Here is a 144,179-nt window from a genome sequence, read left to right as displayed (position 1 = left end):
AATACAACTCTGTCCTGAAAGATCTCAGAGAGCAGACCAAATGGGTAGCGCTGTTTCATTGCAAAGACCGAGATTCATTCGAGGAATGTTTACGTGAAAATGATGTCATTTATACCAAGAATGAACGTGACAAAGTCAGAAAAGTGTTAGCAGCAACGAAGCACTGTAAACTCGTATTAAAAACCGATCAACCAGCTGCTTATGCAATTGCTTAGCAAAATGTAGCAAAAATGTAGCAAAATGTAGCAAAAATGTAGCAAAATGTAGCAAAATATAGCAAATTGAACATTAGCGGTTAATATTACATAAAATGTGGTTCGAAATCATCATTCTTTCACAACAGTTCATTATTACGGGATGTATTGGATACGTCATATTATATTATGTTAGACTTAAATATCACCTTAGGTATTACATTATGGAATGCAACGAACTCATCGAACAAATGCTCAAAGAATCTGATGTAGATCAAAATGTTGATAAATCTTTAGATAAACATAGAGAAAGACTCGCGGCTTTGGTAGCCGGTGGAAAATGTTCCCAATATTTGGGAGAAAATTATACCATCGAAAAAATTGATAACATGACCGACGAAGAGATTAAAAAACTGTACGCGCATTACGAGTCTAGACTGGGAGCTACCATGACTAAAACTATAGGGTCGTCTATATTACAACTATACACAGTCGTAGCTAGTACGTTTCTCCCCATCCCGGCAGAACATCGCATGTATTTATGCGAATCTCTAGAGAAAGACCCATTCATCGAACACGCTATAAGCTCAGTGAGCTGTGAGTTTTATCATAGATACGGAATGTTCTTAGCTCCACTCACCACAGCTTTAATAACGGCTAGGTATTGTCAATTTAAACATACGTGCCCACTTAATAATAATGGAGACACAACAGGTGACACCACAACAGATTGCGCAACCACAACAGATTGCGGAAACGCAACAACAGATTGCGGAAACAGAACCACAAGTGAATGAGGAAGCACCAGTGAATGAGAAAATACTAAAACCCAGAGTTACTAAGAACCCCAAAAAAATAGCTGCAGGAAGGAAGGGAGGGCTGGCGCGCAAAGCAAAATTAATAAATAATTCAAATCCGATTAAAACATGGGCACTAGTAGGAGTTGCTGGTATAGCGGCTGTATGGTTCTTTTATAAGACCGGAGAAGAGAAAACGTCACCCCCTATGCAACAACAAGTTCAATTAGAGGTTAGTCCTCATATAATGCTATAAGAAGCATGACTACTCCAGTTACAGACGGTAAAATGTTGGTAAACGCGACGTATCATTCAGCGGTGGTCACCGGCTTGGTCATTGGCTATGCCCGTATGGCTAAAATGATTACGAAAGCCACACCTCCCAAGCTAGATTTTAATGGATTTGATATAGGTATGATGTTTCTGGATATTGGATTAGCAATGGCAACGAAGGATATGCTCATCAAACAAGGACTTATCCAGGAAGACATAATGAAGTAATTAAACATTTGAATATTTTATATTATTGAACATTTGAATATTTTATATGGCATCAATTACGATGATGGTCGGTGGAGCTGTTGTTAATGCTCTAGCTTTTTCGGGGAGTAATTATTTATTTTCCAGTATGAGGGAATCAAACACTAAAGAAGTTGAAGAGGAGCGTAAACGACATAATAAAGCATTAGAACAATACTAAGCAGCCCAGTTACAATATACGCAGCAGAGAATGAAGAGATTAGACTTTATTCATGAAAAACTGATTAAGGAAGGACATTCAATTCAAACGTTTAAGGATATCGAATCCGCCATACACGAATACTACCTCGTTTATGGGAAAAAACTCGACCCAATACCTAGACCAACAATGAGTCAGTTTTATACACCGTCAGAGGCTCAGAAAGACCAAGAGGTCGCATTTGTTATTATGGGGTTATCCGCAGTATTGATTTTCAGCTATACTATAGTTTAGATGTGATTTGCATTTAGACAAATGATATGATAGATGTATATACCATGAATAACTGCAAGTTTACACTCATGGGGAAGACGACTCTATGTAACCGCCGCTGTGTTGATGTTTACAGCGGTATACACAATTATTACATCAAGCGTGGACACATAAACTATAAGTGTTCTGAATGCGGGATAGGGGTCAAAGGTCATTATTGTTTATGTAAGAAACAAGGTGCTGATAGGGTCAGGAATCAGATTATTTATGCTAGGAAGAGAGATTACATCAATGAGAGGAATAGGTTGGGGAGGATACGTATTTAGATATATGAAAACAACCAATTAGACAAATGAACCATTTTGCATATACCATTCAACCACAATGGTTTTTGTCAGAGAGTTAAAAGCTATGGCAAAGCAACGTGGTCTACGTGGATATTCTCGAATGAGAAAAGCTGAATTGATTACCTTACTCGGTTTGGAACCACCCCAGACTGTTAGAGAACTCAGAGTTCGAGCGAGAAACAGTGGGCTGAGAGGTTATTCTCGAATGAGAAGAGCTGAATTGATCACTTTACTAGATAATAATGATGATGTTGATGATGATAATGATAATGTTAATCAACAACAAGAATTAATATTTGTACCCACATCCGCCGGCGTTGGTAAATATCTAAGAGGTTGGAAGATGGATATTAATTCCAACATGGATGTTAACGATATTAAGCCCATCATATCGAGTAAAATTAAGGAGGAATTAGATGATTTACAAAGTATAAAATACCAGCTGACGATTAAAATGACATTGAGTAAAAGTAACGCAGACGATAGTACCGAATATACCGAACCATATTTCCGTAGCAATCAAGAAGTTATAACCGAATCCGATACTATAAACGCATCATTAGATACATCAATTCAGAGGATACAGGAAACTTTAGAACGCTGGACTAATAGAGGTTGGGTTGGGGTGTGGATAGAATCGATAGTTTATATTTAGATATAGCAAATTATATGCCCTTCAAAGGTGGATCTTATATAGATTTACCCCCGTATTATAAGAAGAAAAAAGCCATAATTAACGTAAAAAATAAATCCGATGACTGTTTAAGAATGATGATAAGATCTGCATTGTTCCCCGTAGACAAAAATCCGGATAGACCTTCTAGCTATCCCCAAAACGATGGACTCAACTTCGATGGTATAGACGAACCTACACCAATATCACAAATTGATAAGGTGGAAAAGCAAAATAATTTAGCTATAAATGTTTTCGGACATTCTAAAGGAATTGTTGTACACAGGATAAGCTCCGCTCCGGAACATATTCCCAGAATCAATTCATTTCTGATCGAAAAAGATGGAAAATATCATTATACATGGATAAAGAGTTTAAACAGGGTGCTATACGATCAAACAAAACATAAGGAAAAGAAATATTTCTGCGAAAGATGCCTGCATGGGTACAGCAGACAAGATCTATTAAAATCGCATAAAGAAGACTGCAGAGGTGTTGGACAGACCGCTATCAGGATCGATTTGCCTAAAGAGGGAATAAATATATTAAAATTTGAACATTATTGTAATCAAATGCCAGTACCGTACGTAATTTATGCCGACTTCGAAGCGCTTATCAAGCCCATAGAAAATACCGAACGCAATACTGAGAGTAGTTTTACCTACAAAACTCAAGAACATATTCCTTGTGGGTTTGGATATATAGTTGTAAGGTATGATGGGAAAACAAACACTCCCGTGATTTACAGAGGTCCCGATGCAGCGGGAAAGTTCCTAGAATATTTACAAAATGAAGAGAGAATAATCAGGGAAGAATTATCGTGTAAGAAACCCATGCGTTTGACGATAGATGATTGGAGGGCCCACAAGAAGTCAACGAGTTGTCACGTTTGTAATAAACCTCTGGATGGGGATTCCGTAAGAGATCATTGTCACGTCACGGGTAATTATCGGGGAGCCGCTCATAACGAGTGTAACTTGAAACTAAAAATGAATGCTCAAACAATACCCATCCCCATTGTGTTTCATAACCTTAGGGGATACGATTCACATCTCATTATGCAAGCTATCTCAAAGACCGACGGCGGCTTAACGTGCATTCCTAACAATATGGAAAAATACATTTCGTTCTCGTTGACTAAACCTATACATTATAGGGACAAGGATGGGAAATCTAGAATAAAGCAAAGTAATGGGCTTAGATTCATAGACTCCGTACAGTTTCTGTTATCTTCCCTGGACAATTTAGCTAAAGCGAACAATCCCGATGACTTCGCGATAACAAATAAATATACCGATAAGATAACTCGTCATTTGCTGCTGAGAAAAGGTGTATATCCTTACGAATATATGGATGATTGGTCTAGATTCGAAGAAACTGAATTACCACCCCTCGATTCATTCTATAGTAACTTAACGGAATCTAGAATAACAGATACCGATTATGAACACGCTCTGACGGTCTGGGATAAATTAGGTTGTAAGAATTTAGGCGATTATCACGATCTGTACTTAAAAACCGATGTACTGTTACTCGCCGATATATTCGAGATATTTAGAAAGACGTGTCTAAAACAATACGGCTTGGACCCGGCATGGTACTATTCCAGTCCCGGACTATCGTGGGATGCATTGTTGAAGAAGACCGGCGTAGAACTAAAACTACTCACAGATTACGATATGCACTTGTTTATTGAGAAAGGATTAAGAGGTGGTATATCAATGGCAGTGAAAAGGTATTCCAAGGCTAATAATAAATTAGTGGAAGGATACGATCCGAGTAAACCCGACACGCATATATTATATCTCGACGCTAACAATTTGTACGGATGGGCTATGAGTCAACCTTTACCCACAGGTGGTTTTGAATGGGTCAATGTGAATGATATCGAAGTGAATGATATCCATAATATCAATGTGAATGATGAGAATAAAGGGTACATACTAGAAGTTGACCTAGAATATCCGAGTTCGTTACATAAAGACCATAACAGTTATCCGCTAGCTCCCAAAAGATTAATGGTTAATAAAGATTGGATGTCGGAATATCAACGTTCATTGATGGGTAATAGTAGGTTAGCTAACGTAGAAAAACTCGTACCAAATTTGATGGATAAGACAAAATATATAGTTCACTACAGAAATCTCCAGTTGTATCTATCGTTAGGTATGAAACTTAAGAAAATACACAGAGTTCTAAAGTTTGATCAAAGCCCTTGGATGGAGCCCTATATAAGGCTGAACACAGATTTAAGAAAGATAGCCACCAGCGATTTCGAAAAGAATCTGTATAAGCTCATGAATAACTCGGTATTCGGTAAAACTATGGAGAATCTAAGGAAGCGTGTTGATGTTAAATTAGTCAGATCTAATGAGGAAGAAAGACTCAGGAAACTTATAGCCAGTCCGGCTTTTAACAGAAGCAAGATATTCGATAACGACTTAGCCGCGTTGCATATGCAGAAGAGTAATATAAAATTTAACAGACCGGTGTACGTCGGTATGAGTATTCTCGACTTGTCAAAACACTTAATGTATGACTTTTATTACAACGAACTTAAGAAGCAATACGGCGATAGATGCGAGGTGCTATATACCGACACAGATTCTTTGTTGATGGAAATACAAACCGAGGATGTGTATAAAGATATGGCAGAAAAAATAGATATGTATGACACGAGCGATTACCCTAAAGATAATCCACTGCACAGCGTTGTAAGAATTTCTTACAACCTAATTTATCCCAGAGATTATAAAAAAGTCCGATAATGCAGAGATAAGAAAAGCCAAGGGTGTTAAGAAGTATGTTGTAAAAAAGCATATCAAACACGAACAGTATAAAGAATCATTATTCAACGGTAGAACGTTCAAACACGAGATGAACTCTTTAAGAAGTTACGATCATAGGATATATGGATTAAGAATGAACAAGACATCATTATCCCCCTTAGATACAAAGAGATGGATTGATAATGATGGTGTAACTACCTATGCTTATGGTTATGGTGGTAATACTGTACCGTCGGGAACTATGAACAACTCTTCTCGTACAAATGCCCTACCCGGTCCATCTTGAAGATAATAAAGAATAGGCTCTCCTTCTTTCGTAACCAATCGACTAATGTTATACGTCTTAAGGGACCATATAGGATCGGTTGCGCGATGTAGGCCTCCTTCGAGTTCACCGGGCTGGTATAAATATCTTACCCTTACTCTATCCGGAAGTTTTCGTTCTTTGCCTCTCCTCGGTGCTGAAGATTCGGAAGTCACGGATTTCATTTTAATCGCATCGGATGGTTTCTTCCCTATTAATCTCGTCACTTCATTATTCAGCGCTGATACAACGGCTGATAATCGTGTCACCCATTCGGTTGATCTTAATCGCTCGGATTTCATTTCAATCCCATACTGATAGCCAAACAAACGTTCCGCTAATGTCCTGTTAAATCTTTCAACAAAGGCTTGACTGCGGTGGGCTTCTCTTTCACCACGGACGATTTTGACGTTGTGCTTTGTTAACAGTTTAGTTATCGATCCCATAAACTCGCGCCCGGGATCTACTTGAAATAGCTTAGGCCATTTTAGCGGCCCGCGTTTATATATGCGGCTCAGTGCATTAGCTACTTCTGTTGATTCTTTCGATGTTAATGGCTCAGCCTCTTTGTATCGACTAGCCACATCCACTACTGTTAAAGCGTATTTATACTTTTTGCGTTTTACCTTATCGTGGGGAAGAAACAAGAGGTCAGCCTGATGAACTTCATTCGTCATAGAAATATCAAACTTCTTCCTCGGTATATAACGCGGTGCCGGTAAATATATTTGCCACAACGCTTGTTTCTTTAACCAATCCTTGGCCACATCTTTAGATACCTTTGCCGCGGTGGCTAATTTTTTTATTGCTCCTACACCTTTCCAAAATCCTCGTGGGCTATAGTAAATTTTATTCATTATTAATTAATATTGATGTTTCGTTTAATACATCTCATGACTATCGTTGAATCGTATAGTCATTTACACATAAAAAATCCCCCCTGTAGTAGCAGTATAGGTATATGAATCCTGCTCCAGTGGAAGTGAGCCAGAACCCCCATTACCTATACTACTGTTGTATCTCACAAGATTTATTAAAGATAAGATAAAATAACATAAAGCTTTCCTTCATTACCTGCAAGGATTTTTTAGTTACGCCAGAGTCATGCTTTTAACATAAGGTGACAGATAAGACAAATAATTTTAAGAATAATAAAAAAATATATAAAAGAATTTTTAAAACCGATGATGTAGAACGCAAACCAGTCTCCTCAATGACGAGTTAAGAGGAAAATGTTAACAGGAATACAAGACATTTAAGATCTTTTGGATTTAAATATTGGATCACGTATACACGTCCTAAAGGTAAAAGGTGGATAACAATGATAATACAATTAAGAAAGACCATGTACAATTTTACGAGCTAAGCTAGAATTTATTTTGGGCGTGTAGCTAATTTATGGATTTGAACTGCCATCCTGAGATTTCGCCTGCCAAATTCATGAATTTGTTGAGTTTGGTTTTGTTCTATGCCAAAAGGGGCTCATACCAGCATTTAATACAGGAGATTAAAAAGGACATAATACATTAAAAGTTTTGAGTTTTCTTAAAAAGTAAAGGCATGCTTGCCCCTTTAGCAAACATCTGGTGCAATTACTCATTTTTAGTGATCCATTCACATATTTTTTACAAAGATTTCACATGACCCTTTCACATGAAATGGGATTTGTTTCGTCTGATAATAGAAGCTTGTTAATCTCTGACATTCACACTTTGTGGTACAAATGATGAAGAGAAGATAGTGTTCACCACTCTTTATTGGCTGAGTTCTTCGTAACATTAAATATGTTCTGAAGAGTAAATTAAATATACTCTTTAGTGATAATAAAGCAAATAAATCAATTTAAGTTCTTGAAAAGTATTCAAACATTCATAATGTTCACCCAAAATCATCCCCAATAAAGGTTACATTTCATTTTGAAACAAGGATTTCTCCTTAAATTCAACTAGCTACATATTCACATTTACTGTAAATAAACTTTTCTTTGACTGATATTTACGCAACAAAGAATAGTTATACCATTTAGGGGATATAACAATACTTGAAAACATTATAAATACTTCCAGCATATATTTTGAGCACTAAAAGATGATTGAAAATCGAACAACACGCGCTTTGAAAAATGCAAAACGAATTATCAATAAAGTTGACCTATTTCCAAAACTTGCATTTATGACATGATAATATATTAAACAAAAAACAGTATTTCATACCTGAAGATTAGTGCTCAGCCGCTAACTCTCTGCAACACACAGAAATTCTCACACATTTGACCATCGCGGGTCACTCACGCTCATCGCTGGAGCTCGCAAAACACAACAGGGAGTCCTCATTATTTTGGGGCACAGTACATATACCAAAACGGCTTGATCAAACCGGCAAACTTAAATATGTCTTTCTTGACATAAATGAAATTAATTATTAGTTATTTTAGATTCAAATGTCATTTCAACCACTTTGTATATATTTGGTATCGACACCAATGACTAGAACAATCAAACCTTTCACACTTGTATATATAGTGTAGGTACATGTATAGAGGTAGAACAATCCAACCAAGTAATCAACACTCTGTATCAAATCAAGCGAATGTTCATGATGTAGTCGGAATCGGACAATAGACTCCACTATTGACAGAGATTCTTTATAATTGGAAAGGGTTTTATATTTCAATCACTATACATGGCACATGTACGGTCATATTGGTAAAATGTCTATCGCAATACTGCACTGAGGGGGTACGGGTGGCCCAGTCGTCTAAGGCGCCGCGATTCGCTGTGCAGAGTTGCGTCCCCTTCATCCCACATTAAACTGACACGCCGTGATTTTACTGGAAAACTGTTAAAAGCGGCGTTAATCCAAACTCACTCATTCACTCACTACTGCACAGAAACTTCTAAACTTTAGTGAGTGAGTTGGATTTAACGCCTCTTTTAACAGTATTCCAGCTATATCGCGGTGTGTCAGCTTAATGTGGGAGGAAAGCCCGAAGTGATGCAGGTCTCAGACGTTTACCACTTCGGTGAAACCCACGAGCACGGGTATGGTGCTGACAAACCTAGAAACATAATCGGGGCAAACCGGGATTGGAACCCACAATCATAGATTTTCGGCGTGCCCAAGGGACGCAACTCTGCACAGCGAATTGCGGCGCCTTAGACGACGACCAACCGTGCCCCCTCTAAACTTTAGACTCTTCATTATTTGTCATATTCAGTTTTATATATTTTATGCTTCTGTGCGTGGGTAGGTATACTGAACCAAATTAAAAACTTCACAATCCTTACATTTTAACATTTTGACCAGTTATCATTGTGGGCCCTTATTGTGTATTTAAACAGAAATGGCCACGTATTGTCTTCAGATAACACCCGTTTTTGTGCAGGTGAATCGATCAAAATCATGTGCACAGCACTATAGTGGCAAAAGTGTTTTTTTCATGTGCAACTGGTCACGTGGCCATAATACCGCACGTATTTTCAGCCATACTTGTCAGCAGTCATTAACAAAAAAAGAAAAACACAAGAAAACAAAAGTCGTTGCGGCCATTTTTCATGCCACGCCTTTCATGTTGCAGACGGGAACGTCCGTAGCTGAAGTCGCAAGGACGATGGGTTGTAGTCGACGGACTGTTTATGATTTACAGACCCGTCTACAGCAAACGGGTACCACCGCTGATCGCCCTCGGCCAGGTCAACCACATGTGACGTCACATGCAGAGGATCGGTGTTGTTGATGGATCTAGGGACCAGACCCTTTGAATATTTATGATTTTAAACACAATTATGCATAATTTGACAGATTAAAATAATATGAATATCAAAGTTCATCACCACTTGTCAAGTTCACTAAATGTCACCAGATAAACACGGATTCTAACCAAGTTGGATCTTGTTTTACGCAGAATGCATGAACTGGTTGAGCGACTTTTATCATCAGGTGAGGTGAGGTGAAATGGGGTTTAACGTCGCGTCCAAGATAACTTCACACCTGATTTATTTGTCTGAATGGAAGGTCTGAAAACAAGGGGCGAACTGCTGCACAGTAATTCTATAGAATCAAAGTACTGCTATAATCGTGATGCAATCGTGTTACTCAATACAATCCACAAAGAACAATACATAGGGCGCCTTTTTACTAGTTATTCCTTACTTTATTATTGAACTTATATAGCGACGTGCATGTACGTGTGTGTGTTTGTGTGGCCGCTTGTACTAGTCCGGACTGATGCCGATTTATAGTGATAGCTCAATGAGATACCATGCCGCAGTTTAACATGAATATCCCACTCAGACACACTCCGAGCCGACCAGTCCTTGTTTTAGCCCCTTAATGCAGAGCGCCAGACAGGGCAACAATAAGTACCATCTCTTAACGTCTTTTGGTATGACGCGGTCGGGGATCGAACCCCGGACCTTCCGCTCTCCGGGCGGACGCTCTACCACTAGACCACGGAGGCGGTCCTATCATCAGAAATACCCACCGAGGATGAAAGGGCTAAAAACCGGTATATACCCTGTATGCATGGTATTAAGTATGCACTACCAATTTCCTCTAATAATAAAATGTCACCTTTGGCAAGCACCAATACTCAGCAAGAGTGAGTGAGTGAGTTAATATTTAATGTCACATCGGCACTATTTCAGCCATATCGTGACTTGAACAAGGTAAACATTTATATTATATATAAAAACCTGTCGCCAAAGGACAGTACAACAATTAGCAATATATCACAGATTATAATTTTAAAAACTAATTTTAGAGCAATAAAACGATCAAATTAAATCAGACGACACAGTATAAAAACGGGCTGTAGATCGCCAGCAACCATAGCTAGGCCACCATACTAGGGACCATGGGGACTTACGGTACTTCTGCTACCTACATGGTACCCAGCAGGATTTACACCATCCCTCGGGCTACTGGCGATGATCAGAAAGATTAGCCAAACAGTTAAAATCAACAAAAATGCTACGATTAAAATCACAGCAAAATGAAAAGATACTTTGAAAATGAAAATGATACCGGACTTACGTACCTTCCCAGGGGGACAATTGTTTTACGATACTTCAACCCCCTGTAAAGATACAGCCACTAACAATCCAAGTCATGAATTCAATTTACCAAATTAAAATCACTTTCTATATACTGTACATATTATAATCAAAATTTATCTATTAATTCTATTTCTTTTAAAAAACCGATGAGTAAATGAGCACTGATACTAAAAAGATCCTTGATGGACGAAACTTTGAAATACTTATCCCTTGTAATGGAAAAATCAATACAGTCAAGCAGGACATGCTTGACTGTGATTCTCTCATCACAAGGGATACAAAATGGAGGATCCTCACCTTTTAATAGATATTCGTGTGTATATCTTGAATGGCCAATACGACATCGTCGTAAAATGACCTCTTCAAATCTGGACTGACACCCCAAGTAGGTGTAACCGAGAGTTGGCTTAATTTGATGTAATTTATTGATACCTACTTGGGTGTCCCACTTCATTTGCATAAGATCTCTGATGTTACATCTGATCACAGGTTTATAATCACTGTATGGAAGTAGAAGTGGTGTCACAGATTTGTTGAGGGCTGCTTTAGCAGCAGCATCAGCCATTGTGTTGCCTTTTATGCCCACGTGACTGGGCAACCAGCAAAAGACGATGTCGTATTGGCCAGTTGAAAGATCATTAAAAAGTTCTAACATGTTTAAAATGATTGGATGACTAGAAGAGACATTTTTTAGTGCCTGAAGACAAGATAACGAATCAGAAAAGATTATAAATCGTTTATATACAGATTGTTTTTTAATGTATCCCAAGGCTGTAAGGATTGCATTGGCCTCAGCAGTGAATATAGAGCTATTATCTGGTATTATGGACGATAAATGTTTTGATCCAATGACGGTGGCAGATGCTACTTGGCCACCATCCTTGGATCCATCAGTAAAGATTGAACGGTGAGTGTCGTATTTATTTCTTAACTGTAAATATGCTTGTTGATATATGAGTGGATTGGTCTCAGATTTTATAAAACGTGTGAGGGAAATGTCTACTTCTGGCCTCACCAACTGCCAGGGAGGAGAAGACAAAAGGCGGTAAGGAGAGATGAGATCTAAATCTATATGGGCAGCAATAACATTTGATTTAATCCGAATTCCAAGTGGGGGAACCAGCTTTGGTTTCCTCAGAAACAGTTCTTCATATTGAGGATGAAAAACGGAGGCATATGCAGGATTAGAAGGGTTAGAGTGTAATTTTGTGATATATTGAAGGGATAATTTAATACGGCGTAGTTTCAAAGAGGGTTCATCAGCCTCGACATAGAGACTGTCAACAGGAGAAGTTCTAAAAGCACCAAGGCACAGTCTAAGTCCCTGATGGTGGATTGAATCTAACTTTTTTAAATTACTCTTTGCAAGCTCCAGCATACACAATGGAGCCATAGTCTAATTTAGAGCGGATTAATGATCGATATAAGTGAAGGAGGGTTGTCTGATCCCCTCCCCACTTAGAATTCGATACGACTTTCAACAAATCAAGGGCCTTCAGGCATTTAGTCTTTAAATATTTAATATGTGGCAAAAACGTCAAATGGTGGTCGAAAATCAATCCCAGAAATTTGGCCTCTTTTACAACCTTAATTGGAGTACCATCTAAAGAGAGCTCTGGGTCTTTATGAGTTTTATATTTCCGACAGAAATGTATACAATTTGTCTTTGTCTGTGAGAACTTAAATCCATTCTCAAGACACCATTTATGAATTTTATTAAGACATAACTGTAACTGTCTTTCAATTGTACGCATATTTTTACCACGACATGAAATATTAAAATCATCCACAAACAATGACCCATCGATTGAGTCATTTAATACTTTAGATAAACTATTTATTTTGATGCTAAACAAGATAACAGACAAAATACTGCCTTGTGGAACCCCCTGATCCTGATTATAATGATCAGACAGGGTTGATCCAACACGAACTTGAAATTGTCTGACAGTTAAAAATTGTGATACAAATTGAGGCAAGCGGCCTCTTAAACCAAAGTCATGTAAATCTTTTAAAATACCATGCTTCCAAGTGGTATCATAAGCTTTTTCAAGATCGAAAAAGATAGATACAGCATGTTGTTTGTTTATAAAAGCATTTTTAATGAATGATTCTAAACGAACCAAATGATCAATTGTACTTCGGTTTTTATGAAAACCGCATTGGATATCACTGATTAAATTGTTGGTTTCTAAAAACCAAACTAAGCGATTATTCACCATGCGCTCCATGGTTTTACAAACACAGCTAGTTAATGAAATAGGTCGGTAATTGGATGGATCTGTATGATCCCTGCCAGGCTTTGGTATGGGTACAACGATGGCATTTCTCTACGAAGGAGGAAAATGTCCCGTTGTCCAAATATCATCAAAAATATTCAGGAGTGTTGTAAGACAAGATTCAGGCAAGTGTTTTAGAAGCTGATAATGGATATCATCAGCACCAGTTGCAGTATCATGAGCTTGTGCTAAAGCAGTGTGTAGCTCATGTAGTGAAAATACTTCGTTATAATCTTCGCCATTGTCAGAAATAAAATTGATTTTTTTCTTTTCTTGCTGTTGTTGAAACTTCTGAAACTTTGGATTATAATTTGACGAAGAAGAATGTTTGGCTAAAGTTTCGCCCAGTTTGTTTGCAATATCTGACTTGTCTGTCAATAAATTATTGTCATCTTTGAGATGATGAATACTTGATTTGGAACCTTTGCCTTTAATTTTTTGGATCATGTTCCACACCTTTGACATAGGCGTGCGAGAATTTATTTTGGAAACATAATCCTTCCAGGTCTGTCGTTTATTGAGTTTAAAAGTTCGGCGAGCCTTGGCATAATTAATTTTTACATTATTCAAATTATGGACAGTAGGATGGCGTCGAAAGTATTTCTCAGCCTTCTTCCTACGCTTCCTAGCTTGTTTGCATTCATAAGTAAACCATGGTTTACGAATATGTGGGTTCACAGAGGACTTATGAATAGTGTCATCGGCTATACCTTTCAGTTGATCGGAAAACAACTGAATCGGGTCAGGAACATCCATAAAAAGTTCGTGTTGCAATTTGTCAGTACATATGTTCTGAAATAACGGCCAATTTGCCTTAGAAAAATTCCATCTTGTTATAGGTGGATCATCAGTGGGGTTTATAGCTGTAAGCACTGTCGGAAAATGATCACTTCCACAAAGGTCATCATGGACTGACCATTTGAATTCATTATATAAGTTAGAATCTAAGATTGACAGATCTAATGCAGTGTACGTACCTGTTGCAGGATGTAAATATGTGTTCGAGCCGTCGTTGAAGATGCATAGATTATTGTTAGCAATACAATTTTCAAGGATTTTCCCTTTATTATTTGTATTGGAACTTCCCCATAGAGGGTTATGCCCATTAAGATCACCCATGATGATACAGGGCTTAGGTAGTTGGTCAAATAAATCCTGAAGGTCAGACTGCTGCAAATTTGAGGATGGAGAAATATATAGGGAACAAAGTGTGAAAGTTATTTGTAGAGTAAGACGGACAGCAACAGCCTGAAGTTTACAATGGAGATGAACAGGACTATGGATGATGCCCTGCCTCACCAAAATGGAAGCACCGCCAGTGGCTTTATCACCTGGAGGTGAAAAAGAATGATAGGAATTGTACTGACGCAATTCAAATTTATCAGTATGCTTAAGATAGGTCTCTTGTAAACTAAAAGCTGATGGTTTGTAGTCTTGTGCTAATAACTGGACTTCATTAAAATTATTCCTAAGTCCTCTGCAATTCCACTGAATTACGTTAGGAGATTGAGTCATGGTGGCTCAATCGGTGAACGCTCACGTACACGTGAGGAGGAAGGACTCCTACTACTGCTCTGTGACGATGGGGTGACATCCATGTCCAGAGCATCAAAGGAGTTATGGATAACTATCTCTGAAGAAGAGGAGTTCCTGTTTGTCTGTTTTTTATTTAGTTTCTTTCTTTCTTTTCTCGTCAAGGTAACAACACCTGATTCAATCACTACAGGCTCTACTGTGGCCTCTGGCTTTTCAGTTGTAGGCACAACATTATCAGAGTTAGCAATCAAGAGTTCAGATTGACTCACAGTTTGAGTCGAGGATGTGTTTGAAGTGATCACAGAAGTAATGCTGATAGTAGAATCTGATGTGACCCATGTCATTTCTGTTTGAATAGAAATGGATACTGTTGGAGGAGTTGGAGGGGTAGAGATAGCAGCAGCAGAGTAGGTTCTGGTAAGTGGAGTTGACGGGGCCTGACTTTCAATAACCTTCTTTGCCTCGAAAAATTAGATATTTTGTTCATGTTTTAGCCTGATGATTTTTGATTGTTTTTGCCACACTGGACATAATTTCGAGGAAGCCAGATGTTTGCCATTACAGTTTGCACATTTAATGTCAGCTGTACATCCAGTGCTGTCATGGCCGTCACCACAGCGCTGGCAGACGACAGAGTGATTACAGGATTTAGACCCATGTCCAAACTTTTGGCACTTGAAACATCGGAGTGGATTGGGGACATACACCTCCACTCCGATGTTTAGATAACCAGCTTTAACAGATTTAGGAAGGGTCGACAGTGCAAAAGTAAGCATATACGTATTTGACGGGATGATGTCACCGTCTCTGGATTTCATTGTGAAACACTTCACTGCACTTACTCCTTGACTAGTCAATTCCTCTGTAATTTCTTGCTCCGACATGTCGGACAGGCAACGAGCTCTGTCACGAACAATGCCTCGGCAAGAATTTAAGGTTTTGTGTACGGACACAGCAACCTCAATATTTGCAAATGTAGATAAAGATAGCAAATTGAGAGATTGCTGTCTCCGTGAACATTCAACGAGAAGAGAGCCACTACGAAGACGTGTCACATTTTTTACCTCTCCGCAAATTCCTGAAACTGCTTTTGAAATGGCGAAAGGATTAAGTTTAAGTGGTTGTTTATCAGCTGCCTCGATCACAATAAATCGGGCCCAGGAATCCAATTCACGAGATAATTTTTCAGTTTGATCAGATTCATCTAGATCCACATGTCTACGTTTTGATCGGTTTGAACCAGGGTATTGGTGAGACATGATGAAATAAAGTAATTCAGCACCCCTGCTCCCCACCCACCACGGAGTGTTACAAAGAACGGTGTTATGGTGCACCGGATATCCAAGATGCAAACACCAGGGATACAGAGATGTTATACTCCAGCAAATATGACGCAAATAGCAATATTTGTATACCAAATTAAATGCCAGGCTGGTTCGGCCCATGACAAGAAATTGGATACATACTGAATTTGGAGGTCAACATTACCAGATTGGCCCATGAGCCACCGCCTTCTGGCATAAGACTCTAGGCAAATTGGAACATAAATAGATTGAAAATTCAAGCATGATATACACGTCCAAGTCTATAGCGAAATAATACATTTTTAAAAATCACGTGAGTGCATACACAATTTTATGCACAGGGCTTGGCGTGACCAGCCGATTGATAGAATCGGGCCCATTCTACCACCCGTCTAGGTGAAGTTAGGGTCAAAGTGGCGTGTTGGGCAAAGGAACACCGGTTCCTGGCTCCAGTGCCCTCAACCACCAGACTCCCTTCCTCCACCGACACAGGGACGCAACCCACGGCAAACAAGTTGCCCATTTTAGTCGCCTCATACGACCAGCAATGGGAGGCTGTGGAAATATTCTACCCCGGTTCCACACGGGGGAAGAGCTATTAGCGTTACCCAGCACTCACCACGAGGAGGTTGCTCTTCACGAGTGCCTACTCAGCAAGATGAATTGGGCAATTGTAAAAAATCATAACCCCTATTGTGAAACTGTTCACATGGTCACGCCTATGTCAATCTGTCCAATATCCTCCAATAAATTTTACATTACATTACATAACATTAGTATTTCATTATAGAGTATTATATTTCAGAGTGTCATATAAAGAGAGTTTTATGTTATAAAATATTATATTATTGAGTATAATAGATCACATTTACATTTACACACACACTCACACACAAATGCACACACACACACATTATTTATATACTTACATGCATCCAAGTTATCATACACACCATACACACATACAGCCATGTAATCATACGAACACACTGCATAGGTAGGAAGTCAGTTTGTATCAAACCTTTATAACCAGTGAGATTTTGATAACTTCACACCTGATTTATTTGTCTGAATGGAAGGTCTGAAAACAAGGGACGAACCGCTGCACAGTAATTCTATAGAATCAAAGTACCACTGTGCTGCATATATATGCATACAGTACATATATGTTACGATGACGAGTCATTCCTTAATAAGCATGATGTATAGTATAAGTACATACACTTAAACTTAGACACATGTTTAAGATAATAATGACAGAGAGATAAATAAACGCTGGTCGGTTTAGAATAAATCCTTGGGTTAATTTAAAGTTGTCATTTTTTAAACATCTTTTCATGAGATGAAAGAAATGATGGTGCAGAGAAAGACTACCAATTAACGCTATAATCGTGATGCAATCGTGTTACTCAATACAATCCACAAAGAACAATACATAGGGCGCATTTTTATTATTTATTCCTTATTTTATATCAATAATTCGTTTACAGGAAACAAAGAATGAATTTAAATCACAACTATGATTATATCATGAAATGTATAGTGGTGTCGCAAATCGATTTTTAGATATCAGTAACTGAATTTTATCATATCAAATAATGTACTTTATGATCCAAAATAATTATCAGTGACAATGTAACTGGATAGATCGGAGGGACCTTTCTCCTTGCTCATTGTTAGATGAGGAACACTTTGTGTTGATATGCCCTCTCTACAAAGATCTGAAAATGAAACTAATATCACCACCCACCTTCGCTATACACCAATATCACTTAAAATACCACAAAATTCAGAAGCGTCTTATGCAAAGTGATCTCCTATTTCATTTACAAAATGTTAATGCAAAGTTAATCTGCATCTCCTCTCTAGACCTTAATAATAGCAATATTTGTATTACATGGTGTATATCAATGTTCACAACTCTCCGTTATACCAAGTCCTGTCCATGACTTGTACCCTTAGCCCTGTGGGTGTTTGTGTACATCTTCTTATTGCCACATCAGGCTCATTGTGAGGATTATATTGTGTACCTTAGTATAGATTTGTTGACAGGTCTGATGTGCACACGGGTATGTCTTTGCGTTTTAAAAAAAAGATTAAAACTCATTGTGGCGTGTATGATAGTCTCCCCAAATACATAGCTATATTCTTGTGTAGAAAACCTGCGCACTATACTCTGTAAAAAACTGGTTGATTTTCGTATATATTATGCTAAATTATCAATAACACATTAGTTAACTAAATTTGCTTCATGAAGAAAAATGCATGCGCGTGCACATATGTATTAATAGTCTTAGTCGAGGCCTAACTTGGGGTTGTGGTGAAAAAGTTCCAAATTAGGTTACATGAACATAAATGTTCAGAGACTTAGAATTCGTTATTAAATGAGAATATCAAGAATGTTTTATCACATTCATGTTGTAAAAATAGCAGAGTTTCTTCTAAGGACTAAGGACTTTATTGGGCAATTAATAGAGATAGGGACCTAAAACTGGCAATTTACACACGATTTCACTTGTCCGCCATTTTTGATGTAAGGTGAAGACAATGCCGCCGCGTGGCACTGCGAACGTCCCCTGCCGGGTTGGATAAACATTCTGCGATAGCGCGGCAGAGCTGACCAAAGGCTATCAGTAGATTTTCTTATCCAGCTTCTTTAGGACCTTATTTAGGTCTATGATTCTCTTAAGGTAGCCAAATGCCGAGGATAAATGTATCAGCGTTTGTCTTTGTCTGACTGTTGAGTAAATAACGCTTACTTGTCGGGTGAATTGAATGTTAATCTTAATTGCCTTTGATGCACAGATATATTTTGTTAAGAACGGTGACATGATAACTACAGTTTTATGTAAGCTGTAGTTACCTTGGGATGATATGAAATCAAAATGTTCCATTATCATACTTATTTTGCTGATTAAACCATGAACAAACAGTAACAGTTTGCATATGTGTTGGTTTTTAACATATCCACAAAATCAATTGAGGCTGAATAATAGTGTGTTCCTGACTATTGAAAATATTGTATATATGCCATCGATCTTGCGAACAGCTTCTGACAGACCTCAGGACTTTTATCTTTTCACTGTTTGAAAGGCCAGAGTCAGATCAATATTTGCATACTACTCAGGTTGTGAGCTAGATTAACACTTAGTAACTGAAATTCGCTGGTGATAGAAACAAACAACTGCATTTAAACTGAAAGGAGCCCCAGTGAGGTTCATACTTTTGAAAAATATAGACTTCCTTCATCGACGATTATATCATTTCTATAAGGGCTGGGCAGAAGTAAAGTAGTATGGTACAAGACAAACTGGTTTTGAGCATGTATCTTCAGAACTCGTGATCGTCATTATCCTGTCTACGTCAAGGATAAACCGTTCCAAAAAATATAGCTGTATGTAAAGCGTTTGCGCATCCGCCATTACCGTTTGCGAAAACACCCATTTATTTTGTAGGCTAAAAGTTCGGATACTAGCATTGATAAAACTAAGATATGTGGTGATTATTAAATGATTATGAAATTGTCATTCGAAATACTAGTTTTTTATGCTATTTTGTATGATAAATGTTTTTTTTATTATATATATGTATACATATATATTGTTTTATTAATCTTTACCTAATGCCATTAAATCAACTTAAAAAAGTATCGACTGGCATAGAAGCAAATCCTCTGTGCTCAAACTGTCGATCCTGATAACGTTTTTTATTGCACATATGGCGTAACATCAATTACGTGCTGTAAACAATCAACGAAATCGGAATTGCACAGAACGGAAACGCTGAGTCAGGGATTGGAAACTCCGGCCCGTAACATAACATGCTAGAGCTGACCAATGAAAGCCGAGAACGAGCAATACCGGTATATGCTGGTTTACGCTGAAAAGGGAGGAGCTTGATAAAATCGTTCATTCGAAGTAATTTCCAATGGCAAATAACGACCTTATTTCGACAGAACACCGAATTTGAGTAAGCGTGCCCACAACGTCGTTTTTTTTCTCAATTATAGTATACGGAAAATAACGACGTTTTCGTGTTTGCACAGCCAAGCTATTTCATAGGCTGCACATGTTACACATGAACTCCAGCATATAAAACCATTCCATCACTTGTAGCAGCACCACACTGGGTACAACTCTTGACAATGGAGAAGGTAAGTTGTTTTCTCTATGTTATAAAGTTATAGATAAGGCTAACTAAATCACATTCTGCAGGGGAACCTACACGATGTACGAGTATTTAAGGAAACCCTGAGCCGAGAGCTGGAAAGGGGATGAGTATAGGCTACTACAGCTGAGAAAGGGATAATGGTGGAATGGAGGTGAATGTTTTATTAAAAATATATTCTGGGATCTGTACGAGACACAATGTTTACCGTTACCCACATGCTTAAAATTTATACTTTGGCTTCAATGTTGAATTTCCTTTCCCCACTCGTTAAGAGTTTCTTATGAACATTGCAGATGTTATGTTTACTTAGGTGTCTGTCTGCATAAATTAGTTCTGTCTAAACTGAAATTTAATTAATCCGTATCCTCACTCAATTAAAGGTCCCGATCGCGAATTAACTAAACTGACGGGCAAAAGAAAGTATACACCCACTGTGTGACTTAAATGAAACAAACAAGAAATGGATATATTCGATGGGGATATGTTTGATACGGGTAACACAGTTATGTTTCTGGCCTGACGTTTTCAGTTTTTTGACAACTTTTTGAGCCGGGTAACATATTGATAACATGTGTAATGTTTGGGCAAATCCAATTTAAAGTGTTACCTTCTTTTGCCGGGAAGCTTACCTTCATTGATCACTAACTGAAATCTGTTTGATGCGGACTTCTTTTATTCTGAATTACTGATTGAAATTATTGGACAATGTATTATTGCTTTCAAATTCGGAATTAATGTTTATACATCTCTGTCTGGCATCCAGAAGGCAGTTCTTCAACTTAGATTGAAGCCGACAAAGGCCTTGACTCAAATGTAACATTATATCATGGTTAATGACTAATAGAGGAAAATAACTATTTGCCAAATCACACATACTCCAGTTTGTTGTATTCGAACCTGTTTGAGGGGATATACACCTACTTGTTGGAATAAAAACCTGCTTGTTGGAATATATACCTGCTTGTTGGAATATATACCTACTTGTTGGAATATATATCAACTTGTTGGAATATATAACTACTTGTTGGAATATATACCAATTTGTTGGCATATATACTTACTTGTTGGAATATATACCTACTTGTTGGAATATATACCATTTTGTTGGGATATATACCTACTTGTTGGAATACATACCTTCTTGTTGGAATATATACCTACTTGTTTGAATATATACCTACGTGTTGGAATATATACCTACTTGTTGGAATATATATCTACTTGTTGGAATATTTAACTACTTGTTGGAATATATACCAATTTGTTGGGATGTATACCTACTTGTTGGAATACATACCTCATTGTTGGAATATATACCTACGTGTTGGAATATATACTTACTCGTTGGAAAATATACCACTTGTTGGAATATATACCTACTCGTTGGAATATATACCAATTTATTGCAATGTATACCTACTTGTTGGAATATATGCCTACGTCTTGGAATGTATACCTACGTGTCGGAATCTATACATATTTGATGGAATATATACCTACTTGTTGGAATATATACCTACTTCTTAGCATACATACCTACTTGTTGGCATACATACATACTTGTTGGAATATATACCTACGTGTTGGAATGTATCCATACGTGATGGAATATATACCTACTTGTTGGAATATATTCCTACTTTTGAGCATACATACCTACTTGTGGCATACGTTCATACTTGTTGGAATATATACTTACTTGTTGGCATATATACCTACATGTTGGAATATATATCTACTTGTTTGTATATGTACCTACTTATTGAAATATGTAACTACTTGTTGGCATATATGCCTACTTGTTCAAATATATACCTACTTGTTGGCATACATACCTACTCGTTGGAATATATACCTACTCGTTGGAATATATATCTACTTGATGGATTATATACCTGCTTGATTTCATACATAACTAATTGATCGAATATGTACCTTCTTGCTGGAATATATACCTGCTTGTTGGCATATATACCTACTCGTTGGCGTATATACCTTCGTGATGGCATAAATACCTACTTGTTTGAATATATACCTACTTGTTGGCATATATACCCACTTGTTTGAATATATACCTATTTGTTGGCATACATACCTACGTGTTGGAATATATACCTACTTGTTGGCATACATACCTACTTGTTTGAATATATACCTACATGTTGGCATACATACCTACTTGATGGCATACATACCTACTTGTTGGCATGCATACCTACTTGTTGGAATATATACCTTCTTGTTGGCATACATACCTTCTTGTTGGAATATATACCTTCTTGTTTGAATATATACCTACATGTTGGCATACATACCTACTTGTTGGCATACGTACCTACTTGTTGGAAAATATACCTACTTGTTGGAATATATACCACTTGTTGGAATATATACCTACTCGTTGGAATATATACCAATTTATTGCAATGTATACCTACTTGTTGGAATATATGCCTACGTCTTGGAATGTATAACTACGTGTTGGAATCTATACATATTTGATGGAATATATACCTACTTGTTGGAATATATACCTACTTCTTAGCATACATACCTACTTGTTGGCATACATACATACTTGTTGGAATATATACCTACGTGTTGGAATGTATCCATACGTGATGGAATATATACCTACTTGTTGGAATATATTCCTACTTTTGAGCATACATACCTACTTGTGGCATACGTTCATACTTGTTGGAATATATACTTACTTGTTGGCATATATACCTACATGTTGGAATATATATCTACTTGTTTGTATATGTACCTACTTATTGAAATATGTAACTACTTGTTGGCATATATGCCTACTTGTTCAAATATATACCTACTTGTTGGCATACATACCTACTCGTTGGAATATATACCTACTCGTTGGAATATATATCTACTTGATGGATTATATACCTGCTTGATTTCATACATAACTAATTGATCGAATATGTACCTTCTTGCTGGAATATATACCTGCTTGTTGGCATATATACCTACTCGTTGGCGTATATACCTTCGTGATGGCATAAATACCTACTTGTTTGAATATATACCTACTTGTTGGCATATATACCCACTTGTTTGAATATATACCTATTTGTTGGCATACATACCTACGTGTTGGAATATATACCTACTTGTTGGCATACATACCTACTTGTTTGAATATATACCTACATGTTGGCATACATACCTACTTGTTGGCATGCATAACTACTTGTTGGAATATATACCTTCTTGTTGGCATACATACCTTCTTGTTGGAATATATACCTACTTGTTTGAATATATACCTACATGTTGGCATACATACCTACTTGTTGGCATACGTACCTACTTGTTGGAAAATATACCTACTTGTTGGAATATATACCTTCTTTTTGGCATACATACCTTCTTGTTGGAATATATACCTACTTGTTTGAATATATACCTACATGTTGGCATACATACCTACTTGTTGGCATACATACCTACTTGTTGGCATATATGCCTACTTGTTGGAATATATACCTACTCGTCGGAATACATACGTACATGTTGGAATATATACCTACTTGTTGGAATATATACCCACTTGTTGGCATACATACCTACTTGTTGGCATACGTACCTACTTGTTGGAAAGTATACCTACTTGTTGGAATATATACCTTCTTTTTGGCATATATATCTATTTGGTGGCATATATACCTACTTGTTGGCATATTTATCTACTTGGCATATATACCTACTTGTTGGAATATATACCTACTTGTTGGCTTATATACCTACTTGTTGGCATGCATACCTACACTACTGCCTAGAAGTTCATTCCCCTTACACGCATGGGCAACGCGTTACGCAACCAGTGTGCATCGGGTTGGTCACGCGTGTGATACCCGTGTGCAACGCGTTGCACACGGGTGTGCACCCCGTCCGCCACTCGTGTGCAACGCGTGACACACTCATTAGAGGGGGAACAAACTTTTGACCAAAGGAGGACCCGTCTTAAGCTGAACCTGGAGGTGGTAACAAGGAGAGAAAATTTTGTTATCCTGACGAAAAATGATAATGCACATGTATTTCCTAATGTCTCCTTTCTTTATGTGATTTTGTGGGAATAACATGAATACTGTTGTGATCAAATAGATGTGTTTTGTTTTATACGACCATTGCTTCTAAATCCGATGGTGTTAAGAGAATACATGGTCCTGGAACATGTTATTGCAATTGAAATGCTTTTATTGTGATTTGACATTAACCGTCTGTAGTACGACTTTCAGTGATAATATGTATGAGGTTTGGCGGCGCATTGTTTTTATTGGACCCTAATTACTTTATGATGACTTGGACTCTTTATCACAGCTCCATAGCCGTGAGGCTGGAAAAGAGCAGCATGTAATTAATGAGGGTGGGTTATATCATTGAGGATACACTTGAGGGAGAGAATACTAATTACCGTACTACAGGAAGAGACCTGTAGACGTAAGCGCGGGTTTGTGTTTTAGCTGGCCGTTCGATAATGGCCGCCAGGAGAAGTGAGCTTTGACTGCGTCATCTAAAATAAATAATAAGATACAGCAGTGTTATGTTCACGGTCTGTTGAATAAACTCCCATTGCAACGGTAATGTATCTTCTACTTGATCCTTGATACATCATTTTGGCATTCACAATATATAGTATTTCAACGTACAAAAGAGCACTGATCTAAAGCAATTCCGCGGGAGTAGTTGTTACCTGTGCATTACTGTATTTTCTCAGTGAGTACCCGGATGACATAGCAGAAATCTAAACTTGTTCGCGACCTGTGCTCGCCATTCGTAAGCGCATTTTTATTGAAAGTAGAAGGACATATGGTCACACTGATCAACAAAAATGAAATACAGTTTTTGAAATGTAGGTATATTTGTGGGGAGCATCGGTAATGGTGATGCAGTTTTGATAAGTCACTTGCTTGGTAATTGTGCGATCTTCGTGTACACTATTTTGACTTGCAACACAAAGTAAATATTTCATCTGCACATTGCTTATTTTACCGTGTGTATATGTTTACATTCAAAATGTAAACAGATTTCACTAAGGAAATGTATTAAACGCCTAAATATTCAGTTTATTTTACAAATTAACTGAAAAATATGTCCATCTTTATTAATATGATAACGAATTCCAAATATTTGTTTATGTTTAATATCATCACCAAGTACAGTTCTGTATTGTTTGGCTTCTTTTCTTAGCATAATTAATATTTTGTGATGTGTTTAAGCTCTTTTGGTCGTCTTTATCATTTTTAGTCAGTCGGTTAAATAAATGAATGGATTATTCAGTCAATTTGTAAAATGACTGAAATATTTAGATATTTAATAAATTGCCTGAGTGAATCATATTTTACACATTGACTGTAACATATACACGCTTACAAAAGAAAATACTTGTGAAAACAACGTCTATCGCGCATCGAAAAACTTCCCAACCAAACGGAAAGGAACAAGAATGATTCTGTTCAAAGCTGCAGTGAATGAATGAAAACAAAATGCAAATATCATTATTGCAATCTACCAAAGTTATAATGTATCCGGGAATATCAACATAAAGGAACAATATCCATTGCGTCTGCAGCTGTACAAAAATACTTATTCGATGTCAAATGTCTATGTGAGAATCAAATACTTTAATAATAATTATTTGGAAACAATATTTGGAATATATATGAAATATATTAAAATATTTAAATATATCGTTTTTAAACATTATTTAAATGTATCGAATATTATAACCCGTGTCTGTTTCTTAACTGATCACTTAGTTTGTTTCAATTGTTTCACATAGGTGCCAAGTTAGCTGAGAAAGCCCACGTGACAACTATTTTTATAATGTCCACGGTTCTTAAAAACATACATTGAGTTAGATAACAATGAACAACCAGTCAGTGTAATATCGGTTACCCTTTGAACAAAGTATGTTGTTTTTACATCTGTACTTCACGCCATGATATGAGTGTATTCCCTAGGTTTAGTAACCCTACCTTCACATGTAAACACTTACTTTTGACATATCCACTGTGCAAGATAACAGTAATTAATCAATCAACGTATTTCCTGTTGATCCTTTGATGTCTGGGAATGATCAGTTGATTTACAAAAAAAGTAAATCAACTGATCATACATCTCTTGCTGGGCTGCCACGTGCATAATTCACATTCCACCTCACTTCAAACCTGGATTTAGATTAAATAATTACCCCAGGTACAAGAAAGACCAAATTTGAACCTTTATCCGGTAATCTGAGTGGTGCTACAACTGAGTATACATAATATAAATTCATTAACTGAGCAGAATGTGAATTACGACAAATACAGAAGTGTAGGGTTATACCAGAAAATGTGGATGACAACAAGGGAGTAGTAATTGTATCATCCACGCAATCCGAAATCCGCAAATGCTTTCACTCAGGGATACTTTTTTTTATTATCAAACTGTAACAATCAGGGGTATTTCCAAATAACGACATCCGATGAGCTTTCGCCGTTATTTGTCTGTTTGTTTAGGCTGAAGAAATTAATTACCATGCGCCCTTTGTTGAAATCTTCATAGATCACGGGTAACCAATCAGTTTTCAAAAATGCGTAAGTTTATTTAGCTGTCCTTGCAGACTGGTAGCCCAGTCTCTTGTCACGCTCGGTTGCGTTAACGAGCAAATTGACTCACGGCAGCTAGTAAGCCCAAGCGGAAATCCAAAGGTCGTATTACCTGAAGAATCAACCTTCATTTGCGAAATATCTACTGCTCTTAAAATCAATATTTCTCCCAATACTAAAATTCAGAACTTTCTAACCAAGGATTACCAGTTGAAACTGGTCGATGGCTGAACATTCCCAGGGAAGACAGCCAGTGTCCACTCTGTGATTCTATCGCTGTGGGAGATGAATTGCATTATTCATTCCGATGTGAAGCTTTACACCAACGGCGATATGAACTCTTAAATAAGCAATATCTTAAGTTTCCAAACATTTAAGAAAATTATGACCACTAACAGTGTAAGAAATCTAAAAGGCCTATCTAAATTCCTTAACAATGTGTACAATACAATTGGTAAATTGTATTAGTATCCACGTACCATATTTTTATTATTTTTGTTAAATTGTACATAATAAAAATTGTAGATAATTGTATGTCATGTTATTCTAAGAATAAATGAGTTTGAGTTTGAGTTCGACACCCGAGAAGAAGCCAGAGATTAGTGCTCCTTTTTGAATAGTTTACAATCATGTGTTTTAGGGTTAGCTGTGTTGGCTTAAACGTATTTTTATTTCAAAAGAAATCTGGATCGGTAAACAAGCAAAACTTGCTTATGTAATACCTCCCCAGGTAACAACTTAACAACAGCTGGATATATATATATAAGAGAGTGATGAACATAAACATACAAAATGCACAAATGAAATACACGAAGCCAGTACACTGAAGCAAGTGGTGTCTGTGAAATAAGGTAATGCAGTTTTCCTTTACTACATGCATAAAATTAAGCTACTCAAACCTTTTGCTTTTGACAATGATGTCATGAACTGATTTAAGAAGAGTCATGTTTGTAGAACTGCTTAACTACTGCCATGTAATATCATGTTTAGACCATACCCATGTGTGTAGAAATACACAGTGTTTCTGATATTATCGTATTTTTTAACAGTTATATAAAAAGTGAATTGCATCTTCAAGGTGATATCCACAAGTGCAGTCTGGTATGTCTGATACATGTCGTCTAAACTTATCAGCGTTTAAGTCACTGCAGCCGAGCCTAAGGCGACGGTGGACAATTTGGCATGATCTATGAAAATATTTGAAGTCAAAATTATTAATAATTGCATCAGAACGATTAATTAAGGATTTGATTTCTTTTAATGAGCGAGCATTAGTTACTTCATCGGATAGAGGGTTCCGCAGGATGATCATATCCAGAAGAAATGATAATAAGCATAGGTCTGTGTTCTACATTTGATTGTTTGTATGTTGAATCTTTTTCTAAGGTTATATTTGCTGTTATCAGAGAATTGAATATACACTTTTCAAATATTTTGGCTAAGCAACTTGTGAGTGCTACAGGTCTATGATTTGGGCATTCATGTTCATCGCTGACACTGACACCATCAGCCCGGCAGTGGACTTGACACAGTTATTTTCGCACTGATTATATAACTCCTACAGACAGGTGGGGTGGTTGTTCAAAGCGAAACGGACGACCCCGTCTGTTATCTAATAAATGCTGTGCGGCGCCTTTGATCTTGCCTCCAACCATACGCCTTATAGTAGTAAACGACGATCAGGATGGCCTGGAAATAAACACAATTCTGTCTGCCCAGTGTATCCACAATTAACTAGAATGCTTCATATCTACAAATATGTATATAGAAAATTGCATCAGTGTGGTTTATCATGTACAATGCTTTCTTACGCTTGGTGAGGCAGACTGAAATTGAACATTAGGATAACGTCAGCAGGGATAAAAGAGGTCATACCAAAGAACTTTATTTACTAGTGGAAAAATCAGACATTCCGATCAACCACTACAAGCCCCGGCCGGATCTCAAGGTTGACCAGATCAACACCCCAAAGGAATATCTCTACGCCAAACAAGGAGTCCCTTTCGTCATGGTGCACAAGAAGGGGGGACAGGACATCGAGTAAAACATCACAAACTACACAGACTTGTACCACTTCTTCCAGAGTAGTGGCGTACCGACCTCAAACCACTTCGTCGCCAATACCGCCGCCCACCTTGCCAAGAGTCTCTACCAGAATCCCGACCCCCAGGATGAGAAGCTGACCAAGAGACTACTACAAGGACTAAACTTAATTTTTTTAAATTTTTTTTTTTTTTTTTGGGGGGGGGGTTGCACTTCTTTATTTAATCATTACGCTTTTTTACCCTAATAGTATAAGTGCTTCCCCGTGTGCGAGATAGGCTAAAGCCGGAAAGCGCACGTTAAATCTCCTATCATGGTCATACATAAATATATGTAAGTTACGTACATGGGGAGGCTAGATTATTTACAGCTTACAGCAATATAGTGCAATTATTATGTTCAATAAAAGAAAACGTTGATAGATCTATAACACACTTTTTGTACTTTTAAACAAACTGTGGACTTTTAAGACATTTTCGCTTATTGTACTAACATCTAGCTAACCAATCATGTCTATCTATGAAATCTACAAGCATAGTTGCTGTCAAACCTAAAAAACATATACATGGAGGTAAGTTTTGACTTGCCAAGCACCTTAAGGTGAGTTTACTTTTAAACTGTCAAAAGCTATTGTCCCTTCAATACTAGTATAAGTCTGGAAGCTGTCTCTCGGACTGTTATGAGTCATGATGTATTTTATGATATAACTGGGGAATGTTGAAATTAGTTACTGTCATTTAATCCAACGTTCTAACTGTCAACTGTCTCAACAGGATCATAGGTTTGGTTATATATCTCCTCCCTGTCTCTATGTCTTAAGTTGGTAATCGGTAACTGCGGTCCAAATGTATCAACTTATTCATCTGTTGTTGCAAACGACTGATTTAAACATATCTTATTGATCATGAACTACTCAGTCAGTGAAGCACCTGTATCAGAAATGTAAAACCAGCCATGTTTCATGTAGTCCCAATATCACTGAAAAATGCCGATGTAACGTGACATATAAATTTACTCACAGACAATATATTTTTCGTGAGAGTGAAGCACAATTTTATTAAAGTTTTATTAACAATTTCATAAACTATAATAATATTAATATTAAAATTCATCATCACTTGCCAAGTTTATGAAAATGTCCCCATTTGGGAGATGTCACATATAAACAAGGATTCGAACTAAATTTGATCGTCTTTGACACTGAGGTTTATCCCCACTTTGCCAGCAAACTGCAGAAGATTAACAGTGAGTGAGTGAGCATCGTTTCTATGTTTATACAAGAAAAGATGTCATGCCAAAAACGCTCACAGTAGTTAGTGAGTAAACTCACGACCTGTCATGACCTGGTTGAGTGACTTCCTCCAATCAACATGAAAGGATTACCCACAGAGAAAGAAAGGATTAAAGTCACCCATAAATTTTCTCCTAACGTAGTACTCCAACTTCTAAATGCCTCTCAAAGAAGGATTAAAATCCTAAAGATATCCTATCTACGTGGTATAGGTACTCACAACCTCTAATAATAAACTGTTACGTTTGGTATCCCCAGCAATACTCACCATGGTCATTGGGCAAATGTAAAAATCACAAACCCCAACGAGATTCTGTCAACATGGTCACACCCGGTGATTGTGAAGATCTAAAATTCTATCAACTGTCAGACAGCATGGCTGTTCATATTCATTTACAACATCCTCTTATAATTAGTATAAAAGTGTCCCACACAAAACCTTCTTTTATTTATTCTTTCAAAATACAACACAGAAAGTGGGGTGTGGGGAAATGGGACATATTCCTACGTGAAATAATGAGACATTAGTAGTGGTGACGGCTATATCATAATTGTACTGTTTAAAGCAGAAATTTGGCAAACGAAAAACGTTATATTTGCAATCAAATGGAATGACTCGTGTGGGCAAATGAATATGTTCGCAATCCACTAACAATCATTTTATTAATGGCGAACATTTACCAACCCGCGACAATCGTGTCAACACGGGGGTTCCCCTAGCAATAAACTCGCATCTAAATTCACTACTGTTCTACTGTCGGCTAGCCACAATGGCTAGACTGGACCCTAGTGGAATGGTTCATGCCATAAAAGTCTAGCAACCAAACACTAATTAAGATGGGCCGACCTTGTATTTACGATCTGGTGAGCACAGCTTAATGGCCGCTTATTAACTCAAATTTCACATCTCACTGTTTTGTTTTATCTCACTATTCATTTGATAAATTTGTCAACTTCAACTGGAACCAGGTCCCGTGTTACACGCGTGGCACACGCGTGTGCAACGGGTTGCACACGTGACGCACACCCGTTGCACACCCGTGTCCAACGGGTGCTCACCCCGTGTGCAACCCGTTGAGCACCCGTGTCACATGCGTGTTACACGCGTTCTCAACGCGTGTTAGGGGAATGAACTTTTAGGCAGTAGTGTACTTGTTGGAATATATATCTACTTGTTGGCATATATACCCACTTGTTGGCATGCATACCTACTTGTTGGAACCCTCATACCCCCTGTCAGAATCCCATGTTTGTCTCTCCGTTTGGATACATAAGGTCCGCAGTTCATAATATACTACTCAACATTTGTAAGGGAAATATATTACCTCAAAGTAGATACAATTTATGGATAACAACTTATTTAATACTGTAAAGGTGACGTTTCGGTATAGATCCGTATACCGTGGTCAAGCAAGACTGAATGAGGAACATTGTACAGAATATATATAGTAGGTGGAGGATTAACAGTAGAGGATTAACAGTAACAACAATTGCAATTGGTTAAATAGACATGATATAATTTGACAACATTTCAATTACATAAAAAAACTTTCTATTGCCCCTCAGTTAATGTATTGTATATCTTTTTGGTTCATATTTTCACCACTTATTGCCTGCCTCGATGTGTTTTTTTAGGAAATGTAATTGCTTTTATTTTGAAGCAGACTTTCAATTGTTTCAAATGTTGATTCTTCAAGGTTCCGATAATACTGCTGCTTCTCCTGCTGATTTGTCACTCGTGCTTCAGCCAGGGTAAGTTTGTTACTGTCGCTCAAACGTATCACATATCTCTTGCCCTATTGACACTTTACGTTTTATTCTATGGAATAACCATAGATTGAATTAAATCAGTAGCTCTTCAAAGTAAGTTGAGTACGAAATATTAGAGTCCAGGTATATCAGAAGTGATTGCATTATTATGATAAATGAATGGTAGTATAGACCTACTGTTATATCCCCATATCGAAAAGAAATCGGATTCAAACCTCTTGAACAAATTCAGGTGTCATCATTCGTGGGAAGAAATATGTGAAATTTAAGCTACACTGATCACGTGGTTTCTGAGGTGAAGAACATTATGATGGCAATCTCATTAAAATCAGATCTAAGTTCTCGCTGCTGCTAAACAAAGATCTGAGGACATCCAATAACGGGTCACGTCAGAACGACCTTTCATCCGACCAAGATCGATTTACCAGATCATGAAAGTGACAGTCGGAATGTATTTTCTAATCATGCAACCTTGGAAACGTTATCACGGGGTATTCCGAACGACAGTTACGGCCCGTACGACTGATTCCATCACAAGTATCGTCTATCTCTCGCTTCCGTGGAATAAACATTAGAACGGACGAGGCGTAGCACAGTACGTAGGAAACACTGTCATACACTCTCAACCATATACACTCTTCAAAAAAAGAAACGCACAGGTAGTGTGTAGTTCATTGAACCTGACTACACAAAACATTGGGTATATACATTGGATATATGTTATTGGAAAATGTTGGTGACCTAATATTCGACAAACGGTGCGTCAAAACGCAGCAATTGTCGATTTGCAATGTCTTTAACGGCATTGCTTTCACACTTGTTAAAAAAATGTCATGGAGGAAAATAGTAAAGCAAAGTGCACGTGCAAGTTATAGCATTTGTAACTCGTGGTAGTGCCTATAAAAAGGCAAGTATATGCCAATAATTTGTCATTCAATTGTCAACAAGTTCGAAAATGCCGAGACTCAGCGCTGCCGATTGGAACATCGCCACAGAACGTATCCAAACGTATCCAGACGTATCGCCACTTTAACGTCCATCACAGCACAATTTGCCGCCTTTGGGACCGATACACACAGTTCAATTCCACTGCAGACCGTCCGTGAATCGACCGACCGAGAGTTACTACCCCTGCTTAGGATCACGAAATTCGACTGTTCCACATACGTCATCACAAAGCCACAGCTTCGAAGACTGTAGGACGCATGGTTTGAGGAGGATATCGGACCAGACTGTCAGGAACCATCTTCGCGAGGCTTGAATCCGACCCAGAAGACCACTTATCGTCCCTGTTTTGCAACAGATCCATCGACAGTGCCTTACCTTAAAGCCTTGGAATTTGAGAAAAGGAGACGAGTGTGGTTTAGCGATGAATTACGATTTCTTCTTCATCGGCGAGATGGAAGACAACGTGTTAATCGTTGTCAAAATCAGCGTTTTGCCTACATTGTGTACGTGAATTCGACAATTTTTGTGGCTTTAGTGTCATGGCTTTGGGGGCCATATCCTACGAGATCTGATGTGATTGTGGTTCAGGGAAATTTGACAGCGAATCGCTGCATGAATCAAATTCTTCAACCCTAAATTCTTCCAATCATTGACCGCCAGAGGAATCTGTTTCATCAGGACAAAGCTCGAAGCACACAACTCGTGTTACGGTAGACTACCTTCATAATACCAACATCAACGTTTTGCCCTGGCAGTCGAGATCTCCAGATCTCAACCTAATCGAACACGTCTGGCATGAATTCGATCGACGTGTACGTCAACGTCAGAACACGCAGCAGACACTCCTGCAACTTGTCAACGCGTTACGAGCAGAATGGCGCAGAAATCCGCAGGGCAGAATTCTTTGACTTATCCACTGAGTGCCGAGGAGATGCAGAGATTGCTGCCCGGGGCAGTGACACGAGATATTGAGTTCAGCACAACCTTGTAGCTTTATGTGACATGACAGTGAACAGTTTTCATGTGATTATCGAGCTCCAAAATTTCATATTTGTATCTATGATATGATAGGTACAATATATTTACTACACATCTACCTGTGCGTTTCTTTTTTTGAAGAGTGTATAAGACATTCTGAAACGTTCGCTTGTTCAGTTTTCGAAATTTTAATCGAGAATTTTGTCAATATATTTTCCAACTAACTTCTTATTTTGATGACTATCTCAGCCACCACGTTTCAGACCAATGATCATATAATGTTTTGAGGAATGGTTTTACTAAGAGAAAGATCAACGATGGCTGCCTACATAGAATATATAGATAAATCCATTGAATACACTTGAAACCCTTTATAGCAGCAAACACCCACTGCGTCCACTGAATCCTTGAAGCCATAAGCACCTGAAGTTCACAAGATCGGTTCGACAATTGTACAGTTTGTGTATCATAGTTGTTCCTCCAGACACATGTCCTATCGACCAGACAGTATCTGGAATCGCCTGTGAAAAGGCCATGTCGACAACGCCCAATACGCTAGTGGCGATACTGATTTACCTACTGCATCCTTAGCTAGCCAGTGTGTAGAGACAGTGGAATGCGTTGTATACACTTTTCAACAACCCATGCTTGTCGTAAAAGGCGACCAACGGGGTCGGGTGGTAAGGTTCGCTAACTTAGTTGACGCATGCCATCTTACCCAAATGTACATACCAGTGCTTATGGTATCAATCACTGGTACAAACAAACAAACAAGCACACACACAAACATATGTCTTGGCACGTCACTCCTTTAAAAGCAGTAAACAGAACTGACTGATACTGACTTGAGCTGTGTTCTGTGTGATCCAGATCCGTGTGAAAACTTCACAGAACTTGTAAACATCAAGGTTCGACAGCCCAACGACCTCGGATGGCTTGATACCGATGACTCACAACTGCAACCGGGGTGGTATGCGGCCCCAGTGAAATGGAAGCTGCTCAGCCGGGACACTGGAAAAGCCTATACTTGTAACACCATCAACCCGATTTACAGAAAGTGTAAGTCACGTGTTTGCATGTTGTGGCGGTGTGTGACAACTTAGTGGTGTGGTTACAAGATGTGGTGGTGTGTGGTAGCATAGAGTGACATGTTGTGGCGGTGTGTGACAACATAGTGGTGTGGTTACATGATGTGGTGGTGTGTGGTAGCATAGAATGACATGGTGTGACGGTGTGTGACAACATAGTGGTGTGGTTTCATGGTGCAGTGGTGTGTGGTAGCATAGAATGACATGGTGTGACGGTGTGTGACAACATAGTGGTGTGGTTTCATGGTACAGTGGTGTGTGGTAGCATAGAGTGACATGTTGTGGCGGTGTGTGACAACATAGTGGTGTGGTTACATGATGTGGTGGTGTGTCGTAGCATAGAGTGACATGGTGTGATGGTGTGTGACAACATAGTGGTGTGGTTACATGATGTGGTGGTGTGTGGTAGCATAGAGTGACATGGTGTGATGGTGTGTGACAACATAGTGGTGTGGTTTCATGGTGCGGTGGTGTGTGATAGCATAGTGTGACATAGTGTGATGTTGTGTGACAACATAGCGGTTTGGTTATATGATGTGAGGGTGTGTGGTAGCACAGAGTGACATGGTGTGATGGTGTGTGACAACATAGCGGTGTGGTTACATGATGTGGTGGTGTTTGATTAAATAGGATGACGTGGTTATATGGTGGGGTGGTTTGTGGTGATTCGTGGTTATGTGTAGTGATGTTTTGGGATGTATTGTGATGTGTGGTGAGGTGATGATTTGTGATGTGTGGTGATGTATGGTGAAGTGTGGTTGTGTGTGGTGGTGTGTGATAATGTGTGTCGATATGTGTTGATGTGTTTTGGAGTGTTATAATATTTGGTGATATGTTGTAATGTGTGTTGACGTGTGGTGATGTGACGTGATATGCAGTTATGTGTTGTGATGTGCTGTGTAGTGAAGTGTAGTGATGTGTGGTGATGCGTTGTGGTGTGTGTTAGTTTGTGTTGATGTGTGTTGATGTGTTGCAATGTGTTGATGTGTGTTGATGTGTGTTGATGTGCTGCGATGTGTGTGATATGTTTTGATGTGTGTTGATGTGTGTTGATGTCTAGTGTCGTGTGGTAATGTGTGTTAGTTTGTATTAGTGTGTACTAATGTGTGTTCATGTGTGTTGATGTGTAGTCATGTGTTTTGTCGTGTGGTAATGTGTTTTGATGCATTGTGATGTGTGTTGTTGTGTGTTAGTTTCTGTTAGTGTGCTGATGTGTTTTGATGTGTGTGATGTGTGTTAGTTTCTGTTAGTGTGTTGATGTGTTTTGATGTGTGTTGATGTGTGTTGATGTGTAGTGATGTGTAGTGTCGTGTGGTAATGTGTGTTGATGCATTGTGATGTTTGTTGTTGTGTGTTAGTTTCTGTTAGTGTGCTGATGTGTACTGATGTGTGTTGATGTGTTTTGATGTGTGTTGACGTTTGGCGAAGTGTGTGGTGATGTGTGATGATGTGTGGCGAAGTGTGTTGTGATGTGTGGTGATGTGTGTTGATATGTGTTGATGTGTTTTACTGTGTTGTGTTTTGTGTTATCTGCCTTCACTGTAGTAACATCATCAGGACACCATTACACGGCTTTCTTTATTTCATCAGTATATTTAGTATGGAATAGTAAGTCATAACTGAGTGTTTTATTTCAATTCATAATTTGGCAGTTTTACTGACATCACAGTTTAATTTCAGTTAGTTCTAAAACTCTAATTCTGTTTGTTTCCAGCTAAAAGTGGAGATACGTCTGTTGTGTGTGTTAGGTCGTATCGTGACAAATGTTTCAAGTCATATGCCATCGAGACGAGGATGTGTGGCGGTAGAGAAATATATAATCTCACCACGAGCGTTAGTCCATCAGGATTTTGCTTTGGTAAGTCTTAGAGTACTACTTTACTATCTCACCACTCTAAACTGTCTAGTGACTACACCCTGCGCCCCCCCCCCCCCCCCCCCACTATAAACTGTTATAATGACCACACTTCTATTCTCACTCCAACATCACTCTGCAATCACACCATGGTTCTCACCCCCTGTGCACTGTCATGGCAATGACGTCCTGATTCTCGACCCCTCTGCACTGCCATGTCAATGACGCCCTGATTCTCATCCTCCCTGCAATGTCATGGCAATGACACCCTGATTCTCACCCCCTCTTCACTGTCATGGCAATGACTCCGTTATTCTCATCCCCTCTGCACTGTCATGGCAATGACGCCCTGATTCTCACCCCCTCTTCACTGTCATGGCAATGAGGTCCTGATTCTCACCCCCTCTGCACTGTCATGGCAATGACACCCTGATTCACATCCCCTCTGCACTGTCATAGCAATGACGCCCTGATTCTCACCCCTCTGAACTATCATGGCAATGATGCCCTGATTCTCACCCCCTCTGCACTGTCATGGCAATGACGCCCTGATTCTCATCCTCCCTGCAATGTCATGGCAATGACACCCTGATTCTCACCCCCTCTTCACTGTCATGGCAATGACTCCGTTATTCTCATCCCCTCTGCACTGTCATGGCAATGACGCCCTGATTCTCACCCCCTCTTCACTGTCATGGCAATGAGGTCCTGATTCTCACCCCCTCTGCACTGTCATGGCAATGACACCCTGATTCACATCCCCTCTGCACTGTCATAGCAATGACGCCCTGATTCTCACCCCTCTGAACTATCATGGCAATGATGCCCTGATTCTCACCCCCTCTGCACTGTCATGGCAATGACACCCTGATTCACATCCCCTCTGCACTGTCATGGCAATGACGCCCTGATTCTCACCCCTCTGCACTGTCATGGCAATGATGCCCTGATTCTCACCTCCTCTGCACTGTCATGGCAATGACACCCTGATTCACATCCCCTCTGCACTGTCATGGCAATGACGCCCTGATTCTCACCCCTCTGCACTGTCATGGCAATGATCCCTGATTCTCACCCCCTCTGCACTGTCATGTCAATGACACCCTGATTCTCGGCCCTTGGGAACTGTCACACTGACCACAGCTTGATTTTCACCACCTTGAAACTGTCCTGGTAATCACAGCCTGATGCTAACCCCTCTAAACTGTCATAACGACAGCACCCTGATTCTCACCCCCTCCAAGCTGACATAGTGACCACACCCTGATTCGTATTACCTCTTAACTGTCATCGTGACCACACCCTGGTTCTCATCCAATCTACACTGTCATAGCTAACCACATCCGGAATTTCACATGACCAAACTGACATACTGACCACACCCTGATTTCCAGGTCTCGTAACTGTCACAGCAACCACAACCTGAATTTCACCTCCTCAAAACTCTTTTGATTTTCAAAGATTCGAAACTGTCGTGGTAACTACACTACTGATTCAATCCCCCACAAAAGCGTCATGGTGTCCAAAAAATGATTTTTCACCCCTTTGAAACTGACATAATGACCACAACATAATCGTCACCCTTTGAAAATGTCAAGTCAACCACTACCTGATTTCCACACCTTTGAAACTGTCATGGCAAAAACACCATGATTTTAGGACCTTCCAAATTGTCATGAAAACCACATCCTTATCGTCATCCAAGCGGAAGTGTCATTGCCACCACACACTGATGTTCAACCCTTCAACTGTCATGTGGTCCAGGCACTGATTTTGAAACCTTCATAGCGACCACACCCTGACTTTCACCCCCTCAAAACTGTATTTGCGACCATACCAAGATTTGCACGCATTCAAAACTGTCATACCGACCATGTCCTGATTTGCACCTACTCGAAACTGCATAGAGACAATACCCTGGTTCTGTCCCCTTCAAAACTTCTTGGCAACAACAGCCTGCTTCGGACCCGTTCAAAGCTGTCATGGTAACCACATTCTGATTTTCGCACCTTTGAATTTATCAGTACCACCACATCCTGACTTCCACCCCTGCGAAACTATTATAGTGACCACACACTGATTTTCAAAACTTCGAAATTGTAATGGCAATCACACCCTGAATTTCATCCCCTCAAAACTGTAAAAGAGACCTACCAGAATTGTTTGCGTCCATATCTTGATTTACACCCATTTGAATCATATCATGTCGTTTACACAATGATAACCATCTTTAAAACCTATCATGGCGACCACACCTGCTTATCATCCTTTACAAACTGTCATGTCGTTAACACACTGACTACCTGACTTTAACAACTGTCATGGCGTTCACACACTAGTTACCATTTTCAAAAACCGTCATGGCGACCACATCCTGATTATCTCCCTTTAAAAAACGGGACGGCGACCACACCTGCTTATCATCCTTTACAAACTGTCATGTCGTTTACACACTGATTACCATTTAAAAACTGACATGGCGACCACATCCTGATTATCTCCCTTTAAAAAACGGGACGGCGACCACACCTGCTTATCATCCTTTACAAACTGTCATGTCGTTTACACACTGATTACCATTTAAAAACTGACATGGCGACCACATCCTGATTATCTCCCTTTAAAAACTGGCATGGCGACCACACCTGCTTATCGCCCTTTACAAAATGTCATGGCGTTCACACACTGGTTACAATCTTTAAAAACTGTCTTGTTGACCACATCCTGATTATCACCCTTTCCAAACTGTCATGTCGTTTACACACTGATTACCATTTAAACACTGACATGGCGACCACATCCTGATTATCTCCCTTCAAAAACAAGCAAGCCGACCACCCCTTGATGATAACATTAAAAAAACCTGTCATAGCATTCAGATATTGATTAGCAACCTTCAACAAACTGATGTATTTGCATAGATGCTGTCTTTGGCTCTTTTATTCTTATTTCAAAACACTTTCTGGAAACTAATCAAGCTTCATATTTCATTTGGCAGATATCACAGACTGTGAGAGGTATAAACCTTGTGGAAATGGGGGCACGTGCACGGAGATATGGAATGGCTACAGCTGCGCCTGTCCACCTCAGTTTTCGGGTGCGAACTGTACAGGTAGGTTTCAGAATGGCCATGATGGAATGAGTTCGCATCAATGCATCTTTTAAGAGTTTTTCAGCAATATGACGGGGTTTCAGATTGTTTTTGTTTGTTTGTTTGCTGTATTCCAGCTTGATTATCACCCTTTAACAACTGGCAAAGCGTTCACACACTGAGATTCATCCTTTTGGAACTATCATTGCGATCATATCCTGATTTTCAGGCCGTTGGTGCCTCATTTTCCATCATTCGGAACTGTTATGTAACCATGCTCTGATTTTCACCCCTTCGAAACTGTTATAGCGACCACAACCTGATTATGACACTTTAAGAACTGTCATGGCGGTCACATACTAACTACTACCCTTTACAAACAGCCATTGCATGTAAACACTGATTTACAACCTTCAAAAACCTTCACTGTGTTCACACACTGATTGTCACACTTCTAAAGCTGTCATGGCGTGCAGACACTGATTTCCACTCTTCTAAAACTGTCATGAAGACCATGCCCTGATTATCACAATTGAAAACAACTTTCAAAATTGCCGCCCCTATGAACAGTATTTCAGTAACACTAGTCATAGGAAGTGCACTCTTCACGATTGAGAACTTCTTTTGGTAGCGGAAGTAGTGGTAGTTGTATCAGCAGCATATGCGGAAGATGCTGAATACATTTAGTGTCAATAATAATTACAAACTCCAATATGCCCATATCAAGGGAAACCTCCGGTCAGAATATAGACGAAAGAAAATCTAGAGTGAATGCTCACCATAAAATTAAAGCCACAAATATTGATTCTGTATCTATCCTTTCGTATTCTTTTGGGGTTGTTTATTGGACAAAACAAGAAATTCGCGGTATTGACACCCTCACACGAAGACTCATGTCAGACAATGGAGTCAGCCATCCTCGCTCTTCCCTTAATCGCTTTTATTTACAAATCTATCTATCTATATTTCTTATCTATATATGTGTAACACTGTAACAAACAACAAAGGCCCTTCATCTACAGACTAGGAACAATCTTTACATATTGCACGTTTCTTTTCCAGTCTCCAATGACCAGAAGCTAGACATCCTGATTGTAGAAGATGTTTCACGCTCCATCGGCAAACCCAACTTTGACGAAATGAAACGATTCCAAGAGAGTATGGTAAACTCTACCACCATAGGCCGTGACGCTGTAAACGTTGCATTGATAGCGTTTTCTTCAAACGCTAGAGTGGTATTCAGATTCAATGAATATAGCAACAGCAAGTCGGGCGCTCTGGCAGCTCTCAAACAGCAGACATACGAAGAGGGTCCTTCTACGAACATCGGCGATGCCATCAAGCTGGCTACAAGTACAATTTTCAATGGCGACCGCAATGACGCTGACAACAAGGTCATCATGTTTACCGATGGGTACACCACAAGGGAGGACCGGAAGGCCATTGCTGCCAGTATTGGTTATCTGAAAGCCAAAGCTGAGGTATTTGTTGTTGCTATCTCGGAAGTAGATGCCAATTCCACAATCCACCTAATTGCTTCGAGACCTTCCAACATCTTCAAGATTGGTTCCCCTGTAGCAGTCAATGCTATCCTACAGATGATAATGACTGGTCCCGTCCTGTTACAGAACAGCTTCGCCCAGCCGCCCGGAAATGACATTTCTAGGGGATAAAATAGCTGCACTAAATGTTATTTCGTAACCAATAAATGGTCTGCATATGTTGCGAGTTTGTTGTTTCAAGGGTGATAAGGGTGTGTGTGTGTGTGTGTGTGTGTGTGTGTGTGTGTGTGTGTGAAAGAGAGAGAGACTGTTCGTGTGTTTTGGGGTTGGGGTAGGTGGGGGTTGGTGAGGAGGTAGCACGGGGGATAAGGGGCGAGGATTTGAGGGATGAGGGATTCCTCGTGTCACAACAGCCCTGAATTTATGAACAAATTCTACTGAAGCAGAAACCACACATTTCATTACTGAGTGTCTAGTGAAGCACCGCCAACAGTGGCTTTGCTGAGTGTTTGATGAAGCAAAACCAACAGCAGGGGTACTACTGACTGTTTAGTGAAGCAAAACCAACAGTGGCATTGCTGACTGTTTAGTGAAGCACAGCCAATAGCAGGGGCACTACTGTCAGTCTTTAAGCAGCCTGTCAGACGCTGTTGTAGCAATGAAAACAGAGTTGACATGGCTTTCAACGTGTTTATTCATTCAATTATACGTTTCACACATTCATTCACACATTCTGTCTAGAAGATGAACTGCATCGGCTGAAGAAATATCTAGTTAATGACGCATGCTCACTCACTCTCACTCACTCACTCACTCACTCACTCACTCACTCACTCACTCTTCCTCTCGGTCCCTCACTCACTCATTCATATTCTGTCCAGTAAATGGGGCATGCTCATTCTCTCACTCACTCACTGTCTAGACGGTAAAACTGCATCGTCTAGGGACATATCTAGTAAATGAAGCATGCTCATTCATTCACTCACTCAATCACTCACTCACATGATGTCTAAAAATGAAGCATGCTTACTCACTCACTCACGCACATTCTGTTTAGACAGTGAAACTGCATCGTCCAGGGAAATATCTAGTAAATAAGGCATGCTGACTCACTCACTCACAGGAGGGATGGCAAGGTTTTAGCAGTAGGCCTAATATCGTCACTAGCGGTTGCTCTGCACAAGCAGTCGAGCGCAAAACTACGCCATGCTCCGAACCAGACACGTCACAGTGACGTCATAGCTCGCCCCCATCGCGGTCGTAGTGTCGCCAGTCAAGATACTTCATGACTGGCAGTGAGATGTGTCACCCGTGTAAAGACGGGTGGGTACATTTTCAGTTTGTACTTTTAGAATCTTTAAGGACATACGATGAAACCAGAATAGTACATATAGTCAAAATGATGTACAATAGAATGAATGTTGCAGGAATTAGGTGCTTGCTTCATATAATCTTTAGACTCAGGCGTTTGTTTAGCCTGTCACCGAGGATTAAAATGAATGTAAACATTTAAACCCCGCGTTTCATCTGATAAGCTTGTTCTATTTTATCAGTATATTGCAAACAAAGCTTGTGAGTTGCATCGCTTGAACTGATAATAAATATTATAACATTATAATTAACAAACGTATTTCTGCAGTGCACCAACATTGTTTTTGAAGAATGGCAAGGAAGTTCAGAAGAAGGATATATGTGTGGAAATATGCACCATTCTCAGTAATTTCGGACTAATTTAAAACAGACGTTAAATCCGAAAATACTTCGCCTCATAGCACAGGTCCGTCGCCATGTAATTCTTTATCGCCCTACATTGCTTGCCAGGTGTGTGTACCTTCTTTACACAACCAAACACCGTGTCAAACAAATTGTGCTGTGTCGGCTACAGTTTCTGTCTCAGGTAGTAAGCTTACCTGTGACCACTGTACTCGCGTCATTTGTATGCTGGAAGTATGACATTGCTTCTAAGAAATACCGAAAATACCACAGTAAGCTGACCTGTGACCACTGTACTCGCGTCATTTGTATGCTGAAAGTATGACATTGCTTCTAAGAAATACCGAAAATGCCACAGTAAGCTGACCTGTGACCACTGTACTCGCGTCATTTGTATGCTGAAAGTATGACATTGCTTCTAAGAAATACCGAAAATACCATAGTAAGCTTATCTGTGACCACTGTACTCCCGTCATTTGTATGCTGGAAGTATGACATTGCTTCTTAGAAATACCGAAAATACCATAAAAACTGTATTACCTGAAACACCAAACGATATAAGACGCACGATTTTCAGTAATACGTTAAGATAGTGTGTGTGTGTGTGTGTGTGTGTGGGCGCGCGCGCGTGCGTGCATGTGTGTGTGTGTGTGTGTGTGTGCGCGCGCATGCGTGCGTAAAACATCAGTTTTCTCAAGAATTACACCCGTGGGCACCATATCCCGGTCAAAATATCAAACGGTATCCATGGATTCTCACAGACAGCAAATACATGAATGTAACTTAAACACACAAGAATAACAGAGAAACCTGGAAAACAACGTTTAGTATTTGACTTGCCTACAATGCAGGTTTGCTATTCAGAGTATTTTATATCTGATTTTTCATCAGTGAACAGCCATTGAAACAAACATAATAAGTCCTTATATTGATGACATATAGCACACCCCTTACCAATGGCATATGTCTACTAGTCGTTATGATACTTGAACTATGGGGAAGTGTGGCAAGGACACTAGTGCCAGTTGTTATCACTGGTGTATTTATATTTATGTATGTTGTATGTTTCTGTTCCAAAACAAAATAACGGTCTATTCAGTTATTGAAACATTTTAACAAAGAGAATTGATATTGTAAAACCAACGACTTCTTTATGCTCATCAAGGTCTTGTTTTTCAATTATTCCTCTTAACACTCTCTGAGTCGTATACTTCTTGAACTAACATATTGAATGTAAATAAGCAGAGACCAGATATATAAACTATTAACTTAAAACAAAAGCATAATTAGAACCATATAGTATATATTACACAACAAGGAACACGGCACACAGCACAGAACACAGTACAGAACACGGAACACAGAACACAGCACAGAACACGGAACACAGAACACAGAACAGCACAACGCTCAGAACACACCACACAACATAGAATACAGGACACAGTACAGAACAAGGCAACACAGAACACAGAACAGCACACAGCTCAGAACACATCACACATCTCAGAACACAGCAAACAACACAGAACACATCACAAAACATAGAACATATAACACAGCACAGAACAGAGAACACAGTACAGAACACGGAACACAGAACAGCACACAGCTCAAAACACATCTCACAACATAGAACACAGCAAACAACACAGAACACCTCACACAACATAGAACACATAACACAGTACAGAACACAGCAAATAGAGCAGAACACATCACACAACGTAGAACACATAACAAACACAACAGAACGCAGAACACATCACACAACATAGAACACATAACACAGCACAGAACAGAGAACACAGTACAGAACACGGAACAGAGAACAGCACACAGCTCAGAACACATCTCACAACATAGAACAGAGCTAACAACACGGAACACATCACACAACATAAAACACAGCAAACAACACAGAACACATCACACAACATAGAACACAGGACACACTACAGAACACGGAACACATTACAGCACACAGCAACCAACGAAGAACACATCACACAACATAGAACACATAAGACAGTACAAAACACTGAACACAGAACAGCACACAGCTCAGAAAATGTCACACAACACAGGACACAGAACGGCACACAGTACAGAGAACATCAGACAGCACAGTACACAGAACACAGCACACAGCACAGCACACAGCACAGATGGCAAACCCCTAGATTTCTGCGCCAGGTACAAGTGGTCACATACATACACACACTGATGACAGAACACAAGATACAACAGAATACACACAACACCAATGAGAGACTTCCCAAACACCAAGAAGAAAACGCAAATTCTACCATGAATTTGGAATTTACTCGATTCTGATTGGTCAATCAGAGGCTATTAAATCACAATAAACCCCCTCTGATTAAAACAGCTGGTTTGACGGCCGCATCACCGCGGAAGCTAAAATTGATAGAATAGTACTATTTTCAGTCATTGTCGGTAGGCACATTTAAATAATTATATCTACAAATACAGGTTACAAAATGCACAGATGCGGTTACTACAATATTCAAAGGATTTGTGGCAATACATTTCGGGCAGAAAAATACGACAGAAATCAACAAAGGGAATGTATTTACGTTTTGGAGACAACAAGGAGCTTGGAATTTTGGCGCTTTTCTATATACGACTGTGACGTCATATCTTTTGCGTCACAATGAGCGATATGACGTCATAATGGTGACATGCGATGTAGAGCAAAAGCCTTGCAAAGCTTGCTTTGTTTTCTTTAGGGATGCCCACCTCATGTTTGCTTACCAAGTTGCCGTGATTATATACTTTCCATGCTTGTCATATGTTCGAGCTAAGTATTACGGTGTAAACAAACTGCTTGCGTATATACAACACCATATTTTGTTTGGTGATTCCGCAATTCAGATCGATAACCCACTCAAAACACTGAACTCAACCCATGCCGCTTCACTAAGTATATTTGCTAACACCAAAGAGTTTGCGTTTTATTTAGTCATGGTAGAATGGAGATAAACATACTGTGTTTTCAATGTAGAGCTAGGTTACCTGTAGATTAAACCCCGCTAAATTTAACATTTGAAACCTCACGCTGCGCGATCGGTTCCAAATTCAATTTAGCGGGGTTAAATCTACAGGTAACCTAGCTCTACATTGAAAACACAATATGTTTATCTCCTAATTCACAGCAGACAAAAAACACAATCTTCCTGACATTTCAATCAACAGCCCTCCCTACATCCTTCGCCTTTGGCGCCTTCAAATATAAAGTCCACCCTATGAAAAAACAAAACAAAAACAGACAATGCACACACTGCCTCCATTGGAACAACCCTCCCACACATGCCCAAACTATCCTTTCTGCAGGAAATGTGGATCTAAAAATAGACTGTCGATGTATCAGTTGTAACAACATTCCTGGAAGTTCTTGGTGGATTCGACTACAGAGAAGTATCATCCGCTGTCGGGAATGCGTGTAGAGGTGACAGGGGCACTCCGCGAATGTCACATGAGCCCGGCTGTACCTGGATGACCCAAACCCTCCTTGCTGCATTTTGTTAGTTCTTATTTGTAAAATATACCAATTAGAAGAATGATTGTGACACATAGCACAGTTAGGATGTGTGAGTTGAAAAACAGAGAATTATGTTGGACTACGTTGACTTTTATTTCTCTTACATTCCGATGTCCAATATGTAAATTACATGAAGATAACAATTTAGGAATCGCCAGATCCTATATATAAATACAATTTTTATGAAGGCCCAGATAGCTACATATCGTATAAAATGCTCTCCGAAAAGGATGCCGAATGGCGCGTAAAAGTACATGTATGCCAGATATCTCTTAGACAGAGGATCAACACGGCGCAAAGATATTTTGTAGGTAGATACCTACTGAAGCAATTTTAGTACCTATACTGTCAGAAAGCGCACATATGTATCCCAGAATGTAAACCAAATTTTAAATTCAGAATCAGGATATGAGAACATGGCATGAGTACACATATTTAGGTAATACATAAGTAGAAAAAGAAAAAAACAGAAATTCAAAGCAAAACTAATGATACGTTTTCACAACAATGACTTCCTATAACAAATGCTATTGCTATTAAGACACAATAGGTATTAGGTTGACATAATCGTAGTGGTATACATGATATATGTTTAAAGTGTTTTCAGAATGGAATGGTATAAAAACTGTTTTCTTGGCACATGATAATGTTTGCAACAAATGTGGCACATTTTTGTGAGTGTGCATGTTTTATATAACCATGAATCATACCATATGAATTATTGTTGATGGCACATATGTCTCATGCTAGAGTAGTAAGGAGTAAGTGAGTGAGTGTTGTCGTTGTTGATGTCATATATGTCTCGAACTGCAGTAGTTGGGGGGTAGCTCAATAGCAGATGTTCTGATTTATTTACACTAAACCTTATCTGAAGGTTGAACAAGTCAAAGGAAAAGTGCCAACATCCTATACCGAGTTTCGTTCAGGTCACTCCGAGTGAGTGAATGAGTTTGGTTTACGCCGCTTTTAACAGTATTACAGTTATATCGCGGCGTGTCAGCTTAATGTGGGAGGAAAGCCCGAAGTGATGCAGGTCTCAGACGTTTACCTCTTCGGTGAAACCCACGAGCACGGGTATGGTGCTGACAAACCTAGAAACATAATCGGATCGAACCGGGATTCGAACCCACAGTCATAGGTTTCTGGCGTGCCCGAGGGACGCAACTCTGCACAGCGAATCGCGGCGCCTTAGACGACTGGGCCACCCGTGCCCCCCACATGTCACTCTGACATCGGCTAAACACAATGTGAAGTCATCTGGCCGAAATCCATACCTTCTTGAAACATCTTATGCCCATTACTGTTTCCACAAACAACTAATATACAACTCACTAAATCTTAATATACCAAAGTTAAAACGGGTCAAGCTGACATGCACGTCGATTATACATGTATGTCTCGTCTAACAGAAGTGTTAGTGTGGCGCTGCAATCCCATGCTCCTTACAGCGCAGATATAGTTTCTTATTCTCTATACCTCCAACATGGGACGACTAAATTTGACAGCAGCAGAGTATTGATGAGTAGAGTAAGAGATGACCTTTTTATAATATCATTCTGTATATAGAGGATTAATAACACAACCAGCCTCAACATACACACTTTGTCTCAGAGAAGCTCTAAAGGCTCAAAGGCAAAGCCCCAGTCTCTGATGATGAATATAATCTAGTTTTTTAAACTCATGTTTACAACCTCCGCCATATACGATCGAGATGTAATCCTGTTTTGAGCGCTCTGCAGTTGGAGGAGGGTTTTCTGATCCCCTCCCCGCTTTGAACCGGAAACGACTTTCAATGGAGCGAGTGGCTTCAGGCATTTATTTTTTAAGTAATTAATGTGTGGAAGAAAGTTTTAATTTTTGTCTCACCCTTTTCTTTCTTTTTTTTAATAGCTTTGACGTCATGGGGAAAGAAACTTACCTGATGTCAATATGTCATCAAAAATAACGAAAAGGGTTCCTAATATGGGTCTGGTAAATGTTTCAGGAGTTGATAATTAGTTGATTATATCAGTGTCTTTATAGCATGTTTCTTGTAAACATATTGCACCTGGTTTAAAATCTTGAATTTAGAGTTTCAAGTCATTATATTTATTCCTAAGCCCTCTACAGTTCCATTGTATTAGATTTGATGCTTGAGCCATGGTGGCTCAAATGGTAATCTCTCATGTGAACATGAGCACCAAAGCTGTTGTGGAGAAATAATATCCGAGGACGAGGGGGTATTGGGCGTTTGATGGACATTTAATTTTTATTTCACTTTTTTCTTTCTATTTTTAATAGCTTTTGTTCTGCATTTGCTGGTGCGACATGGATTGTCCCAGTATCAGCCTGAGAGGGAGAATATGTTGATTCAGATTGATTGTCAGCTTTTTCTGACTGATTGACAGCCGAAGCTACGACAGGTTGATCAGACTTGACCCATGTCAACTCAGTCTCACACAGAACAGATGGAGAGGTTTTAGCAGATTTGGCTTCAGCAGAAGAAGAATTTAAAAATAAGCTGCCTGCCTTGTTTAGTTTAAGACTTTTGATTTCTGTTTGATAAACAGGGTAGAATTTTGAAGTTGCCATGTGTTTCCCATCACAGTTTGAACATTTCAAATCTTCAGGACAATCTGCACTTATATTGTCATCACCATAACGATGACAAACCATGGGGTGTGTGCAGGTTTTCGAACCATGTCCACTTTTTTACATTTGAAGCCTCGGAGTGTATTGGGGACTTACACCTCCACTCCGATGTTGACATAACCAGTATTAATTGAATTGGGAACAGGTAAACGGGCAAAAGTGAATTAATATGTGTCCGTTGGAACAGTAGTTGATTTATCATCCTTTCTGGTAAAACGTTTGACAGGCTAAACTTGATTTTTGTCCCGGCAATAGTTCAGAGTCCTCACACATTCCACCAGAAGAGCTCCACTGCGCAAACGTGTCACATTTTAACCTCCCCACAATGGCCATGACTAGATCTGGATATACTGAAAGGGTTCAATTTGATTGGTTCATGATCTGTAGCTTCGATCACAAGGAATCAACATGAGTATTAGCCTTATCAGACGAACTTGTTTCCAAATGTCTTCGTCTAGAAACATAATGATTGTTAGCCATGGTGAGAGAGGGAGGGATTTTTTTAGGGGTGGGGGATTGGATGGGGAAGGTATATGTGAGACTTCATGCGTCATAGAGACCTGGGTGTCTGCTACGGGTGGATCAAAAGTATATGTTGTACATTGGACATAGAGACCCTGGTTTTGGGGATGGGTAATAAGTAAGTTCCACAGCGTGAGACTAATAGAAGTAATTTACACACATTATTAATGTTGAGGGGTTGGATTGAGATTAGTTAAAGTAAACGAGCAATCTTATATTTTTTAAGTTACTTCAATAGTAATAATACTCTCAACGCGAGACTCTTGTGGCAACATACTTTGTATGAAACACGATACTCTGTTGAAGTTTCCCGCCTTATTTGCTGCTGTGGTACCACATGTATGTACAGGAATTTTCTGTCAGAGCATTCCCGAGTTGGCTTTATGTCAAACACGTGAGTCAGACTAGGTTCGATGTTTCGATCCAGCACCAACGCAGTCTTCTCATAACTGCGAAGAGCTGCATATCATCCCTACACGATGGAACTAACAAGGGTTGTATTCATCATTCTTGTGTCGTTGTGTGGTGTCAGAGACGTACATGCTGATACCAACTTGGCAGCCTTCTCTAGAAAACTAAACCTGCTGGACAGAACGATCCAGGCGTGGACAGGCACAGTTGCTGATTTGGGGACTGAAATGAGTAACAACTTTGACTTGCTGAAAGAAGAACTGACTAACACGTTCATCCCTGCCTTGATAAAGCCTCTAGTGAAGCAAGCGATGACTGGCATCCTGAAAGAAGAATACATTGGCAATATTATAAGCGGACGTGTTCTTGATGTAGTTAACAGCCTGAAAACTAAAGTACATAACACAAAGACACAACTTCGCTCAGTTAAACGACAGTTCAGACAAGTTAAACGCGAAAGGGACTCTTACAAAGTGAGTCTTGGCAAACTACGAGGGGAGCTGACCAAAGACATCCATCGGGACTTTCAGGGAATACAGCAAAGGGTAAGTACAGACACTCACACACTTTACACATTCACCTATATCAGACCATAAAGTCTGGTATTTCTTTTCAGATCTAGTCTATTTAATAAGCAAGGTGCTCTATGAATATTCATGAGCCTGTGTGTATTTGTTATCTATCACATGTTGTTGTCAATGTTAATCTGCTGCTTATCACACAATGGAATGCATATATATATATATATATATATATATATATATATATATATATATATATATATATATATATGGAACATATCGCTATTTGTTATAAACCAGAAGTTGTTATCCATAAATTTGTATGTTTTCCATCTCGAATGATAAATAATTCCATATAAGGTAGTGCGTATTACGATGGAGCTATGACTCACACCGACAGGAATGTTTGTAGTAGCAATGCACATGGTGTTGATGTAATGAAGCAAAGAAGTTGTAGACTGTTTGGAAAACATGTTTGGAAAGCAGCAGCTAGCCTGGCTAAATTTCAAGTACTCTCAGGGTTGGGTGTCAGCTCACAAGCCCCCAGACATTCAACAGGCTATTTAGCCGAGGAATTACATGCATTACGATCATGCAGTTCTACTATTCATTTGAAACCATGGAAAAATAGAGTTAGCCGTCTATATGGCATTAACACAGTAAATATACTCTCCTAAAAAAGAAACGTAAAGGTGAACTATAAATGTTGAATTTAGTTCATGTAAATTGAAACAATGAAATAATTGTTTTCCACCGCAAATCACTCAGGTAGTAAGTCCCCAATTGTAAACAATCACCAAAACACAACTCCTGATGAAACATTAACCCTAAACAGGTCATTGTTCCAAATGCATGGAAATGTCAAGTGGAAAAGGATCACAAAGCGTGATGCACGTGGAAATTGGGGAAGTTCTGCTCCAAGATGAGGGATGACACCATGTCAACATAGGGTTTACAGGGCACATCAATATAGGGTTTACTGGGCATGTCGACATAGGTTTTACTGGGCATATCAAACTGGGGTTTACTGGGCATATCAACATAGGGTTTACTTGGCAAGTCAATATGTGTTTTTTTGTTCATATCAATATTGGATTTACTGGGCATGTCGACATAGTGTTTACTAGGCATGTAAACATAGGGTTTACTGGGCATGTCAACATAGTGTTTACTTGGCATATCAACACTGGGTTTACTGGGCATATCAAATTAGGGTTTACTTGGCATGTCAACAGAGGGTGTACAGGGCATGTCAACATAGGGATTACTGGGCATGTCACCAAAAGGTTTACTGGGCATGTCGACATAGGGTTTATTAACTACAGAAAAATTTACTAGGCTTACAAATATATAAAATACTGCAAAATAATTAGAATGACAATACACAATATGGTGGTAGTACAAAATCCAATGGCAGTACAAACATATCAAATTGATAGCAATGGTAATAGCAATAAAGTCAGAGATAATAATATTAACCAAGCAGCAACAATGGTCAAGCTTCCAAAATTGGCCCAGGCTGAATATCCAGGGTGAAAATAGTATCTTCACACAGCCTCTGGAATTGATGTAATGTGAGATGAGAGAGGCATGTTATTTCCCGCTTATAGACTCTAAATACCTTCTAGAAAAATCCATACCATTTCGTGTTAGTCTATAGCTGTTCTAGAAGATTCCAGATTGTACTTGAACCCAAGAGAATCAACGTACAGTAACTTCCACACCACTGCTTACATTATCTAGTAATACATTACTGACAACGGTTTATCACTAAAACACAATGTCATGAATTTCCACTGAATCCTTATATAAACAATATAATCCAACTACAACATTGCCATGTTACAAAACCAATTAGAGACCTTGCATCACCGTTAGCAATGGCTATTTTAACACTATATGAATTGAAAGCATGGATCTATTAGGTGAATATCCTGTATATACACAAACTGTCAGATAAAAACCACTGTATATACTCAAACTATCAGTTTATACTCCTGTATATACTCAAACTGTCAGGTAAGTACTCCTGTATATTCACAAACTGTCAGGTAAATACTCCTGTATATTCACAAACTGTCAGGTAAATATTTCTGTATATACTCAAACTGTCACGTAAATAGTCCTGTATATACACAAACTGTCAGGTAAATAATCCTGTATATTCACAAACTGTCAGCAAAATACTCCTGTATATACTCAACCTGTCAGGAAAATAGTCCTGTATAAACTCAACCTGTCAGGTAAATACTCCTGTATATACTCAATATGTCAGGTAAATACTCCTGTATATATTAAACCGGTCAGGTAAATATTTCTGTGTATACTCAAACTGTCACGTAAATAGTCCTGTATATACACAAACTGTCAGGTAAATAATCCTGTATATTCACAAACTGTCAGCAAAATACTCCTGTATATACTCAACCTGTCAGGAAAATAGTCCTGTATAAACTCAACCTGTCAGGTAAATACTCCTGTATATACTCAAACTGTCAGGTAATTACTCCTGTATATACACAAACTGTCAGCTAAATACTCCTGTATATACTCAACCTGTCAGGTAAATACTCCTGTATATATTTAACCGGTCAGCTAAATACTCCTGTATATACTCAACCTGTCAGGTAAATACTCCTGTATATATTTAACCGGTCAGGTAAATACTCCTGTATATACTCAATATGTCAGGTAAATACTCATGTATATACTAGTACCCAACCTAAATACTCAGGTTGCTTTGGGTTTTTTTTAATCTTTCGAAATTACGAATTTTGCAAACGTTGTGACTAACTTTCGCTTGCCATGGTGACCACGCCCAATGACATAATGGACCGTTGTCCCAGTTTTGCGGGGGCGGTCAGGTAGCCTAGTGGTTAAAGCGTTCGCTCGTCACGCCGAAGAACCGGGTTCTATTCCCGATATGGGTACAATGTGTGAAGCCCATTTGTGGTGTCCCCCGCCGTGATATTGCTGGAATATTGCAAAAAGCGGCGTAAAACCTCACTCACTCCTAGGTTTGCTGATTTCGTTCTAATATTTTCTTGGTATTTGTGTTTTTAGCATGATTAGTGTATGAGTGTGTCGATCAAATGATCCACCAGACTAAATTTAAATTTCATCATTACAGATACAGGAACTTGAGGAACGTGATGCGCTGCGTGAGAAACACATCCAAGACTTGACGGAACAGAAACAGAAAGGTTGGATTTCTATAACCTGTTGGGAACATTTAAAACTGTTTTTATCATGAGCATGTGATGATACCAGGTGTTTGCCAAGAGGGTCAAATAAGGGCATTGTGTCGGACATCATTTTGGTCACAGACGCGTCAAATTTTGATATGCCCTCCACCCTGAGGCCTTGGGTGTTATAACCTTGATTAAACAACGTCTGAGTAAGGGTCAGTTGATGGTCTTTGAAATATTTGCAGAAGGAGCGTGCTTGATTGTATCTAAAAGCTTTTTAAATATAAACACCAAAGGCTGGAGTTGATGGAATATAGACATGATACACCAGTCACATGTTTCTAATGGCAGCGAGAAGTGTCATTGATATTTCTAACACTGTACAGTAGACATGATACACCAGCCCTGTGTTTCTAATGGCAGTGAGAAGCGTCATTAATGCTTCTAACACTGTAGAGTAGACATGATACACCAGCCCTGTGTTTCTAATGGCAGCGAGAAGCGTCATAAACACTTCTAACACTGAACAGTAGCGCTACCCGTAGGTCAGGACATGTTCATCCTTTTCGCGTACAACTGGTGTCATCACTGATTTTCAGTGGTCATTCACATAATTTTTACCGCTGTTTGCCCTCTATCCAAAATGGAATCTGTTTCGGCGGATAATCTAGATTGGTTATTCTCTTGCATTGGCAATTTAGCTATCTGCAGGCAGAAGGGGAGTTTCATCGCTTGGCCTTACCTCGATCAGCTCGATCGTTCGTTCGTGTAAATGTGGAAAAACACAACGTAAAAGCGTGATCTATAGTATACAATGACAGGTGGTTCCTTGAAATGGCAGTTTTCCCCTGGAGGCTTATCATATAGACACAATAATTTTGTTTTCGTGCTAAATACGCAAGGCCTAGTTGCATGGAATGTTGGCTGCCATTTTCATTTGGCGTTGATTTGGTTTGCCATTAATATAGACGGTGACATTTATCGCCAAATACATTCAGCTTTAAAAGCGCCCGAAGAGTACGAATAATTAATTTAACACTGGAATACAGACATAGGCGTAGATGTCAGTTGTTGGGTCCCCAAACCGGAACGAACATTCTTTACGTTTGTAGGGAAGTTGTTGAATGAAAAATGTTCAATGCATGCGCAGTTCTTTATTACGGGCGAAGCCGAACGCTGTCTGCAGATCAGTATTTTCTTACACAGACAACACAGGGGGTTCAGTGGCGGTGGAACCCCCCTTGTCGAAACATTAAAGTAGAAAAATATTTTAAAGCATAAATGAAAATATTATCAATTGATTTTTAATCCGACCTTAGAGTGATAAAGGTGCTTGACATATCTGTGAAAGATATCTTTGTATGACACGCGAAGTTAGTGAGTGAGTATGCTTTTGGCATTATTCCAGCAATATCACGGCGAGGCACGCAAAGTAACAAGAATCTGTGACAAGTCATAGACGGAAATTGATCAGCAAATATACTTCCGCCGCACATGTTGTGTGTGAGCTGCTTTTAACGCCGCTTTAAACAGTATTCCAGTTATATCACGATGTGTAAGCTTAATGTGGGAACTAAACATGAAGTGATGCAGGTGTCAGACGTTTACCACTTCGGTGAAACCCACGAGCACGGGTATGGTGCTGACAAACCTAGAAACATGATCGGGACGAACAGGGATTCGAACCCACAATCGCGGCGCCCTATAGACGACTGGGCCACCCGTGTACTGCCACGCCCAGTTCCCCGCCCCCCTGTACGTGACCGCAACACTGTAAACCGACAGACCACTTTACATCAGGCTCTTCATTTTCAACATCGATGTCTCCGAATCATCGCCTCCATCGTCTTACACATCATCGGTATCCGCTAGTTCTTCAACCCACAATCCCCTAACCGCATTCAAATAGTCATCCAATTATTTAAATAATTGTGAATTCAGACTCGGAAGAAAATGTTTGCAGGACCCCAGTGTCAATAGGTTTCTAACGCCCTATAGAAATATAGATTCTGATCATGGATACAGGAGTTAGAGCTGTTACATTGTCAAGGGTTTTCTAACGTCCTGTATATATAAATACGTATTCTGATAATTGGTATATAGCAGGTATAGCGACCGTTCCGTCACGCATATTAACACCTGTGTAGCTGGCTTACCCACTAAGAGATAAAACAGAATATGATTGACTCTTTCAGGAGAGTCCAGTTCAGTAACATATAGTCCCGTAAATATAGTTATCCTATTTATACAAAGGGACAGACAGACAGACAGACAGGCACGGTTGACCCCAGTCGTTTTAGGCGGCACAATTCGCCGTGCAGAGTTGCGTCCCTTAGGCGTGCAAGAAATCTATAATCGTAGGTTCGAATCCCAGCACTATACAATATTTCATTTTTTTCTCCCACATCAAGCTGACACACCGTGGTATAACCGAAATGCTGTTAAAAGCGGTGCGAACTAAAAGTGACTGAGGATATCCTTTTTGACGATTCTTTATCGATAAATTACTAGTATATCAGGGGACACGGGTGGCCCAGTCGTCTAAGGCGCCGCGATTCGCTGTGCAGAGTTGCGTCCCTTGGGCACGCCAGAAACCTATGATTGTGGGTTCGAATCCCGGTTCGCTCCGATTATGTTTCTAGGTTTGTCAGCACCATACCCGTGCTCGTGGGTTTCAACGAAGTGGTAAACGTCTGAGACCCGCATCACTTCGGGCTTTCCTCCCACATTAAGCTGACACGCCGCGATATAACTGGAATACTGTTAAAAGCGGCGTTAAATCCAACTCACTCACTCACTCACTAGTATATCAGATAACCAACGACTCTTTAACCCACAGATTTAGTTCCTACTTAACGGAATTAAGTATGCACATGTGTTATTGCTGGGACTGAGTTAAATACCTGGGCGCATTTATCTACAGTCAAATTTCATGTTCAGTAAAATTATTTGAAAATAACCAATACGAAATGTAACAGCGACAAGGCAACACTTCATCACTATGTCAGCGGCCGACATGTTTTACAAATACAACATTCAAAATGGTGGCTACCGTCGCGATAGCTTCGATGCTATGTTTGCTTGTGATAAGGTTGAGGAACTGGTCAGTAGTTCTTGGTAATTTTCCAATCAAAACACAAACATGAGTTCATGGTCTGATGGTTCTTAACAAACCAAAATGATGTCTCAGGGCAAGGGCCAGGCAAGTCGGGCTCGACCAGTTTAAAAATATGTTCCCTTGGTAAAGTGAGAAGAGCAGGCTTGCAGTCAATAGATCGAGTCGTTACAGTCAATAGATCGAGTCGTTACAGTCAATAGATCGAGTCGTTACAGTCAATAGATCGAGTCGTTACAGTGATTGATGTCATGAGCATCGATCCATGCTGAAGACATACTTAATTCGTAGGGCATCAACGCCCGAATCGAACAATTTTGTGACTGTTGTCGCATGGTTGGTTTGGTTGGTTTGTTGTTTAACGCCGCACTCAACAATATTCCAGCTATATGACGGCAGTCTGTAAATAATCGATAATAATAAACCAGACGATCCAGTGATTATTATCATGAACATCGATCCACGCAATTGGGATCGATGGCATGCATCAACCAAGTAAACGAGGCTGACCACCCGACCTAGCTTCTTACGACAAATTTGAAAAAATTTGAAAGTCACACATTTGTTGAAAGGCAACAACTTCTCTGAGGCCAGTAGTTATAATGTTTCCCTGCAATATATAGTTTTCTGAACAGCATATATGGGGTTTGTGGGTAGCCTGGTGGTTAAAGCATTCGCCCCTCAAGCAGAAAACCCGGGATCAATTCCCCCTCATGGGTACAGTGTGTGAAGCTCTGATCTGGTGTTCCCCGCCCAGATATTGCTCGAATATTGCTATGAACCTGTTGAAACTCACCCAACCCAACTGAACTGCATATTTTGGTCTTCAGCCTCGATCGACCCGAGTCAGGACCGGAGCCACAGAGAAAGGGCTGCACAGATGACGACAGTGACGACCCATGGTAGGTGGGAGAACCCAGCAGGTGGTAGATACTGTCACTGTCCAACTTTGTACGAGATGAGGTCACATCAACATGTAACAAATATAAGCCTGAAAGTTCACGCCACAAATCTTCATATAAATAGTCTCTACAATAACAAGCTGATACATGTAATCTCTTATTATCCTAATTATTTGAAACAAGTCAACAATTGTATTGGCAGTACCACAGTAAGTCTCAATCCAACAAGCGTGTACAGGCGCGGCTCAGATGAACAGCAATCTCAATGTTTGTGTTGTATATTTATGATAGTTGTTTAAGTGATTTGTTAGTCGCTAGACTACCTTATAGTTCTACCTCTACTAAGATAAATGGTTTTAAAATTGTATCCATCAGTCAAAATTTCAAATACATAAAATTTGTCGAATGGCCATATCTAGTATGTATAATGCTTATGTGGTTTGTATAGTTTTCTGAACAGCATGTTCTGTGTTTCAGCCTCTAGTGATCCGAGTCGGACCGAGGTTACACCAGTGACGACCGCAAAAATGCCTGCTACACAGGGTAGGTGGGAGAACCCAGCAGGCAGAAAACTCACACTTTAATCCCTCAAACAATTAACACGCTTGGGTATAAAACGCCGGGATCAATTCCCCCTCATGGGTACAGTGTGTGAAGCTCTGATCTGGTGTTCCCGCCCAGATATTGCTCGAATATTGCTATGAACCTGTTGAAAACAACTCACCCAACCCAAATGAACTGCATATTTTGTGCTTCAACCTCGATCGATCCAAGTCTGGACTGGAGCCACAGAGAAAGGGCTGCACAGATGACGACAGTGTCTAATGCTCAGATGAACAGCAATCTCAATGTTTGTGTTGTATATTTATGATAGTTGTTTGAGTGATTTGTTAGTCGCTAGACTGCCTTATAGTTATACCTCTACTAAGATAAATGGTTTTAAAATTGTATTCATCAGTCAAAATTTCAAATACATAAAATTTGTCGAATGGCCATATCTAGTATGTATAATGCTTTTGTGGTTTGCATTGTTTTCTGAACAGCATGTTCTGTGTTTCAGCCTCGAGCAGCCCGAGCCAGACCGCGAGGACTCCAGTGACGACCACAAAAAAGCCTGCTGCACAGGGTAGGTGGGAGAATCCAGCAGGCAGAAAGTTCACACCCTAACCCCTCCAACAGTTAACAAGCTGGTGCATAGACCCGTGTGGGTTCTGACTTGCTTCTTGCATGTCATCGTAGTTGTCAGTTGCGTAGATCGGTGCTCATGTTGTCAACCACTGGACTGTCTGTATCAGACTCCGCCATCTTATTGCTGGACTACTGCTGAGTGCGGCGTAAAACAAAAACAAACAGGCTGACATAAACCAAAGTAATAACTTATTATCCTCACATTTCCAAACAGCAACTGTGCTGACAGTATCATCTTATAAAGCTCAGTTCATCAAACGTTGACACTCTCCAGCCATACACAGAATAATGTTACAACTACTGGATGTAACAGAAAGATTTTAAACATTGAAAATATAATCCTTGATTATATAAACCAGCTGTCGTCCTTCACCTTGATCGTTGTATTGGCATCCATGTTGGAAGTGTTTAATGACGTGTCCACACGTTGAGGTGTGAATAATGTAGATGTATGACGAAGATGTCGGGAAGTGTACAGAGTGTACTTTACGTTACAGCGACTCCATCACCAGCAGACTGCAGAGACCTCCGTGACGCCAGCTGGAGGGGGAAGCTGGAGGAGGTGAAGCGGCTCCTGTCGCGGGGCGCCAACGTCAACTGTAGGGGATGGAGGAACTGGACACCGGTGATGTGGGCAGCAGGGTATGGACAGAGTGACGTGGTGGAGCTCCTGGTGAGTAAAGGAGACGATGTGTCACTGGTGGACGTGGTCGGTGTAAACATCCTTCACTTTGCCTGTTGGGGAGGAGGCTTGGAGACAGTGAAGTTTGTGCTGTCACTGAACGTGGTGGACATCGATGCCAGGGACAAGGAGGGGAAGACAGCGCCGGACTATGCTAGATCCAATAGACATCCGCGAGTGGTGGATCTGCTCAGGTCCCGTGGCGCTCAGTGACGTTAATGTCGTGATTTTGTAGACGGTGGAGGAGACCTGACAGTGACGTGGTGTGCCGTCCACGTCGTCGTGTGTTAATATGTCTTTATTTACGTGGAACTGTATGTTGTTTTTGGAGATGAATAAAACTTGTAAAATAAATTTTCAGACTTTTGTCATTTGTTGTGTTTGGAACTTCCCATGATCAGATGGAAAATTGTTAACTGAGTGTAAATAGAGATGCTGTGTGATTGGTATGTAAGCACCGCACCTCGTGATATATTCATGCATGTCGTTATAAATTTTTAAGAATGTTTTTTCTGATCATCGAGATCTACGTTTTGCTAACATTTTTCACCATTCCAAGTAAAAAATATCGGCATCAATTCTGCCTTACAGCAATCTTTCAACTTAAAATACAGCAGCAATACTTTGAAAGATACAAAGGTAAATAACAAACAAACCGTAAGAAAAGTACCGGGACTGGACGTTTTAACGTTCCCATTTCTTCAACCTTCACTTTGAAGTAGAAAAAAAATCAAAATACATATATCATGCTCACAAATACACTTCACAGTTTTGAGTTGAGGGAAATTCCCTGTTCTCTAATATCATCCACTGGGATTTTAGGCAAAGCACAAAAACTGAAAATTAGGTACATCGTCAATGTCGCCTTATTACTAAATCACAGCGTTATATACAATATAGTTTTAAATCTAAATTTCGGATATTTACTCAGAGAAATGATTTTTAAAAATACCATACAAGTGATCACTGGTATCTGTCTTTTATTAAATCACCAATGACCAATCGAAAACGTCGCCGATAATCCTAGAGTCGTTCAGAAAAATACGCAAACACGAGTGCTGAAGTAAACTTTCCGCCCTAGTGGATAGTGTTTTCAAAATCGCTGTATATGTATGCCCGTAATGAGACTCCAATAGCATCACGAATATTTCAATTCAGCTGCGATACATACATCCTTGAATTCCTCATACATTGTGGAATCAAATGTGACAAATAGTTTTTGTCACCGACACAAAGTGTCTAGATAAAATCAAGCAAAATAAATTAAGTGTGAAAACGAACGCTGTGCTCGTAAAACTGCACTTGTTTGAAATGTAAACAAAGCAAAATACAGATTTTACACAGTGTAGCATTTTCTCCCATTTTGAGCTATCGTTTCCCCTATTCGTTGCATACATTGGTTCAACATTTTCAGAATACACATAGGTAGAGATTCGTAGGAAGATTTAGGGAATTAAAAAAACACAAAGCAATGATTTTGTGAATTGAACAAGAATTTTCTTAGTATCCGTCATCGTACATCGGCAATGAAATTTATCAGAATAATTGACTATTTCTCTCGGTTTGAATCAAAACATTTAACAACAAATAACAGTTCACAGATTGTCAGATTTTTTCTGATAACTAACATGTCCAATTTATGTACATACGATCCCTGAATCAACGAAAGTCTCCTCAGAAAGTCCAGGGTAATGCTGTCAGTGAACACGCCATTTTGTAAAGTAGTGTTGTCATATTTGATCATTTCTTTGAGGATAAGGTCCTTGAATGAAAGTATACAGGATCATATGATATCCTACTGTTTACAGTTTCAATTATGATGAAGATTTTGCATATATTTTACACATTTTTTCACACAATTTATTTCACTATGGATAGTCTCAATGTTCAAAAAACACGTCCCATTTTAATTCTGGAAACCCAAAAGTCCAGAAACTCTACGCTCTTTGCCCAGTCTCGGTTAAAGGTATTTACAAAATTAAAAATGCCTTTTTCATGGGAACATACCAAGGAAGAAAAAATGAAAAAAAAATTGTTTAAAAACTCAATATTTAGACTATGTCGCCCATGGGCCTGCCCATGGGCGAAGTCTGGCCCATGGGTAGGCCCATGGGCGAGAATATGTTCCTTTACTTAACAAGTATTTTTCTGAACGACTCTAGGATTATCGGCGACGTTTTCGATTGGTCATTGGTGATTTAATAAAAGACAGATACCAGTGATCACTTGTATGGTATTTTTTTAAAATCATTTCTCTGAGTAAATATCCGAAATTTAGATTTAAAATAATATTGTACATAACGCTGTGATTTAGTAATAAGGCGACATTAACGATGTACCTAATTTTCAGTTTTTGTGCTTTGCCTAAAATCCCAGTGGATGATATTAGAGAACAGGGAATTTCCCTCAACTCAAAACTGTGAAGTGTATTTGTGAGCATGATATATGTATTTTGATTTTTTTTCTACTTCAAAGTGAAGGTTGAAGAAATGGGAACGTTAAAACGTCCAGTCCCGGTACTTTTCTTACGGTTTGTTTGTTATTTACCTTTGTATCTTTCAAAGTATTGCTGCCGTATTTTAAGTTGAAAGATTGCTGTAAGGCAGAATTGATGCCGATATTTTTTACTTGGAATGGTGAAAAATGTTAGCAAAACGTAGATCTCGATGATCAGAAAAAACATTCTTAAAAATTTATAACGACATGCATGAATATATCACGAGGTGCGGTGCTTACATACCAATCACACAGCATCTCTATTTACCCTCAGTTAACAATTTTCCATCTGATCATGGGAAGTTCCAAACACAACAAATGACACAAGTCTGAAAATTTATTTTACAAGTTTTATTCATCTCCAAAAACAACATACAGTTTCACGTAAATAAAGACATATTAACACACGACGACGTGAACGGCACACCACGTCACTGTCAGGTCTCCTCCACCGTCTACAAAAACACGACACTAACGTCACTGAGCGCCACGGGACCTGAGCAGATCCACCACTCGCGGATGTCTATTGGATCTAGCATAGTCCGCCGCTGTCTTCCCCTCCTTGTCCCTGGCATCGATGTCCACCACGTTCAGTGACAGCACAAACTTCACTGTCTCCAAGTCTCCTCCCCAACAGGCAAAGTGAAGGATGTTTACACCGACCACGTCCACCAGTGACACATCGGCTCCTTTACTCACCAGGAGCTCCACCACGTCACTCTGTCCATACCCTGCTGCCCACATCACCGGTGTCCAGTTCCTCCATCCCCTACAGTTGACGTTGGCGCCCCGCGACAGGAGCCGCTTCACCTCCTCCAGCTTCCCCCTCCAGCTGGCGTCACGGAGGTCTCCGCAGTCTGCTGGTGATGGAGTCGCTGTAACGTAAAGTACACTCTGTACACTTCCCGACATCTTCGTCATACATCTACATTATTCACACCTCAACGTGTGGACACGTGACGCGATACGTCATTAAACACTTCCAACATGGATGCCAATACAACGATCAAGGTGAAGGACGACAGCTGGTTTATATAATCAAGGATTATATTTTCAATGTTTAAAATCTTTCTGTTACATCCAGTAGTTGTAACATTATTCTGTGTATGGCTGGAGAGTGTCAACGTTTGATGAACTGAGCTTTATAAGATGATACTGTCAGCACAGTTGCTGTTTGGAAATGTGAGGATAATAAGTTATTACTTTGGTTTATGTCAGCCTGTTTGTTTTTGTTTTACGCCGCACTCAGCAGTAGTCCAGCAATAAGATGGCGGAGTCTGATACAGACAGTCCAGTGGTTGACAACATGAGCACCGATCTACGCAACTGACAACTACGATGACATGCAAGAAGCAAGTCAGAACCCACACGGGTCTATGCACCAGCTTGTTAACTGTTGGAGGGGTTAGGGTGTGAGCTTTCTGCCTGCTGGATTCTCCCACCTACCCTGTGCAGCAGGCTTTTTTGTGGTCGTCACTGGAGTCCTCGCGGTCTGGCTCGGGCTGCTCGAGGCTGAAACACAGAACATGCTGTTCAGAAAACAATGCAAACCACAAAAGCATTATACATACTAGATATGGCCATTCGACAAATTTTATGTATTTGAAATTTTGACTGATGAATACAATTTTAAAACCATTTATCTTAGTAGAGGTATAACTATAAGGCAGTCTAGCGACTAACAAATCACTCAAACAACTATCATAAATATACAACACAAACATTGAGATTGCTGTTCATCTGAGCATTAGACACTGTCGTCATCTGTGCAGCCCTTTCTCTGTGGCTCCAGTCCAGACTTGGATCGATCGAGGTTGAAGCACAAAATATGCAGTTCATTTGGGTTGGGTGAGTTGTTTTCAACAGGTTCATAGCAATATTCGAGCAATATCTGGGCGGGAACACCAGATCAGAGCTTCACACACTGTACCCATGAGGGGGAATTGATCCCGGCGTTTTATACCCAAGCGTGTTAATTGTTTGAGGGATTAAAGTGTGAGTTTTCTGCCTGCTGGGTTCTCCCACCTACCCTGTGTAGCAGGCATTTTTGCGGTCGTCACTGGTGTAACCTCGGTCCGACTCGGATCACTAGAGGCTGAAACACAGAACATGCTGTTCAGAAAACTATACAAACCACATAAGCATTATACATACTAGATATGGCCATTCGACAAATTTTATGTATTTGAAATTTTGACTGATGGATACAATTTTAAAACCATTTATCTTAGTAGAGGTAGAACTATAAGGTAGTCTAGCGACTAACAAATCACTCAAACAACTATCATAAATATACAACACAAACATTGAGATTGCTGTTCATCTGAGCCGCGCCTGTACACGCTTGTTGGATTGAGACTTATTGTGGTACTGCCAATACAATTGTTGACTTGTTTCAAATAATTAGGATAATAAGAGATTACATGTATCAGCTTGTTATTGTAGAGACTATTTATATGAAGATTTGTGGCGTGAACTTTCAGGCTTATATTTGTTACATGTTGATGTGACCTCATCTCGTACAAAGTTGGACAGTGACAGTATCTACCACCTGCTGGGTTCTCACCACCTACCACGGGTCGTCACTGTCGTCATCTGTGCAGCCTTTTCTCTGTGGCTCCGGTCCCGACTCGGGTCGATCGAGGCTGAAGACCAAAATATGCAGTTCAGTTGGGTTGGGTGAGTTGTTTTCAACAGGTTCATAGCAATATTCGAGCAATATCTGGGCGGGGAACACCAGATCAGAGCTTCACACACTGTATCCATGAGGGGGAATTGATCCCGGGTTTTCCGCTTGAAGGGCGAATGCTTTAACCACTAGGCTACCCACCAACCCCATATATGCTGTTCAGAAAACTATATATTGCAGGGAAACATTATAACTACTGGCCTCAGAGAAGTTGTTGCCTTTCAACAAATGTGTGACTTTCAATTTTTTTCACTGATGAACTTGATTCATAATACATCTGCTGTAGAAGGGGTATTATTAATATACCGTAGCACGGAGACTGACAATTTTTTGTAATCGCTTATATTTATTTGATTTAGATTGCTGGAAAAACACATCCTGAATTAGCCTAAGCTGAACACTGCCTCTGTTCTCACTGTTGAGATATATCTCTTCTCTTGGTTGAAATGTTGCAGGAACTGAATACAATGTTATTTTGTTTGGAACATAACCATACAACATACAACATAAACGAACATTACTGCAACAGCGATAGAAATTGGCACTCGTCACACAGTGCTTGCCAAACATCCCAATAGCTCAGATATCATAACGACGAGCTCAGTAAACATATACCATTTTAAGGGTTTTATATGTTACCATTTAAGGACTAAGGACTAAACAATTTAGTTTATATTGTTGTACACAGAGGAAAGACCAGATCTCAAATAAACTGAAACACAGAATATGTGCATTTATTATATTAGAACATTACAACATGGTATTACATCAGCTACCTGCCCATAATTACCAATTATGGAATGATTTTAGTCTTACTTCGTTAGTTGTGGGTGGAATTGTTATGACAATGAAATTGTCCCCACAAGTTGGTGCGTTATTGCGTTGTTGCATGATATCTGCATTTGAGTATCAGTACTCTGAATAGCAAAGATACAGGTCACATACTGAACATTGTTTTCTAATTTTCATTGACTGCTATGTTATTACTGAATATTTGAATTATACTCAGGTAATTGTTGTCAGTGAGAATCAATGCACATCCTTATATATATTTTGACAAGGATATGACGCCCACCAGTATAATTCTGGAGGAAAATATATTTCTCGTCAATTTCAACGTCTGTGGACAATGGACATTTTACACAATTTTAACATCGTCAAATCGACAACTGTCTTGATGGTTTTTCTATGTCAATATTGCCTTTGCCAATTGATGACAACAGGCTATCGTAAATTATTTGTTGTTCCAAATGACTTTGCTTGATGTTTTAGTCCCAACCCTCTCCCAAACAAGCACTCTTTACTAGACTCTTTACTAGTTCAGAGGATAAAACTTACAAGCATATATTTTGCAATATACTGATTAAACTAGAGCAAGTTTTTCAGTTGAAACGAGGAATGAATGTTTACATCGAGACGTTTGTTTATTCCCGGTGACAGGCAAAACAAACGTCTGGGTGTAAACATTGTGTGAAGCAAGCACCTGATTCCTTCAAAATGTATTCTGTTGTACATCAATCTTACTATAGTTACAATGTCTGTTTCATTTAATTTTCTAACAAAATTCTGAAGTACAAACTAAAAACTTACCACCGTTTACGTCCTAACACGAGTGCCACATCTCACTGCCAGTCAGGAAACGCCTTGACTGGCGAAGGGGCGAGCTATGACGTCAGTGTGACGTGTCTGGTTAGGAGCATGGCATAGTTTGGCGCTCGACTGCTTGTGCCGATCACTCTAAGATAATACAGTATGGAGTGATACTAGATCTACAAGTCTTACTACACTCTTACCATATTCCGTTTCAGATTGCATGTTGAGGTAAAAAATTAAGCCTACTTCATTGGTTAAAGAAATCTACCTCATCATTGTGATTAAAATATGTCTTTATTTTTTTTTCTAGGATGCGTCGCTAAAAGATCAAAGGCACCGACTATACTTTATCCTGTGACAAAGCATTGTTTCCGCGTGAAGATCCGGAGTAGAATAAGGTCTTGAGCAACCCATGCTTGGCGTAAAACGCGACTATGCTTGTCGTAAGAAGCTAGGTCGGGTGGTCAGCCAGGTTTACTTGGTTGATGCATGTCATCGATCCCAATTGCGTGGATCGATGTTCATGATATTAATCACTGGATTGTCTGGTTTATTATTATCGATCATTTACAGACAGCCGTCATTTAGCTGGAATATTGCTGCGTGCGGCGTTAAACAACAAACCAACCAAACCAACCATGCGACAACAGTCACAAAATTGTTCGATTTGGGCGTTGATGCCCTACGAATTAAGTATGTCTTCAGCATGGATCGATGCTCATGACATCAATCACTGTAACGACTAGATCTATTGACTGTAACGACTCGATCTATTGACTGTAACGACTCGATCTATTGACTGTAACGACTCGATCTACTGACTGTAACGACTCGATCTATTGACTGTAACGACTCGATCTATTGACTGTAACGACTCGATCTATTGACTGCAAGCCTGCTCTTCTCACTTTACCAAGGGAACATATTTTTAAACTGGTCGAGCCCGACTTGCCTGGCCCTTGCCCTGAGACATCATTTTGGTTTGTTAAGAACCATCAGACCATGAACTCATGTTTGTGTTTTGATCGGAAAATTACCAAGAACTACTGACCAGTTCCTCAACCTTGTCACATGCAAACATAGCATCGAAGCTATCGCGACGGTAGCCACCATTTTGAATGTTGTATTTGTAAAACATGTCGGCCGCTGACATAGTGATGAAGTGTTGCCTTGTCGCTGTTACATTTCGTATTGGTTATTTTCAAAACATTTACTGAACATGAAATGTGACTGTAGATGAATGCGCCCAAGTATTTAACTCAGCAATAACACATGTGCATACTTAAGTCCGTTAAGTTGGAACTAAATCTGTGGGTTAAAGAGTCGTTGGTTATCTGATATACTAGTAATTTATCGATAAAGGATCGTCAAAAAGGATATCCTCAATGACCATTAGTTCGCACCGCTTTTAACAGTATTTCGGTTATACCACGGTGTGTCAGCTTGTGGCAGTACACGGGTGCCCCAGTCGTCTATAAGGCGCCGCGATTGTGGGTTCGAGTCCCTGTTCGTCCCGATCATGTTTCTAGGTTTGTCAGCACCATACCCGTGCTCGTGGATTTCACCGAAGTGGTAAACGTCTGAGACCTGCATCACTTCATGTTTAGCTCCCACATTAAGCTGACACATCGTTATGTAACTGGAATACTGTTTAAAGCGGCGTTAAAACCAACTCACACACCACATGTGCGGCGGAAGGATATTTGCTGATCAATTTCCGTCTATGACTTGTCACAGATTCTTGTTACTTCGCGTGCCTCGCCGTGATATTGCTGGAATAATGCCAAAAGCATACTCACTCACTCACTAACTTCGCGTGTCATACAAAGATACCTTTCACAGATCTGTCAGGCACCTTTATCACTCTAAGGTCGGATTAATAATCAATTGATAATATTTTCATTTATGCATTAAAATATTTGTCTACTTTAATGTTTCGACAAGGGGGGTTCCACCCCCACTGAACCCCCTGTGTTGTCTGTGTAAGAAAATACTGATCTGCAGACAGCGTTCGGCTTTGCCCGTAATAAAGAACTGCGCATGCATTGAACATTTTTCATTCAACAACTTCCCTACAAACGTAAAGAATGTTCGTTCCGGTTTGAGGACCCAACAACTGACATCTACGCCTATGTCTGTATTCCAGTGTTAAATTAATTATTCGTACTCTTCGGGCGCTTTTAAAGCTGAATGTATTTGGCGATAAATGTCACCGTCTATATTAATGGCAAACCAAATCAACGCCAAATGAAAATGGCAGCCAACATTCCATGCAACTAGGCCTTGCGTATTTAGCATGAAAACAAAACTATTGTGTCTATATCATAAGCCTCCAGGGGACAACTGCCGTTTCAAGGAACCACCTGTCATTGTATACTATAGATGACGCTTTTACGTTGTGTTTTTCCACATTTACACGAACGAACGATCGAGCTGATCGAGGTAAGGCCAAGCGATGAAACTCCCCTTCTGCCTGCAAATAGCTAAATTGCCAATGCAAGAGAATAACCAATCTAGATTATCCGCCGAAACAGATTCCATTTTGGATAGAGGGCAAATAGCGGTAAAAATTATGTGAATGACCACTGAAAATCAGTGATGACACCAGTTGTACGCGAAAAGGATGAACATGTCCTGACCTACGGGTAGCGCTACTGTTCAGTGTTAGAAGTGTTTATGACGCTTCTCGCTGCCATTAGAAACACAGGGCTGGTGTATCATGTCTACTCTACAGTGTTAGAAGCATTAATGACGCTTCTCACTGCCATTAGAAACACAGGGCTGGTGTATCATGTCTACTGTACAGTGTTAGAAATATCAATGACACTTCTCGCTGCCATTAGAAACATGTGACTGGTGTATCATGTCTATATTCCATCAACTCCAGCCTTTGGTGTTTATATTTAAAAAGCTTTTAGGTACAATCAAGCACGCTCCTTCTGCCAATATTTCAAAGACCATCAACTGACCCTTGCTCAGACGTTGTTTAATCAAGGTTATAACACCCAAGGCCTCAGTGAAGGGTGGAGGGCATATCAAAATTTGACGCGTCTGTGACCAAAATGATGTCCGACACAATGCCCTTATTTGACCCTTTTGGCAAACACCTGGTATCATCACATGCTCATGATAAAGACAGTTTTAAATGTTCCCAACAGGTTATAGAAATCCAACCTTTCTGTTTCTGTTCCGTCAAGTCTTGGATGTGTTTCTCACGCAGCGCATCACGTTCCTCAAGTTCCTGTATCTGTAATGATGAAATTTAAATTTAGTCTGGTGGATCATTTGATCGACACACTCATACACTAATCATGCTAAAAACACAAATACCAAGAAAATATTAGAACGAAATCAGCAAACCTAGGAGTGAGTGAGGTTTTACGCCGCTTTTTGCAATATTCCAGCGATATCACGGCGGGGGACACCACAAATGGGCTTCACACATTGTACCCATATCGGGAATAGAACCCGGTTCTTCGGCGTGACGAGCGAACGCTTTAACCACTAGGCTACCTGACCGCCCCCGCAAAACTGTGATAACGGTCCATTATGTCATTGGGCGTGGTCACCATGGCAAGCGAAAGTTAGTCACAACGTTTGCAAAATTCGTAATTTCGAAAAATTAAAAAAAACAACACGCAACCTGAGTATTTAGGTTGGGTACTAGTATATACATGAGTATTTACCTGACATATTGAGTATATACAGGAGTATTTACCTGGCAGTTTGAGTATGTACAGGAGTATTTACCTGACATGTTGAGTTTATACAGGACTATTTTCCTGACAGGTTGAGTATATACAAGAGTATTTTGCTGACAGTTTGTGAATTTACAGGAATATTTACCTGACAGTTTGTGAATATACAGGAGTATTTACCTGACAGTTTGTGAATATACAGGAGTATTTACCTGACATTTTGTGTATATACAGGAGTACTTACCTGACAGTTTGAGTATATACAGGAGTATAAACTGATAGTTTGAGTATATACAGTGGTGTTTATCTGACGGTTTGTGTATATACAGGATATTCACCTAATAGATCCATGCTTTCAATTCATATAGTGTTAAAATAGCCATTGCTAACGGTGATGCAAGGTCTCTAATTGGTTTTGTAACATGGCAATGTTGTAATTGGATTACATTGTTTATATAAGGATTCAGTGGAAATTCATGACATTGTGTTTTAGTGATAAACCGTTGTCAGTAATGTATTACTAGATAATGTAAGCAGTGGTGTGGAAGTTACTGTACGTTGATTCTCTTTGGTTCAAGTACAATCTGGAATCTTCTAGAACAGCTATAGACTACCACGAAATGGTATGGATTTTTCTAGAAAGTATTTAGAGTCTATAAGCGGGAAATAACATGCCTCTCTCATCTCACATTACATCAAGTCCAGAGGCTGTGTGAAGATACTATTTTCACCCTGGATATTCAGCCTGGGCCAATTTTGGAAGCTTGACCATTGTTGCTGCTAGGTGAATATTATTATCTCTGACTTTATTGCTATTACCATTGCTATCAATTTGATATGTTTGTACTGCCATTGGATTTTGTACTACCACCATATTGTGTATTGTCATTCTAATTATTTTGCAGTATTTTATATATTTGTAAGCCTAGTAAATTTTAAATTGATCGATATTGCTGGTGCAGACAGGGAACAAATTGTATGTAAGCCAATAAACCCAATGTCAGCATGCCCTGTAAACCGTGTGTTGACATGCCAAGTAAACCCTAAGTTGATATGCCCAGTAAACCCTGTGTTGATATGCCAAGTAAACCCTGTGTTGACATGCCCAGCAAATACTATGTCTACATGCCCTGTAAACCCAATGTTGACATGCCCCATAAACCTTCTGTTGATTTGTCATGCTAAGTAAACCCTACGTTGATATGCCCAGTAAACCCTATGTCGACATGCCAAATAAACCCTATGTTGACATGCCAAGTAAACCCTATGTTGATATGAACAATAAACCCTATGTCGACATGCCCAGTAAACCCTTTGGTGACATGCCCAGTAATCCCTATGTTGACATGCCCTGTACACCCTGTGTTGACATGCCAAGTAAACCCTAAGTTGATATGCCCAGTAAACCCAGTGTTGATATGCCAAGTAAACCCTATGTTGACATGCCCAGAAAACCCTATGTTTACATGCCCAGTAAACCCTATGTCGACATGCCCAGTAAACCCCAGTTTGATATGCCCAGTAAACCCTATGTCGACATGCCCAGTAAACCCTATATTGATGTGCCCTGTAAACCCTATGTCGACATGCCCAGTAAACCCTATATTGATGTGCCCTGTAAACCCTATGTCGACATGCCCAGTAAACCCCAGTTTGATATGCCCAGTAAACCCTATGTCGACATGCCCAGTAAACCCTATATTGATGTGCCCTGTAAACCCTATGTCGACATGCCCAGTAAACCCTATATTGATGTGCCCTGTAAACCCTATGTCGACATGCCCAGTAAACCCCAGTTTGATATGCCCAGTAAAACCTATGTCGACATGCCCAGTAAACCCTATATTGATGTGCCCTGTAAACCCTATGTCGACATGCCCAGTAAACCCTATATTGATGTGCCCTGTAAACCCTATGTCGACATACCCAGTAAACCCTATATTGATGTGCCCTGTAAACCCTATGTCGACATGCCAAGTAAACCCTATATTGATGTGCCCTGTAAACCCTATGTCGACATGCCCAGTAAACCCTATATTGATGTGCCCTGTAAACCCTATGTCGACATGCCCAGTAAACCCCAGTTTGATATGCCCAGTAAAACCTATGTCGACATGCCCAGTAAACCCTATATTGATGTGCCCTGTAAACCCTATGTCGACATGCCCAGTAAACCCTATATTGATGTGCCCTGTAAACCCTATGTCGACATGCCAAGTAAACCCTATATTGATGTGCCCTGTAAACCCTATGTCGACATGCCCAGTAAACCCTATATTGATGTGCCCTGTAAACCCTATGTTGACATGGTGTCATTCCTCATCTTGGAACAGAACTTCCCCAAAAGCCATTGGAACAATGACCTGTTTCGGGTTAATGTTTCATCAGGAGTTGTGTTTTGGTGATTGTTTACGATTGGGGACTTACAACCTGAGTGATTTGCGGTGGAAAACAATTATTTCATTGTTTCAATTTACATGAACTAAATTCAACATTTATAGTTCACCTTTACGTTTCTTTTTTAGGAGAGTATATTTACTGTGTTAATGCCGTATAGACGGCTAACTCTATTTTTCCATGGTTTCAAATGAATAGTAGAACTGCATGATCGTAATGCATGTAATTCCTCGGCTAAATAGCCTGTTGAATGTCTGGGGGCTTGTGAGCTGACACCCAACCCTGAGAGTACTTGGAATTTAGCCAGGCTAGCTGCTGCTTTCCAAACATGTTTTCCAAACAGTCTACCACTTCTTTGCTTCATTACATCAACACCATATGCATTGCTACTACAAACATTCCTGTCGGTGTGAGTCATGGCTCCATCGTAATTCGCACTACCTTATATGGAATTATTTATCATTCGAGACGGAAAACGTACAAATTTATGGATAACAACTTCTGGTTTATAACAAATAGCGATATGTTCCATATATATATATATATATATATATATATATATATATATATATATATATATATATATATATATATATATATATGCATTCCATTGTGTGATAAGCAGCAGATTAACATTGACAACAACATGTGATAGATAACAAATACACACAGGCTCATGAATATTCATAGAGCACCTTGCTTATTAAATAGACTGGTTCTGATAAGAAATACCAGGCTTTATGGTCTGATATAGGTGAATGTGTAAAGTGTGTGAGTGTCTGTACTTACCCTTTGCTGTATTCCCTGAAAGTCCCGATGGATGTCTTTGGTCAGCTCCCCTCGTAGTTTGCCAAGACTCACTTTGTAAGAGTCCCTTTCGCGTTTAACTTGTCTGAACTGTCGTTTAACTGAGCGAAGTTGTGTCTTTGTGTTATGTACTTTAGTTTTCAGGCTGTTAACTACATCAAGAACACGTCCGCTTATAATATTGCCAATGTATTCTTCTTTCAGGATGACAGTCATCGCTTGGTTCACTAGAGGCTTTATCAAGGCAGGGATGAACGTGTTAGTCAGTTCTTCTTTCAGCAAGTCAAAGTTATTACTCATTTCAGTCCCCAAATCAGCAACTGTGCCTGTCCACGCCTGGATCGTTCTGTCCAGCAGGTTTAGTTTTCTAGAGAAGGCTGCCAAGTTGATATCAGCATGTACGTCTCTGACACCACACAACGACACAAGAATGATGAATACAACCCTTGTTAGTTCCATCGTGTAGGGATGATATGCAGCTCTTCGCAGTTATGAGAAGACTGTGTTGGTGCTGGATCGAAACATCGAACCTAGTCTGACTCACGTGTTTGACAAAAAGCCAACTCGGGATGCTCTGACAGAAAATTCCTGTGCGTACATGTGGTACCACAGCAGCAAATAAGGCGGGCAACTTCAACAGAGTATCGTGTTTCATACAAAGTATGTTGCCACAAGAGTCTCGCGTTGAGAGTATTATTACTATTGAAGTAACTTGAAAAATATAAGATTTCTTGTTTACATTAACTAATCTCCATCCAACCCCTCAACATTAATAATGTGTGTAAATTACTTCTATTAGTCTCACGCTGCGGAACTTACTTATTACCCATCCCCAAAACCAGGGTCTTTATGTCCAATGAACAACATATACCTTTGATCCACCCGTAGCAGACACCCAGGCCTCTATGACGCATAAAGTCTCACATATACCTTCCCCATCCAATCCCCCACCCCTCAAAAAAAAACCTCCCTCTCTCACCATGGCTAACAATCATTATGTTTCTAGACGAAGACATTTGGAAACAAGTTCGTCTGAGAAGGCTAATACTCATGTTGATTCCTTGTGATCGAAGCTACAGATCATGAACCAATCAAATTGAACACTTTCAGTATATCCAGATCTGTTCATGGCCATTGTGGGGAGGTTAAAATGTGACACGTTTGCGCAGTGGAGCTCTTCTGGTGGAATGTGTGAGGACTCTGAACTATTGCCAGGACAAAAATCAAGTTTAGCCTGTCAAACGTTTTACCAGAAAGGATGATAAATCAACTACTGTTCCAACGGACACATATTAATTCACTTTTGCCCGTTGACCTGTTCCCAATTCAATTAATGCTGGTTATGTCAACATCGGAGTGGAGGTGTAAGTCCCCAATACACTCCGATGCTTCAAATGTAAAAAGTGGATATGGTTCGAAAACCCGCACACACCCCATGGTTTGTCATCGTTATGGTGATGACAATATAAGTGCAGATTGTCCTGAAGATTTGAAATGTTCAAACTGTGATGGGAAACACATGGCAACTTCAAAATTCTACCCTGTTTATCAAACAGAAATCAAAAGTCTTAAACTAAACAAGGCAGGCAGCTTATTTTTACTCTAAATTCTTCTTCTGCTGAAGCCAAATCTGCTAAACCTCTCCATCTGTTCTGTGTGAGACTGAGTTGACATGGGTCAAGTCTGATCAACCTGTCGTAGCTTCGGCTGTCAATCAGTCAGAAAAAGCTGACAATCAATCTGAATCAACATATTCTCCCTCTCAGGCTGATACTGGGACAATTCATGTCGCACCAGCAAATGCAGAACAAAAGCTATTAAAAAAAGAAAGAAAAAAGTGAAATAAAAATTAAATGTCCATCAAACGCCCAATACCCCCTCGTCCTCGGATATTATTTCTCCACAACAGCTTTGGTGCTCATGTTCACATGAGAGATTACCATTTGAGCCACCATGGCTCAAGCATCAAATCTAATAAAACTGTAGAGGGCTTAGGAATAAATATAATGACTTACAACTCTAAATTCAAGATTTTAAACCAGGTGCAATATGTTTACAAGAAACATGCTATAAAGACACTGATATAATCAACTAATTATCAACTCCTGAAACATTTACCAGACCCATATTAGGAACCCTTTTCGTTATTTTTGATGACATATTGACATCAGGTAAGTTTCTTTCCCCATGACGTCAAAGCTATTAAAAAAAAGAAAGAAAAGGGTGAGACAAAAATTAAAACTTTCTTCCACACATTAATTACTTAAAAAATAAATGCCTGAAGCCACTCGCTCCATTGAAAGTCGTTTCCGGTTCAAAGCGGGGAGGGGATCAGAAAACCCTCCTCCAACTGCAGAGCGCTCAAAACAGGATTACATCTCGATCGTATATGGCGGAGGTTGTAAACGTTTAAAAAACTAGATTATATTCATCATCAGAGACTGGGGCTTTGCCTTTGAGCCTTTAGAGCTTCTCTGAGACAAAGTGTGTATGTTGAGGCTGGTTGTGTTATTAATCCTCTATATACAGAATGATATTATAAAAAGGTCATCTCTTATTCTACTCATCAATACTCTGCTGCTGTCAAATTTAGTCGTCCCATGTTGGAGGTATAGAGAATAAGAAACTATATCTGCGCTGTAAGGAGCATGGGATTGTAGCGCCACACTAACACATCTGTTAGACTAGTCATACATGTATAATCGACGTGCATGTCAGCTTGACCCGTTTTAACTTTGGTATATTAAGATTTAGTGAGTTGTATATTAGTTGTTTGTGGAAACAGTAATGGGCATAAGATGTTTCAAGAAGGTATGGATTTCGGCCAGATGACTTCACATTGTGTTTGGCCGATGTCAGAGTGACATGTGGGGGGCACGGGTGGCCCAGTCGTCTAAGGCGCCGAGATTCGCTGTGCAGAGTTGCGTCCCTCGGGCACGCCAGAAACCTATGATTGTGGGTTCGAATCCCGGTTCGATCCGATTATGTTTCTAGGTTTGTCAGCACCATACCCGTGCTCGTGGGTTTCACCGAAGAGGTAAACGTCTGAGACCTGCATCACTTCGGGCTTTCCTCCCACATTAAGCTGACACGTCGCGATATAACTGTAATACTGTTAAAAGCGGCGTAAACCAAACTCATTCACTCACTCGGAGTGACCTGAACGAAACTCGGTATAGGATGTTGGCACTTTTCCTTTGACTTGCTCAACCTTCAGATAAGGTTTAGTGTAAATAAATCAGAACATCTGCTATTGAGCTACCCCCCAACTACTGCAGTTCGAGACATATATGACATCAACAACAACAACACTCACTCACTTACTCCGTAGTACTCTAGCATGAGACATATGTGCCATCAACAATAATTCATATGGTATGATTCATGGTTATATAAAACATGCACAATCACAAACATGTGCCACATATGTTGCAAACATTATCATGTGCCAAGAAAACAGTTTTTATACCATTCCATTCTGAAAACACTTTAAACATATATCATGTATACCACTACGATTATATCTACCTAATACCTATTGTGTCTTAATAGCAATAGCATTTGTTATAGGAAGTCATTGTTGTGAAAACGTATCATTAGTTTTGCTTTGAATTTCTGTTTTTTTCTTTTTCTACTTATGTATTACGTAAATACGTGTACTCATGCCATTATCTCATATCCTGATTCTGAATTTAAAAGTTGGTTTACATTCTGGGATACATATGTGCGCTTTCTGACAGTATAGGTACTAAAATTGCTTTTAGGTATCTACCTACAAAATATCTTTGCGCCGTGTTGATCCTCTGTCTAAGAGATATCTGGCATACATGTACTTTTGCGCGCCATTCGGCATCCTTTTCGGAGAGCATTTTATACGATATGTAGCTATCAGGGCCTTCATAAAAATTGTATTTATATATTGGATATGGCGATTCCTAAATTGTTATCTTCATGTAATTTACATATTGGACATCGGAATGTAAGAGAAATAAAAGTCAACGTAGTCCAACATAATTCTCTGTTTTTCAACTCACACATCCTAACTGTGCTATGTGTCACAATCATTCTTCTAATTGGTATATTTTACAAATAAGAACTAACAAAATGCAGCAAGGAGGGTTTGGGTCATCCAGGTACAGCCGGGCTCATGTGACATTTGCGGAGGGCCCCTGTCACCTCTACACGCATTCCCGACAGCGGATGAGACTTCTCTGTAGTCGAACCCACCAAGAACTTCCAGGAATGTTGTTACAACTGATACATCGACAGTCTATTTTTAGATCCACATTTCCTGCAGAAAGGATAGTTTGGGCATGTGTGGGAGGGTTGTTCCAATGGAGGCAGTGTGTGCATTGGCTGTTTTTGTTTTGTTTTTCTCATAGGGTGGACTTTATATTTGAAGGCGCAGGCGAAGGATGTAGGGAGGGCTGTTGATTGAAATGTTAGGAAGATTGTGTTTTTTGTCTGCTGTGAATTAAGAGATAAACATATTGTGTTTTCAATGTAGAGCTAGGTTACCTGTATATTTAACCCCGCTAAATTGAATTTGGAACCGATCGCGCAGCGTGAGGTTTCAAATGTTAAATTTAGCGGGGTTTAATCTACAGGTAACCTAGCTCTACATTGAAAACACAGTATGTTTATCTCCATTCTACCATGACTAAATAAAACGCAAACTCTGAGTGAAGCGGCATGGGTTGAGTTCAGTGTTTTGAGTGGGTTATCGATCTGAATTGCGGAATCACCAAACAAAATATGGTGTTGTATATACGCAAGCAGTTTGTTTACACCGTAATACTTAGCTCGAACATATGACAGGCATGGAAAGTATATAATCACGGCAACTTGGTAAGCTAACATGAGGTGGGCATCCCTAAAGAAAACAAAGCAAGCTTTGCAAGGCTTTCGCTCTACATCGCATGTCACCATTATGACGTCATATCGCTCATTGTGACGCAAAAGATATGACGTCACAGTCGTATATAGAAAAGCGCCAAAATTCCAAGCTCCTTGTTGTCTCCAAAACGTAAATACATTCCCTTTGTTGATTTCTGTCGTATTTGTCTGCACGAAATGTATTGCCACACATCCTTTGAATATTGTAGTAACCGCATCTGTGCATTTTGTAACCTGTAATTGTAGATATAATTATTTAAATGTGCCTACCGACAATGACTGAAAATAGTACTATTCTATCAATTTTAGCTTCCGCGGTGATGCGGCCGTCAAACCAGCTGTTTCAATCAGAGGGGGTTTATTGTGATTTAATAGCCTCTGATTGACCAATCAGAATCGAGTAAATTCCAAATTCATGGTAGAATTTGCGTTTTCTTCTTGGTGTTTGGGAAGTCTCTCATTTGTGTTGTGTGTATTCTGTTGTATCTTGTGTTCTGTCATCAGTGTGTGTATGTATGTGACCACTTGTACCTGGCGCAGAAATCTAGGGGTTTGCCATCTGTGCTGTGTGCTGTGCTGTGTGCTGTGTTCTGTGTACTGTGCTGTCTGATGTTCTCTGTACTGTGTGCCGTTCTGTGTCCTGTGTTGTGTGACATTTTCTGAGCTGTGTGCTGTTCTGTGTTCAGTGTTTTGTACTGTCTTATGTGTTCTATGTTGTGTAATGTGTTCTTCGTTGGTTGCTGTGTTCTGAGCTGTGTGCTGTAATGTGTTTCGTGTTCTGTAGTGTGTCCTGTGTTCTATGTTGTGTGATGTGTTCTGTGTTGTTTGCTGTGTTTTATGTTGTGTGATGTGTTCTGTGTTGTTAGCTCTGTTCTATGTTGTGAGATGTGTTCTGAGCTGTGTGCTGTTCTGTGTTCCGTGTTCTGTACTGTGTTCTCTGTTCTGTGCTGTGTTATATGTTCTATGTTGTGTGATGTGTTCCGTGTTGTTAGCTCTGTTCTATGTTGTGAGATGTGTTCTGAGCTGTGTGCTGTTCTCTGTTCCGTGTTCTGTACTGTGTTCTCTGTTCTGTGCTGTGTTATGTGTACTATGTTGTGTGATGTGTTCTGTTGTATTTGCAGTGTTCTGTACTATGTTATGTGTTCTATGTTGTGTGAGGTGTTCTGTGTTGTTTGCTGTGTTCTATGTTGTGAGATGTGTTCTGAGCTGTGTGCTGTTCTGTGTTCCGTGTTCTGTACTGTGTTCTCTGTTCTGTGCTGTGTTATATGTTCTATGTTTTGTGATGTGTTAAGAGGAATAATTGAAAAACAAGACCTTGAGCATAAAGAAGTCGTTGGTTTTACAATATCAATTCTCTTTGTTAAAATGTTTCAATAACTGAATAGACCGTTATTTTGTTTTGGAACAGAAACATACAACATTCATAAATATAAATACACCAGTGATAACAACTGGCACTAGTGTCCTTGCCACACTTCCCCATAGTTCAAGTATCATAACGACTAGTAGACATTTGCCATTGGTAAGGGGTGTGCTATATGTCATCAATATAAGGACTTATTATGTTTGTTTCAATGGCTGTTCACTGATGAAAAATCAGATATAAAATTCATTAAATGTGTACAGCATCAGCTACCTACTCATTATTTCAAATTATGGACTTTAATTGTTGGTGGAATTGTTATGCCAATGAAATAAATGGCCCCCGCAAGCGTCATTTCGTTGTTTCATGAATCTAATATCTGCATATGAGTATCAATACTCTGAATAGCAAACCTACATTGTACAGGTAAGTCAAATACTAAAAATTGTTTTCCAGATGTCTATGTTATTCTTGTGTGTTTACGTTACATTCAGGTATTTGCTGTCTGTGAGAATCCATGGATACCGTTTGATATTTTGACCAGGATATGGTGCCCACCGGTGTAATCCTTGAGAAAACTGATGTTTTACTCCCAACATGCACGCATGCGCGCGCGCGTGCACGCACACACACACACACACACACACACACACACACACACACACACACACACACACACACACACACACACACACACACACACACACACACACACACACACACACACACACACACACACACACGCACGCACGCACGCACGCACGCACGCACATACACACACACTCACACACACACTCTTAACTTATTACTAAAACTCGTGCATCGTATATCGTTTGGTGTTTCAGGTAATACAGTTGTTATGGTATTTTCGGTATTTCTAATAAGCAATGTCATACTTCAAGCATACAAATGACTGGATTACAGTGGTCACAGATAAGCTTACTATGGTATTTTCGGTATTTCTTAGAAGCAATGTCATACTTTCAGCATACAAATAACGGGAGTACAGTGGTCACAGATAAGCTTACTATGGTAGTTTCGGTATTTCTTAGAAGCAATGTCATACTTTCAGCATACAAATGACTGGAGTACAGTGAACACAGATAAGCTTACTATGGTATTTTCGGTATTTCGTAGAAGCAATGTCACACTTTCAGCATGCAAATGACGGGAGTACAGAGGTCACAGATAAGCTTACTATGGTATTTTCGGTATTTCTTAGCAGCAATGTCATACTTTCAGCATACCAATGACGGGTGTACAGTGGTCACAGATAAGCTTACTATGGTATTTTCGGTATTTCTTAGAAATGTCATACTTTCAGCATACCAATGACGGGAGTACAGTGGTCACAGATAAGCTTACTATGGTATTTTCGGTATTTCTTAGCAGCAATGTCATACTTTCAGCATACCAATGACGGGAGTACAGTGGTCACAGATAAGCTTACTATGGTATTTTCGGTATTTCTTAGAAATGTCATACTTTCAGCATACCAATGACGGGAGTACAGTGGTCACAGATAAGCTTACTATGGTATTTTCGGTATTTCTTAGCAGCAATGTCATACTTTCAGCATACCAATGACGGGAGTACAGTGGTCACAGATAAGCTTACTATGGTATTTTCGGTATTTCTTAGAAATGTCATACTTTCAATATACCAATGACGGGAATACAGTGGTCACAGGTCAGCTTACTATGGTATTTTTGGTATTTCTTAGAAGCAATGTCATACTTTCAGCATACAAATGACGGGAGTACAGTGGTCACAGATAAGCTTACTATGGTATTTTCGGTATTTCTTAGCAGCAATGTCATACTTTCAGCATACCAATGACGGGAGTGCATTGGTCACAGATAAGCTTACTATGGTATTTTCGATATTTCTTAGAAATGTCATACTTTCAGCATACCAATGACGGGAGTACAGTGGTCACAGATAACCTTACTATGGTATTTTCGGTATTTCTTAGAAGCAATGTCATACATCAAACATACCGATGGCGTGAGTACAGTGGTCACAGATAAGCTTCCCGTGGTATTTTCGGTATTTCTTAGAAGCAATGTCATACTTTCAGCATACAAATGACTGGAGTACAGTGGTAACAGGTCAGCTAACTGTGGTATTTTTGGTATTTCTTAGAAGCAATGTCATACTTTCAGCATACAAATGACGGGAGAACAGTGGTCACAGATAAGCTAACTGTTGTATTTTCGGTATTTCTTAGAAGCAATGTCATACTTTCAGCATACAAATGACGGGAGCACAGTGGTCACAGATAAGCTTACTATGGTATTTTCGGTATTCCTCAGAAGCAATGTCATACTTTCAGCATACAAATGACGCGAGTACAGTGGTCACAGATAAGCTTACTATGGTATTTTCGGTATTTCTTAGCAGCAATGTCATACTTTCAGCATATCAATGACGGGAGTACATTGGTCACAGGTCAGCTTACTATGGTATTTTAGGTATTCCTGAGAAGTAATGTCATACTTTCAGCATACAAATGACGGGAGTACAGTGGTCACAGATAAGCTTACTATGGTATTTTCGGTATTCCTCAGAAGCAATGTCATACTTTCAGCATACCAATGACGGGAGTACAGTGGTCACAGATAAGCTTACTATGGTATTTTCGGTATTTCTTAGCAGCAATGTCATACTTTCAGCATATCAATGACGGGAGTACAGTGGTCACAGGTCAGCTTACTATGGTATTTTCGGTATTCCTGAGAAGTAATGTCATACTATCAGCATACAAATGACATGAGTACAGTGGTAACAGGTCAGCTAACTGAGGTATTTTTGGTATTTCTTAGAAGCAATGTCATACTTTCAGCATACAAATGACGGGATTACAGGGGTCACAGATAAGCTTACTATGGTATTTTCGGTATTTCTTAGAAATGTCATACTTTCAGCATACAAATGACGGGAGTACAGTGGTCACAGATAAGCTTACTATGGTATTTTTGGTATTTCTTAGCAGCAATGTCATACTTTCAGCATACCAATGGCGGGAGTACAGTGGTCACAGATAAGCTAACTGTTGTATTTTCGGTATTTCTTAGAAGCAATGTCATACTTTCAGCATACAAATGACGGGAGTACAGTGGTCACAGATAAGCTTACTATGGTATTTTCGGTATTCCTCAGAAGCAATGTCATACTTTCAGCATACAAATGACGGGAGTACAGTGGTAACAGGTCAGCTAACTGTGGTATTTTTGGTATTTCTTAGAAGCAATGTCATACTTTCAGCATACCAATGGCAGGAGTACATATAGTCTCTAATCTCAGTTGTAAATGATTATTATCAGTTCAAGCAATGCAACTTACAAGCTTTGTTTGCAAAATACTGATAAAATAGAGCAAGCTTATCAGATGAAACGTGGGGTATAAATGTTTACATTCATTTTAATCCACGGTGACAGGCTAAACAAACGCCTGAGTCTAAAGATTGTATAAAGCAAGCACCTAATTCCTGCAACATTCATTCTATTGTACATCATTTTGACTATATGTACTATTCTGGTTTCATCTTATTTCCTTAAAGATTCTAAAAGTACAAACTGAAAATGTACCCACCCTTCTTTACACGGGTGACACATATCACTGCCAGTCATGAAGTATCTTGACTGGCGACACTACGACCGCGATTGGGGCGAGCTATGACGTTACTGTGACCTGTCTTGTTAGGGGCATGGCGTAATTCTGCGCTCGACTGCTTTTGCAGAGCAACCGCTAGTGACGATACTAGGCCTACTGTAGCTAAAACCTTGCCATCCTCCCTGTGAGTGAGTTAGTCAGCATGCTTTATTTACTAGACAGAGTGTGAGTGAGTGAGTGGGTGAGTCAGCATGCTTCATTTACTAGATATTTCCCTGGACGATGCAGTTTCACTGTCTAAACAGAATGTGAGTGATTGAGTGAGTAAATGAGTGAGCATGCTTCATTTACTAGATATTTCCCTAGACGATGCAGTTTTACCGTCTAGACAGTGAGTGAATGAGAGAGTGAGCATGCCCCATTTACTGGACATAATATGAATGAGTGAGTGAGGGACCGAGAGGAAGAGGCGGTGAGTGAGTGAGCATGCGTAATTAACTAGATATTTCTTCAGCCGATGCAGTTCATCGTCTAGACAGAATGTGTGAAACGTTTAATTCAATGAATAAACACGTTGAAAGCCATGTCAACAGTTGGTTTTGCTTCACTAAACAGTCACCAATGCCACTGTTGGTTGTGCTTCACTAAATAGTCACCAATGCCACTGTTGGCTGTGCTTCACAAAACAGTCACCAATGCCACTGTTAGCTGTGCTTCACTAAACAATCAGTAGTACCCCTGCTGTTGGTTGTGCTTCACAAAACAGTCAGCAAAGCCACTGTTGGTTGTGCTTCACTAAACAATCAGTAGTACCCCTGCTGTTGGTTGTGCTTCACTAAACAGTCAGCAATGCCACTGTAGGTTTTGCTTCACTAAACAATCAGTAGTGCCCCTGCTGTTGGTTGTGCTTCACTAAACAGTCAGCAATGCCACTGTTGGTTTTGCTTCACTAAACAATCAGTAGTGCCCCTGCTGTTGGTTGCGCTTCACTAAACAGTCAGCAACCTCCAATCCACGCCCCAAACACACACACAGTCTCTCTCTCCTTCACACACACACACACACACACGCGCACACACACACACACACACAAACTTATCACCCTTGAAACAACAAACTCGCAACATATGCTGACCATTTATTGGTTACGAAATAACATTCAGTGCAGCTATTTCATCCACTATAAATTACAGTCTGCAACTGGACGGGACCAGCCATTATCTTCTGTAGGATAGCATTGACTGCTACAGGGGAGCCAATCTTGAAGATGTTGGAAGGTCTCGAAGCAATTAGGTGGATTGTGGAATTGGCATCTACTTCAGAGATAGCAACAACAAATACCTCAGCTTTGGCAGTCAGATCACCAATACTGGCAGCAATGGCCTCCCGGTCCTTCATTGTGGTGTACCCATCGGTAAACATGATGACCTTGTTGTCAGCGTCATTGCGGTCGCCATTGAAAATTGTACTTGTAGCCAGCTTGATGGCATCGCCAATGTTCGTAGAAGGACCCTCTTCGTATGTCTGCTGTTTTAGAGCTGCCAGGACGCCCGACTTGTTGTTGCTATATTCATTGAATCTGAATACAACTCTAGCGTTTGAAGAAAACGCTATCAATGCAACGTTAACAGCATCACGGCCTATGGTGATAGAATTTACCATACTCTCTTGGAATCGTTTTATTTCGTCAAAGTTGGGTTTGCCGATGGAGCGTGAAACATCGTCTACAATCAGGATGTCTAGCTTCTGGTCATTGGGGACTGGAAAAGGAACGTGCAATATGTAAAGATTGTGCTAAGTCTGTAGATGAAGGGACTTTGTTGTGTGTTACAGTGTTACACGTATATAGATACGATATATAGATAGATAGATTTGTAAATATAAGCGATTAAGGGAAGGGTGAGGATGGCTGACTCCATTGCCTGAAATGATTTTTCGTGCGAGGGTGTCAATACCGCGAATTTCTTGTTTTGTCCAATAAACAACCCCGAAAGAATACGAAAGGATAGGCACAGCAGAAATATTGGTGGCTTTATCTTTATGGCGAGCATTCATTCCAGATTTTCTTTCGTCTATATTTATATTCTGACCGAAGGTTTTCCTTCATATTGGCATTTTGGAGTTGGTAATTATTTTTGACACTAAATATATTGAGCATCTTCCGCATATGCTGCTGATACAACTACCGCTACTTCCGCTACCAAAAGAAGTTCTCAATCGTGAAGATTGCACTTCCTATGACTAGTGTCACTGAAATACTGTTCATAGGGGCGGCAATTATGATAATCAGGGCATAGTCTTCATGACAGTTTTAGAAGGTAGGAAATCAGTGTCTGCACAACATGACAGCTTTAGATGTGTGACAATCAGTGTGTGAACACAGTGAATGTTTTTGAAGGCTGTTAATGAGTGTTTGGATGCAGTGGCTGTTTGTAAAGGGTGGTAGTTAGTGTGCGAACGCCATGACAGTTCTTAAAGTGTCATAATCAGGTTGTGAACAACATGAAAGTTCTTAAAGTGTCATAATGAGGTTGTTGTCGCTATAACAGTTTCGAAGGGGTGAAAATCAGAGCAACGTTACAAAACAGTTCCGAATTATGAAAAATAAGGCATCACCGTTCTTAAAATCAGGATATGATCGCAATGATAGTTCCCAAAGAATGAATCTCGGTGTGTGAACGCCATGCCAGTTGTTGAAGGGCGATAATCAAGTTGGAATATTGCTGAGTTTGGTGTCTTACAGCAAACAAACAATCAAAAACAATCTGACACGCCGTCATATTGCTGAAAAACTCTTAAAAGATGCATTGATGCGAATTCATTCCATCATGGCCATTCTGAAACCTACCTGTACACTCCGCGCCTGAAAACTGAGGCGGACAGGCGCAGCTGTAGCCATTCCATAGCTCCGTGCACGTGCCCCCATTTGCACAAGGTTGATAAAACTCACAGTATGTGTCAGCTGCAAAATGAAATATGAAGCTTAATTAGTTTCCAGAAAGTTTTTTGTAATACGAATAAAAGAGCCAACGGTAGCATCTATGCAAATACATCAGAGTTTGTTGAAGGTTGCTGATCAATATCTGAATGCCATGAGAGTTTTTTTTCATTGTTATCATCAAGGGGTGGTCTGCATGCTAGTTTTTAAAGGGAGATAATCCGGATGTGGTCGCCATGTCAGTTTTTAAATGGTAATCAGTCTGTAAACGACATGACAGTTTGGAAAGTGTGATAAGCAGTTGTGGTCGCCATGCCAGTTTTTAAAATCAGGATGTGGTCGCCATGACGGTTTTTAAGATGGTAATTAGTGTGTGAACGCCATGACAGTTGTTAAAGGCTGGTAATCATTGTATAATCGACATGACAGTTTTCAAAGTGTGATAAGCAGTTGTGGTCGCCATGCCAGTTTTTAAAGGGAGATAATCAGAATGTGGTCGCTGCGACAGTTTTAGAAGATGGTAATTAGCGTGTGAACGCCATGACAGTTGTTAAAGTCAGGTAGTCAGTGTGTAAACGACATGACAGTTTGTACAGGATGATAAGCAGGTGTGGTCGCCATATTAGGTTTTAAGATGGTAATCAGTGTGTAACCGACATGACGTGTTTCGAATTGGTGGAAATCAAGATATGGACGCAAACAAATGAGGAGGTAGATCAGGGTATGCCCAACACGACATTTCGAAGGGGTGAAAATCAGAATATTGTCGCTGTGACAGTTTCCAAAATTCGGGTCTCTTTTACAGTTTTGAGGGGATAATATTCAGGGTGTGATTGCCATTACAATTTCGAAGTTTTGAAAATCAGTCTGTGGTCACCATAATAGTTTTGGAGGGGTGGAAGTCAGGATGTGGTGGTACTGACAATTTCAAAGGTGCGAAAATCAGAATGTGGTTACCATGACAGCTTTGAATGGGTCCAAAGCAGGCTATGGTTGCCAAGAAGTTTTGAAGGGGACAGAACCACGGTACTGTCTCTATGCAGTTTCGAGTAGGTGCAAATAAGGACATGGTCTGTGTGATAGCTTTGAATGCTTGCAAATCTTTGTTTGGTCGCAAATACAGTTTTGAGGGGGTGAAAGTCAGGATGTGGTCGCTATGAAGGTTTTAAAATCAGTGCCTGGATCACATGACAGTTAAAGGGTTGAACATCAGTGTGTGGTGGCAATGACAACTCCGCTGGGATGACGACAAGGAAGTGGTTGCCATGACAATGTCCAGAGGGCTAAAATCAAAATCATTGTATATTTTCCATGACAGTTTCAAAGGTGTGGAAATCAGGGTGTGGTTGACTTGACAATTTCAAAGGGTGACGATCATGTTGGGGGGGGGGGGGGGGGGGGAGAATCAGGGTGCTGTCGTCATGACAGTTTAGAGGGGTTAGCATCTGGCTGTGAATACCAGGACAGTTTCTTGGTGGTGAAAATCAAGCTGTGGTCACTGTGACAGTTTGGAGGGAATAAGAATCAGGGTGTGGTCACTATGTCAGTTTGGAGAGGGTGAGAAACAGGGTGCTGTCGCTATGACAGTTTGGAGGGGTTAGTAGCATCAGGCTATGATTACCATGACAGTTTCAAGGTGGTGAAAATCAAGCTGTGGTCAGTGTGACAGTTCCCAAGAGCCGAGAATCAGATCGCCATGACAGTGCAGAGGAGGTGTGAATTAGGGCGTCATTGACATGACAGTGCAGAGGGGGTGTGAATCAGGGCGTCATTGACATGACAGTGCAGAGGGGTGAGAATCAGGGCGTCATTGCCATGACAGTGCAGAGGGGTTTAGAACCAGGGTGTGATTGCACAGTGGTGCTGGGGTGAGAATAGAAGTGTGGTCACTGTGACTGTCATTACAACAGTTTAGAGTGGTGATGTAGTAAAGTAGTACTAAGACTTACTAAAGCAAAATCCAGATTGACTAACGCTCGTGGTGAGATTATATATTTCTCTACCGCTACACATCCTCGTCTCGACGGCATATGACTTGAAACACTTTTCACTGGCCGACATAACACACACAATAGACGTGTCTCCACTTTTAGCTGGAAACAAACAGACTTAGAGTTTTAGAACTCACTGAAATTAAACTGCATGTGATGTCAGTAAAACAGCCACATCATCAATTGAAATAAAACACTCAGTTATGACTTTATATTCTATACTAAATATACTGATGAAATAAAGAAAGCCATGTAATGGTGTCCTGATGATGTTACTACAGTGAAGGCAGATAACACAAAACACAACACAGTAAAACGCATTAACACACATCAACACACATCAACACACACATCGCCATACGTCAACATACATCACATGTATCACACACATCAACACACATCACGATTATCAACACACATCACAAACTACATCACACATCACGCACATCAACATACACTAACACAAACCAACAAACACACCAACACCCAACAACACACATTACCACACACCACCCCCACATATCAAGATACATCAACTCACTACACCACATCACTACACACCAACACACATCACCACACATAACCACACATCACCATACATCAACACACATCAACACACATCAACACACATCAACACACATCAACATAACCTAACACATACCAACAAACACACCAACACCCAACAACACACATTACCACACACCACCCCCACACATCAACACACATCAACACACATCAACACAAACTAACACACATGAACACATCGCATCACATAACAACATATTAACACCAATGAACACACATCACCACACACCAACACAAACCTACATACATCAACATACTACAAAACACATCACAACACAACGCAACACATCACAACACATAACAGCATATCAACAAAAATCACATCTACATACATGACAACACATCAACACACATCACCATTCACCAACACAGATAACCACACACTATCATAATCAACACACATCATGCATTTGAACACACATCACAAACATCATAACACACATCAACAGGCATCAACACACATCAACACAACACACACCAACAAACACATCAACACCCAACAACACACATTACCACACACCACCACCACACATTAACATACATCAACACACTACACCACATCGCTACACACCAACACACATGAACACACATCACAAAAACATCATCACACATCAACACAAACTTACATACATCAACGCACTTTAGGTTTTCGGGTATGTTACAATCGGAGCAGTTTGGGTGTGGGTGTCTGTTTTGTTTATAAAGTGTTTCGTTTAGGTTTATTTGGCCGCTTAGCATTCTGTTTATATTTTTTTCTGTTAAAATGGACTTTGTGAAGTTGCGGCACTTGGTCACTGGTTTACTAAAGAGGGATTTTGTCAATATATGTATATCAATATTGAAAATTTTATCATAAATTGTATATTTATATACTTATCCTATCTCACACTATGCTTTTCTCTTTCTTCATTCGATTCTTAGTGGAAACGTATCTGAAATAAAAGTTTCCAGCTTCTAAAGTTAATTAACCCTGTCATACCTCACATCGCCACGGTCACCTCCCAGATCTGGGTCATGCGCGCTATGCATGCTGGTTGACCTTCTTGCACTGATCACGTGTCTATCCCAGTCAACTCATTCTCTTTCAAGAGCATAAAGACTAAGGAATTGCGATGTGGGGATAGACGGGTGGGCATATAACGTGTGAGATAGGATAAGTATATAAATATACAATTTATAATTCAATTTTCAAATTTTTAAACTTATCCTATCTCACACGATGCATTTTATCCCACGGTTGGATGGTGGGGCGCAACTCCCTTGTCTATAGATCACAACCGTAGGATATTTACAAGGAAGCTGGAACGTAACTGTGGTACAATACTTAATACAGTAACACAGTTAAGTGTCGTAAGACAAAAAAAACCCCAAAAAACCCCTAAAAAACAACAACTCGTAAACAGGATAAGAAGAACACTCTCAAAGAATGTTGAGAGCCTGATACGCGAACAATTGAAACACAATAAGTCGGGTACAATATGTGTTACATGTTCAAACGTAATCAAGCGTAATCGCATGTCTAAAACGAACGAGTGCGACTTATATTCGAGAGAGTATACATCCAGTCGTCGAATCTACAAGACGGGGTATTCCTATTTCCAGAGGACGATAGGATGGCCCGCTCGGCAGCTCTTTTATCACTTCGTCAAACCCTCAATCATGTCAGTGATTGAATAGATGGGTAAAAAACGAGAAGAGGAAACGATCAACAATATCCACAAAAGAATCATAGATCCGTTACTCAACACACATACCTAAAGCAGAGGTGTTTGAAATAAGGGATCAGGACACCGAAATCGGCCGCGTCTATTGACGACTTCAAGATGAAGACCAAGGTCTCTACAGACGAGTGGTTATACCCTCTAACTGGATACTCAGTCTGGCGAAGCCCGAATGAATACAATAAACACCAATAATCATGACAAATGTTTATTATAAATAGAGATGGATGTAATGAACATCTGGTTATACATCTCCCTATCTGCGCAGTTGTGTCTTGGAGATCTGTTGTGCGATTACCAAGGGTCCAAACTGGTGAAGGCCTTGAACGTCCGTCACTGAGATGTCTCGGAGGTAATGGGATGCGAACACGGTATCGGATTTCCAAAAACATCCCTCCATTATTGCGGTCAAGGAGGAATTACTGTGCAGTGCCATGGTGGAAGCGACAGCACGTTTCGTGAGTATTAGATGCGACTTGAGCAGGTAGGCCAGCGAACTTGTAGGCTCGAAGGATCACTGAGTGTATCCGAAACGAGATTGTGGTACGGGATACTTCGGTAGTAGCTGGAGCAGAGAGCGAGATGAATAACCTCTTACGTAATCGACGAAGTGATTTCGCCGCTTCCAGAGAGATTCGAAGTGCACGTACCGGACACAACGATATGTCTTCGTCAGGGTTTAAGAGGGCAGTCAACATTGGGATACTGAATAGTCGATCGGGTTGACCAGAGAGTTGATTTTGGGAGATGAAATCCCATCGTAGTCCCAAAAATACTTTCCCATGTGCTGTTCGTTCGAAACGCACTCTGTTGACGTCTAAAGCGTGAATTTCACTCACTTGAGCCGCCGTTGCAAGGGCCAGAAGGAAAACTGTCTTTAAAGAAATGTGTTCGAAATCTTTCTCGGCGAGAGGTTCACACTCGACCGAAGTTAGATGGCGAAGTATGATGTTTAAATCCCAAGTTGGTGGTCGAAAACGTGATGTTTGGTCCGAAAACTTGTACGATCTGATCAATGATTGTAATTCGGCGATTGTAGAAATCTTAGTGCCCGTTGTATTTGCGATGACAGAACTGATCACAGCCAAATAGGTAGCTAGAGTCGAACATTTTAGTTTACGAGATGATCGAAGATAGTGAAGGTATTCAGCAATTTGTTGCGGGATGCCGTGGCAATTTGTTGCGGGATGCCGTGGCAGGTGTGGAAATGTCATGTGAATGACAATACGATTCAAATGCCTTCCATTTATGGTCATATAGTGCTTTAGTAGATGACCTGTGAGCCCCAGAAATGGTCTTGGCCAGTCGTTCAGAATAACCCTTAGCTATCAATGATTTCTGTAAATGCGCCAAACGCAGAGATTGAGAGTTGTTGGCGACGGATGACGTGGCTGAGAGTGTGGTTGATACAGAAGATCGTCCCTTAGAGGTAGATGGTAAAACTTTCTGTCTGCGGGATGAATGAGCGTTATGAACCAACTGCGTGTTGGCCACAGGGGGGTGACCAAAAGTAGAGTGAGGCGATTGGTGGTTGATAATCTTCTGTAGAACCCATTGTAGAATGCCGGATGGGGGAAAGGTGTAAGCATGTAGTCCTTCCCATGGGATCGCTAACGCATCGTGGTCCCAGGCTAAGGCGTCTGGGATAGGAGATACAAACCGGGATAGCTGAGTATTGAAGCGGGTAGCGATGAGGTCGACGTCTGGGCACGGAAATAACTGGCAAATCCACCCAAAAATCACGGGATGTAGATGCCATTCCGTGGGAGATGGTTTGTCGGGTTGGGACAGGGAGTCGGCTATGACGTTGGCGATGCCGGGAATATGTCTTGCTCGAACTTAAATGTTGAGTGAGTCGATCAGTTTGAAGAAGTCGAGTGCTAGAGATAGAAGTGATGTTGACTTGGTGGATCCCATCTTGTTTATGGACCAAACGATTGATAGGTTGTCTGACTGAATCATTAGTGTGGAGGACTGAAGGAGTGTCTGAGGACACCAGAATCACTGCTTTGAATTCCAGATCGTTGATGTGAAGCTGGCTTTCTTCTGATGACGTATGGGTCGTCTAGGATGGTCCAGTTTAAAGCGAACGTGCCTAGTCTTCCGCCTGCGGGAGACGAGAAAATCGGAATGGCTGGAGTCGGAAGGTCCCAGTCGTTCTGCTGTTCTAGTGAGTCATTTGGGGTTAGTGTCTCCTGACTTAGGAGAGTTAGTGTTTCCTTTAGTCCCTGAAAAGGTGACGGTGCGTCCGCCTAATTTCCTTCATCGCTGATATTGGTGTGCTCGGCCACGGCCACGAAAAGAAGCAGACCTATTACTTAAAACTTCTCTAAGGTCTTGTTGAGAAGGAGTAAAGGATGGTCGTCTTCGGTCTTTCCTTTGTTCTTCCAGTTGATTTCTCTGGAGACGAAGTAAGTCAACAGTGACTTGCAGAGAAGTGTCTCTTTGGACTTCACGGGCAACCTCCTGAAATGCGTCCAGCAGAAAGGGAGGGTGTTGACCATGGCATTTGGTACAGCCTGTTGTTAAATTGATCATCCCATGAGCAATGTTGGTGGTTGATCCACTGAAAGGGATGTAGTGTGTGTCGATGCAGATGGAGGTACTGTAGTTGGTACAGCAGGTGCCATTTGGGGAAGACATGCTGCTGTTACAGCCTGTAACAGAGAACGAATCTGTTCTGCTGGAATAGCAGAAAGTTCGCTAGGGATCCATGATGTAGGGATAGCTTGAGATGATCTTGTGATGTTGCATGAGTCTGTGATTCAGAGGAAACAGGGGGGCGTCGAACAGGAGGTGGCGATGGGGAGCCGGTACGACGAGTAGGTGAAGTAGAACTCTGACTATCTTTAGGTGAAGGACATCTACTAACGGTAGCTGATCTGAGTGGTCTATCTCTATGTCGCCGAGGAGAATCTTCATGACGAGAAGAGGAAATGTTGCTTGATCGATAAGGTCTGTAATCTGGATCATGAGGATACCCATGCCATGGAGGGTGGGGATCCCTGTAGTGTGGATATCGTTCCAAATCATGTGTGTAGGCACTATATGAAGTAGTGTTCCAAGGGTAATCACCATGTTGATGAAAATCAAAAGTGTGAGGGTAATCTCTTGGTCAAACCTCGGGATGGATGAGTGAAGGAGAAGATCGAGACATGTAGGATGAATGGCTAATAGACTTGTTGTAGCGTTCATCTTCCGAGCCTAGATGTGATGGGTCTGAATAGTCTCTGCGCGAGACATGATAAGGGGATGAGCGAGAATCCGCTCGCCTGTCATAAGACTAGTGACGATCTGTAGGTGAACGTCACATATTAGGGGAATCTCTCGCATGTCTCTGTTCCTTGGAGGTTTTATGAACTCTCGTGTCCCGTTGAACCTTTGAAATGTGTCGATACTTAGGGAGTCTGTATGTCCTTCGAAGTTCGGTTCAATGATGTTCGTTGAACCTCAGAGGTTCTACGAGGCTCAAATCTCTTGTGTTTGTCCGAAGATGTACTATTCGAACGTGACTGTCGCCCCTCGGGAGTACAGCGATTTTCGGAGGTTCGACGATGTTCAAATGTTTGACGAGGTTTGGATGTTTGACAAGGTTCGAATGGTCGGTGATGTTCGGAGGTGCGATGAGGTTTGGAGGTTCGAGGTTCGGAGGTTCGGAGGTTCAGGGGTCCAAGTTCGGAGGTTCGGTGTTCGGAGGTTCGAGGTTCGGAAGTACGAGGAACCTTCGATGGTGGGATGTTCGGTGAATCATCACGATGTCGAGAGTGAGAAGTCCGTTGGTCCCAGTCTGGGTGCCGATCCCCCGATGATTGCACTGAATAAAGTGCACTGACTGTCGATGCTAGTCGATCCTGGGACGAATGTCTATCGTTTTGTGAATCATCTCGGGAATGGGAGGTTCGTGAGCCTTGATCCGATGAGTGGTCATACAACTCCTGGTCTTGAGAAGATCGATCCTGCGGAGATTTTGAACGATGGACGAACTTATAGGGTTGACCGAGGTACCAGTGCTATGTGTACCCTCCGAAGGTAAAACAGGAGCGAGCTCCATATTAGTCGTAGAACGTTGGCTGACGTAAGCCCGTCATCAACACTCGTGTCTAACGGCAGGACTCGTCGAATGTCCGAGTCTCGGGATGTGTTCGGTAGGTTCGGCTTTGAAGGTGGATTCATGGATACCTTAGACATGTCGTCTGTGAGAAAAAGAGTCAGACTCCCTCATCGTCTAACGAGATCATGGGACCAGTTTGATCCCTAGTATTCTGGCCCGCTGGTGAGCGTGATTGGGCCGATCTCGCTTTCTTGACCGGTGTTTTCTTGGCTTTCGTGGATTTTTCTGTAGTCTTAGATAGACGATCTGACACCCGACGCGGACATTTATGAAGGATTCATCTGGTAGATCGGAGCAGAGCTCGCAACGCTCTAAAAAACTGCATAATCCACGACAATCCGAACATTGGGCATGAGGGTCAGACGGAGAGAAAACACGTCGGCACAACGTGCAGACAGGTCTCCGTGTGGACTGCTCGTCCATTATGAAGAATAACTATCCCAAACACGTCACCACTGCGTGGCGATTTGAAAGAGAATGAGTTGACTTGGATAGACACGTGATCAGTGCAAGAAGGTCAACCAGCATGCATAGCGCGCATGACCCAGATCTGGGAGGTGACCGTGGCGATATGAGGTATGACAGGGTTAATTAACTTTACAAGCTGGAAACTTTTAATTCAGATACGTTTCCACTAAGAATCGAAAGAAGAAAGAGACATCCATAGTGTGAGATAGACTAAGTTTAAAGATATGTTGTTTTTGATGTCCTGCCTCGATTTGGATTTTTTGTTGTGGATCTAGGTTAACGACCCTAATGAATATTGGGTTGTGTTTGGACCCAGCCCAGTAATTTAAGGTGGTTTGATTTCGTCTTAGTTGTATGGAGGTGGTACCTGATATAAGCTGGGGTGTGTTTAGTGCGGTACCGGTTCTAGTACCCAGGGCTGTTTTAAGGGCTATGTACTGGATGGAATTTAGTTTTTTGTTTAGTTTTTTCTGATATGGAGTTTGAGGACTGGAGCGGCATAGTCTAGTTTAGGTTGAATAAGTGATTTATATATATTAAGTAGTGTTTGTTTGTCAGCGCCCCAATCAGAGCCGCTGATGGCTCTCATTAGATTTAGGTCTTTTTGGCATGATGTGACCAAATTATGAATATGCGGAGCCCATGTAAGTTGTTGGTCAAAGGTGATTCCAAGAAATTTTGCTTCCTTTTTTAATATAATGTTTTGATTGTTTAAGGTGAGTTTGGGTGGACAATTTGGCATGCGTCTGTTTTTGAATAGTAGGCGGATGTTTTTTTTTAGTGTTAATTTGGAATCCCCACTTGGCTGCCCAGTGTTCTAGGTGGCTAAGTAGGGGTTGAATTCTTTTTGGGATTTGTTTTAACGAGGTTGACGACGTCCAAACAGAAATGTCAGCAAATTTGGCAGTGTTTATATTTTTAGTTGTGGGCGGGAAAATATGGCGTGCCGTTTTCTAAATGATGTGGGTCTGACAGAGTGTTTTTTTGTTGTTTTTTTATTGTGATGTTTCTGTCTGTTAAGAAAGAGTGAATGAAATTTAGAATTCTACCATCTAAGGCTTTTTCTTTAAGCTTTTGAATTAGGCCGTTGTGCCAAACCATGTCAAATGCTTTACTGAAATCTATGAAAATGGCCACAGTGTTTTGTTTTATGGCGAGTGCTGTTTTAACGTCATGTTCTAAATATAAAACGTGGTCTAAAGTTTGTCGGTTTGACATAAAGCCACTCTGGTCCTCGTTAAGAGGGTTTTGAGAGGTAATTTGGAATTTTAGTCTATTATTTATGATGGATTCCATTATTTTACAGATATGGGAGGTTAATGATATTGGGCGATAGGAATCCGGTTCTCGTGGGGGCTTGCCTGGTTTTAGAACCGGCACCACCTGTGCTGTTTTCCATGAGTGGGGGAGGGAGCCGGATGTCCAAATTTGGTTAAAATGTTGAAGGAGTAGTTTTTGAATTTTTGGGGGAAGGTGGTTGAGGATGGTGTAGCTGATGTTGTCGGGGCCTGTGGCTGGGGCTGTGCTTTGTTGTTAATTGCTGTTTGTAGTTCGTGAATGTTGATTATTTTGTTAAGTGGCATGTGTGAGAGGGGTGGTCTGTGTGTGTAGGTGGGGTAATTTTCTATTGTGTTTTGCATGTGGGGTGTGTGATTGGCGGGGCTGCTAGTGGCCGAGAAGTGAGCAGCCATGGCATGAGCATTTTCTTTATCGGTATTTAGGTTAGGAAAGGTGGGGGCTGAGGAGGATTTAGAAGTGCCCTTTATGGCCTTACGTTTTTTCCAGAGAATTTTGGTATTTTGTTTCCCCATTTTCAAGGTGCTAGTAAAAGTTTCCCAATGTTTCCTTTAGGCTGCTCTTATGAGTTGTTTGGTTGAATTTCTGGGGTTTCTAGCCAAGGGGAGTTTGGATATGTCACGCTTGGCTTTATTTAGTGTTTATTTTTCTAAGTTTTTTAGAATTTTCAGTTTCCTGGCTCCACCAAGGAACAGGTGTGTGGTTAGGTGAAATTTTGACTGTGGGAATGCATTGTCTCTTTCGTGTATAATAATAGTGAGGTTTGAGTTAAAAATGTCATTGTCTCTGTTATGGATGTGGTGGATGTTTTATTTGGTTGAAGGTGTTGAATGTTTTCCAGTCAGCCTTATTTAAGTTAAGTTTGGATTGCTGGGAAGTATAGTCTCATGTTAACACACTGCTATGTTGTCACACACCATCACACCATGTCACTCGGTGCTATCACACACCCTCACATCATATAACCACACCACTATGTTGTCACACACCGTCAAACTATGTCACACTATGCTACCACACACCACCACACCATGTAACCACACCACTATGTTGTCACACACCGCCACATCATGTAACCACAGCACTATGTTGTCACACACCACCACATCATGCTACCACTTAACTATGTTGTCACACACCGCCACATCATGTAATCACAGCAGTATGTTGGCACACACCGCCACATCATGTGATCACAACACTATGTTGTCACACACCGCCACATCATGTAACCACAACAGTATGTTGTCACACACCACCACATCATGCAACCACCCCACTATGTTGTCACACACCGCCACATCATGCAACCACCCCACTTTGTTGTCACACACCGCCACATCATGTAACCACCCCACTATGTTGTCACACACCGCCACATCATGTAACCACAACAGTATGTTGTCACACACCGCCACATCATGCAACCACCCCACTTTGTTGTCACACAACGCCACATCATGTAACCACAACAGTATGTTGTCACACACCACCACATCATGCAACCACCCCACTTTGTTGTCACACACCGCCACATCATGCAACCACCCCACTTTGTTGTCACACACCGCCACATCATGCAACCACCCCACTTTGTTGTCAGACACCACCACATCATGTAACCACAACAGTATGTTGTCACACACCGCCACATCATGCAACCACCCCACTTTGTTGTCACACACCACCACATCATGCAACCACCCCACTATGTTGTCACACACCGCCACATCATGTAACCACAACAGTATGTTGTCACACACCACCACATCATGCAACCACCCCACTTTGTTGTCACACACCACCACATCATGCAACCACCCCACTATGTTGTCACACACCGCCACATCATGTAACCACAACAGTATGTTGTCACACACCACCACATCATGCAACCACCCCACTTTGTTGTCACACACCACCACATCATGCAACCACCCCACTTTGTTGTCACACACCGCCACATCATGTAACCACAACAGTATGTTGTCATACACCACCACATCATGCAACCACCCCACTTTGTTGTCACACACCGCCACATCATGCAACCACCCCACTTTGTTGTCAGACACCACCACATCATGTAACCACAACAGTATGTTGTCACACACCACCACATCATGCAACCACCCCAATTTGTTGTCACACACCACCACATCATGTAACCACAACAGTATGTTGTCACACACCACCACATCATGCAACCACCCCACTATGTTGTCACACACCGCCACATCATGTAACCACCCCACTATGTTGTCACACACCGCCACATCATGTAACCACAACAGTATGTTGTCACACACCACCACATCATGCAACCACCCCACTTTGTTGTCACACACCACCACATCATGCAACCACCCCACTATGTTGTCACACACCGCCACATCATGTAACCACAACAGTATGTTGTCACACACCACCACATCATGCAACCACCCCACTTTGTTGTCACACACCACCACATCATGCAACCACCCCACTTTGTTGTCACACACCGCCACATCATGTAACCACAACAGTATGTTGTCATACACCACCACATCATGCAACCACCCCACTTTGTTGTCACACACCGCCACATCATGCAACCACCCCACTTTGTTGTCAGACACCACCACATCATGTAACCACAACAGTATGTTGTCACACACCACCACATCATGCAACCACCCCAATTTGTTGTCACACACCACCACATCATGTAACCACAACAGTATGTTGTCACACACCACCACATCATGCAACCACCCCACTATGTTGTCACACACCGCCACATCATGTAACCACAACAGTATGTTGTCACACACCACCACATCATGCAACCACCCCACTTTGTTGTCACACACCACCACATCATGCAACCACCCCACTTTGTTGTCACACACCGCCACATCATATAACCACAACAGTATGTTGTCATACACCACCACATCATGCAACCACCCCACTTTGTTGTCACACACCGCCACATCATGCAACCACCCCACTTTGTTGTCAGACACCACCACATCATGTAACCACAACAGTATGTTGTCACACACCACCACATCATGCAACCGCCCCACTATGTTGTCACACACCGCCACATCATGTAACCACCCCACTTTGTTGTCACACACCACCACATCATGCAACCACCCCACTATGTTGTCACACACCGCCACATCATGTAACCACAACAGTATGTTGTCACACACAACCACATCATGCAACCACCCCACTTTGTTGTCACACACCGCCACATCATGCAACCACCCCACTTTGTTGTCACACACCGCCACATCATGTAAGCACAACAGTATGTTGTCACACACCGCCACATCATGCAACCACCCACTTTGTTGTCACACACCACCACATCATGTAACCACAACAGTATGTTGTCACACACCACCACATCATGCAACCACCCCACTTTGTTGTCACACACCACCACATCATGCAACCACCCCACTATGTTGTCACACACCGCCACATCATGGAATCACACCACTATGTTGTCACACACCACCACATCATGCAACCACCCCACTATGTTGTCACACACCGCCACATCATGTAACCACAACAGTATGTTGTCACACACCGCCACATCATGCAACCACCCCACTTTGTTGTCACACACCGCCACATCATGTAACCACAACAGTATGTTGTCACACACCACCACATCATGCAACCACCCCACTTTGTTGTCACACACCGCCACATCATGCAACCACCCCACTTTGTTGTCAGACACCGCCACATCATGTAACCACAACAGTATGTTGTCACACACCGCCACATCATGCAACCACCCCACTTTGTTGTCACACACCACCACATCATGTAACCACAACAGTATGTTGTCACACACCACCACATCATGCAACCACCCCACTTTGTTGTCACACACCACCACATCATCCAACCACCCCACTATGTTGTCACACACCGCCACATCATGTAACCACAACAGTATGTTGTCACACACCACCACATCATGCAACCACCCCACTTTGTTGTCACACACCACCACATCATGCAACCACCCCACTTTGTTGTCACATACCGCCACATCATGTAACCACAACAGTATGTTGTCACACACCGCCACATCATGCAACCACCCCACTATGTTGTCACACACCGGCACATCATGTAACCACAACAGTATGTTGTCACACACCGCCACATCATGCAACCACCCCACTTTGTTGTCACACACCGCCACATCATGTAACCACAACAGTATGTTGTCACACACCACCACATCATGCAACCACCCCACTTTGTTGTCACACACCACCACATCATGCAACCACCCCACTTTGTTGTCACACACCGCCACATCATGCAACCACCCCACTTTGTTGTCACACACCGCCACATCATGTAACCACAACAGTATGTTGTCACACACCACCAAATCATGCAACCACCCCACTTTGTTGTCAGACACCGCCACATCATGTAACCACAACAGTATGTTGTCACACACCACCACATCATGCAACCACCCCACTTTGTTGTCACACACCACCACATCATGCAACCACCCCACTTTGTTGTCATACACCGCCACATCATGCAACCACCACACTTTGTTGTCATACACCGCCACATCATGCAACCACCACACTTTGTTGTCACACACCGCCACATCATGTAATCACTGCAGTATGTTGTCAAACACCGCCACATCATGTAATCACAACAGTATGTTGTCACACACAACCACATCATGCAACCACCCCACTTTGTTGTCACACACCGCCACATCATGCAACCACCCCACTTTGTTGTCACACACCGCCACATCATGTAAGCACAACAGTATGTTGTCACACACCACCACATCATGCAACCACCCACTTTGTTGTCACACACCACCACATCATGTAACCACAACAGTATGTTGTCACACACCACCACATCATGCAACCACCCCACTTTGTTGTCACACACCACCACATCATGCAACCACCCCACTATGTTGTCACACACCGCCACATCATGGAATCACACCACTATGTTGTCACACACCACCACATCATGCAACCATCCCACTATGTTGTCACACACCGCCACATCATGTAACCACAACAGTATGTTGTCACACACCGCCACATCATGCAACCACCCCACTTTGTTGTCACACACCACCACATCATGTAACCACAACAGTATGTTGTCACACACCACCACATCATGCAACCACCCCACTTTGTTGTCACACACCGCCACATCATGCAACCACCCCACTTTGTTGTCACACACCACCACATCATGTAACCACAACAGTATGTTGTCACACACCACCACATCATGCAACCACCCCACTTTGTTGTCACACACCACCACATCATGCAACCACCCCACTATGTTGTCACACACCGCCACATCATGTAACCACAACAGTATGTTGTCACACACCACCACATCATGCAACCACCCCACTTTGTTGTCACACACCACCACATCATGCAACCACCCCACTTTGTTGTCACACACCGCCACATCATGTAACCACAACAGTATGTTGTCACACACCGCCACATCATGCAACCACCCCACTTTGTTGTCACACACCGCCACATCATGTAACCACAACAGTATGTTGTCACACACCACCACATCATGCAACCACCCCACTTTGTTGTCACACACCGCCACATCATGCAACCACCCCACTTTGTTGTCACACACCACCACATCATGTAACCACAACAGTATGTTGTCACACACCACCACATCATGCAACCACCCCACTTTGTTGTCACACACCACCACATCATCCAACCACCCCACTATGTTGTCACACACCGCCACATCATGTAACCACAACAGTATGTTGTCACACACCACCACATCATGCAACCACCCCACTTTGTTGTCACACACCACCACATCATGCAACCACCCCACTTTGTTGTCACATACCGCCACATCATGTAACCACAACAGTATGTTGTCACACACCGCCACATCATGCAACCACCCCACTATGTTGTCACACACCGGCACATCATGTAACCACAACAGTATGTTGTCACACACCGCCACATCATGCAACCACCCCACTTTGTTGTCACACACCGCCACATCATGTAACCACAACAGTATGTTGTCACACACCACCACATCATGCAACCACCCCACTTTGTTGTCACACACCACCACATCATGCAACCACCCCACTTTGTTGTCACACACCACCACATCATGCAACCACCCCACTTTGTTGTCACACACCGCCACATCATGTAACCACAACAGTATGTTGTCACACACCACCAAATCATGCAACCACCCCACTTTGTTGTCAGACACCGCCACATCATGTAACCACAACAGTATGTTGTCACACACCACCACATCATGCAACCACCCCACTTTGTTGTCACACACCACCACATCATGCAACCACCCCACTTTGTTGTCATACACCGCCACATCATGCAACCACCACACTTTGTTGTCATACACCGCCACATCATGCAACCACCACACTTTGTTGTCACACACCGCCACATCATGTAATCACTGCAGTATGTTGTCAAACACCGCCACATCATGTAATCACAACAGTATGTTGTCACACACAACCACATCATGCAACCACCCCACTTTGTTGTCACACACCGCCACATCATGCAACCACCCCACTTTGTTGTCACACACCGCCACATCATGTAAGCACAACAGTATGTTGTCACACACCACCACATCATGCAACCACCCACTTTGTTGTCACACACCACCACATCATGTAACCACAACAGTATGTTGTCACACACCACCACATCATGCAACCACCCCACTTTGTTGTCACACACCACCACATCATGCAACCACCCCACTATGTTGTCACACACCGCCACATCATGGAATCACACCACTATGTTGTCACACACCACCACATCATGCAACCATCCCACTATGTTGTCACACACCGCCACATCATGTAACCACAACAGTATGTTGTCACACACCGCCACATCATGCAACCACCCCACTTTGTTGTCACACACCACCACATCATGTAACCACAACAGTATGTTGTCACACACCACCACATCATGCAACCACCCCACTTTGTTGTCACACACCGCCACATCATGCAACCACCCCACTTTGTTGTCACACACCACCACATCATGTAACCACAACAGTATGTTGTCACACACCACCACATCATGCAACCACCCCACTTTGTTGTCACACACCACCACATCATGCAACCACCCCACTATGTTGTCACACACCGCCACATCATGTAACCACAACAGTATGTTGTCACACACCACCACATCATGCAACCACCCCACTTTGTTGTCACACACCACCACATCATGCAACCACCCCACTTTGTTGTCACACACCGCCACATCATGTAACCACAACAGTATGTTGTCACACACCGCCACATCATGCAACCACCCCACTTTGTTGTCACACACCGCCACATCATGTAACCACAACAGTATGTTGTCACACACCACCACATCATGCAACCACCCCAATTTGTTGTCACACACCGCCACATCATGCAACCACCCCACTTTGTTGTCACACACCGCCACATCATGTAACCACAACAGTATGTTGTCACACACCGCCACATCATGCAACCACCCCACTTTGTTGTCACACACCACCACATCATGTAACCACAACAGTATGTTGTCACACACCACCACATCATGCAACCACCCCACTTTGTTGTCACACACCACCACATCATGCAACCACCCCACTATGTTGTCACACACCGCCACATCATGTAACCACAACAGTATGTTGTCACACACCACCACATCATGCAACCACCCCACTTTGTTGTCACACACCACCACATCATGCAACCACCCCACTTTGTTGTCACATACCGCCACATCATGTAACCACAACAGTATGTTGTCACACACCGCCACATCATGCAACCACCCCACTATGTTGTCACACACCGCCACATCATGTAACCACAACAGTATGTTGTCACACACCGCCACATCATGCAACCACCCCACTTTGTTGTCACACACCGCCACATCATGTAACCACAACAGTATGTTGTCACACACCACCACATCATGCAACCACCCCACTTTGTTGTCACACACCACCACATCATGCAACCACCCCACTTTGTTGTCACACACCGCCACATCATGCAACCACCCCACTTTGTTGTCACACACCGCCACATCATGTAACCACAACAGTATGTTGTCACACACCACCACATCATGCAACCACCCCACTTTGTTGTCAGACACCGCCACATCATGTAACCACAACAGTATGTTGTCACACACCACCACATCATGCAACCACCCCACTTTGTTGTCACACACCACCACATCATGCAACCACCCCACTTTGTTGTCACACACCGCCACATCATGCAACCACCCCACTTTGTTGTCACACACCGCCACATCATGTAATCACTGCAGTATGTTGTCACACACCACCACATCATGCTACCACTTCACTATGTTGTCACACACCGCCACATCATGTAATCACACCACTATGTTGTCACACACCGCCACATCATGCAACCACCCCACTTTGTTGTCACACACCACCACATCATGGAATCACACCACTATGTTGTCACACACCGCCACATCATGCAACCACACCACTTTGTTGTCACACACCACCACATCATGGAATCACACCACTATGTTGTCACACACCGCCGCATCATGCAACCACACCACTTTGTTGTCACACACCGCCACATCATGCAACCACACCACTTTGTTGTCACACACACCGCCACATCATGTAACCACATGACTTACACTTTCTGTATATCGGGTACACTGTGCCACATTCGTTGACAGATCCAGGGTCCCCGTTTAACAGCGTCCATTTCACTGGGGCCGCATACCACCCCGGTCGCAGTTGTGTGTCATCGATTCCGTAGTCCTTTCCTTGCCCGTAGTTCGCTCGTAAGACGATGTTGGCAAGTTCTGTGAAGTTTTCACACGGATCTGGATCACACAGGACACAGCTCAAGTCAGTATCAGTCAGCTCTGTTAACTGCTTTAAAAGGAGTGACGTGCCCAGAAATATGTTTGTTTGTGTGCTTGTTTCTTTGTTTGTACCAGTGACTGACACCATACACACTGGTATGTGCATTTGGATGGCATGCTTCAACTAAGTATGCGAAACTGACCACCCGATCCCGTTAGTCGCCTTTTACGACAAGCATGGGTTGTTGAAAAGTGTATACAACGCATTCCACTGTCTCTAAACACTCGCTAGCTAAGGATGCTGTAGGTAAATCAGTATCGCCACTAGCGTATTGGGCGTTGTCGACATGGCCTTTTCACAGGTGATTCCAGATACTGTCTGGTCGATAGGACATGTGTCTGGAGGAACAACTATGATACACAAACTGTACAATTGTCGAACCGATCTTGTGAACTTCAGGTGCTTATGGCTTCAAGGATTCAGTGGATGCAGTGGGTGTTTGCTGCTATAAAGGGTTTCAAGTGTATTCAATGGATTTATCTATATATTCTATGTAGGCAGCCATCGTTGATCTTTCTCTTAGTAAAACCATTCCTCAAAACATTATATGATCATTGGTCTGAAACGTGGTGGCTGAGATAGTCATCAAAATAAGAAGTTAGTTGGAAAATATATTGACAAAATTCTCGATTAAAATTTCGAAAACTGAACAAGCGAACGTTTCAGAATGTCTAATACACTCTTCAAAAAAAGAAACGCACAAGTAGATTTGTTGTAAATATATTGTACCTAATAAAGTCGATATATTTTGTTTAATATCATAGATACAAATATGATATTTTGGAGCTCGATAGTCACATGTTGACGTTGTACAAAGGTTTTGAACACTGTTCATTGTCACATAAAGCTACAAGGTTGTGCTGTACTCAATATCTCGTGTGATTGCTCCGGGCAGCAATCACGCCTCTGCATCTCCTCGGCACTCAATGGATAAGTCAAAGAGTTCTGTCCTGCGGAATTCAGTGCCATTCTGCTCGTAACGCGTTGACCAGTTGCAGGAATGTCTACTGCGTTTTCTGACGTTGACGTACACGTCGATCGACTTCATGCAAGAGGTGTTCGCTTAGGTTGAGATCTGGAGATCACGACTGCCATGGCAAAACGTTGATGTTGGCATTATGATTGGTTGGTAGGTTTGTTGTTTAACGCCGCACTCAGCAATATTCCAGTTTTATGACGGCGGTCTGTAAATAATTGAATCTAGACCAGACAATCCAGTGATTAATATCATGAGCATCGATCCGAGCAATTGGGATCGATGACATGCATCAACCAAGTCAGTGAGCCTGACCACCCCATCTCGTTAGTCGCCTTTTACGACAAGCATAATCACCTTTTTACGGCAAGCATGGGTTGCTGAAGACCTATTCTACCCCGGAATCTACACGGGTCGTTGGCATTATGAAGGTAGTCTACCGTTACACGAGTTGTGTACTTCGAGCTTTGTCCTGATGAAACAGATCCCTCTGGCGGTCAATGATGGGAGGAATTTAGGGTTGAAGAATTTGATTCATGCAGCGATTCGTTGTCAGATGTCCCTGAACCACAATCAAGTCAGAACTTGTGTAGGATATGGCCCCCAAAACCATGACACTACCGCCACAAAAATTGTCGAGTTCACGTGCACAATGTAGGCAAAACGCTGATTTTGACAACGATTAACACGATGTCTTCCATCTCGCCGGTAAACAAGAAATCGTAATTCATCGCTAAACTACACTCGTCTCCAGTTTCTCAAATTCCAAGGCTGTAAGGTAAGGCTCTGTCGATGGATCTGTTGCAAAACAGGGACGATAACTGGTCTTCTGGGTCGGATTCAAGCCTCGCGAAGATGGTTCCTGACAGTCTGGTCCGATATCCTCCTCAAACCATCCGTCCTACAGTCTCCGCGGCTGTGGCATTGTGATGACGTAGGTGGAACAGTTGAATTCAGCGATCCTGTGCAGGGGTGGTACCTCTTGGGTCCCAAAGGCGGAAAATTGTGCTGTGGTGAACGCTAAAGTGGCTTGCAAGAGAAGACTGCGATTCCACACTTTGGATACGTCCTGTGGCGATGTTCCAATCGGCAGCGCTGAGTCTCGGCATTTTCAAACTTGGAAAAATGTTGACAATTGAATGACAAATTATTGCCATATACTTGCCTTTTTATTGCCACTACTACGAGTTACAAATGCTTTACTTTTTTCCTCAATGACATTTTTTTTAACAAATGTGAAAACAATGCCGTTAAAGACATTGCAAATCGACAAGGCCTGCGTTTTGATGCACCGTTTGTCGAATATCAGGTCACCAACATTTTCCAATAACATATATCCAATTTATATACCCAAAGTTTATGTAGTCAGGTTCAATGAACTACACACTACCTGTGCGTTTCTTGTTTGAAGAGTGTATACGGTTGAGAGTCTATGACAGTGTTTCCTACGTACTGTGCTACGCCTCGTCCGTTCTAATGTTTATCCCACGGAAGCGAGAGATAGACTAAAATTGTGACGGAATCAGTCGTACGGGCTGTAACTGTCGTTCGAATACCCCGTGTTAACGTTTCCAAGGTTGCATGATCAGAAAATACATTCCGACTGTCACTTTCATGATCTGGTAAGTCAATCTTGGTCGGATGAAAGGTCGTTCTGTCGTCACCTGTTATGGGATGTCCTCAGATCTTTGTTTAGCGGCAGCGAGAACTTAGATCTGATTTTAATTAGATTGCCATCATAATAGTCGTCACCGCAGAAACCACGTGATCAATGTAGTTGAAACTTCACATTTTTCTTTCCACGAATGATGACACCTGAATTTGTTCAAGAGGTTTGAATCCGATTTCTTTTCGATATGGGGATATAACAGTAGGTCTATAATGCCATTCATTTATCATAATAATGCATATCTGTGATCACTTCTGATTCAATACCTGGACTCTAATATTTCGTACTCAACTTACTTTGAAGAGCTAATGACTTAATTCAATCTATGGTTATTCCATAGAATAAAACGTAAAGTGTCAATAGGGCAAGAGATATGTGATACGTGTGAGTGACAGTAACCAACTTACCCTGGCTGTAGCACGACTGACAAATCAGCAGCAGAAGCAGCAGTATTATCGGATCCTTCAAGAATCAACATTTGAAACAATTGAATGTCTGCTTCAAAATTAAAGCAATTATATTTTATAAAAAACTTCGAGGCAGGCAAACCAGTGGTTGACATAAGTGGTGAGATTTGTTTTCTGACAGTTCTCAGCAGCAGTATCACATGAAAATACGAACCAAAAAGATATATAATACATTAACTGAGGGGCAAAAGAGAGTTTGTTTTCTATGTATTTGAAATGTTGTCAAACTTTATTATGTCTATTTAACCAACTGTTTGTAAAAAGTAATCTGTGACAGTAATTTTGTCTAAAAATGAATTGAAGACTTGGATAGGAAATGAATTTGCAACCACATGACCCCTGCCATGTTTGATATGTTGTACATTTGAGCCGAAAAATCTTAATAAATTTATTTCTAAAGATAATCTGTCTAAGATACCCATCATCAGTTCTTTCAGTGCTGATAATGCGTCAGTACAGTTCCTGTTTTATATAATACTGCTAACTTCAGATATTATTTCATAAATCAAACATATAGAGAAATGAACTGAGGGTCATAGTTCCTTTGGTCCCTCGATGTTCACGATGACAGGAGGCCGCGATTCGCTGTGCAGAGACAATGACAATCAGTTTTGTGCATCACGGACAGATAACATATTTCTTTTCCCCTTCGCCTACTATGAACTCATTAAAAAATAACCACTTTACCTATACAAACTTATCCTGTTCACATGGCTTAATGTCCCGTTCGCTACCCCTTATGTGTTCTCTGTCCATCATGTTGTGACAGTCGTATCCTTCTGTTGCCATAACTAACTCATGTTCTCCCACTCATGTATGCAATTGCTGTTAATCCTCCACCTACTATATATATTCTGTACAATGTTCCTCATTCAGTCTAATAATAAATATCTATCATACTAAAACCAAACCTTTTAACTCTCAGGACCTCGAGATTCTGTCCAAGCACATCACCCAAAACACTGTCAACGCGCATGTTTACGGGGAACTAGCTCTTGGGGGAATAAACGACAAAATCGACATCACTGTCCCGGAACGCTTTATGCACAAAATGTAAACAATAAAAAACAATTGCACAATGAGCGGAATACCTGCTCTGACAACACAAACACAGCGATGAGCAGACCTTCCAGCTCAGGCTTACAAGAGGTGTGCGGAGCTCCAGCTCACCTCAGGGCGTTTCCTATGAGCGGCACATCCTGCTCGAGGTTGTCCCCATGCAAGCACTCGGAATACCAAGGCTGACTAACACCCAAGTTTCTGTGTAATGGTAGCACATATATAGTACTGCACAATGGAAATACAATGACGTTGCTCTGGACATGGGACTTCCGGTGGTGACGTACCAACACAACTCAGGGGATGAACAATTAAGGCAATAAATGTCATACTATAAATAACAGTATTTAAAGGGAAGTTATAAAATAGCCCAGTTTGGCTGTCAGTCAATATACAATGAAATGTTGGTGAGGATTAACAACGGGGATTAGCGCCTAAAACGTAATGGCATTTAAGTTATTGAGACATGGCTACAGGGTAATTTGCCCTTGGAGTAAAATGTACTGCAGACAATGGTAGTCATAAATCAGTCGCTATGACAACACCATCATGCATGGAGACCTGAATGCACACCACCTGCTATGGGGAACTAAAAACTATACTGATAAATTCGGGAGACTTCTGGTAGAATGGATAGACAAGACAAACCTCAATGCACTTAACGATAACCATCCCACAAGATACCCAATATCCCGGCTACAAAACCCTACCGCAGTCGACCTATCATTAATAACAAACAGATTATCCAATCCAATTAGCTGGGATGTTCATAACAACACCTGGGGCAGTGTTCAAATCCCCCTTCACTCACTCTTTTAGAAACCACCCAGCAAATAAAATTCAATTTTCAGAAAGCCAATTGGCAACTCTTTACCAAACTATGCAACCAAACCGACCCCCCAAAAATAAAAAAAACAGCAACATAGACACATTCAACACCAACCTTACCAACACACTATTCGATATCGCAAGCCAATGCATACCCGCAACCAAACCCGCCCCTTCCTTCAACCCTGGTGGAACACAGACATCCAAAACTCTAGAAAATTAAGGAAAAGAGCCCTAAATAGAAGTAAACGGGATAAAACAAAAATCCCTGATTTCATTCATCTCAGAAACCATACGAAACAGCTAACTAAATCGGCCAGGAAAAAACAGCAGCTCTTCTGCAATACCCTCAAAATTGGCGAAAATAATTCCAGAAAAATCTGGAACAAACTTAAATCACTAAAAGGGACATTTCGAAAATCAGTCCAACCAAACTTCAAAAACTGCCCATCCAATAAAGATAAAGCCAATCATATAGCAGCCCACTTTGCCAAGACCAGCAGCACCGCAAACAGCCACAGGACTTGATAACATAAGTTACATAATACTAGATAAAATCACACCTCAAATACAACAATTATTACTACAATTCTTCAACCAAATATGGTCAACAGGCACAACACCACAAACCTGGAAACACGCAAAAATCATTCCAGTCCTGAAGCCGGGCAAATCCCCAAATGACCCCGACTCCGTCCGCCCCATATCTCTAACCCCCCATATATGCAAAAATCCTTGAATCAATTATCAATAAAAGACTTCACATCTCCATAAACAGACTAATAAGCCCAGACCAAAACGGCTTCACAAATAACAGACAAACATTAGACCACATTCTACACCTAGAACAAGACGTAAGGACAGCACAATCAATGAAACAATACACCCTGGCCATGTTTATAGATTTCAGCAAAGCTTTCGACATAGTTTGGCATAACGGCCTCCTTAAAAAACTCGAAAACAATCATATCAATAGGAGAATACTAAACTTCATTCACTCTTTCTTAACTGACAGACACATCACTGTTAAATCCCATTAAACCCTATCCGACACACACCCCATTGAAAACGGTTCCACACAAGGAAGCATCTTATCGCCTACACTGTTCAATTCTATGATAAATGACATCCAAAAATAAAGAAAAAAATACCACAGCAAAATTCGCAGATGACGCTTCCCTTTGGACCTCCTCGGCCTCCATCAATTTATTAAAAACCAGAATGCAATCTGCTTTAAACAATATCCAAAAATGAGCTTCCAACTGGGGATTCCAAATCAACACCAAAAAGACCATTAGCATGCTCTTCAAAAAATAATATATGCAAAATTATACACCCAAACTTCACCTTAATGACAAAGAAATTACATACCAAAAAGAAGCTAAGTTCCTAGGGGTTACATTTGACCAACATCTTACATGGGGCCCCCATATATCAAAATTGGTCAACTCTTATGAAAAAGATTTAAACTTAATGAGAGCTATTAAAGGTAACAATTTGGGGTCTGACAAACAAACCCTCCTCAACATCTACAAAATACTTATTCAATCCCAAATCGACTACGCCGCTCCGGTCCTAAGCGGCATTTAAACTACTAACTACAACAAAATAAAATCAATTCAATGTAAGGCCCTCAAAATAGCCACCGGGACCAGGACTGGTACCTCACACTATGCCTTACTACTAATGACCAACACTCTCTCCATTACACACAGAATACAACAGACAATCCTCAACTACTGGGCTGGGGCACAACACAATCAAATCTTTAAAATACTCAAACAAAAATATAACAACATTAACAAACAGACGGCACACAAATTCAATAAATCCCCTGACCAAGCCCCATACATGACCCACCTACAAAAGCTAATACACACCCACAATCTAAGCAATATAACACACACACACAACCCCCCCTCCCTACAATACATGGCCGACCCCCCCCCCCCCCCCCCCCCCCCCCCCCCCCCCAGTTGACAGTACGCTCCACAAACTTTTCATACAAAGCCCCGGCACTCCAACTGCAAAAAAACAACCCTTAGACACCTCCACAAAAAAATTGGCCGACACACACTCACATTTACAAAGACGCATCCCAAGCCAGTAGAAAAACAGGACTAGGACTACACATACACCAACAACCACCCGTCACCACAAACTTTCACTATAAAAATTTCACTAACAATAACACAGGGGAACTATCAGCCATCCTTACAGCAGTTCACGCTATCAAAACAATTAACCAACAAAAAATAAAATAATATCAGACTCACCAACCTCACGCAAACAAATTCAACACAAATACTCCAGAACACGTCCAGACCTCATCAACAACATTATTACTCTCATCAACCAACTTAACAACAACAACAAACAAATCAGTCTACTCTGGGCCCTGGGACACACAAATATACCAGGCAGCACACACCACAGTCAATATAGCCACCCATCAGCCCTCATTAGAAATCTACTCCCATACCTCCAAAGCCGAGATCAAGAACAGATTTAAAAAGTCTATAAAACTTCAAAACTCCAAAAATATAATCCAAAACACTAACTCGCAATGGCTCAAAACCCTTTTTACGCAATACAATCTCAAATGTCGCAAATATAACAGCTTTAACCATTTGGACAATAGTATATCAAGAATCATCAGCGGAAATACCAACCTCAACCACTTCTACACAAACAAGGCAGACACCCGGACGGGAAATGTGCATATTTTAATCAACAAGAAGATTTGTATCATACTTTTGACAGCTGTCCTTTCTATAACACCCTTCACTCCGAACTTTATCACGCTATCTCTCCTAACTATGAACAAAACCTCACACTACTCTTCAACCCTTCCAACCCTATCTACATCTTCGATGCAATAATGCAATTCAACATCACAGCCGACCTTATAGACCGATTTTAGAACCTCCCAAACAAATCTATACAACATAACTATGCCCAAGTAAACAAACACCCCAACTTTCGGATCGGGATCGAAAATTTCCAACACGAGTCGCCCACTCCGACGTCCGTGCCTATAACTCCAGTTAACCATACACTAACTCAATAGAGTCGTTAAGCCAGCCGGTTCCAACAACAAGCCCACACCGCTTGCCACCAAACCACGTCACAAGTACGAAGTACAATCATTAAGATAATTTAGGTTACTCCCCGGCTAGTTACAGGTTTTAGGGTATGGTGATTTTCATATTTAATCTATTTATCTTTACTTCCCCACCCATCTCGGCTTGGACATCTTAACGTGCACACGTGTCCTTCCCTGCTCTCCAGCTCATTCGCCATAATGAGAGACATCGCTTTGTCACTACCGAGGGAGCTTGTCTCCATCCTGGAGCCCTTTGCTGGCTTACCGGGTTGGGGACTACTCCCTCAAGACTTCGTACAAGTCAAACTCCTCCACCCTTTCCATCACCTTTGAAGTCGGTCAAAGGAAGAGACCTCTGGTCCAAGCCAAGGCAAAGACCAAGTCTCAAAAGGAAAACAAACCAGGCCGCAGCCCCCCCCTGCACCCCACCCGGTGCAAAAAGCCAGGCCCGCCAAGAAGGACAAGCCCCTCCAGTTCTCCACATGGAGATAGGGTATACCCTGCCCATCCACCTCCCCGCTCCCAACAGGAGCACTGGAACCCGCTCCCCTCGAATCCAGAGGGGAGGAGCCCTTTCGCTCGCCCGAGGGCACAGGCCATGGAAGGAAGAAAAGGAAGAGGAGAGACATCCCCTCACCCGAACCTTCCCCCCGACCAGCCACCACAGCGTCGGCAGAATGTCAGACGCCCACACAAGCACCACCCTCTCTATCTGATAGATTCGCCCAAAAAGCCACTCCGGAACCGCCCAGCATGAACACCAGCCAAACCCAGACCACACCGGTCGAGGACCCCCCAGGGTGAAAGGGCTTCCAGGAAACATTGTTAGAGAAGGCGGAATCAGTACTAAAGTACTTCGAGGAACAACCCGACATCGACACGGTCATCTTAACCGACTCAGAGAAGGTATACGCCAAGGAAGGGGCTCCACTCATCGTGGTCCAGCAACTAGATGAAGAGGAATTTGAGCACGAGATCCACAGCTTCTCGGACCTATCTCACTTCTTCCTAGACGCGGACTTCAAAACCAACAGGCATCTCATCGCCAAAACAGCCGCCATGCTCACCAAGAGTCTCTACAAGTCTCCTCCCCCCGCGGAAGAAAGATTCACAGCAAGACTCCTTGCGGGCCACCGCAAGTAAACTTCCAGCCAAACGCTCACCATGCCGTCGCCGTGCCTTTCCACGCTTGACACCCTCCCCCCCCCCCCCCCCCCCCCCTCCCCCCTCCACCCCATGCCCACTTTTTTCAATATTATTGGTTCTTCTTTTGACTCCCACTCCCACCCAGCCAATCCCCCACCCCCGCAGCTTTATTACATTAATACTGTAAAAGTTACATTTTTGGGGGTTGCACTTCTATACTTATTCATTACGCTTTTTTACCCCAACAGTATAAGTGCAACCCCGTGTGCGAAATACGCTTGAGTCGGAAAGCGCACGTTAAATCTCCAATATGATTGATTGACTTCTGCATCTACCCCTTCCGCGAAATGCAATAAATGCGGACGAAAAACCCATAAATCAGTCAGTCTCATTCAGTCAGCCGAAATTGCCTAGGCAGAAGGCGACCTCTTCAACACTTAATGCAACAACAACAACAACATCCTCATTCAGTCTTGCTTGACAACGATATAAGGATCTAATCCGAAACGTCACCTTTACATTCCAACAAATTTGTATATATTCCAACACGTAGGTATATGTTCCAACAAACTGGTATATATTCCAAACACGTAGGTATATATTCCAACAAGAAAGTATATCTTCCAACAAGTAGGTATTTATCCCAGCAAATTGGTATATATTCCAACAAGACGGTATATATTCCAACAAGTAGGTATATATGTCAACAAATTGGTATATATTCCAACAAGCAGGTATATATTCCAACAAGTAGATATATATTCCAACAAGTAGGTATATATTCCAACAAGTAGATATATATTCCAACAAGTAGGTGTATATCCCCTCAAACAGGTTCGAATGAAACAAACTGGAGTATGTGTGATTTGGCAAATAGTTATTTTCCTCTATTAGTCATTAACCGTGATATAATGTTACATTTGAGTCAAGGCCTTTGTCGGCTTCAATCTAAGTTGAAGAACTGCCTTCTGGATGCCAGACAGAGATGTATAAACATTAATTCCGAATTTGAAAGCAATAATACATTGTCCAATAATTTCAATCAGTAATTCAGAATAAAAGAAGTCCGCATCAAACAGATTTCAGTTAGTGATCAATGAAGGTAAGCTTCCCGGCAAAAGAAGGTAACACTTTAAATTGGATTTGCCCAAACATTACACATGTTATCAATATGTTACCCGGCTCAAAAAGTTGTCAAAACACTGAAAACGTCAGGCCAGAAACATAACTGTGTTACCCGTATCAAACATATCCCCATCGAATATATCCATTTCTTGTTTGTTTCATTTAAGTCACACAGGGGGTGTATACTTTCTTTTGCCCGTCAGTTTAGTTAATTCGGGACCTTTAATTGAGTGAGGATACGGATTAATTAAATTTCAGTTTAGACAGAACTAATTTATGCAGATAGACACCTAAGTAAACATAAAATCTGCAATGTTCATAAGAAATTCTTAACGAATTGAGTGGGGAGAGGAAATTCGACATTGAAGCCAAAGTATAAATTTTAAGCATGTGGGTAACGGTAAACATTGTGTCTCGTACAGATCCCAGAATATATTTTTAATAAAACATTCACCTCCATTCCACCATTATCCCTTTCTCAGCTGTAGTAGCCTATGCTTATCCCCTTTCCAGCTCTCGGCTCAGGGTTTCCTTAAATACTCGTACATCGTGTAGGTTCCCCTGCAGAATGTGATTTAGTTAGCCTTATCTATAACTTTATAACATAGAGAAAACAACTTACCTTCTCCATTGTCAAGCGTTGTACCCAGTGTGGTGCTGCTACAAGTGACGGAATGGTTTTATATGAGTTCATGTGTAACATGTGTAGCCTATGAAATAGCTTGGCTGTGCAAACACGAAAACGTCGTTATTTTCCGTATACTATAATTGAGAAAAAAAACGACGTTCTGGTGACGCTTACTCAAATTCGGTGTTCTGTCGAAAAAACGTCGTTATTTGCCATTGGAAATTACTTCGAATGAACGATTTTATCAAGCTCCTCCCTTTTCAGCGTAAACCAGCATATACCGGTATTGCTCGTTCTCGGCTTTCATTGGTCAGCTCTAGCATGTTATGTTACGGGCCGGAGTTTCCAATCCCTGACTCAGCGTTTCCGTTCTGTGGAATTCCGATTTCGTTGATTGTTTACAGCACGTAATTGATGTTACGTCGCAGGTGCTGGACGCCGTACGTGCAATAAATAACGTAATCAGGATCGACAGTTTGAGCACAAAGGATTTGCTTCTATGCCAGTTGATACTTTTTTAAGTTGATTTAATGGCATTAGGTAAAGATTAATAAAACAATATATATGTATACATATATATAATAAAAAAAACATTTATCATACAAAATAGCATAAAAAACTAGTATTTCGAATGACAATTTCATAATCATTTAATAATCACCACATATCTTAGTTTTATCAATGCCAGTATCCGAACTTTTAGCCTACAAAATAAATGGGTGTTTTCGCAAACGGTTATGACGGATGCGCAAACGCTTTACATACAGCTATATTTTTTGGAACGGTTTATCCTTGACGTAGACAGGATAATGACGATCACGAGTTCTGAAGATACATGCTCACAACCAGTTTGTCTTGTACCATACTACTTTACTTGACTTCTGCCTAGCCCTCATAGAAATGATATAATCGTCGATGAAGCAAGTCTATATTTTTCAAAAGTATGAACCTCACTTTGGCTCCTTTCAGTTTAAATGCAGTTGTTTGTTTCTATCACCAGCGAATTTCAGTTACTAAGTGTTAATCTAGCTCACAACCTGAGTAGTATGCAAATATTGATCTGACTCTGGCCTTTCAAACAGTGAAAAGATAAAAGTCCTGAGGTCTGTCAGAAGCTGTTCGCAAGATCGATGGCATATATACAATATTTGCAATAGTCAGGAACACACTATTATTCAGCCTCAATTGATTTTGTGGATATGTTAAAAACCAACACATATGCCAACTGTTACTGTTTGTTCATGGTTTAATCAGCAAAATAAGTATGATAATGGAACATTTTGATTTCATATCATCCCAAGGTAGCTACAGCTTACATAAAACTGTAGTTATCATGTCACCGTTCTTAACAAAATATATCTGTGCATCAAAGGCAATTAAGATTAACATTCAATTCACCCTACAAGTAAGCGTTATTTACTCAACAGTCAGACAAAGACAAACGCTGATACATTTATCCTCGGCATTTGGCTACCCTAAGAGAATCATAGACCTAAATAAGGTCCTAAATAAGCTGGATAAGAAAATCTACTGATAGCCTTTGGTCAGCTCTGCCGCGCTATCGCAGAATGTTTATCCAACCCGGCAGGGGACGTTCGCAGTGCCACGCGGCGGCATTGTCTTCACCTTACATCAAAAATGGCGGACAAGTGAAATCGTGTGTAAATTGCCAGTTTTAGGTCCCTATCTCTATTAATTGCCCAATAAAGTCCTTAGTCCTTAGAAGAAACTCTGCTATTTTTACAACATGAATGTGATAAAATATTCTTGATATTCTCATTAAATAACGAATTCTAAGTCTCTGAACATTTATGTTCATGTAACCTAATTTGGAACTTTTTCACCACAACCCCAAGTTAGGCCTCGACTAAGACTATTAATACATATGTGCACGCGCATGCATTTTTCTTCATGAAGCAAATTTAGTTAACTAATGTGTTATTGATAATTTAGCATAATATATACGAAAATCAACTAGTTTTTTACACGAGTATAATGCGCAGGTTTTCTACACAAGAATATAGCTATGTATTTGGGGAGACTATCATACACGCCACAATGAGTTTTAATCTTTTTTTTAAAACGCAAAGACATACCCGTGTGCACATCAGACCTGTCAACAAATCTATACTAAGGTACACAATATAATCCTCACAATAAGCCTGATGTGGCAAGAAGAAGATGTACACAAACACCCACAGGGCTAAGGGTACAAGTCATGGACAGGACTTGGTATAACGGAGAGTTGTGAACATTGATATACACCATGTAATACAAATATTGCTATTATTAAGGTCTAGAGAGGAGATGCAGATTAACTTTGCATTAACATTTTGTAAATGAAATAGGAGATCACTTTGCATAAGACGCTTCTGAATTTTGTGGTATTTTAAGTGATATTGGTGTATAGCGAAGGTGGGTGGTGATATTAGTCTCATTTTCAGATCTTTGTAGAGAGGGCATATCAACACAGTGTTCCTCATCTAACAATGAGCAAGGAGAAAGGTCCCTCCAATCTATCCAGTTACATTGTCACTGATAATTATTTTGGATCATAAAGTACATTATTTGATATGATAAAATTCAGTTACTGATATCTAAAAATCGATTTGCGACACCACTATACATTTCATGATATAATCATAGTTGTGATATAAATTCATTCTTTGTTTCCTGTAAACGAATTATTGATATAAAATAAGGAATAAATAATAAAAAGGCGCCCTATGTATTGTTCTTTGTGGATTGTATTGAGTAACACGATTGCATCACGATTATAGCGTTAATTGGTAGTCTTTCTCTGCACCACCATTTCTTTCATCTCATGAAAAGATGTTTAAAAAATGACAACTTTAAATTAACCCAAGTATTTATTCTAAACCGACCAGCGTTTATTTATCTCTCTGTCATTATTATCTTAAACATGTGTCTAAGTTTAAGTGTATGTACTTATACTATACATCATGCTTATTAAGGAATAACTCGTCATTGTAACATATATATATGTACTGTATGCATATATATGCAGCACAATGGTACTTTGATTCTATAGAATTACTGTGCAGCGGTTCGTCCCTTGTTTTCAGACCTTCCATTCAGACAAATAAATCAGGTGTGAAGTTATCAAAATCTCACTGGTTATAAAGATTTGATACAAACTGACTTCCTAGCTATGCAGAGTGTTCGTATGATTACATGGCTGTATGTGTGTATGGTGTGTATGATAACTTGGATGCATGTAAGTATATAAATAATGTGTATGTGTGTGCATTTGTGTGTGAGTGTGTGTGTAAATGTAAATGTGATCTATTATACTCAATAATATAATATTTTATAACATAAAACTCTCTTTATATGACACTCTGAAATATAATACTCTATAATGAAATACTAATGTTATGTAATGTAATGTAAAATTTATTGGAGGATATTGGACAGATTGACTTGGTGTGACCATGTGAACAGTTTCACAATAGGGGTTATGATTTTTCACAATTGCCCAATTCATCTTGCTGATTATTGGTGCTTGCCAAAGGTGACATTTTATTATTAGAGGAAATTGGTAGTGCATACTTAATACCATGCATACAGGGTATATACCGGTTTTTAGCCTTTCATCCTCGGTGGGTAATTCTGATGATAGGACCGCCTCCGTGGTCTAGTGGTAGAGCGTCCGCCCGGAGAGCGGAAGGTCCGGGGTTCGATCCCCGACCGCGTCATACCAAAAGACGTTAAGAGATGGTACTTATTGTTGCCCTGTCTGGCGCTCTGCATTAAGGGGCTAAAACAAGGACTGGTCGGCTCGGAGTGTGTCTGAGTGGGATATTCATGTTAAACTGCGGCATGGTATCTCATTGAGCTAGCACTATAAATCGGCATCAGTCCGGACTAGTACAAGCGGCCACACAAACACACACACACACGTGCATGCACGTCGCTATATAAGTGCAATAATAAAGTAAGGAATAAATAGTAAAAAGGCGCCCTATGTATTGTTCTTTGTGGATTGTATTGAGTAACACGATTGCATCACGATTATAGCAGTACTTTGATTCTATAGAATTACTGTGCAGCAGTTCGTCCCTTGTTTTCAGACCTTCCATTCAGACAAATAAATCAGGTGTGAAGTTATCTTGGACGCGACGTTAAACCCCATTTCACCTCACCTCACCTGATGATAGAAGTCGCTCAACCAGTTCATGCATTCTGCGTAAAACAAGATCCAACTTGGTTAGAATCCGTGTTTATCTGGTGACATTTAGTGAACTTGACAAGTGGTGATGAACTTTGATATTCATATTATTTTAATCTGTCAAATTATGCATAATTGTGTTTAAAATCATAAATATTCAAAGGGTCTGGTCCCTAGATCCATCAGTAACTTGATGAATCAACAACACCGATCCTCTGCATGTGACGTCACATGTGGTTGACCTGGCCGAGGGCGATCAGCGGTGGTACCCGTTTGCTGTAGACGCGTCTGTAAATCATAAACAGTCCGTCGACTACAACCCATCGTCCTTGCGACTTCAGCTACGGACGTTCCCGTCTGCAACATGAAAGGCGTGGCATGACAAATGGCCGCAACGACTTTTGTTTTCTTGTGTTTTTCTTTTTTTGTTAATGACTGCTGACAAGTATGGCTAAAAAAATACGTGCGGTATTATGGCCACGTGACCAGTTGCACATGAAAAAAACACTTTTGCCACTATAGTGCTGTGCACATGATTTTGATCGATTCACCTGCACAAAAACGGGTGTTATCTGAAGACAATACGTGGCCATTTCTGTTTAAATACACAATAAGGGACCACAATGATAACATGTTAAAATGTAAGGATTGTGAAGTTTTTAATTTGGTTCAGTATACCTACCCACGCACAGAAGCATAAAATATATAAAACTGAATATGACAAATAATGAAGAGTCTAAAGTTTAGAGAGGGCACGGTTGGTCGTCGTCTAAGGCGCCGCAATTCGCTGTGCAGAGTTGCGTCCCTTGGGCACGCCGGAAATCTATGATTGTGGGTTCCAATCCCGGTTCGCCCCGATTATGTTTCTAGGTTTGTCAGCACTATACCCGTGCTCGTGGGTTTCACCGAAGTGGTAAACGTCTGAGACCTGCATCACTTCGGGCTTTCCTCCCACATTAAGCTGACACACCGCGATATAACTGGAATACTATTAAAAGTGGCGTTAAACCCAACTCACTCACGAAAGTTTAGAAGTTTCTGTGCAGTAGTGAGTGAATGAGTGAGTTTGGATTAACGCCGCTTTTAACAGTTTTCCAGTAAAATCACGGCGTGTCAGTTTAATGTGGGATGAAGGGGACGCAACTCTGTACAGCGAATCGCGGCGCCTTGGACGACAGGGCCACCCGTGCCCCCTCAGTGAAGTATTGCGATAGACATTTTACCAATATGACCGTACATGTGCCATGTATAGTGATTGAAATATAAAACCCTTTCCAATTATACGGAATCTCTGTCAATAGTGGAGTCGATTGTCCGATTCCGACTACATCATGAACATTCGCTTGATTTGATACAGAGTGTTGATTACTTGGTTGGATTGTTCTAACTCTGTTCTAACATGTACCTACACTATATATACAAGTGTGAAAGGTTTGATTGTTCTAGTCATTGGTGTCGATACCAAATATATACAAAGTGTGAATGTCAGAGATTAACAAGCTTCTATTATCTGACGAAACATATCCCATTTCATGTGAAAGGGTCATGTGAAATCTTTGTAAAAAATATGTGAATGGATCACTAAAAGTGAGTAATGGCACCAGATGTTTGCAAAAGGGGCAAGCATGCCTTTACTTTTTAAGAAAACACAAAACTTTTAATGTATTATCTCCTTTTTAATCTGCTGTATTAAATGCTGGTATGAGCCCCTTTAGGCATAGAACAAAACCAAACTCAACAAATTCATGAATTTGGCAGGCGAAATCTCAGGATGGCAGTTCAAATCCATAAATTAGCTACACGCCAAAAAAAAATTCTAGCTTAGCTCGTAAAATTGTACATGGTCTTTCTTAATTGTATTATCATTGTTATCCACTTTTTACCTTTAGGACGTGTATACGTGATCCAATATTTAAATCCAAAAGATCTTAAATGTCTTGTATTCCTGTTAACATTTTCCTCTTAACTCGTCATTGAGGAGACTGGTTTGCGTTCTACATCATCGGTTTTAAAAATTCTTTTATATATTTTTTTATTATGTTTAAAATTATTTGTCTTATCTGTCACCTTATGTTAAAAGCATGTTATTGTTCCTATGTGCAATTTATTTGTTCCTGTTATGCATGACTCTGGCGTAACTAAAAAATTCCTTGCAGGTAATAAAGCAAAGCTTTATGTTATTTTATCTTATCTTTAATAAATCTTGTGAGATACAACTAAATCGAGAGTTATTCGAAACTTACGTAACTATACATTTAAAAGATAAGGTTAAGCTACTATAATAGTTTTGAAATTTTGTAGTAGTTGGCTTTTCTAGAATTTGACAAAGACCCTTGCCCTTTTTGGAAGTACATTTATTTTATAGTACAAGTATCATGAAAAATAGTAATAGATTTGTTTGTCAGGAATTTTGCAGGCAGTTTCGGGTTCAATACGATGGCGGTGAAAATGGAAACTTGAAACTGTTGCGCTAGAACAAAAGTGATACGTGTTTGTCTCAAACCAAGCGAATCTTAAAGAGGTAATGAGGATGAGTGGCTTAATTAGCACCGGAGATTTTATACCGGTACAGATTCTCCCCCGGAAATATGAATGAATGAATATAATGAATTGATATTTCAGAATATTAGCACAGACAACAACAACAACTGTATTAGAAACAACAAACTATGTAGAGACTCTTGTCTCCCATCCTTTGTTTGGTATGATTATGTCTTAAAATTATTTTAGGATGGAAGGTACAGTTACCAAATAAAATATTCTGAAATATCAATTCACTATATTCATTCATTCATATTTCATAATCTACTTTTTAAAGTAACCCTCCTTGCATTAAAGATAACTATTTAAAGAATATAGTACTTAAAGACAAACCGAATAATCAGTTGTAGTCTGTCTGAATAGAGTGGACATGTGCAGGTGCAGATGTCAAGGGCATTGTCATTCAAGAGGTCTTCCCTGACCTGAAACGTTCGGAGTGAGAAAAAGTGATATCTATGTATTACCTCTAATGCCCAGTTCATGTGGGCTGAAAGGTTCTTCGTCGCGCCGTTATCCTATCAAATGTTTTTTCATTCTTTAAAAAAACCCAGCTTCAACTGCATGGTGCCCTTGTATGTAGTACTGAAAGCCTTCGATCAAAGTAAATACTGACTTACTAGTTCCGTGTTCTCTATAAACCAAGCTGTATAATATAAACTGTAAAATATCATGAAAATATTAGGTCTAACCTACACAGTTTGTCTTCTATGCTTTTGATCAGTAGTTTTCTTAGATGTTAGAGTAAAACCTCTATACTTTCAGGAATCAAATTTCTCATTCTTCCCCTTATATATTGCTATAGCTATGCCAAGTCTGTAGTAATAAGGTCATATTGTAGTTTTATGATATGCTTCAACACTTTACATAACAAATGAATAAGTTGTTCTCCTGATGTCCCACATAACGAATCAATAACATGTTTGTTTGTAATCTTATCCAGACCTGAAGATTTACTTCTGCTGAGGGATTTAATGGCCTCTCTTATCTCTCTTATCTCTTGACATGTAGTAATGTACCTTATGTAGTAATGAGCATGTTTGTTAGTGTCAGTTGATTTATTTTCGAAAAAAGTATTTAAAGACAACAAAATGATAAATATATGTATATTTTGTCGCAAATGATGTGTGGACGTGTAAAAACTGTATTTTGTAGTCAACTAACGAAGATATTCAACACCTTATACTGCATATTGTTTTGAAATGTTTTTACCCGATGAACACATTCATTATTTACATATCATATTCAATTCCACACAGTTATGCACATAACATTATATTTATGTTACATGTATATATGACGGGACCATTTAAAACCCATTCGCGTCTGGCTCTGAAAGCAAGTATGGCTTTGGTTTGGGTGTTAAAACACGTGTTATTTTAAAGGGAAATATGAATATTTAGTTGTCTGTTCGGGTAACTAATTTTAACTATTGTTTCCTGAACAAACTATAATTTAAACAGCATTATCTAACCTCTAGCTGAAACGTGTGGCCCTGGGTGACAAATTGCCATGTCAAAGTAACCCTGACATTACAGGCATATACATATTAATTTGTGCTTTGTGACACCAGATGCTGTTATGATCTAATACTCAACTCGTAGGCAGCTATTGTTGTAGAAATATGAAACGCCCATGCTAGAGAATAACTGATTCGATTTTCCAACAAAACATATTCCATTTGATGCAATAGGTAACTAAATTATATAAATTCAATGATGATGCCAGGTGTTCGCACAAAGGGAAAATCTTTGCCTAAGATGAAGTCATGACGCAACCGCAACCGTAAGCTCTTAGAATTCTTAATTGTAAGCTAGGATCTAGTCAATATTTGTAAATTGTATGTACATGTAGAACGCATTTACAGAGAGTATTGAACGGTTTCTTCACACAAAGTTTTAGTTCGGATTTCAATGTCCGGACATATAATCTATGCGAGTACGAAATTCTTGACGAATACATATATTGAAGAATTTAATTTGGATATTGATGAAATGAGATCAGAACTAAAACCTGAATTTGTGTTCCAGGAATTTGGGTTGCCACGTGTGAGAGCAGTAGAAAACACAGGACAAAACAAGAATAAATAATTTTGGCTTTAAACTTATTGAAATCTGTAAAAAAATAAATCTGTTTATTTTAATGGCAGGCTAGGAAATGATAAAATGACAGGTAAAACAACATGTAAAGATAAAAGTGTTATCGATTATGTTATTGTATCACAAATGTGCCTTTCACCTTTCTACTCAGACGTGCACTGCCCACTCAACTTTACATTAAGCGCAGTCAAACCTGTAATTATTACATTGTCCTTATCCACATCAAATTTTCACCAAGTGACCCGAGCATTGGTACATTCACATGATACAACTGGTTGGTACAATTTGTTGAATGTACTAACTGAAGTTGTACACAACTCGACATTCACACGGCGGTGATTTGCATACACCTCTGCAATACTCCAGTTATATGACGGCGGTCTGTAAATAATCGAGTCTGGACCAGACTATCCAGTAATTGACAGCATGAACATCGATCCACGTACTTGGTATACGATGACATGCATCAACCAAGTCAGAGACTCTGACCACCCAATCCCGTCAGTCGCCTTTTACGACAAGCATGGTCGCCTTTTACGGGAAGCGAGGGTTTGCTGACGACCTATTCTACCCATGATCTTCACGGTTCAATTAATACATGTAAAGGTCTACGGTGCATCTATACAGATGCCGCTAACAAACCTAAACATTACAACCTTGATAAATCGGATATATACGCCAAGAATATAAATGTTGAACACATAGGTAATCTTAAAACATAAATTGAGGACAAATGTCTAACTTTAGTTTAAAATATGCACAGTAAATCACAGTAAATATTAAATCAATGGTACAATAAAATAATGGAGAATCGGAGTATTTCCCTTGTCAAACAGGTGTCAGACAGGGAGAAAATGTATCAGTACTACTGCTTTCAATATTTTTTAAATGATCTTGAACCTTATTTAACAAAAGAAGGATTCCAAGGGATTTTATTTGATTTTATATCAGGAAATGACATCAAAGTATGGTTACACATTTTAGTATTACTCTATGCAGACGATACGGCCTTACTTAGTGATACCACATTTGGTTTAAAAAAATCGTTAGATTCATTAAATCAATATTGCTTACAATGGAAGCTCAGTGTAAACATCTCAAACGCAAAAAATAATAATCTGTGGAGGGGGGCCAGCCAAATCAACCAACTCAAAATTTAATTTGAGGGGGAAATATACTTGAAATTGTTGATAATTACACTTATTTATATATTAATTTTCACAGAAATAGACATTTGAAGTTTTGTATAAAATCACTAAGAGCCAACTCGACAGGAGCAATGTACTGCCTAATAACAAGAGCACGAAATGTTAACCTTACATTAGATTGTCCATGGAAGGCGTTTGATGTGATGGTAGTGCCAATCCTTCTCTTCTGTTCAGAAATATGGGGTTAGGAAAGTTTAGAAATAATAGAGGAAATGCAATTGACAGTTTTGAAAATAGTAACTGGTCTGAGGAATTCAACACCCAATTGTATGGTTTATGGGGAACTTGGCAGTGAACCCCTCAAAGTTAAAATACTTAAACAGATGATCTTCTTGCATAAATTAACGAATTTTATTGACGGACACACAAAGTTCTCTAATGTGTTATATACTTATATTATATGTGATACAAGACTATGATGCAAATTCAAAATCGTTTAAATGGATAGCAACAGTACAAAAAGGTTTATATTACCAACATTTAAAAGAATTACCAAAATTCGAAAATGTTCTATTACTTCCCCAAACCTGCCGATTTTGACATCGAGTCATCATTTGCCCATTGAAATCGGCCGATGGTGAGGGTTACAGAGAGGAGACCGTGTCTCCAGACTATGGAATTCAAGACGAGTTTCACTCCCTTTTTATGTGCGAAGCACTACTCCAACAACGACTTCTTTACATCCCAAATAATTTTTATATCCTGCCAAATATGTGACAACTGCGTAAGCGCTATCAGCTAAAAATATATCCACTTGAAACATCTGTCTAGATTCAATGTACATTTGAACACATTATTACGTTAAAGTGTCTAAATTATTTATTGAGGGATATTACCATTCAGATCTGCATTAAATATTACATGTTGTATACACATATATATAGCACAGTAAAGTTATAACGCTCAGACATAATCTAGTAATAATTAATTATACATGTTTCCTGCACATAATAGTTTTTTTTCTTACAGGCAGCGTTAGAAATTGGCACAAGTCCTGTTGTCCTTGCCAAACTGCCCAATAGTTACGGTTTCATAAGGACTTGTAGACATTTGCCATTGTTTAGGGTTTTCCTATATCTTATCATTATAAGGTATAGTGGACTAAAAATGTTATTTTGTACTGCTGACAGGTATTATGTCATCGGTCCCAAATGCGTGTATCAATGCTCATGATATTAATTACTGGATTGTCTGGGTCCAGACTTGATTTACAGCCCGCCGTCATATAGCTGGAATATTGCTGAGTGCGGTGTTAAACAACAATTCAACCATCCAACAGGTATTAATTAACATTCAATGATTGTGATATTTCAGATTGATGGCAGCTTAGCACATGTCAAGCACCAGGTGACAGATGTAGCTGGTTATGAAACAATTGTAGTTTGTCATGAAAACAGAGAAACCCATGCTGTCGTCTCGAATTCCTGTATTCAAGGTGATGCAAATGTCACCTGCACAGTGTGTTTGGATGTCCTCCATAGGATTGCATAGGTAATACGAATAAATGTGTTCAATCTGTCTCATGTCTTATTTGTTACAATCTCAAAGACCATAAAAACATGACGGTTGTTTTCTTTTGCATTGTTGGTCAAGTTAAAAATATTTCAAAAGGTATGTGTTTTTTGTGTAAAATTTACATCCTTATGTGGGATTGCAAGCGCAGTTGACAGGGGATTCAGGGGATTTTTCAATATACAAGTGGGACAACATCACAGAATACGTAACCCAAGTCTTTACACCCCATGTCCCTTTTCTATATTTTTATACATAAAACTGACCCTTTGATATGCAAAGGTAAAGTTCTTGCATAGGAAAGTCACTTTTTATGAACTAATCCCACAAACACTCAAAATGACAGTAATCAAATGTCACTGACATACAGGGTTTGAAATTTACATACGTGTTGTAATACGTGAAAAGTAAAATTCAGGAAGGATTTCTTTGTGTCCTGCTACTTTTCCAATTAGGTACATGGCAACTCTGCAGCAGGTCATGTATGTGAATTAGTATCTAAATCAAATTTCTAACCCTTATGTATGTAAAAGGCCTTCAAAGGAAGGATCGTATTATACTTTGAGGCTTCAATTTTCAATTCAAAATATAATCAAATCATTTGTGGTTAATATTTTTATATTTATGAATATTATTTTAAGCAACATTAAAATTGTTTTGAAGCAAAATTATTTTGTCCAGGCGCTCATCCCCAGTATAAAAAGTCTGCTGCACACAATGTTTAAACTTGAAAAATGCACAAGATTGGTATTTCTCTCCAGGTAATCAAACGGGTATCCTATAAATATACACATTTTGTACAATTGGATTTGTTTTTATAGTGATAATACCATTGTAAATATTATTTTTTCAGGTGAAGAATGTCGATCAACTGTTCAGTGTTTGGGCATGTCAGATCAAGCAGACTCCTGCAACAACCCAAGATGCCTTCCTTAAAGTCCTCGCAGTACAAAAGATCTAAGACCGACAACAACTGCACTAGATGGTGTATGGGACAATAGTTTGTTGACTCGGATTCACCAACAGGCCACAAGGAGGCACGTGTGTTTGTGGATCCAAGGTCTGCATGCTCTATACGATTGGCCAGTGTAAGTGAACACTACAGGAAGTTAACATTAAATGTCAATGTTGATGGGTCAACATTGACACCAGTCAGACTTAGACGGGGAAATGGTAGACGACACCATGGAGAAAGACGTAGCCAAATGAGTGTTGTCTGCAGAGGAAAGCTTGTGGTGGATGTCCTACCATGGAAAGATGGGGGACATCCGGACACTCACCATCATCGGACTTCAAGCCTTTCAGCCAAAACGATCAGCCAGTCTGTCAGAATTTTGTAAAAAAAAATTGTATGTTTACACTGCAACAAGTTGGACTTAGGTTCTGTAAGGGTGGTGTTCGTTTCCGGGGCGTAACTCAAAAGGCAATCACTGGATTGTCTGGTCAAGACTCGATTATTTACAGACCGCCGTCATATAGCTGGACTATGGCTGAGCGCGGCGTTAAACAACAAACCAACAAACAAGACAGAGGCCATACAGCCCTGCATACTTCCAACTGACTGGTGTTTGCCTTGGCCTCGTCTGTCTCCAGGTCGTCACAGGAAATTACCCTTGAAAACAGATGCACTGTTCGTTACACACGCAGCAAATGGAGAAATTAAGAACAAATTCATTCAGCTGTATACCCGTGAAGATTCCGAGGTAGAATAGGTCTTCAGCAACCCATGCTTGCCGCAAAAGGTGACTATGGGGATCGGGTGGTCAGGCTCGCTGACTTGGTTGATGCATGTCATCGATCCAAATTGCTTGGATCGATGCTCATATATCAATCACTGGATTGCCTGGTCCAGACTCGATTATTTACAGACCGCCGTCATATAGCTGGAATATTGCTGAGTGCGGCGTTAAACAACAAAGCAACTAACCAACTGTAGCTGTAGGTTTCCTGAAGGTGTCTGTATCCGCGTCTTTCACAAATGTGCGTACGTGTGTGTGTGTGTGTGTGCGTGCGTGCGTACCTGTGTGTGTGTGCGCGTGTGTGTACTTCAAAGGATTACCTCATTCCACATCCGTGCCAGACACGGCTACATCGAATAGATAAGAAACAACAGTGCATGACACTTAAAGAAAGCGAACCTGGTTCGATAGCATGCACTGTTTACTCCCTGATTGGCTTAAGTGAGATGTGTTTTACCATCAAATGGAACGCCTTTTCTCAACCAATATTTGAAGTAGCTATAAACATCAATATATTGCTTTTAGATCGTTAGATGTTCATGTGTGCTGAAGAGTGTGCTGAAGATTTTTTACACAAATACATTATCAAGTAAACGCGAGTGCGATACAGAAATAATTCTCTTGTCAAGTCGTGTTTTGTCCCTGTTGCGTAGTACCTTAGCCTACCATCTTGCACCCTTTGATTAGACATCGACTTTTGTTGTTTGTTTGTTTTGAACGCCGCACTCAACAATGTTCAATCTATATGACGTCGGTGTGTAAATAATCGTGTCTGGACCAGACAATCCAGTGATTGACATCATAAGCATCGATTCACGAAATTGGGACACGGTGACATGCATCAACCAAGTCAGCGAGTCTGACCACCTGATCCCGTTTGTCGCCTTTCACGACAATAATTGGTGGCTGACGACCTCTTCTAAGCCTGATCTTCATGGGTAATGAGAACAATGAATTGGACAAAAAACTCAAAATAGGGGAGATTTGTAAGTGGTTGGTTGGTTGGTTAGTTTGTTGTTTAACGCCACACTCTGGATCAGGCAATCCAGTGATTGACATCATGAGCATCGATCCATGCAATTAGGATCGAAGACATGCATCAACCAAGTCAGCGAGTTTGACCACCCGATCCCGTTAGTCCCCTTTTGCGACAAGCATATGTTGCTGAAGACCTATTCTACCCCGGACCTTCACGGGTAACATAACCACTTGAGCTACACTACCATGTCACTATTGTCAGTCCAATAGGCGTTACTCCACATCGAGCTAGCTTGAAGACTGAAGAAGACGTTGTAGTAAGTGAGTGAGTTGACGCAGCTTTTAACAGTATTCCAGTTATATCACGGCGTGTCAGCTTAACGTGGGAGGAAGGCCCGAAGTGATGCAGGTTTCAGACGTTTACCACTTCGATGAAACCCACGGGTATGGTGCTAACATGCCTGGAAACATAATCGGGACGAACCAGGATTCGAACCCACAATCATAGCTTCCTTGCGTGCCCAAGGGACGCAACTCTGCACAGCGAATCGCGGCGCCTTAGACGACTTGTCCACGACTGTATGCTTCTGTCATGAGTTGATCATAGATTACTAAAATTGAGCACCACAAGTTATTCACCAAATGGATATAATTCAATGTCTAGGATACACATTTATTCCGATTTTGATATAACTCAATGTCTAAATAAATGTATATCTTAGACATTGAATTATATCAATTCGGTTAATCAGTTATGATGCTTAGAGAACAAAGATCACATTCGGGTTAGATAGACGTGGAATATCTTCATGTCAGAGATAAGAAATTCATTAATCACAAATTGAACAATGACATTATCCACTCAACATAATCAATGAAGGACCAGTTAAGCAATGACAGTTTTTATTCAAAGGGGTACATTGTGTATGGATGATAAAAACAGTTTGACTCATGTCTATCTTCAAGACCTGAAAGTCGTTTGAAACCTTCAAGGATATATACTGCATGTGTCCTTCAAACATTTGGGACTGCCAAGAACTTGCAGACATCTATGCCTCACAACTGTAATGGCATTCGATTGGATCAATACAAATTGTTTAAAAAGGATTTCCAGCAATTTCGTGAGTAAAGAGCATAGCTGAAGTCTTCAGGTGCAACATCGATTGTATATCTGCAAATAAATCAATATTTGGCAATAAATATCTGTAGTTGACAGAGTTGCATTAGAAATTTTTGACAATTATCAAATCGACAATTTATGACACATGACTAACCAAGCAGCCGAGCCTGACAGATAACTCAATCCATCAAGTCGCCACGTACGACAAGCGGACATGTGCGTTGTTGTTGACCTAACCTGGTGTCGACCCGTGAAGATCCGGGGTGGAATAGATCTTCAGCACCCAATGTTTGCCGTTTGCTTGTTTGTTTGTTTGTTTGACGCCGCACTCAGCAATGTTCCAGCTATATGACGGCGGTCTGCAAATAATCGAGTCTGGACCAGACAATTCAGTGATTGACATCATGAGCATCGATTCACGCAATTGGGATACGATTACATGCATCAACCCTGTCAGCGAGCCTCCTACGGCATGTTTGGGTGCTGAAGACCTATTGTAACCTTGATCTTCACGGGTCTCTAGCTATTTGTAATCAGGTAACTGTTAGTCCTCGTGATCATGTCTGGACATATTCTGTGTGGGAAAATATTGTGTTCCCATATCATTGCAATAGTGGTTTAAATAAGTTATGTACAAACAGCAGAATATTAATATTTTCCTTACGTTGTTTGATTTTATACCGGAATCTCACACAAGTGGTACCTTGCTTTCACACATTTATTACTTCGTATTTCCCAAGCGTTTAGGATTCCACATGCGTTGTAGCCCTTGTGAAACCTAGCGTGGCTCTTTGCTTCTTCCTTGATGTGGGTAGAACCGTCCGTCCAGGCATACGATGATTCACCCCACATCTCCAGACCGATCCATGCAACTGTGAAATACGAGGCGGAAAAAAAGGTCGCTCTGTACCGAGGATAAGATTATGTGTTGCAAAAATTGAAACGGAGGAGCTCTGTTTGTTTGTTTGTTTGTTTGTTTGTTGTTTAACGCCGCACTCAGCAATGTTCCAGCTATATGACGGCGGTCTGTAAAGATTCAAGGTGTCTGTGTGTGTGTGGGTGGGTGGGGTGGGGGAGAGGGAGAGAGAGAGGGTGAGAGAGGTCAAGAGAAAGAGAAAAAGAGAGAGGTCTAGAGAAATAGAGACGGGAGAGAGAAAAAGAGAGAGAGGGAGAGAGGGAGAGGGAGAGTGAAATATAAAAAAGACAAAAGAGAAAGAGGGGCCAAGAGAGAGAGTGGGAGAGAAAGAGGAAAAGAGGGAGAGAAATAGAGAGAAGGGTCAAGGGAGAGGGAGAGAAAAAGAGTTGGGAGAGAGAAAAGAGAGGGTCAAGAGAGAGAGAGACAGAAAGAGAAAAAAAAGAGAGGGTCAAGAGAGAAAGAGAAAAAAGAGTGGTCAAGAGAGAGAAAAAAAGAGGGTGAGAGACAAAAGAGAGAGAGAGTCAAGAGAGAGAAAGAGAAAGGGGTCAAGAGAGAGCGAGAGAAGAATTGTACAGCATAACAAATGCTGCGTAGTTCGGCATACTATGATTCACTCCACATCTCCAGACCGATCCATGCGACTGTGAAATACGAGGCGGAAAAAAGGTCGCTCTGTACCAAGGATAAGATTATGTGTTGCAAAAAGTGAAACGGAGGAGCTCTGTTTGTTTGTTTGTTGTTTAACGCCGCACTCATCAATATTCCAGCTATATGACGGCGGTCTGTAAATAATTAAGTCTGGACCAGACAATCCAGTGACTGACATCATGAGCATCCATCTACGCAAATGGGATGCGATGACATGCATCAACCAAGTCAGCGAGCCTGACACAATCCCGTTAGTCGCCTTTTACGGCAAGCATGGGTTGATGACGACCTATTCTACCCCGGAATCTTCACGGGTCAATTATAATAGGATTACGTGTCACACAGGGGGACAATAATTTTACGATACTTTAACCCCCATTACATTATTTATAAATAATAAAGTTCGTTTCTCACAAACACTTTTTAGCTGTATGTAAGAAAGCATGTAGTCGTAGTTCTCATCTGTGTTGAGGATCATCAGGCGGCCGCCCGCACTCTGACACAGAGCTCGACTCTCCGTCCAGTTCATTCTGACATCGCTCAGCTTGTAACACAAGCGTGGGGACATGACTGATGTGTAGCCTTGAGACACGGGACACGGGTCTGGTGTTGGTAGGGCTGTAACAAAGTCATGTGATCAATTCAGACCGTTATAACAGTAGTCCAAAGCAATGATTGGTTTGTTGTTCAACGCCGCACTCAGCAATATTCCAGCTCTAGGACGGCGGTCTGTGAATAATCGGGTCTGGACCAGACAATCCAGTGATTTAATATCATGAACATCGATCCACGCAATCGGGATCGATGACATGCATCAACCACGTCAGCGAGCCTGACCACCCCATCCCGTTATTCGCCTTTTACGACAAGCATAGTCACCTTTTACGGCAAGTATGGGTTGCTGAAGACCTATTCTACCCCGGAATCTTCACGGGTCCCAAAGCAATGAATTGCGTGTAGAATATACACTGTGTTTTAACCAAAACAGGACCAATTGTCTCAATATACACTGTTCCACAAGAGGGGCTCATAGTAGATATGTTTAAAAAAAATGCGTTTATATTAATTTTATGGCCTCATGTTTTGAATCAAGCTTGGCATTGTTGATAATGGAATATGCTACAATGTCCTTCAGTGCCTAATGTTAGGTATAACATATGTTCCTAATGGCAGCTGGATACGAAGCAGTACAGGAATGTTATGTTATCTGTTGTATCAATGCTTGTGTCGACGATGGATAGTGCAATAACCATTTGCAATTATCACATGTTTGCTTTGTGTGATAGCTAAAGTAACTTGGAAACTACTTCATGGATTTCTGATACAGTTTTTTTATAACAATAGGAATGGTGCTGTGCAAAGTTTGATATCGATAAATGGATTTTCTTTGAAAATATTGCTTTTTTCATGTCAAGAGTTCCGTATCTGGCAAAGCTTGCCGATGATGCGCCAGTGCATATTTGAATCATGCCATTACTATGTTATATTACTGTGCTGTGTACGAAAAACCGGCTCCAAACGTTAAGGAATCAAAATATCTCCTCAAAATTGATCCTTAGTTGATGTTGGAGTCGAGGCCAGGTATATTAGTTTTGTTTCTTTGTTTGTTGTCTACATGCGCATTGTTGGATACGTGTTGGAATATTAAAATTGGGGGGAAGCCCAAACAAACGCCAACGGTGTGTTTGTTTGTTTGTTTGGTTGTTTTTTAACAAAAATGTTACAGCTATATGACGGCGGTCTGTAAATTATCGAGTCTGGACCAGACAATCCAGTGACTGATGTCATGATCATCGATCCACGCAATGGAGATACGATGACATGCATCAACCAAGTCAGCAAGCCTGACCACCCGATCCCGTTAGTCGCCTTTTGCGACAAGCATAGGGTGTATTAGTGTGCCCTGCACACATTTTGCTATGATTTATACGAATCGGAAATGGTGTATGCATATATACCCAACTTGCTCTGTGAGGTTCAAGGGGTGTCGAATGCGTTAATTATAGAGACAGCTGGTCATTATCTATAACCATCGACTGGCCCTCTGTTTTATGGGCTGTGCCTTGTACACTTCATCGTTAACACATGTGACCTATCTGTCGTGGTCTCAGTAGTAAAAGTTTGTCAAGTGCAACGACACGAACACCTTTATTCATTGGATAAATGAATAAAAACCCATTCTGCCAATCTGGGTGCGGTTTGCACCTGTCTCACGTTGTCCTGAAGGCTCCACCCCCCCCCCCCCCCCCCCCCACCCACACACCCACCCACACACCCACCCACACACACACCTCTATGTGTTGATACATCGATGCTTTTACTCTCCTTTGTAGACAGGTATTTAATATAAACTAACTTGTTCTCATGCGATACGGCTGCAATATTTTAACTCACTCACGCCTTGTGTTGAAGGTATTTTCTGTACGGGACAGGATATTATTACCATCTGACTACAAGCGAAACTTGATAACCTAGTTATCAGTACAATGAGAAAGAAAATATCAACAAGCTTTCATTCTATTTTCCATTAGCTTCATCACACTGCAAACACGAAAACGTCGTAAAACATATAATAGTCACAATATGGCTGAAATACTGCCGACCCGTGAAGATTCCGGGGTAGAATAGGTCTTCAGCAACCCATGCTTGTCGTAAAAAGCGACTAACGAATCGGGGGGTCTGACTCGCTGACTTGGTTGATGCATGTCATCGATCCCAATTGCGTGGATCGATGCTCATGATATTTATCACTAGATTGTCTGGTCCAGACTCGATTATTTACAGACCAAATATATTTCAGCTATATGACAGCGGTCTGTAAATAATCAAATCTGGAAGAGACAATCCAGTGATTAACATCATGAGCATCGATCCATGTAATTGATAGCTAGGTTTGTGAGTTATCATTCCAGTGGACTCACTGAAATGTAAAACCATTCCCAACCACTAGTAAAAAATATCTACAATAGGTATCTAATATATATTATTATATTATGTGCAATTGCAACTTATACAGACACAGTGTGCTTTTTTTTGTTTAAAGCCGCACTCGGAAATATTCCACCTATATGACGGCGGTCTGTAAATAATTGAGACTGGACCAGACAACCAAGTGATTGACATCATGAGCATCGATCCGCCCAATTGGGATATGATGACATGTATCAACCAAGTCAACGAGCCTGACCACCCGATTCCGTTAGTCGCCTTTGACGGCAAGCATGGGTTGCTGACGAACTATTCTAGCCCGGATCTTCATGGGCCTGTTGTTAATAAAAGAAAAGAAGAAATGTCAAGCTGGTTCAGCCCATGGCATTTTCCTATAAAACCACAGTATCATCAAACTGGCCAATGAGCCACCGCCTTCTGGCATAGGACTCTAGGCAAAATATAAATTTACATCAATAACGTTGTCATATTTCATGATAAACTCTTGTATGTATGATATTTCTAAATACAAGTTTACTATGCACAGGGCATGACGTAATCAGCCGTGTGTGTGTGTCGGGGGGGGGGGAGCCTTCAGGACGACGTGAGACATGTGCAAGCCGCACCCAGATTGGCAGAAGGGGTTTTAATTTATTTATGCAATGAATTAAGGTGTTCTAGTCGTTGCACTTGACAAACCTTTACTACTGAGGCCACGACAGATAGGTCACATGTGTTAACGATGAAGTGTACAAAGCACAGCCCATAAAACAGAGGGCAACTCGATGGTTATAGAGAATGACCAGCTGTCCCTGTAATGGACGCTTTCGACACTCCTTGATTAAGGAAACACCTGTTCCAGACTCCCGTCCTCAGCCGACACAGTGGCGCACGGCAAACGGAGTGCCCAATACGGTCGCCTTTTACGACCAGCAATGGATTTCTGAGGACACATTTAAATCATAACAGTTTGTGAACAGACAATATCACATCTTATTCTTTTTAAGAATTAACTGCTCACCCCATTGTTTAATGAATGTTCTGGCCCCCGCGGTTGTCGTCTCCGTTGATGACACTGATGATCTGTAGATGAAGCACTCATCCTGACAGGATGTTGCAGCAACACAGAGGGCGTCCTTTGAACAGAGGGCCACACAGTCAAGTTTGCTTCCAGATTGATTGGTGCTCACCTCGTCGGCCTTCAGGTCGTCAAGAGTAGTTACCCTTGAAAACAAATGTCTCGATGCAGTGTTCATTGCAAACGCAGCAGAGAGGAAAATGTAGCAAACATGAAGCAACTCATTCATTCTTCTTCGTCTTGAAGTTGCTGTAGCACCAGCCTTCGTCTTGAAGTAGCTGTAGTACCAGCCTTCGTCTTGAAGTAGCTGTAGCACCAGCCTTCGTCTTGAAGTAGCTGTAGCACCAGCCTTCGTCTTGAAGTAGCTGTAGTACCAGCTGTCGTCTTGAAGTAGCTGTAGTACTAGCCTTCGTCTTGAAGTAGCTGTAGCACCAGCCTTCGTCTTGAAGTAGCTGTAGCACCAGCCTTCGTCTTGAAGTAGCTGTAGTACCAGCTGTCGTCTTGAAGTAGCTGTAGCACCAGCCTTCGTCTTGAAGTAGCTGTAGTACCAGCTGTCGTCTTGAAGTAGCTGTAGTACCAGCTGTCGTCTTGAAGTAGCTGTAGTACCAGCCTTCGTCTTGAAGCAGCTGTAGTACCAGCCTTCGTCTTGAAGTAGCTGTAGCACCAGCCTTCGTCTTGAAGTAGCTGTAGCACCAGCCTTTGCCTTGAAGCAGCTGTAGTACCAGCTGTCGTCTTGAAGTAGCTGTAGCACCAGCCTTCGTCTTGAAGTAGCTGTAGTACCAGCTGTCGTCTTGAAGTAGCTGTAGTAGTACCAGCTGTCGTCTTGAAGTAGCTGTAGCACCAGCCTTCGTCTTGAAGCAGCTGTAGTACCAGCTGTCGTCTTGACGTAGCTGTGGTACCAGCCTTCGTCTGGAAGCAGCTGTAGTACCAGCTGTCGTCTTGAAGTAGCTGTAGTACCAGCCTTCGTCTGTTTCAGCCTCGTTCACAAACAGTATCTGTTATACGTATTTACCTCCTCCTTCTTCTAAGGCCTAACTGGCTATGTTCAGATTACATAATGCACGACCAAACTGGTTGAGTAGCATGCACTGTTTGAAATGACCGAGAAAAACATGTTGTGTATTGCCAACAAAGAAAACCTGTTTTCTCAACCGATGTGTGTAGTTATCACGAGATCCAATATTATTGATCATTAGTTCTTACCATGTTCATATGTGCTTAAGACGTTTCACACAAATCATTATCAGGTTCAGCCAAGTCTGGCATGTAGAAACAAAGTGCCTGGCTAGTAAACACATGAGAGTGATACAGAAATAATTCAGTTGTCAAATCACGTAGTGTCAGTGTTGCTCAGTTACATCATCTTCTGGGGGTACGGGTGGCCAAGTTGTCTGAGGCGCCGCGATTCGCTGTGCAGAGTTGCGTCCCTTGGGCACGCCAGGAACCTATGAGTGTGGGTTCGAATCCTGGTTCGCCCCGATTATGTTTCTAGGTTTGTCAGCACCAAACCCGTGCTCTAGGGTTTCACTGAAGTGGTAAACGTCTGAGACCTGCATCACTTCGGGCTTTCCTCCCACATTAAGCTGACACTCTGTGATATAACTGAAATACTGTTCAAAGCTGCGTTAAACCCAGCTCACTCACTCACTACAACGTTTTCTTCAGTCTTCAAGCTAGCTCGACGTGGAGTAACGCCTATTGGACTGACAATAGTGACATGGTAGTGTAGCTCAAGTGGTTATGTGACACGTGAAGATCCGGGGTAGGATAGGTCTTCAGCAACACATGCTTGTCGGGATCGGGTGGTCAGACTCGCTGACATGGTTGATGCATGTCTTCGATCCTAATTGCATGGATCGATGATCATGATGTCAATCACTGGATTGACTAGTCCAGACTCGATTACTTACAGATTATTTACATATTTTTGGAATATTGCTGAGTGTGGCGTTAAACAACAAAACAACCAACCAACCACTTAACATACTCTTTTTCTGTTTTTTTTTTCAAATCATCATTCTCATTTTGAGCCAAACAGACTGTAACCTCCAATGATCTCAACAACATATTAATAATAATAATCACTGATGCCATCTTAAAAAGTTCGGGCCAGGCAATGTTTATGGAGATGTTTACACCCCTTTCACAGACGAGTTCAAGGTGCCTCTCGTGCCATGCCGGATTATGCACTGTTATCCCCGAAACGAAGGAGTTCGATTTTAGATCGAGATTCTGTTGCAAATGATACATTTAGAAATTATCGATTCGGTCTAACATTAATCTAATTTTCAAACACAGAACATTGCTCTCCTAATTGTATGATAAGATGCGACCGTAAAATATATAAGGGTAAGTCTTGCAGTCAGATTCTTAAACGCCAGACAGTAATCGGTCTCGATTAAACACAACACAAGAGTGATTGGTCCTCATCAGCATTCATATATCAGCAAATACACACAAAGATTAAACACAACACAAGCGTGATTGGTCATCAGCAGTCATGTACCGGCCCAGACACACAAAGATTAAACACAACGCAAGAGTGATTGGTCCTCATCAGCATTCATGTACCGTCCCATACACACAAAGATTAAACACAACACAAGTGTGATTGGTCCTCATCGGCCTCCCTGTACCGGCCCCCACACACAAAGATCAAACACAATACAAGAGTGATTGGTCCTCATCGGCCGCCTGTACCGACCCATACACAAAAAGATTAAACACAACACAAGAGTGATTGGTCCTCATCAGCATTCATGTACCGGCCCACACACACAAAGATTAAACACAACACAAGAGTGATTGATCCTCATCAGCATTCATGTACCGGCCCATACACACAAAGATTAAACACAAGACAAGAGTGATTTGTCCTCATCGGCCTTCCTGTACCGGTCCATAAACACAAAGATTAAACACAACACAAGAGTGATTGGTCCTCATCAGCAATCATGTACCGGCCCATACACACAAAGGTTAAACATAACACAAGAGTGATTGGTCCTCATCAGCATTCATGTACCGGCCCACACACACAAAGATTAAACACAACACAAGAGTGATTGGTCCTCATCAGCATTCATGTACCGGCCCAGACACACAAAGATTAAACACAACACAAGAGTGATTGATCCTCATCAGCTTTCATGTACCGTCCCATACACACAAAGATGAAACAAAACACAAGAGTGATTGGTCCTCATCAGCATTCATGTACCGGCCCAGACACACAAAGATTAAACACAACACAAGAGTGATTGGTCCTCATCAGCTTTCATATATCGGCCCATACACAAAAAAAGATTAAACACAACACAAGAGTGATTGGTCCTCATCAGCATTCATATACCGTCCTATACACACAAAGATTAAACACAACACAAGAGTGATTGGTCCTCATCAGCTTTCATATACCGGCCCATATAAAGAAAGATTAAACACAACACAAGAGCAATTGGTCTCATCAGCATTCATGCATGGGCCCATACACACAAAGATTAAACTCAACACAAGAGTGACTGGTCTCATCAGCATTCATGTACCGTCCCATACACACAACGATTAAACACAACGAAAGAGCGATTGGTCTCATCAGCTTTCATTTACCGGCCCATCCTCACAAAGATTAAATACAACACTAGAGTGATTGGTCTCATCAGCATTCATGTACCGTCCTATACACACAAAGATTAAACACAACACAAGAGTAATTGGTCCTCATCGGCCTCCCTGTACCGGCCCACACACACAAAGATTAAACACAATATAAGAGTGATTGGTCCTCATCGGCCTTCCTGTATCGGCCCATACACACAAAGATTAAACACAACACAAGAGTGATTGGTCCTCATCAGCTTTCATGTACCGGCCCATACACACAAAGGTTAAACACAACACAAGAGTGATTGGTCCTCATCAGCTTTCATGTACCGGCCCATACAAACAAAGATTAATCACAACACAAGAGTGATTTGTCCTCATCAGCATTCATGTACCGTCCTATACACACAAAGATTAAACACAACACAAGAGTGATTGGTCCTCATCAGCATTCATGTACCGGCCCATACATACAAAGATTAAATACAACACAAGAGTGATTGGTCCTCATCAGCATTCATGTACCGGCCCAGACATACAAAGATTAAACACAACACAAAAGTGATTGGTCCTCATCAGCTTTCATGTACCGGTGCAGACAAACAAAGACTAAACAGAGCACAAGAGTGATTGGTCCTCATCAGCATTCATGTACCGTCCCATACAAACAAAGATTAAACACAACACAAGAGTGATTGGTCCTCATCAGCTTTCATGTACCGTCCTATACACACAAAGATTAAACACAACACAAGAGTGATTGGTCCTCATCGGCCGCCTGTACCGGCCCATACACAAAAAGATTAAACACAACACAAGAGTGATTGGTCCTCATCAGCATTCATGTACCGGCCCATACACACAAAGATTAAACACAACACAAGAGTGATTGATCCTCATCAGCATTCATGTACCGTCCTATACACACAAAGATTAAACACAACACAAGAGTGATTGGTCCTCATCAGCATTCATGTACCGGCCCATACACACAAAGATTAAACACAATACAAGAGTGATTGGTCCTCATCAGCATTCATGTACCGGCCCAGACACACAAAGATTAAACACAACACAAGAATGATTGATCCTCATCAGCTTTCATGTACCGGCCCATACAAACAAAGATTAAACACAACACAAGGGTGATTGGGATCATCAGCATTCATGTACCGTCCTATACACACAAAGATTAAACACAACACAAGAGTGATTGGTCCTCATCAGCATTCATGTACCGGCCCAGACACACAAAGATTAAACACAACACAAGAGTGATTGATCCTCATCAGTATTCATGTACCGGCCCATACAAACAAAGATTAAACACAACAACAAAAGAGGGATTGGTCTCATCAGCATTCATGTACCGTCCTATACACACAAAGATTAAACACAACACAAGAGTGATTGGTCCTAATCAGCTTTCATATATCGGCCCATACACAAAAAAAGATTAAACACAACACAAGAGTGATTGGTCCTCATCTGCATTCATATACCGGCCCATATAAATAAAGATTAAACACAACACAAGAGCAATTGGTCTCATCAGCATTCATGCATGGGCCCATACACACAAAGATTAAACACAACACAAGAGTGATTGGTCCTCATCAGCTTTCATATACCGTCCCATATAAAGAAAGATGAAACACAACACAAGAGCGATTGGTCTCATCAGCATTCATGTACCGGCCCATACACAAAAAGATTAAACACAACACAAGAGTGATTGGTCCTCAACACCTTTCATATATCGGCCCATACACACAAAGATTAAACACAACACAAGAGTGATTGGTCCTCATCACCTTTCATATATCGGCCCATACACACAAAGATTAAACACAACACAAGAGTGACTGGTCCTCATCAGCATTTATATATCGGCCCAGACACACAAAGATTAAACACAACACAAGAGTGATTGGTCTCATCAGCATTCATGTACCGGCCCATACACACAAAGATTAAACTAAACACAAGAGTGATTGATCCTAAACAGAATTCATGTACCGGCCCATACACACAAAGATTAAACACAACACAAGAGTGATTGGTCCTCATCAGCATTCATGTACCGTCCCATACAAACAAAGATTAAACACAACACAAGAGTGATTGGTCCTCATCAGCTTTCATATACCGGCCCATGCACACAAAGATTAAACACAACACAAGAGTGATTGGTCCTCATCAGCATTCATGTACCGGCCCACACACACAAAGATTAAACACAATACAAGACTGGTTGGTCCTCATCAGCATTCATGTACCGTCCCATATAAAGAAAGATTAAACACAACACAAGAGTGATTGGTCTCATCAGCTTTCATATACCGGCCCATACTCACAAAGATTAAATACAACACAAGAGTGATTGGTCTCATCAGCTTTCATATATCGGCCTATACACAAAAAAGATTAAACACAACACAAGAGTGATTGGTCCTCATCAGCATTCATATACCGGCCCATATAAAGAAAGATTAAACACAACACAAGAGCGATTGGTCTCATCAGCATTCATGTACCGGCCCATACACACAAAGATTAAACACAACACTAGAGTGATTGGTCTCATCAGTATTCATGTACCGTCCTATACACACAAAGATTAAACACAACACAAGAGTGATTGATCCTCATCAGCATTCATGTACCGGCCCATACACACAAAGGTTAAACACAACACAAGAGTGATTGGTCCTCATCAGCATTTATATGTCGGCCCAGACACACAAAGATTAAACACAACACAAGAGTGATTGATCCTCATCAGCTTTCCTGTACCGGCCCATACACACAAAGATTAAACACAACACTAGAGTGATTGGTCTCATCAGTATTCATGTACCGTCCTATACACACAAAGATTAAACAC

The 144,179-nt window shown here is 40.7% G+C and overlaps 3 protein-coding genes and 2 pseudogenes across 3 annotated transcripts; 2 read left to right on the top strand and 3 right to left on the bottom strand.

The window, feature by feature from the left end:
* Positions 1 to 20,243: 20,243 nt before the first annotated feature.
* LOC139472846 (uncharacterized) lies at positions 20,244 to 41,788 on the top strand. The gene is made up of 6 exons (XM_071255314.1): positions 20,244 to 20,385; positions 32,051 to 32,105; positions 34,920 to 35,108; positions 36,852 to 36,995; positions 39,991 to 40,104; positions 41,146 to 41,788. The coding sequence occupies exons 1-6, from the start codon at positions 20,377 to 20,379 to the stop codon at positions 41,754 to 41,756; spliced, it is 1,122 nt and encodes a 373-aa protein (XP_071111415.1). The 5' UTR covers positions 20,244 to 20,376; the 3' UTR covers positions 41,757 to 41,788.
* Positions 41,789 to 50,350: 8,562 nt separating this feature from the next.
* Positions 50,351 to 60,233, top strand: LOC139472722 (uncharacterized; annotated as a pseudogene).
* A 2,760-nt stretch (positions 60,234 to 62,993) lies between these two features.
* Positions 62,994 to 74,300, bottom strand: LOC139472838 (uncharacterized; annotated as a pseudogene).
* A 10,408-nt stretch (positions 74,301 to 84,708) lies between these two features.
* Positions 84,709 to 116,812, bottom strand: LOC139472772 (cartilage matrix protein-like). Its single transcript, XM_071255239.1, has 6 exons — positions 116,728 to 116,812; positions 108,782 to 108,836; positions 105,495 to 105,686; positions 88,462 to 88,605; positions 86,423 to 86,536; positions 84,709 to 85,334 (listed from the first exon to the last, which is right to left on the bottom strand). Exons 1-6 carry the CDS (start codon positions 116,806 to 116,808, stop codon positions 84,748 to 84,750), a joined length of 1,173 nt encoding a protein of 390 aa, XP_071111340.1. The 5' UTR covers positions 116,809 to 116,812; the 3' UTR covers positions 84,709 to 84,747.
* A 15,299-nt stretch (positions 116,813 to 132,111) lies between these two features.
* LOC139472569 (C-type lectin domain family 9 member A-like) lies at positions 132,112 to 137,918 on the bottom strand. Its single transcript, XM_071255040.1, has 4 exons — positions 137,633 to 137,918; positions 134,098 to 134,301; positions 132,784 to 132,991; positions 132,112 to 132,170 (listed from the first exon to the last, which is right to left on the bottom strand). Exons 1-3 carry the CDS (start codon positions 137,916 to 137,918, stop codon positions 132,795 to 132,797), a joined length of 687 nt encoding a protein of 228 aa, XP_071111141.1. The 3' UTR covers positions 132,112 to 132,170; positions 132,784 to 132,794.
* Between the last annotated feature and the right edge of the window lie 6,261 nt (positions 137,919 to 144,179).

Source organism: Haliotis cracherodii, unplaced genomic scaffold, assembly GCF_022045235.1.
Source record: "Haliotis cracherodii isolate W230 unplaced genomic scaffold, xgHalCrac1.p SCAF_25, whole genome shotgun sequence".
Taxonomy (NCBI): domain Eukaryota; kingdom Metazoa; phylum Mollusca; class Gastropoda; order Lepetellida; family Haliotidae; genus Haliotis; species Haliotis cracherodii.
The sequence above is the reverse complement of the archived record's forward strand: the minus strand, read 5'-3'. Positions and strand labels throughout refer to the sequence as shown.

Coding starts and splice junctions, on each gene's coding strand:
- LOC139472846 (XM_071255314.1), top strand. Junction 32,106..34,919: donor TCACTCGTGCTTCAGCCAGG/GTAAGTTTGTTA, acceptor TGTGTGATCCAG/ATCCGTGTGAAAACTTCACA. Junction 36,996..39,990: donor TCCATCAGGATTTTGCTTTG/GTAAGTCTTAGA, acceptor TTCATTTGGCAG/ATATCACAGACTGTGAGAGG.
- LOC139472772 (XM_071255239.1), bottom strand. CDS start 116,808: ATGTTACACATGAACTCATATAAAACCATTCCGTCACTTGTAGCAGCA. Junction 105,687..108,781: donor TCAGTCGTGCTACAGCCAGG/GTAAGTTGGTTA, acceptor TGTGTGATCCAG/ATCCGTGTGAAAACTTCACA. Junction 86,537..88,461: donor TCAATCTGGATTTTGCTTTA/GTAAGTCTTAGT, acceptor TTCATTTTGCAG/CTGACACATACTGTGAGTTT.
- LOC139472569 (XM_071255040.1), bottom strand. CDS start 137,918: ATGAATGAGTTGCTTCATGTTTGCTACATTTTCCTCTCTGCTGCGTTT. Junction 134,302..137,632: donor AACATTCATTAAACAATGGG/GTGAGCAGTTAA, acceptor ACTTTGTTACAG/CCCTACCAACACCAGACCCG. Junction 132,992..134,097: donor CATACAGCTAAAAAGTGTTT/GTGAGAAACGAA, acceptor CGTATTTCACAG/TTGCATGGATCGGTCTGGAG.